The sequence below is a fragment of the Pholcus phalangioides genome, unplaced genomic scaffold, assembly GCF_987345545.1.
Source record: "Pholcus phalangioides strain wild (caught in Gottingen) unplaced genomic scaffold, Ppha-v1.0 ptg000027l_1, whole genome shotgun sequence".
NCBI lineage: Eukaryota > Metazoa > Arthropoda > Arachnida > Araneae > Pholcidae > Pholcus > Pholcus phalangioides.
In genome coordinates this window covers 8,262,531-8,384,426 of record NW_028301617.1, presented here as the reverse complement: position 1 = coordinate 8,384,426, position 121,896 = coordinate 8,262,531, and the positions used below count along the sequence as shown (strand labels likewise).

Sequence of the window (121,896 nt, the reverse complement as noted above, 5' to 3'; positions counted from 1 at the left end):
TCCGGTAATTTCAGCAATATTTGGCAACTTTGTTTCGTTTTGTCCCGTATTTCTCTCGACAAAATATGGTCAGCTCACTCATCTACGTCTTATGGCGTTTTTGTCTATAATTTCGCTCAGCTCATGTTTGTTTTGAATCAGCGCTTCAGGTCGTGACGTCTCATTAATGCGCCCTATTTAGCCATGGTTAGCCACTTTGATTACTTTTGGCATCAATCAGCAATGTTCCCGTGTTTGGAAGACCAATATGCCGTATCTTTGTTGAAGAAATATGGTCAATCTGATTCTATTCCGTCTGTGTATATTTTACTCTCAAACAGAGGATGGCCCAGAGGGACGAAGCCCTGTATAATTGAAGAAGATGGCTCCATCGTAAACAACTTAGTTTGAAAGTCGTTGACGTTGATCGTCTGCAATCGTTGTGATTGTTCAGGTTTGACTTTGAGACATCAGCAGATTAAGATGAGTCCAAATCTTTGAAGAATATACGCCTCCATTGAACGGATCTGTTGCCAGTAAGGAACGCTTACTGCACCAAACGTTAGCGGTAAGCCATATTTTTTTCTTTAGATCATATAACATTGTAAGCCTTTCTATGTAGCGAGAGAAAGAACAACTATAGATGCTTGGCCGGCCGGGGCAAGCACTCATTTTTGGCAACAGGTGCAGTATAATGTAGACCGCCAAGGTGCTATAAATCGCCAAGGCCGTTAGACACTACGGACGCCGAAAAAAAAAAAAAAGAACAGCTTTGGTATAAGGGACAGGTTGGCGATTTTTGGTGACTTTTTTTTCCGACGCCAAATATGTCCGAGAAAAAGCCGCCAGACAGTCAGACAGTACGTGCGCCAGAAAAAAAAATGTCCAGTATAGAAAATAGTAAAAAACAATAAAAACAAATGGTATAAACAAAAATAAGCTCTGGATTTTTAAAAAAATAAAACTGTGGATAAATCAATCAGGGTTTAAATAAAACCCGGGCATTGTTTGAATGAAGCCCGGACTGTTGTTTAAATAATAAATTGATCTGGGTTTAAATAAAGTCCCGACCGTTGTTTAAATAATAAATCGATCCGGGTTTAAATAAAGCCCGGACCGTTGTTTAAATAATAAAGATCGGGGTATAAATAAAATACGGGCATAAAGGAAAAAAAAGGGAACAATACAACCTGACCAGCAACGAAAGTGTAATCCAAACACTCGGAACAAGCATAAACGACAAAATGGCTCTACGGCTGTTTGAAAAGACGCGCTGAACAACTAACGCCGTCTGCAGAATTTTCCAAAACAGCGACAACCCAGCAGAACAACACCGAACCAGAGTGCGCCAATGATGGCAACTTATCGCCGGAAAAAAATTCACCAATTTGGCGTGTCCCTTATACCAAAGCTGTTCCCCAACTTCAAGGCGCAAATGCGAGCCGATCTCCCAGTTAAAAAGTCTCGCCACAGAGAGCAACAGTCCTACAAACAGTACACATATTCAGTCATTACACTTCACTTCTGAGATATAGATGGCAGCACTAAAAAAAAATCATACACAACACTAGATACGCACTCAGACTGTTAGGTACACATACTTACACTTCCGCCACAACTCACTAGGTAGTAAATTGCCCATGGCAATAGACCAGAGTTGTGCTCGTCTTGAAAAAAAAAAGTATAGACATAAATAAAATCTGGATTATAAATATGACTTCGGTTAATGATACGACGCTGTAGGACGCTATTGACGGCCAAGCAAACATAAGAATGCTAAAACCAAACATCAAAACAACATAAGGTGCCCATTATTTTAAATAAACAACGGTCCTGCATGTTATATAAATAAGTATATTCTATGTATAAAAAAATAAAACCTGGACTTTTCTGGGTATCCAGATTCCTATAAATAAGAAAAAGAAATAAAAATGATGCAACCTTACTGGTCGACGAAAATGTAATCCCAATGATCGGAACGAAAAAGACTAAATGACTGTTCAAACGTTTGAAAAGACACGCTAAAACAACAACTAGCGAAAGGTAATCGGGAATAATCCAAGACAACAACGTTACTGAACGAAGGGAAAAAATGCTGTTATCCATTTGAATCGCCTATGTTTTAAGTGCCATCTATAATGGATGGTTGTCTAGAAAGTGAGGGAGAAGAAACAGCAACCCATCGCCATTATGTCGGCGTTGGCGACTTATAGCACCTTGGCGATCGATCTGGATTATTCTAATTTGGCGGTCTCGATTATACTGCACCTGTTCCGCCCTTTTAAGACCGGGAAATTTTTGAAAACGTGAATGTTTGTTAAGTATTTCATCCGCACGATCATTCGAGCCCTGGCTTAAAGGGATAAGTTGTTGATTCTTGTAACCAACAATCTCTCTCCATTGAAAAAATTTTTCTTTTGCGATTTGATTCTTATAAGTGGTTCATTCTTATAACAAGTGCTTCTTCCACCATGAAAGTTACTGCCAAGGTGCACGGGTTCGAATCCATGTCGGAAAATAAGAAATCACTTCTCTGCCTACCGAGCCTATGACTACCGATAGATTGCACTTTCATTTCCCACCCAACTCCGCTGGTTGGAAATTGCTGTATGACCAGAGTTGGTGTGCAGTGAAGTAGTAGTGATTCTTTCTAGTGGTTGATTCTTAGTGAACTAGAGCCTGGAAGTTTAGGCACTAAAAATGCCTAAAATAGGCACTAAAAAAAGGCATTTTAAGATATTAGGGGTCCAAAAACTAGCTGGAAAATTGGTTGCACTTAATCAGTCTATTGTTTCAATTATTGTTTACAATGACTGCAGTATTATGCAAGTTAAATTGATTTCAAGCCCAAATATTGGTAGATCCTCAAGATTAGACCAATTCCAGGACCACCATTACCAGACACGGAGCCGGTAGAGAAAATGATTTGTGGGGCTCCTTCGTGTTACTAATAATCCTCATTCATTTGTTATATTATTATGAATACAGTAAAACCTCGTTAAGTCATCACCTTGATAAGTCGTGACTCCGGTTAAGTCTTCATTTTTCTTCAGACCCTTCCAGTTCTCATAGACCACAATTTTATTAAACCCTCATTTACTCGTCGCTAATTTCGGTTAACTCGTCACTATGAAAAAATTTGAGAAAGAGGAACAAACTATTTTTATAGCTCCCATTAAAAAAAAAGAGCTTGTTAACAGCATTGCCACATGCTTAAAAGTCACCATAAAATCCTATATATGCCCAAACAGAACAGTTTAAGTAACGAACGTTACGCTGGGGAAGTTCATTTGTCTTATAAGGTTTTTGGAATGTTGGGGACTGTTCAATCAGATCTCATTTCTGCATGGGCTGTACTGGAGAAACTGCGAGACACCCAAGCTCTGTCGCAAGAAGCAACGTAAGCACTTCGACCCCCCCTAAGGGGCGGGACCAGGGCATCCCTGGCAAAACCAAAATTTATTGATATGTCAAAGATTACATATAGTGCAAGGAAATCAAAAATTATGTAAATCTAAGAATCAAGTTAAAGTCAAAGTGCAACGTGCACGGATAATAAATAATCATAGAAAGCATGGACTCTACTAATTTAGGGCTTGAAATTTAAACAAAATATCTTTGTTGAAAAAAAATCAGATATTCTTTCCCAAGTTGAGGTCTTCTGTTTACTTTTCCCTGCCCAGGGCACCCCCACCGCAAGTCAAACGTGTTCGAGATTACTTTGTAGTTGTATCATGAACTACCGATGAAGAATTAAAACACTAAAATTAAATTTGATGTATATGTAAAATTAATGTGATATAGAGTTATGAAGAAAAGCTACCTATTCTAACAGTTGCTCTGTTAGTCTAAATTAAAAATTACTAGTATAAATCAAAGTGTACAATACATTTTACCACAATAATACAAATACAACGCCACAACAGGCAAATTGCCCAACGAGGTGGCTGACTTAAGAACATCATGGATCCCCGAGCCATTTTTTGGAGGCCCTACCTACTACTGCTACACCCCCCCCCCCCCGCGGAACCCCCAACGAATCGGTACATGCGGGAATGTGCGTGTACGAACAGTGTAACCTGACGTAAAGTTTGTTTCTGTGTAATGCTTGTTATGTGTAGTGCTGCCATCTGCCACCAGTTTTTCTAACTATGAGTGAAGTGTTATGATTGAATGATTTATCGTTGTAGGACTGTTGCTCTCTGTGGCAAGACTTTTTAACGGGGAGATCGGCTCGCATTTGCGCCTTGAAGTTGGGAACCACAGAAAACCAACTTCAGCCGACCACCACAGCGGTAATTTAAGTAATAAGAGATCTCTGAAATTCACTAATAAACTTAAAACTATGTTAAAATAGGCATTTATGGTACAAAAATTTCAAAAAATTTATTTTTGCCTGAACTTCCGGGCTCTTCTTATAACCAGTGATTTGTTCAAGCTGTGGCTACTGTAGCCCTATTTCTGCGAGTTCTGGAGGGGGCGCAAATCTCAAATGAGAGGATGGGGGAAAAAAATGACCAAAAGTATGAAAATTATTTCTGTCCACTCTAAGAGGGACACTAAATCCAAGATGAATTGGTGAAAAATAAATTTCTACTGATGAGAAATTTTCATTTAGAATTTTCAGTTCTATCATGGATCGTAAGAAGCGTGTTCTAGCGATGTTTCTCTGGTATTGTCATATACGATGTAGAAAACGTTACAGTCGTGCTGACTGGGTGCATCCAATCAATGGGAGAAGCAATGAAGTGGGCGTGTTCTCATCTTTGTTTGCATAACTAAGAGCAGATGAAAACAAATTCTTTAATTATTTTAGAATATCTGCGTCGTTTTTTGCGAACTGCACAACCGCCTGAAAAATCATATTCAGCGGCAGAATACGAAGATGAGAGATTGCATTTCCAACCTATGCAAATCTGTGACACTGAGGTAAGTGGAAAAAAATTATGTACTATTATTTGTTTATTCATTAAAATGCACTACGGATAAATGTAGGATTGGGTTTTTGACATGGACAAGCGTCAAAAACTAGTTTAAACTGCCAAAAACCTAAAGAGCTAATTAAAACAAAATATCTGTGTATATAAAATTGAATTGTCTGTCCTCTACACGTCTACAATTTTATACCGATCGTTGCGAGATTTTGTATATATACTAAACAGGACCGGGATTGAACGATATGCTACTTTAAATGTTTTTCCGAGCTGGGCAAATGCCCGAAATGAGCGAAAAACTGTCGGGCAACAATGGTTTCTGAGCCTCAACAATCACTTTCAGAATGTTTACTTCTGTTACCGGGGTTCCCTAGCAGACATGTACATTGCCTTTGAAATGGTTTGTCACTTCTTTAATACTACCAGTATTATGTATAATAGCTTAGGCCTTTATAATGGTTTTTGTCACTTTTTCAATCCCCCCCCCCCCACCAGTAATTGAAGAGAACCCGGCCATTGCCAAGTATTTTTGCCAGTATAACAAAGTGAAATTGCAATATGTAATTTTGTTCGTGGAAAAAAGTTTGAGAACCCTTGCCTAATTCAAGATTATTCTGAAACTTTTCGTGAAAACTTTTCCGGGTTTTTTTTGTTCATTTATAGATTGATGAAATAGAATTGTTCAATTAATGTATAAGTGCATACATAAATGGTATTAAAAACTTATGAGACGAGATCAACTGAAGCCTTGTTAACTTGACATCAGCTTAAGTCTAAATATTTATTGATATTATTGGGGGTGTCAAGTTATTGAGGGATTTCACAGTATAATATGAATTATTCCATGACCTGAAACTTCCAATTTGAAATCTTTTATTAACCCTTTCATTAGCAAGCCTGAGATATCTCGTCGAACTTGATCTGTTTTATTTCAGTCACCCCGAAATATCTTGACATATAAAAACTAGTTGTTATTGTTTTTACTGTAAAACATGTTTTACACCCCCCCCCCCCCACCACCCATCCAATCAATCAACTACCAGTTGGCAGAGTCAGCTCTTGTTCAATGTTAGCTAAGGTATCAAGAAAAATAGACTGTGTGGTTCCCCCATGGCCCCCACATCCTGGAGCGGGGCCCCTAGGCTGGGATATTTTGCGGGGCCTCCGGTCAGACTTTTCACAGGCTCCTTCTGTAGTTAATTTATAGCGTGAAAAACAAAAATGATGAGAACTATCCCCGTCCCTAGGGCTAGACCCCTGTCAGCCCCCTCCCCTTTCTCAGTAAAGAAATATACACTCAATATACATAATATAAAAAAGTTGTTTTTTAAATAAATTAGCATATCTCTGCCTGCCGCTGTGGTGGTCGAGTGGTCATAGTGACGGGCTCGCATCGCGGGGACCCGGGTTCAAGCCCCACCGTCACTATAGTGGTGTTCGGCTGAAGTTGGTTTTCTGTGCTTCCCAACTTTCAGGCGCAAATGTGAGCCGATCTCCCTGTTAAAAAGTCTCGCCACAGAGAGCAACAGTCCTACAAACAGTACAAATATTCAGTCACTACACATCACTCACTTCACTTCTGAGATATAGATGACAGCACTGAAAAATTATACACAACACTAGACACGCACTCAAACTGTTAGGTACACACACTTACACTTCTGGCACAACTCACTAGGTAGTAAATTGCCTATGGCGATAGACCTGAGTTGTGCTCGGTTTGAAAAAAAGAAAGAAGCCACTTCCTAGAAAGCCACACACGTCATGGCAGGTGTTTTTGTATCGTTGTGAGGAAAATAAAAGCGATAGAAAGAGTAAATTTTCTTGGGGGGGGGGGGGGGAAGCAGACATCAGCTTGCAATCGGGAGGAAAAAGTTCTTCTTGAAAATAGGTAGCAATTTGTGAAGGTATCACAATTTCAGATGTGGCAGTTATAATGCAGATACGAGAAATTTTGAAAACCTTTTAAAGGGTTAATTTTTTTTTTTTTTTTTTTGATAATACTAAAGCAATGTATAACAAGGTACGCCAATTTAAATCACTTGATTTTTTTAAAATCTTATTTCATGAACTTCAGTGATATTGAAGTAAAAGTAACCTAGTATGGTATGCATGCTATTGACCCCAAAGCAGAATGTTTTCCATTTTTCTGCAATAAGCGCTCGGCTGATTGGAATTGTTCTGCAGTAGCATTGATTGTTCTGCGACATATGCTGCAGATTTCGGCATATTCTGCTTTGGGGCTATTGAAATGTGGTAGACTTCTTTCCCCAGGTAAAAAATCCTTGAATTCTAAATTGCAGATCCCTAATTGCAGATTTAAAATAATAGATGTGCTGTACTGAAACATAAATATCGTTGGACTCAAGGTTTAAGCTGGATAAAAACTTCCTTTCGCAAAAAAGTGAAAATGGGGGGGAAAAGCTTTAGCAAAATGCTGCAATGCTAAGGAACCATTCAAGTATTACGTCAGCAGATTTTTAGCCATTTTTTACCCCTTCCCCCTTGTCAGCAAAACATTGACCCCCTCCACCCCTTGTCAGCAAAATTTAGTTAGCAGCTTAGAATATTTCATATCTTCAAAAAGGGGGGTTGATGACGTAAGCAATTTTCAAACACCCTCTTTCCCCCCCCCCCCCGATGCTGGCGTAATACTTGAATGACCCCCTAATGTAATGATTAATGGTTGGATGTCTACTCGTTGCGTACCTCCTGTACGCATTTTTGCAAAAGTGGCTACTACTTTTTTCGCATTCTACGATTTTCTTTTGCAGTTTGCAAAAAAATGTGACCGTATCTTAAACCTGGGTTCGACTTGAAATTTTAACAAGAAAAGTGAAGAGTCTAAAGTTTGCTCATTTTTTACCAAAACTCATTAAATCTGTGACGGAATAAAAATGTGTAAATTATTAAGCAACAATAAATACATGCATCAATTGTGCAAGAAACAATCTTGTCAATAGAATATGAAGGGTCGGGGGGGGGGGGATTGGTTTCAGTGTATAAAACAAAATTTTTCAAGAGATAGAAAAGAATTTTTTTTAGAAATCTGGCATCCCCCCTTTCCTTTTAATATGGAATATAGGATTATATGCTTGATTTCTCTGATTGTATACGTAGATTGTGATCTCGCAACTGATTTTATACTTAGATTATGATTTTCTAGCTATGACTGTAATATATATTTTTTATAAATAAATTGCCAGAGGTATCCAATTCGTGAGGAAAATGAGCCAATATTGTCATATGGCGATGTGGCCTGGGTATCTTTTGGTTTCACAGTATCCCTTTGTGCACGCATGTCAGAAATTCCTTCTCTACTGCGCATGTGGTGAACTGTGATCATTTGCCACGTTTATCTTGTATTTCCTGGTTCATTATTAATTTAAATCCAGTGTGATCATTGAATGGATGATAATAATGAAATAAATTAGACATTCGTTAAATAATAAATATTTATTCTGTTATTTATTATAGAATTTAACTCAAAAAGATTATCACAATTCGCTTTTCTCTCTCCAAACATTGTTTTGAAACAGTAAAAGAACCCTCTCACCACTTTAGCCAGAAATTAATGTGCTAGTCCACATTGTCCACAATATCACATTTAAGCATCAGTCTTCTATGCACTTCGATCGGAGAAAACCTCAGAGCTGAGTTTTCACAGTTTTGCATCCTGAAATGTCCGTTGAAACCATGGGACAACCCAGCAGGTGGCAAATGTCGAGAGAGGCCCTCAGGCAGCCGGTCTGGCTACCAATCAATCCACATGACTTACAAGACCATGACAACCTTTGAACATCACAAGAGCATTGGTGACGAGACGAGAGGCACCAAAGCACACCTTTCTGCAACTAATGATGCAATGTTTTGACTGAGAGACCACCTGGTGTATGCCTCAACAGGGTGAGAAGCCTTAGAATAAGTAACTGTTTTGAAGATGCAGGAATCAGTTGTAAGTAGCGAGCATCTCACTATGCCTCTATTATTTATACGAGAGCATTCCCATAATGCCTCTTGACGGAACCAATCACAAAGCTTAAGGTACGGTACTGAACTTGCGCCTGATTTACATATCTTCATGACAGAGAGAGAAAAATAATATTTGTTCTACAGCTACCAAATGACGTTCACAAACTTCAGACACGCATATCTGCAGCCTTTCAAACCGTCACACCAGACATGCTGAAAAGAGTGTGGGATGAGCTATCGTACCGCCTCTATCCTTCGTGTTACTAAGGGGGCTTACATTGAACACTTATAACTATGTCAGATTTAAACTTTCAACTGTTATTTGTGATTTCTGATGAACAACAAGTTTGTACTTTGTTTAGTTTTCTTTCAGTAGCCCTGCAAAGTTGGGATATTCATTTATGTACACATGGTATATCACAGAATCTGGCGACACAAACACAAGAAATTGGAGATCTGGCCAGGATCCACAACGTTTAGGCCTATTGCAAATTGCATTAACTCATGAAATTATTGACTGTAAGATGGTCCTAGGGCCCACAGACAGCGTGAAGGTAAAGCATGGGCGGAGATATGGGGGGCATGGGGGGGGGGCAATGCCCCCAGAGTCAAAGCTGGAGTCAACTGATCTAATGTACATATGAGTTGACATCATCATCATCGTGCCCCCCCCCCCCCACAACTTCCAAGTCTATCTCCACCTATGAAGTACAGTTATTGCACATTTATATATAACACTTTGCAGAACATTTACATTTCATATATATAATACGCTGCAAAACACTAATTATTTCATATTGCACAATCAATTAATTTCTCAACACAATAATTCAATATTTGAGTCTGACAATGATTCCCCCGCAGAGCCCTCGCTGGCGATTCACAGGACTTCCCATTGCATATCGGCAACTAGTGGGCTCCTCATGTTACACGTTTATCCATCTGCGCACTGTGACTAAAATCATTGTTCCCTCCAGGGTATGTCAGCTTGATTTGAATGACAAAATTTAAATTTTTTCTTTAAATAAATTCAATGATATTGAAGTAAATCTAACCTAACAGATAAACTTCGTAATGCGTTGAAAATAGTGCAATTTATCTGTGTGACACTAAGGTTCCCACACACATGATTAAAAAACATAGGAGTAATTTTCTGTATAAAGCCTTGCCCTTATTGCTGATTCAAAATAATAATTGATGTTGTACCAACATAGATATCATTGGGCTTTCGACTTTACTTTTCGTATTAAAATTTTGAGTTTGCGCATTTTTTTTTTACCAAAACTCATTAAATCTGTGAAAGAATAAAGTATTAAGTAATATCATGCAAGTCGGAAACGCACCCACCAATTGTGCAAGAAAACCATCTTGTCAATATTGAGCTTGTTTTATTTAGTAGATGCTGAATGGTGCTTTGGTTGCACATCCACTGAATTGAGATGTCTGCACCATGTGTGGGATACTGAGTTGCCCCCACTCATTCACTTTAATGGAGGGGAAGGGGGGGGGGCTCATAAGAGAATAAAAGCACATAGTAGCTGAGTTATGCTCACCATTGTCTTCCTCAAAGGTCTCTTCAACATCCTGTGCCCTGTATAGTTTTAAAAGAAACTGCAACTGGTTGCAACATTACAGTTGTATTCCCATCTCTAAGGTGGGAAACAGGGTGTGCCTTGTCTTCAAAGATCAAAGTTGCATTCCCGGATAATTTTTGGTTTCCCCAAATTTAGGTCATTGGTGGATGGCAATAAAGAATAGCATAACACAATTTTCCACTTGAAAAGTTTATTAATGTTAATTTAAGTTACAAATAAAACAACTTAGCTTCTTCCAATATCATAATGTGGTAATTTTTTAAAGTTCAGCGCTAAAAATATCACAAGTCTATCAGATTGATCTCACCCGATCAACATCTGTCCGACTGGGATATTTTTCTGGAAGTATGTTCACACAGGAACCATTTTTTTCATGTCACCACAACCAGGTTATTTAACTAGGAAGTCCATGCAAATCTGCATCTTCTTTCCATGGACACCACAAGAAGCATCAGTGAGTACCATCAAGTCAGTCCATAATCAGGTTGGGTGGTGGAGAAAGATTATGGAGGCAGTTGCATAGCAGAACTCAATCACATCGGAAGGATTTTCTGTGAGGAAATGAAGGATTTTTTTTTTTCTTGATCATCACAGCAAAACTGTCAGCTACCACCAGGGCAAGATAGATTACCATGTACTGTCAATTATTGCATCTGTAGGATCAAGAAGTGCTAAAAGCACTTTACAGATCATAACTGCAAGAGAACATAAGAGGAAGTGAACAGTGATAGTACACAGCACACAGCTGGTATTTAAAGGGAAATTTCCTGGTTGCATGTGGCCACAAGAGCCAATCGGCTTTAAGATCAATGATTAATTTACATATAACAATATTGAAAAATTGTGATCAGAATCCGGCAACAAGAATCGGTCATGACCGTCTACATGCATTCATCCGTGCCAATCCAGAAAGGCATGTAAAAAGGTAAGTACATGCGTATACAAAAAAAATGGATAGGAAAGGACCCTTTCACTGGGGTCTATGGATATGTTACATGGTCGCTATAAAAATACATACTTATGTTTAGACGCCACCATGCACCAGATTTTCTATTGTCTTTGGCTTTCTCTTGTGTGACTTCGCAAAAGCGTTCTTTTTCTGTGTAACAATGAAAAAAACCAAACAATTATGAACAAATGAAATAAAGCATGAAAATAAGAAATTTAATGATGAATAAAAATTGAAGGAGGAAAATAAAAAAATTAAACAAGGAATGAAAATAATAAAATTTATGAAGAATGAAAATTAAAATATATTAAATGAGAAGAATGGAAATAAGAAATGAAATGAAGGTTGAAAATGTAAAATTGTGGAATTGAAAAATTTATTACCGAATAGTGAAGTTTTTATTTTATATTGTATGGCGATTGAAATGTTATTGAATTAACTACATTGTGACAACCAGTATGGGTCCTTGGTGGTTTTATCAATCAAAAATGTATTGTTGTCACTTACCTCGTATATTAATAAATTGAAATTGTGAAAAATTAAATGATAAATTAAGTAAGTTAGTTAAATTATTTCGCTTTCTTTTCAGGTGTCTTATAAATGGGTGCACCTTTTCAGATTTCTAAACTGCACATTGAAGATTGGTATTTCGATAGTAAGCATGATTGTCACAAAAAGTACCTGACCAAGCTATTTGGTCAGTCATGAGGTCAGAATTTCTCTTTACACCATCAAAGGAACAATGGGAAGCAAAAAAAATGAATTGCATAAGGACAATTGATGGAAAACGCCCATTCGCATAATCTGTCTCAGTGGTTGTGGATTGGTATTCTACAGTTACAAAGACTGTTATTTCTTGCTGTTGACGGCGATGGCAGATTCAAAGTATCGCTTTGTGAATGTAGGTAGTTATGGTCATGATTGCAATTCTGCTATTTTTAAGTTGTGGAAATCCATTGTAGAAGAAAGACATCAGCTTCCAGAAGAGAAATGTCTGTCTGGAACACAAAGTTCAAAGTGCCTTATTTTTTCATTGGGGGTAGAAGCGTTTGTGCTCCCCATAATCATCTATTACGACCTTATGGTGGATCAACCCTTCAAGTAGGAAAAAAAACTCTTACTATTGTCTAAGTAGGGCTAGACGTTATGTTGAGTGCGTGTTTGGCATTCTCAGTAAAAAGTGACTAATATTGCACAGACACAAATTAACATTAAGTCAGATTTTTTGCAGTTGACATTGTCAATACCTGCATTCTTTTGTATAATTTTATGCAAAAGAGAGATGGCGTACAGTTTGAAGACATGACAACAATCGCGCAGGGTTGGAAGATTTACGACCAGAATGTTTGTCATACCAAGGTTTGCCGGTAAACAATGCAAGATAAATGTTATGCTGCCACTTTGTAAGCATCAGAGCAGTCCCATTGCAAATGTGAAATGGCTGAAAGTTTCGAACAGATGTTGAATATTACATAATTACTTTCATTGGACAAACTTATAGGTAAATCTTATGTGATTTATGAATATTAATTTTACAAATGCCATTGTTTAAATTTTAGTTTGAAGACTTGGTAGCATATTCAGAATAGCAAATTTCTTTTTGTAAAAGAATATTCAGTAATAAATTTAAAATTGGAAATTACTCATCAAATTTATTTTTATTCCGATCTTCCATGGTATTAAAATCTGTAAGTTCCACACAATTTTTTTTCCATGCCTTTCTTGTGGCATTTCCGTCCTTATAAAATATCCAGGGATTTATCTTATAACAGTGGTATAACTTCTATCAACGAAATCATCAATTCTTCCATGGTATGTTCATTCATCATCTTCACGTGCAATTTGACCTCTAAAAAAATAGTATGGCCTCTAAAAGATTGTGAAGTGTGAATGCGTATTACTGAGTCACATACTCCACTACCAACGCGGTTCCGTTCATTGTTAAGTCGTTGGGTTGGCTGCATCAGCCCCACTGGGCAGTTAAAATCCATTCTGTGTGAAAGAGCCTTATTCTTTCTTCAATTTACTACTCCCCATTCAATAAAAAGACCCACTGGATTTAACTTTTGTGTGTGAAAGGGGGGTTCGTTCGGACTTGTGTGCAAAAACTGTTTTATTTTTGGATGGAAAAATGCTGTCCATTTTTTTTCCTGTTGGTGAGGACCAGTAAACTGAAGAAAGAATGTGGCGCCTTTCACACTGGACGGAGGATGGATTTTTCTGTCTGTAACTCCAAAACAGCTGTCTGAATGACTGACAATCAGTGTTGCAAAACCCCTGGAGTTTTTTTTCAGGTTTATGACATGGGAGCATGAGGATTGTGAATTATATATGCTGTAGCCTGCATAAATATACCTAGTAATATATGGCAATTATTTATGTAATTATTATATCAGTGGTGGCTCATTACCAAAAATTCTGGGGGGGGGGGCAGCAAAACCATTTTACACCTTATTATGATAAATAGGGTTGTCCTTTAACCCTTACAATCGAAATTGCATTGAATACATAGATTTATTACTGTATTTCTTTTTAGAAATCTATGAGGACTTGTAGGATCATCATTTCAACTTTTTCCGGGGGGGGGGGGGGGACAAAGAATATGTACTCAATGTGTGTGTATGCCATTTCTAGTGCATTTTTTAAAGTGGGGGTCCTCCAGACTCCCCCTTCCAAATGACTGGTGTGGGTGTTTGGCACAAAGTGTTATGCTCATTGCTCATCCAACAAAACAAAGGCATCGAAAGTGGGACAGAAAGTCTGTGGAAAGACTATTAGTTGGTTACGAAGCGCACATTTCATATCGTGTATACATACTCTGTAAAAACGCCATAGAGTGAAACTGTAAGGTTAGTTTTGGTGAAGAATCATCATACAAACCAGAAATTGTCAAAAGACGGTATCCTCTTATGAGATGCAGACCACCTCTTTTTCTTACAGAAAACTATGTGCTGTTGATCAGTAGCCTGACAGAAGTTAGCACTCCTACTAGTTATAGTGAAGCAGTAAGTTCGCCTGAAGCAAAAATGTGACATGCTTTGGAGGAAGAAATGAAGTCTCATAAAGAAAATAGAATCTGGGAACTGACAGAACTTCCTACTGGAAAAAAGAATTCTCGACAACAAGTGGGTTTACAGAATCAGAACAAATGCCGACATCACTTGACAAGGTGAAAGCTAGGCTAGTCACAAGAGGTTTTGTGCAGAGAAAATATCAAGATTATGATGACCTGTTTTCACCCATTGCTTATTTCGATACCTCGCAGACTATTCTCAGTGTTGTGGCTTCACATAAATTGTATCTTCATCAATTGGATGTGAAAACAGCTTTTCTGTTTGGATTTCTTGATGAGGAGATTTACATGCGACAACCAGAGAGATATGATGATGGCTCTGGTCGAGCGTGTCATCTTATAGTGTCACTTTATGAACTAAAGCAAGCTCCTCAATGTTGGATTCATTGATTCGTGCAATTCATCACGAAGTTGAATTTTCAACAGTCTCAAGCTGATTCATGTCTGTTTACTGGAATTACTGAAGAAGAAATGCTTATCATCGCTCTCTATGTTGATACAAGCTGATCACTGATCTGAAGCAAGAGTTAAAAATAGCGGCCTAGTATTCACTAGACTCATTCTTGGGTGTCCAAATTCAATAGAAAGACAACATAGACATTTTCATATCTCAAGGCTTTTACACTGAGAAAATCCTGTAGTTTTGGTTGGAGCAAGCTAAGAAAGTAGCTATTCCATGTGAAACCACTAAAACTCAGGAGGGAGCTGATACTGTCAATGTTCCCTATAGAGAAGCAGTTGGGTGTTTACAGTATCTAGCAGTGGCTACTCATCCGGATATAGCTTTTGCTGTAACTTTAGTGTCTTGAACTTTGTGTAAACCAACAAAAGATGACTGGATTCATGTAAAAATGATTTACAGATACCTTCGTGGTACCACTGATCTAGGCCTAATGTATTGTTTATCACTACTATCAAATTTCTGTGTTTACAGTGATGCGCAGATATACACTGGTAATTAGGAAGCTCGGTGGTCAGCTTCTGGAATGGTCTCTTTGTATTTAGTTGCTGCTATCACCTGTGTTCAAGACTTTAACACAGTGTAGCCATCTTTTCAATGGAAGCTGAGTATGTAGCCGCAAGTGAAGCTGCTAATAAATTGGTGTGGTTGAAGCTGTTATTCAAAGAGCTAATCTGATTCAATGACATTACGGTTCTGTATGTGGACTACCAAAGTACTTTAAAGCTGGTGCAAAATATACAATTTCATCGCAGATCAAAGCATATTGACATTTGATTTCATTCAGTATGGGAAATGTGTGAAAATAATGTATTGTCTGTGATGTATGCACCATCCTGAGATCCCAATCGGATTGTTTCATCACCAGTCGATGTATGTGCTCGCAGAGAGTAAGTTGTGTACATGCGCGAGCAATAATGTCACTTTCTGTTTTGTTTTTGTTTTACTTTATAATTAATTTAAGTCAATTTTATTAGTTAGTCTAATGTCTAATGAGTTCTTTGTCTCATATTGTGCTTCGAACTCTGCTATACCTTGCATTAGAGAATTGCTAGATTTACCATCTACCGTCTGAAGGCTAGACAGTGTAACGTGCAGAGAAGTGATATTGAAACCATATGGGTTGAACTTGAGAGCAAAAGACGTCATAAGCTTATTGTTGGGGTTTGTTACAATCCACCGAATAGGGATCAAAACTACATTGCCAAAATGCATGATGAAATTTCCTACATGTGTAAGCGAAAGAGGGTTCTAATACTAGGGGATTTCAATTACCCGGGTATTGATTGGGAGAACCTTTCATCTGGAAATCAGTATGAAAGAGACTTTCTTAAGTTGGTGCTCGAAAATTTTTTGTATCAGCATGTATCAGAAACCACTAGGGGTACTGCTATTTTGGATTTAGTTCTTACTAGTTCTGAGGATCTAGTTGAACATGTTTCGGTGGGGGAAGAGTTTTCTTCCAGTGATCATCGTATCGTCAGATTTCACTGTAACTTTTCCTCGGGTAAGGTTGATAACAAAAGACTGGTTCCTTGTTTTCGGAGAACTAACTTTGATGTTTTGAGAAGAAGGTTAGCGGAAGTTTTCAAAGACCGGTTGGAATCAGTAGGGGTGGTAAGTCAATGGGAAGAATTTAGTACAAAGCTGTCCTCTGTTTTGCACGACGTCATACCCTTTGTTCGAAAAAAGCGTGTTTGTACATCACACCCTGTATGGTTCACGGATAGCGTGCGGAACCTTTATCTTGAAAAGAAAAGAGCATTCAGAGAGTATAAAAGTGGACGTGGTGAACTATCATTGTTTACTGATAAAAGAAGACTGTTGAAGAAAGTGATAAGGGATAGTAAAAAGGAAGTTGAATCTAGGTTGGCAGATAACATTGGCTCTGACCCAAAATCATTTTTTCGATACGTCAATAATGGATGTAAGAGGACAGTTGGCCCCCCTCTCGATAGGAGGCTCTAAGGTAGAGAGCAATGTAGGCATGTGTAGTGCTTTCAATGACTTTTTCGCGTCGGTTTTTAATGGAGATAATGATATTCGATATACGGGTGTTGCATGGGGTAATAAAACCCTCAACGATATTCAAGTAGAAGACGTGGAGGTCCTAATCTTCTAAGAAATGTATGTGCAAGCAAAGCACCAGGACCAGATGATATCTATCCCAGGGTTCTCAGGGAAGGTGCTAATGAATTGTTGGGGCCAGTCGCACAGATATTCAGGAGTAGTGTTGCTGAGGGTATCGTCCTGAGAGATTGGAAACTGGCTAACGTTGTTCCGATATTTAAGAAGGGTAGTAGAGAAGTAGTGTCTAATTATCGTCCAGTGAGTTTGACGAGCTCCCTCTCGAAAATTTTGGAAAATATCATCAAAAGGCAGTTTGTGAAGTGGATAGACGAGAATAATGTATTGTCGGATAATCAGCATGGGTTCAGGAAGGGGAAGTCATGTGTAACTAACCTCCTTTGCTTCTATGATTACGTGACTAAGGCTTTGGGTAAGAGCAAAAATGTCGACGTTGTTTACCTTGATTTCCAGAAGGCATTCGATCGGGTCCAACATGGCAAACTCTTGAAGCGTTTACACGAGATTGGAATGGGGGGCAACTTGCTGAATTGGATAGAATCGTGGTTAAGAGATAGGTCGCAACGAGTTATGGTGAACGGGGAATTCTCTGGTTGGACAGACGTCACAAGTGGAGTTCCTCAGGGAAGTGTCCTTGGCCCCATACTTTTTTCACTTTTTATCGACAAACTCGATCAGGGTATCGATGGAATTACTAGCAAATTCGCAGATGATGTGAAGCTAATGGGGGTAATCGGGAATGAAAGCGATAGGGAGTTGCTCCAGACCAACTTAAACAAGATTGCAGCATGGGCAAATGAATGGGGCATGACGTTTAGCATAGATAAGTGCATGGTCGCTCATTTTGGTTCGAACAACCCATGGTTATCTTACGAGTTGAATGGTGTCACTATCCCGGATGCAACTAGAGTCACCGATTTGGGAATTCTCATTGACGAGCGACTTAAGTTTTCTGATCATTGTTCAGCGGTTGTCAAAAAAGCAAATAGAATGCTCTGTCTCATTTTCAAAAAGGTCTCTTCGCGTTCTCCTAAAGTCATTCTTCCGCTTTTTCGAGGCTTAGTTCGTCCTGGACTGGAGTATGCTGTAAGGTTTTGGAGACCATACCTACAGAGGGACGTAGACTTGGTTGAAGTGGTGCAGAGAAGAGCTACGCGTGTCCTTATTGGCACACAGGGCTTGAGTTATGAAGAGAGACTTCATTTTTTGAATATGTTTACATTGGATGAACGCAGGTGTCGAGGAGATATGATCGAAGTGTTCAAAATTTTCAATGGGATGGATAGGATGGACCATGAACTTTTAGTACACCGCCAATCAACTGCTTTTACAAGGGGACACCAGTATCGATTGGTGAGGGACAATGCAAGGTTATGGTGTCGCAGGGAATTTTTCTCTAATAGGGTTGTTAATAAATGGAATAGCTTACCCCCGGAGGTAGTAAATTGTAACACAATTGACACGTTTAAAAAGAAATGCGATAAACATGTTGGGGTAAATCGAGAAGCTATCCATTCTTAGAATAAGACAACCATAAGTATTCTTTATGGGCATTGTATAGTATTTTATCATGTGTATATATTGTTTATAATTTTTGTTAATTGCATTTTTAATGGGGTTGCTGTATTTTTGAAACATGACATCCATATTTTTATGGGCATCTTTTTATCAGCCACCTCGTTGGGCATTTTGCCTGTTGTGGCGTTGTATTTGTATTTGTATCTGTTGTACTGTCAGTTTTTATTCGGTGCGACAAGTTGGATTTTCATAAATTTTTTAAAATTATTAGTTTTGTTACTCTGTGTTGATGCACTAAGATTTGATTGAGAGAGAGAGAGAGAGAGAGAGATGTTTTATGTTATAATCAAGCTTTTAAGATTTTCTTATCGTGTTAGGGGCCGTTCAAGTATTACGTCATCATCGATGGGGGGAGAGGGGGTTTCCGATTTGCTGACTTTTGATGACAAGGGGGGGGGGGTTGGATAATGCTTACGTCATCAACCACCCTTTATGAAAATATGAGTTAGGATTCAGAGGGGCAGAGCTGATGATGAAATTTTGCTGACCGGTGGGGGGGGGTCAAAAATGGCTAAAAATGTGCTTACGTAATACTTTAATGGCCCCTTAGAGATTATTTTGATTGATCCCTCGAAATAATTAAAGGTATGGAGATCCATCAAGGGACATCACAATGTTTTCATTAAGAACAATTTGCACTATCCAGTAGCAATAATTCAATTGCACACATAGATAAAAAGTGTCCATTCTCAAGTTTTGTTTCAGAGCAGCTATGGCAGGGCCGGACAAATTCCAGGTTGCCATGCCAACTAGAAAAACAGTATTGGCACCTAAAATTTTCTAAATGTGGTTGTTAAATTTCTAAATGTTGTTGCAAGTTTGGAGAATTCTCACTCTACAAATCCCGCTGTAAAGGGCACCAGACTCGCCAACATTGCGGATTTACAGCAAATGCATAATTTCATCTTTAATTTTGAGTTTTACATCACACAAAGCCAAGTGGATAAATGATATAATATACAGCTGAGCAAGTTTACTGTCCACTTTGACCAGATTTTAAAAATTTCACCGGAACCAAAATTCAAACTATAAAGGAAAGGGAGGGGTGGCGTGAATGTTTTTCAAACATTACAGAAGCTTCAAGCTGGCAAACCTATCATTTTGTGTGTATAATTGTTGAGAAAATAAAAGGGTATTTGCATGGCCTATTCAAATTATTTGATAAAGTTCTGTCTCAGTTAAACATTTCTGTCCACTCTGTTTTGGGAAGCATTTTTGCAGTTCACAGGCAGAACAAAATTAAAGAACACTTCAAACTAAGATATCAAATTATAAATTACTAACTCATTGCCTGTCAGAAATGAAAAGTTTTGATTTTAAGTTGTTAAATTATATGTTAAAGATAAACTTTTGTACGTGCTATTTCGAAAAAGTCATAAAGAACTATCAAAATAATGGGGGGAAAAAGTCAAAAAACATTTCTAAAACTGCCTTTTTTTCAGCATATGTGTAAAAAATAAGTTGAGTTCATTATTTTTAGGGGTAACACCAGAAATAATATTTATTTTTTATAGCTATATTTGTTTTCATAACAAAGTGTACAAAATCCATGACTTTGTCATAAAACCCAAAAAAATTAAATATTACAAATTAAAAGTAAAAAATAATCATTAAATAGTAAACATAGTCATGTTTACTGTTAGTCATAACCATATATTAGCTACAATTTGGAATCAATTTTATGTTGAAAATTCAACTTTGACTTTTTCATTCAAAAATGTGAACATACTTTTTTTTATGACTTGCAAATGGTTTCTGGGCTATTAGGCCGTGGTCTAGGAAATTTCCTTCCTGATGTTTTGCCCACATCTGTGGCAGGCATCATCTGAGGTTGTTCATCATATGAGGGATGATAAGGAAATATCCTACACCATGGCCTAATAGCCCAGAAACCGTTTGCAAGTCATTGAACGCCAGCCATGAAAGCCTCAGACAATATATATATATTTTTTGAAAATGATTCATATCTTATTGTCACTAACATGTTGAAACAGCCCTAGGAATGTCGCCTGTGTTAATACTCATTTATAGTTTATCACTAATAGAAACAAAGGAGACCAACACATCAAACCAAACTTTGCAACATTTCCAAACTACCCTTTCTTCCACAGACTACCAATTGAAAATTAGTAGTTAATTCCATAATTTCTACAAGTTTCATATCTCCATTAATATATGAGTATGAATGAATTGGAAAAAAATAGATTTAGATTTTATGATAGCATATCTCTTCTTTTGCAGGTGCTTGAAGATTCTCATCAGAATTTGCGAGATGAAATACCCAAATCTCTACAAGGGGATTTAAAGACAGAACTTCTAGAATGACAGCAAAGTTAAAAAAAGTAATAGAGGGTAATCAAGATTTGATTCTTTTCTCTTCGTTCAAATAGATCTCTGACATCATGGATGAATTTTCACATAATGGAGATGATGCACAAGATAAGACCAGCTGTGGTTCTGTCCTAATAACAATTAGTGAGAAAGTTTTTGAATCTACCATTTCTGATCAATTCCATATTGGAGAAAACTCATATGAGTGTGAATTTTGTGAGAAAACATTTTTGAAAGAGTGCGATTTGGACAAGCACATAAAAGTACACAGACAAAAGAAGTCATACGAGTGTGACGTTTGTTCTAAATCATTTTCAAAAATAAGAAATTTGAAAAAACATGAAAAGGTCCACACTGGGAAAAAGCCACATGAGTGTTATATCTGTGGAAAAACTTTTTCCAGAAAAGACCACTTAAAGTGTCATGAAAAAGTTCACACTGGAGAGAAGCCTCACAAGTGTGGCATCTGTGGTAGAACATTTTCTTTTTTTGGCAATTTAAAACAACATGAAAGAATCCACACTGGAGAGAAACCGCATAAGTGTGACATCTGTGCTAAAACATTTTCTATAAACAGTGCTTTGAAAACACACAGAAGAGTTCACACTGGGGAGAAGCCCTATGGTTGTGATATCTGTCATAAAATGTTTTCTCAGATCTATGATTTGAAACTGCACGGAAGAGTTCACACTGGAGAAAGGCCACACGAGTGTGATATCTGTGGAAAAGGTTTTTTCGAAAATGGCAGTCTAATTAGCCACAAAAGGATGCACACTCTGGAGAAACCATACAAGTGTGATGTCTGTGATAAAGTTTTCTCTCAAAGCAGCAGGTTAAAATCTCACATTAGAGTCCATACTGGAGAGAAACCACACAAGTGCGATTTTTGTGCTAAAATATTTTCTCAATTAGCAAATTTAAATGTGCACAAAAGAATCCACACTGGAGAGAAACCATATGTGTGCAATATTTGTAGAAAAACATTTTCCCAACTAGCCAATTTAAATGCGCACAACAGAGTCCACACTGGAGAGAAACCACATGCGTGTGATATTTGTGGTAAAACCTTCTCTCAAATCGGTCATTTGAGCCGACACAGAAGAGTTCATACTAGAGAGAAAGCCATGTGAATGCAGGTTTTGTTAGGAATTTTCATGGAATTATTTGAAAAAGCACAAGTTGACTCATTGGGAAGAAAGTTAAAATGAAATTTCTGTTGGTGCCAAATAGGTTAGCATAATAGTATTTCTTACTCTTTCCAAGATATTTTGGAGAATCATTTCAACTGAATGGGATGGAGAGGGAATAAAGTAAGAGAAGAATCAAATTAAAGTTTTCCAAAGAAAGTTATTAAATATGGAAAGTGAATTCGTGCTTTTGAGTCAAAGGTTACTGCTTATTGCAGAGAGGGAAGTAATTTCTTGGGAACCTGTTACACAGGTCTGCAATGAAAAATTGTATAATTGAAAAATTGAATTTGAAGTTCGTTTCTTTTTTCACCAATAGCCAAAGCCTGAATGTGTTTTGTTAGCCTGTGATTAATATAAAAATATGTGAAACTTTTCAGAATTATGATGACTATGACTTTTTTTAAATCAGAATGGACATAATTGGTTTCTGAAAATGTGTGCGAATGTTGAATGTACAAAAGTAGAGGGATGTAAAAGAAACATAAATTGTGCATGCATTTTGCAATATTTATTGCACAATATACATAATTAAGTTAATGAGGCATGTTTAATTGCTTTCAGGTGTTTTCTTTATAAACTTGTCAAGAGTTAGTTGAATACCACCTTTTTTTTTCCTTTTTTTGATAAAGTATTCTATAACATGCTGTATCTTTCCCAATTGCCTTATGCACTTGAGATATACATTCTCCATTGGGATCATATTTTTGCATGATAGTTAGCAATTTGTCCAGATGTGTGGAGGCTTTATTCATATTTTTGATTATCAAAAGTCTTGACAATTTTATCAGCTTCCTCACTTTCATTGTGCATTTCATTTAACCCTTGTTGCTCAATTAAGTGTTCATTTGACAAAGGTACTGAGTGATATTCAATCGACTCGTTAACATCTTTATTTGATAATTTTTTTATCATCAAATCAGAAATTTATTGCCGATTCTGAACAGCAGGCTTGTTTTTATACTCATCGAGAGGTTGGTGCACTACCCCCTCGATGGGGACTCCCTGTGGTAGCAATTTTTCTTTGGTCATGTCGCTGTTTCTGTTGTACTTCTGTGTCAGGAAAGTTTCTGACAAAGATGAACCGTGTATTGAACTAGTGACACCTCTAAAGTCATCCTTTGGTACTTTAGGCGAGTATCTTATCGACCTGGGGGTGAACAATCCTGTTGTCCTTATAACCAGAGGTGTCACTAGTTCAATACACGGTTCATCTTTGTCAGAAACTTTCCTGACAAAGATGAACCGTGTATTGAACTAGTGACACCTCTAAAGTCATCCTTTGGTACTTTAGGCGAGTATCTTATCGACCTGGGGGTGAACAATCCCGTTGTCCTTAGAACCAGTTTTTTCCTTACGCTCGCTGTTTGTCATTATTTGACGAAAAAGGGGAAATTTCCGCACTCCGCGCTCGCCTTTCCCTAAATAAGGAAAATTTTTTTTCCTTGTATAATGACAACGATAATGACAAAGAAGACCCTCTCGTTAGCTCGTAACGACAACTTTTTCTCTGTAATGGCGGCGCGATGTGTGTTTGGATGGAAGATATATGTTCGATTCAAACAATTCTCCTCGTGTTTTTCCGCGCTATTAATGCTTCATACCCGCATTTAATGTAAAAAAAGAAAGTATATTTAGGCTAACGAAAAATACAGCCACACCTATGCGAGAAGCTTGAGCCAAAGACGAAGACAAGAGTTGCTGTTGCGTAGAAGGTAGGCTAACTTATATGAAATCAATTTTTTTTTATTTTTCTAAACATGACATTTCACTCATTTTAAATGAATATTGATGCTTTATACATAAGGCTTTGGGAGAAAAAATCCTACCGACTGACCTCGTTATATAATATGTACTCACAGGGCCGTAACTAGGATTTTTTGCTTCCCGGGGCAAACATAATTTTGCCGTCTCTGCAACTTTAAAATTCGACAATTTTAAAATGGTGTTTTTTGTTTCCACCTAAAATTGCTCCCCCCCTAAATTTTGCCACCCAGGGCAATTGCCCCCCCCCCCAGTACCCCTATGTACAGATAGCGAGATGATCATATATGCAAGCTATATTCATAAATATTAATTCGTTCATATATATATATAAACATGGGAAACATGTAATTGTAATACAATGTATTATGTTTGGACTATATCGATAAGGTCACATTTTATATTTCTGTGTCAGTTTCATGTCATCTAAAGAGTATCGTAGACCAGCACCATCTATCCCTAGGAGGTGCTGCATAGACTCCCCAGGCCGAGTAATTTTTATGAAGGTTACCCCCAGCATTAGAAGTACTTGACCAATTTACATACTTGCTGTCAAAAATTGCGCACGAATCTCATTTGCACTACCAAACCACACATGCACCTCCTCCACATTATCTGCAGAACTTCTAATCATTAAATTACTGCAGCACTTTTAGTGATAGGTTTGCTGCAGACACAGGTTGAAAAATGTTCAATATTATCAGTTATGTATTAAGTCTTTTGATATACTGTACAGTACAATCAGAGGTGCAGACATGAAAACATTGAGGAGGCTGAAACTTGCTGGGTGTCCCGTATAAATGTGACTCGAGCATGTATGCAGGAGGGGAAAGGTGTAGTGCATTGTTTTTTCAGAAATTATTTGGGGGCTGTCCTCTTTCAAAATTTATTGGGGGGAGGGCTCAAATGGCCTCAGCCCCTAGGTTCCGGCACCTATGAATACAATATAATATATGTCATTTTCATTAAACAATGTATTTAAAATTGGCCTGTATAATTTTGTTTTATGTACGTGTTCAAATCACTGGTGGAGAAGGATTTAAAGTTTGGGGTCCTTCAGATGATTCCCCCCCCCCCCCATGAGATATAAGCGTAAAACATAATAAATTATAAAGAACAAATTCTTGATATTAATGGGTCTGTAGAGAAATTTCAGAAAATAATAATTGTCTGTACTACTGTGTTATACTTATTAAGTAGGAACACTATTACAAGTGTTCAATGTAGTTGCTCAAATGGTATAATTGACACTTGAGGGTAGGTTATTCATTAGCAATTGCTCCTAGGTGTATTTTTTCTCCTGTTTAACAAATATATATATATATATATACATAAAACAGATTACAACAGACAAAATGCCTAACGAGGTGGCTGAAATATATATATGTCCACAGAACAGATTGACCCTTAATATAGTACTCAGAGCACAAAAATTCAAGCACATATCATCACTTTCAGTATCAAAAATAGATGGTATTAAGTCAAACATGAAACATGCATTCCTTATATATTGCAATTAATTTGCTAAGGACACAAAAACTTATGTATACACATAACTTTTTCCAAGGTATGTCAATTAGAAATTCCTCAGAACTATATCACGTATATGTGGTTTAGTAGTACTAGCAGTTTGTTGGCAAATTGTTTTAGTTGACAACTGGCATGTTATTTTATTCCATCATAAGTTGATACATTGAAATGTTTGGTATTATTATTTATATATTTTGGTACTTTGTTATATACTATTTGAAATGCTTATTAGGTTCTTGACCATTTACTGAAACGAGAGTCGCAAAATGAAGACATTACGTGCCTGTTGAAGACAGAAATCGGTACTCATGAAGTGTACTTATGTACTGATGGAATCTTTTTCATTTTTATCTTTGGAATTTTTTATGACATGCACAAAGTTCAATACTCAAAACTATCATACAATTTACCCTTTTCATTTCAGGTAACAATGTTGAATGCAATGACACAAGTTATGGCCTACGAGTATAAAACTAGAAATTTTTTGTTTTTTAAGCAACAACTATTAACCAGCACCTATGTGATATTCACACACAGCCGCAATCATATATGTGTATGAAATACTGTTCACACATTTATCTAATAAATTTATCCATGATCGTAAGCAGAAAATGAGTTTTTGTTTTCTTTGTGATTATAATTGTTTATGAATGTTACATTTTTGTATTACAATAAATCTAGAATTAGTTGCATAGAAAACAGCTCAGTGGAATGAAGTGTTGATTTTGATTTATCTGAACCAGAGTTATATAATTTATTTCTGATTAAATGCAGCTGAAATCACAAAACGAATAATAACCTTCCCATTTAGAATGACTTATTTTTGGCGACTCGTCGAAATTTTCTGTCCAAAGCGTTTCCCTGCTTAGTTTCTCATGAGTGTTTCTTGAAAAACAAGTGGGATTCACTGCAGTTGATAACTTATGTTGTCAAAAAATTTAATGAAATGATTGGAAAGAAATTAAAATTTTATTGCGAGATATGGTGAATGACGTGGTTCTAGTGATATCAAAATATATAGCATCAAATAATATTTGCCAAACGTATATAGGGGAAATAGCTACAGTTCCAACATGTCAAGACTTGATGGATGAATAAGAAATCTCAATACATTTTCCTAAGTGAGAATCGTTAACATTAAAACATGAGCGTTAAATTCATAGACCTGGAAAATCAATATTTTTCCCCCATGATTGAGCATGACACTTGCTGTATTAACCTCTATGATGTAATGTCATGAGCAATTAAAATTATCTTTCAGAAAAAATTTTAATTTATATAAAATTTCTATTAAAAATACTTGAATTGTCTCTAAAACAAATTTATATGTCCAGTAAGAAAATTATTAAAATATCTTATAAGAAAGTTATTAAAAATACGAGAAACTTGTGCGCATGCCAACGTAAAAAAAAGAAAAACATTACGCGAAATTAAAGTAAATAAATCAATCGTTGCCACAAATGTTGAAGAAATATTGATTTTTAATGCGTAGTAGTAGTTGTAAACTTTTTTGCTTTACGTTGATTGGTTGAATAGTGAGCTGAACCGTAGAAAAGAACGAATGAACCAAAAGACCAGTTTTTCCTCCGCAACCCGTCACGTGATCCTAAGGACAATGCTCAACGCAAAGGGGAGAGTGTCGCTTAAGGAATTTTCCTTAGCACGTTCCTTACGATAGTTGCTTATCTAACGACAAGCGCGGAACGGGCGTTATATAAGGAAAGTGGGATTGTTTACCCCCTGGTCTACTGTGCCCAACATCTGTTGTTGACATTCAATTTTAGTTAATTAAACTAACTATTTCATCTGTAATAGTTTTTGGAGTTCCTTCAGAATTTATAAAATCACTCATCATTTGTGGGCATAATTGTTTCCAGGGACCTTAATATTGTTGACTCTTTATATACTTCAGCTCACTAGTCTCCAATATTGTTAATTGTATTCCATATATTATAGTTATTCCAAAAATCTCTTAACGAAAGACCCACCTTCCCTATCAGTTGCCTTGATGGCCCGATTCATTTTTGTCCTCATATAATATCATTTAAACGTAGCTATCACTGTTTGGTCCATGGGTTTTATGAGGCAGGTAAAGAGGAAGGAACACAACATTGATTTCTGGGTATAAATTCTGCAGAGATTTTTGGCATCCTGGAGGGTCATCTGAGAATAATAATGCTTTGAATTGTAAATTTTTATCTTTACAATATTGCATAACTGCTAGCACAAAATGAGAAGTTAACGAATCTTTAAATATTAAAGCAGTGACACAGGCTTTCATATTTGATTTCCAAATGACTGAAAGTGATTCTTTATTTTTCCCTTTTCAATGCTCTTGGATTTTCTGCTTGATAAACTAACATTGGCTTCAATTTTAAATCACCAGCTAAGTTTCCATCTAGAAACAATGTCAATTGTTTTTAGAAGGTTTGTGTCCTGGGGCAACTGATTCTTCCTTCGGTAAGAATGTATGATTAGGCATTTTTTCCCAAAGTAAGACTGTCTTGTCTACATTGAATATTTGGTTAGGAGAAGATTCTCTATCTACAATAATTGTGGATAATGAGGGAATAAATTCTTTCAGAAAAAAATTCTTTATCTGCATTCTCCAGTGAATTTAATGCTATATAGAGAATACTACATTTTAAATTTGTTGAACCACCTATTACTTGCTTGAAACACCATGTTAGAATTTTCTTTTAATCCAATCTTACCATTTCATCCATCACTACGCCATATCTTTGGGGAACAATCTTTAAAAATATATTTCCACAATTTTTAATGTATTAATTTTATTATTTTTCAAAATTGAGATATCACAAACCTGTTTAAGACATAAGAATGGCCAATAGAAGCAAAGGATTCACCGTTTTCAAAACGTCTAATTATTTCTATCTTTGTTTCGATCATAAGAAGTTTACTAGTCCTTAATTTCTTTTTGTTCGTTCCAACACTGCAGCTTCTCCGTTTTCTCATGCATGTTTATAAATTTATAAGGGCGAAATATTCAAACATTAACAAATAAATTGGAAAAACACAACACATCTGCATGTGCTATAATGCAAGACTAAACCTGTTAAACATTTTACCCCACCACTGTGGCTCGGAACCCCAGAGATGTCACAACATTTCCGAGAAGTCCACTATTCTAAGAGGTTACATATGAGTGAGCACAAGCTACCACGCTCCATGGGAGCAACTGAATGGAAGCAAATAATTTTTACATTATCGATAAAACTCATTACATAAAAAATTGGATTTTTAAAATGTGCAAAAGTCGAGGGCTGCCTGATTTTTACAAATCCAAAACTGTTTTCATTGGATAATGTTAGTTGCATGGTAGTGATCATTGTGTTTACAAATGTATGTATTACTTCAATAACCAAATTGAAATTAAGTAATAAATGTGTAAAGTGTAATTACATATAAAGACATTAGATTGTATGAAATAATGCATGTACAGCAAGGCCTCTTTTTTTTTTTGCGGACACAAGTGGGACAATTTGCCCCTAAAAGAGGGATTATCATTAATCAGGGGGCTTCAAATGTATGCTTTCATCATACAAGGGGAAAATTTTATTCAACCCTAAAAGAGGGGTGACTACATCTCTGAGGGATATTTGTTAACAGGTTTTTTACTGTATCACTTTAATAACTGGTTTGTATTAAGAATGTGACACATTGTGTGGATTTTAGTTGATAATTTTTTTGTATTTGGATACAGGAAAGGTACCAAATGCTTGAGTCAATATTCTTGTGAAATACGAAAAGAAAATTGCATAATTTCTTTGTTCTACTGCTCGATGCTCTAATGAATATTCAACTACCTGAATGTAAGCAATTTTTTTTTTTTAATATTTTCTTCAATTGTTATGTTTTTTTTTTTACCTGAAAAAGGTGCAAAATACCTATGTAAAACATTTTAATAATAATAATAAGGTCCTTCACTTTATACGACCATTTAACTTCCAATTCAAAACTCATGTAGCTATTTTTCTCGTGTCATTTGCTAGAAGCACATTTAAAAGAGTCATCTTTTTGTTTTCAGGCACACTCTGTGAATCCAGTTTTTAAATTTTTCCCAAATTCATCACTGTGATCAATTCTTCTTTTGATTTGAACTGTGCAATACTGTTCATTATGAAATGTACAAGTTTCAGAATCATCATCTTTTCACAATGAGCTTGTAAGAATAGCTATATTTCTTTGGTTTTTATTTCTTCTATGGACTTTATCCATTATAATATTCATGATGCTTTCATATTTTTTATCACTTGTTATTGATAAATACTTACCTGGGGTCTCTCATTGTTATGATTCCCCCTTCAGGGGTTGAATTTTGAAAAATCTCTTAGGCAGTCTCTGTATTATAAAATGGATTTACTGACCAAATTTCGTATTTTGACCATCTGTTTCCGCTCTGCAATGAAGAATCTGTCAGTTAGGACATGTTATTTTATACAGGGAGAACGTGACATTTTCTGCCAAACAAAAGAGGGTGCAAGAGGGAGAAAAATGTTCACCCCTATTTTTTTTCCAGCAATAATTATAATTCCTGTACATTGTTGAATGCAGTTTCTTCAAAGTGGTCCACCAGTTTGAATTTCTTATAAAATGGCCTGGGAGGAAGGTGGTTATTCTATGGGCCCAAATAGAACATAAAAATCCTTCCTACCCTGTCGTATCTCAAACCGTTTTTGAGTTATGGTGGATATTTGATTACAGAAGAAAAATTTATCAAGTGTGGAAAAAAATCTTGACTTTGTGAAGCACTGTTCCATTCGTGGTTTTTTGTCTGTTTGTGGCTTAAGTAATGAGGTATGAGTCTCACACAGTGTTTGCGTTTGAATCCGCAGTCACAGTGGTTTGAAAGATTTCACGCAGACAGTTCCATTCTTCCGCCATAATTTGCATGGACAAATACTGATCTCAAAACAATAACTGTCGGCACTGTCATCAACATGTGTCGCCGTTCTGCTCATCGCTAGTCTCCAAAAATTTCACAACTTTCACAGAAGCATGTGAGCTTCTGAAATACTATCTAACGAGATAAAGCTTCATCTCTATGCGCATTTCGTGGGTTTTTGTTGCAGTTTTACTCAATTCAAAACAAAATTTCATATTGATTCCCTGCCCCATTACTAACAACTCTTATGTTACAGCTACCACATGAACAAACAGGTGCTGAGAAAATTTGAAGAACTAACGCATCTGTTTTGTAAAATAGGGAAAAACTCATATGGTAGCACATCAGGCTGTTCACATTTTTGAAAGGAAGGATGATTCACCCCACTTATATGATTGATGGTTTATATTACCTTGGATGGATATATTACCTTGATAATCCGATTTGTTCTAAGGATATGAAGCATTGTTTCGTGGCTTTGCAGATCATCATGCTGTGTACTGTTCTAGCAATTTTCCAAAAGTGTTGTCAATTTTTTTGCATGTATTGGGTATTGTACATTTTCACGCAAAATGAATAAATTATTCAATGATATATAGAATTATTCTTTGTGTTGTTGCAAGTATAATTGTTTGAGAGACTGAATGAGAGAGAACGAGAAATGTTTTTCATTATAATCAAGTTTTAAGCTTTTAATATAAACCGTCATTATACCAGCGTCATTGTATTGCTTAGCATTATTTCAAATTAATTCATTCAATTCCTTTTTAAATCTGGTCAAAGTGGATGTAAGATAAACTGAAGAGCCAAAAAAACTGGTACAGGCATGCGTATGCAAATAAAGAGATATGGAACCAATCAGAGTATGGCGCTGCGATCGGCAACACCTATATAACACAACAAGTGTCTGGCCTAGTTGTTAGATTGGTTACTGCTGCTACAATGGCAGGTTATCGAGATTTAAGTGAGTTTGAACGTGGTGTTAAATTCGGCGCACGAGAGATGGGACATAGCATCTCAGAGGTAGCGATGAAATTTGGATTTTCACGTACGACCATTTCACGAGTGTACCGTGAATATCTGGAATCCGGTAAACAATTAATTAAATCTACGACATCGCTGCAGCCGGAAAAAGATCATGCAAGAACGGGACCAATGACGACTGACGAGAATCATTAAATGTGACAGACGTGCAACCCTTCCGCAAATTGTTGCATATTTCAATGCTGGGCATCAACAAGTGTCAGCGTGCGAACCATTCAACGAAACATCATTGATATGGGCTTTCGGAGCCGAAGGCGCACTCGTGTACCCTTGATGACTGCACGACACAAAGCTTTACCCCTCGCCTGGACCCGACAACACCGACATTGGAATGTTGAGGACTGGAAACACGTTGCCTGGTCTGACAAGTCTCAGTTCCAATTGCTTCGAGCTGATGGACGTGTACGGGTATGGAGACAACCTGATGAATCCATGGACCCTACATGTCAACAGGGGACTGTTCAAGCTGGTGGAGGTTCTGTGATGGTATGGGGCGTGTGCAGTTGGCGTGATATGGGACCCCTGATGGGTCTAGATATGACTCTGACAGGTGACAGGTACGTAAGCATCCTGTCTGATCACCTGCACCAATTCATGTCCATTGTGCATTCCGACAGACTTGGACAATTTCAGCAGGACAATGCGACACCCCACACGTCCAGAATTGCTACAAAGTGGCTCCAGGAACACTCTTCTGACTTTAGACACTTCCGCTGGCCACCTAAATCCCCAGACATGAACATTATTGAACCTATCTGGGATGCCTTGCAACGTGCTGTTCAGAAGAGATCTTCCCCCCCCCCCTTACTCCTACAGATTTATGGACAGCCTTGCAGGATTCATGGTGTCAATAACCTCCAGCACTACTTCAGACATTAGTCAAGTCCATGTGACGTCGTGTTGCGGCACTTCTGCGTGCTCTTGGGGGCCCTACACGATATTAGGCAGGTTACCAGTTTTTTTGGCTCTTCAGTGTATATCTTTTTCATCAGCTCTGAACAGCTTCCTAGCATCATTCACAGTTTTGAGGCACATAACTTTGACCTCCACCATCATCTTCGATGTCATTTTTGGCTACAACAACGTATTTGTGTGTTTATGTAGATTTATATACACCACCAGAATCTCAAATTTCATGAGCATATGAACACCTGCTTTAATTAGACCAGTTGACATTTCTCCATTGCTATTTCCTTTGGAGTCGATAACATAGTCATCACTATTTTCTTGAATGTTATTTTCTAGACATTCAAACTCTGAAATCTGTTGTAAAACTATCTATCGGCTGTCCTTGTCAATACAGCACCAACACCATCAACTGCTCCTTTGCCATGGTTTGCTTCAAAAAAATTCCAAATACACCACTTGAAATATTTTGTGACATATTTATCCAATAAGTAAAAATTTTTCTTTTGTTTGTACTAAGTACAAGATCCATCAGAAAAAAAAGTGAACCACATTTATTTCATATTCATCTTTCATCACTTTCAAAATCTCTTCCAAACGAGCCCAAATAGATGAAGGTCCATTCTCAAAATTTGGTGACACTCAGCAGAACGAAATTGGCTTTGCACATTCTGCAACATAAAGCACACAGGTATGAAGACATACTTGATTTCTTGACCCACCGATATGATGACTTTGCACTTCTTCAGATAATTTGCAATTATAATTTACATATGAAAATTATAATTACATATATAATTTAATTACTGAAATACATATGAAGAGCAGCTTCATGTTTTTGTATGTTTCTAATGCACATTTGATAAGCTCTATATTTGTGTTGGATGTTTAAAATGTGTTTCTTGAACAATTGCATTTCTTTTTGGAAAACATTGATTAAGTCTGTTAGGTTCTACCATCTCTGCTGTTTTGGTTTTTTTTTTTTATAACGTCTATCATTTTACCATTCTTTTCCATTTTTTCTTGTTTGCGATGCCATTCTTTACACTGTACAGTGCTATTCTCATCCAGCGATTTAGAAATTTCATTCATTGATACCATCTTGTCATTGCAATTCAAACATTTGCTATACATACAGGATTTAGACTCTCTGCTACATGTGATGTCATCAACTATGGTTTCAGGAGATGTTGTTTGGATTAATCTTAGTTTATATAGTGCAATAAATTTATATTTCAATTTACTGTGCTGCCAACATAAGCATGTTTCCCCATTTCCAACTTTCTTTTACTTCAAAATTTTTTGTTGAAATTGAATTGTAATTTGATGTTGGTATAAATCTCGCATTTATGTCTTTCACATTAGTGATCGAGTATATCCAGCAAGACTTGGGGGGGGGGAGATAGAGCCAGGAAACAAAAGCAATGTAGGGAAATAATTGTTCTGTCCCTTTAAAATACAGAATGTATTGCCATATTGTCATATAACAACCTTTATTCATACTAAAATGCCCCTTATGTCAAATCTCCCTGGATCTGTACCTGGCAGTGATTTTGACGATCTATACTATTTAATTTTTGTATTTAACTGAAAAATATGATGAGTTAGAATGTGGTAAAGGGTTTAAATTGAATAGATAATTTATTAAATTTAACTTAAAACTTCGAACCTCTTAACTAAGAAAACTTGACTTTAAATTATAGTTTCCATTCTGTTGTGTTGGTTGAGTTCTTGAAAGACGTAACTGAGTGGACAAATTAGCCTAAATTATTTTTTTTCATTATAAATTTAAATGATTTGTAAAAACTTTTATTATATTTTGAAGCATATCTCCATGTGTTATCACTAGATGCTGCTATAGATGATAAAAAAAAAAAAAAAAAAAAAATCTTTATTATTTATGATAATGATGTAACAGAGTGGACATCTGACAGAGAAAAATCTGGTACTAAAGACATAAAATGAATGAATAATAAGTCATTTTGCAAAAGTCAAATCGAAAATTGTTGATCAAGCATTTAAAGTAAACCTTTCAATGAGCTCAAAAGTGTTATTAGATTTAATCTGGTATAAAAATATATTTTCCAAATGACCGTAACAGAGTGGACATTTTAAAATGGGAAAAACTTCGGGACATGAACAAAAAAATAGTTTTTCATGTGAAAAAAAAAATTTCAAAATTTTATTGTCACTTTTATTCATTTATGGCACATATATAAAATGGGATTCCAAGTTTTCTGAAAAAAATTCCAGGTTTGCACCACGTCTCTTTGTTTAACACTTTGTTGAAGCTGGGACAGCCAGATTTTGACGTTTTGCTACAAACAATGATTTAAAAAAGAATTAGATACCATCTGAAACAAATTAAGAAACACTGCATGACAGAGAATTAAATGAAAAACTAGAAAAAAAATTAAAATTACGACCAGAGTGCTCTGAAATTTGTAAAAAAAATTACAAAGTCTCGGAAACAGTTTGTACACTTTTTTTGGGAATGACCCATGTATGTCATTGTGCTTACAAGATGATTAATGTATTGGGGTAATCTCTGATTCATGCTAAGGATATGAAGCATTATTTTGTGGCTTTTCAGATAATTATGCTTTGTATTGTTCTAGCAACTTTCCAAAAGTGTTGTCAATTTTTTTTTGCTTGTATTGGGTATTGTATGTTTTCATGCAAAATAAATAAATTATTCAGTGATTTATAGAATTATTCTATGCGTTGACACAAGTATGACTTGTTTGAGAGACTGCAAGAGAGAGAGACATTTTTTGTTATAATCAAGTTTTAAGATTAACTGTCATTATATCATCGTCATCATATTGTTCAGAATTATTTCAATTGATTCCTCGAAGTGACTAAAGACACAGAGATCCATCACAAGACATCAATAATTTACTTTGAGAAAAATTTACAATCTGCAGTAGCATAAGTTGAAGTGTATACACCAATAAAATCAAGTTAATACGAATAAAGAGTCTGCTGCCTCGAGTTTCATTCTAGGACATTTATAACAGGTCCAGAGAAATCCCAGGTGCCAGGTCAACTAGAAAATTAACGCCTAAAATTTTCCAAATGTGGTTGCTAAATTGAAGTCAAATGAAGGCACAAACTTTTTGAATTTCATTACGCTTTGCCTTTTAACATGGAAAAAGTAAAGAAAACATTATTCATAACTGTTTTTCTTGAGCGAAATGCAGGCTCTGCTCCTAAGAAATTGGGCTGGTGGCTTAATATTTTTTCGATTTGTCAAAGCTTGGTCTATGGCCTCTCTGTCCTTAGGAGCCAAATTTGGTGGCCTTATAAATTAGTTATTTCTCAAAAACCGGAGAGTTCCCATTCTACAAACCCTCTTTTCAAGGTTACTAGAGCCATCAAGATCATTGTCAACATTGCAAATTTACAGGAAACGGCGTAATTTCATTTCTAATTTTGAAAGAGATTTTTCGTTATAATCAAGTTTTAAGATTAACCGTCATTATATCAGCGTCATCATATTGACTGATATATGATATGTTTTCCTTTTCTATGCTTGAAGGAAACCAGCCTAAAAACATCAGATTATTGGAGGGATTATTGAGTTTCTATCTGGATATGTAGTAGTATGCATTGGCGTACACAAAAAAGGGCTAGAAACTCAATTCCCCCCCCCCCCCGCCCAAGCCGAGATTGTAGTGTTATTTTGCAGAAAAAAACAACCCGCCCCCTTCACGAGAAAAGAAATTTGAAACCTCCCTTCCCCCCCTCGTGAAAATTCTGCGTAGGCCTGTGGTAGTATGGGACTCTTTAAGACAAAGAATATTGGTTTCAGACGCAAACATTTTCATATCAAATTTTCATCGTTGATTTTGACATCATTTGAAGCCATGTAAATTATCACCGATATATGTAATTTGCAAGAAAAATGTAATTAGCAACAATAGATACAGCTCTAATTAGAAATATTTCCCAACAGTGCATGCATATGCTAATTTCTTTTAAAGTTAATTGGATATTAATTGATGGAAATGATTGTTGATCATGTTTTTATAATAAAAAAAAGCTAATATTTTTTCTAAAATTGATATTAAATGTAATTCAATAGTTTTTGGCGGCCTAAACCAATTTCTAAAAAGCTGAAGCTATCAAATTCTTCGTTATTTTTTTTTTTTTTTTTTGTGTAGAAAAAAAACAAAAATAATTTTGAATCAAATTGTCATGTATTCCTTCGAGAGGTTTCTGCACTTTTCAAAAGCTCATACAATGATTTTCTCCCTTAGTTATAATTTTATTTCCTACTATGGGACACTGAATTTTACTTGAAAACTACAAATTTATTTTGCTATTAATCCCAAAACATACAATTTATATTTATTTGCACATTCATTGATGAAACGACTCCTGTACTTGGGTCAGCCTCATTGGGAGAGATACGTCCCCCCCCCCCCAAAAAAAAAACAACTTTCAAGTATGTCCCGCCTATCGTCAGCCGAACAACTGTACTAGTTGGTTTTTTTCAACAAATTTTATGAGCAGTACATCTGGTATGAAAACTGTGCTCCACATTATTTTTACTATGCTTGCATTCACACCCCTCAAAAAAACAAAATATTTTACTTTATGTGCTCCTACGATACGTGTGGCGAGCATCAAGTTTTTGTATGAATATCTTGTTATCCCTAACGTGTTGAAATCACTGATAGAAACAATAATCATCATATGGGAAACCTTTGCAACATTTCCATTCCAACCTACCCTTTCATCCATGGACCACCATTTGAAAACCGCCAGTTAATTCAATAAGTTCTACAAGTGTCATATCTCCATGCAATATATATATCTTTTTTTGCAGGTACTTGAAATGCAGATGTGTAAGATGGCATAGCCAAATCTCTACAAGTGGATTTAAAGGCAGAACCTCTCGAACAACAGAGCAGTTTATAAAAGCAATAGAGGATAATCAAGGTTTTGGTTCTTTTCTCTTCGTTCAAGTAGATCTCTGACATCATGGAGGAATGTTCATGTAATGGAGATGTGTGATGCAAAAGAAGACAAGACCAGCGGTAGTTCTGTCCTAACAACAATTAGTGAGAAAGTTTTTGAATCTGCCGTTTCTGATCAATTCCATATTGGAGAAAACTCATATAAGTGTGAATTTTGTGAGAAAACATTTTTGACAGAGTGCGATTTGGACGATCACATCAAAGTGCACAGACAAAAGAAGTCATACGAGTGTGACGTTTGTTCTAAATCATTTTCAAAAATAAGAAATTTGAAAAAACATGAAAAAGTCCACACTGGGAAAAAGCCACATGAGTGTGATATCTGTGGAAAAACTTTTTCCAGAAAAGACCATTTAAAGTGTCATGAAAAAGTTCACACTGGAGAGAAGCCTCACAAGTGTGGTATCTGTGGTAGAACGTTTTCTTTTTTTGGCAATTTAAAACAACATGAAAGAATCCACTCTGGAGAGAAGCCACATAAGTGTGATATCTGTGCTAAAACATTTTCTATAAACAGTGCTTTAAAACAGCACAGAAGAGTTCACACTGGGGAAAAGCCATACGGGTGTGATATCTGTGGAAAAGGTTTTTTTGAAAATGGCAGTCTAATTAGCCACAAAAGGATGCACACTCTGGAGAAACCATATAAGTGTAATGTCTGTGATAAAGTTTTCTCTCAAAGCAGCAGTTTGAAATCGCACGTAAGAGTCCACACTGGAGAGAAACCACACAAGTGCGAGTTTTGTTCTAAAACATTTTCTAAACTTACCAATTTGGATGTACACAAGCGAGTCCACACTGGAGAGAAACCATATGTATGTGATATTTGTAGAAAGACATTTTCTCAATTAGCCAATTTAAATGCTCACAACAAAGTCCACACTGGAGAGAAACCACATGTATGTGACATTTGTGGCAAAACTTTCTCCCTGATCGGCCATTTGAGTCGACACAGAAGAGTTCACACTGGGGAGAAACCACATGTCTGTGATATTTGTGGTAAAACCTTCTCTCAAATCAACCATTTGAGCCGACATATAAGAGTTCATACTAGAGAAAAAGCCATGTGAATGCAGGTTTTGTTAGGAATTTTCATGGAATTATTTGAAGAAGCACAAGTTGACTCATTGGGAAGAAAGTTAAAATGAAATTTCTGTTGGTGCCAAATAGGTTAGCATAATAGTATTTCTTACTCTTTCCAAGATATTTTGGAGAATCATTTCAACTGAATGGGATGGAGAGGGAATAAAGTAAGAGAAGAATCAAATTAAAGTTTTCCAAAGAAAGTTATTAAATATGGAAAGTGAATTCGTGCTTTTGAGTCAAAGGTTACTGCTTATTGCAGAGAGGGAAGTAATTTCTTGGGAACCTGTTACACAGGTCTGTAATGAAAAATTGTATAATTGAAAAATTGGATTTAAAGTTCCTTTCTTTTTTCACCAATAGCCAAAGCCTGAATGCGTTTTGTTAGCCTGTGATTAATATAAAAATATGTGAAACTTTTCAGAATTATGATGACTATGACTTTTTTTAAATCAGAATGGAGAAATTTTGTTATTTTTATATTACAATCATATATTTCACATATCCGAAACCATTTCCATTGGATAATGTTAGTTGCACGGTAGTGATCATTGTGTTTGGAGACATAGCTTGCAATTAAGTAATAAATTTATAAAGTGTAATTACATATAAAGACGTTAGATTATGTGAAGTAATGTATGTGCAGTAGGATCTCTTTTTTGTGAACACTGCTGAGACAAAAAAAAATTTTCCATAAAAGAGGGGTGATCTCAGGAAGGTGGTATCAGGGGATCAAAATGTATACTTTTATCGTACAAAGGGAAATTTTTGTTTGGCCCTAAAAGAGGTGTGACCTCATCTCTGAGAGATATTTGTTAACAGGGGTTTTACTGTATTACTTTAATAACTGGATTTTATTAAGAATGTGACACATTCTGTGGATTTTAGTTGATCATTTTGTTGTATTTGGAAAGTGTGGGAAAACCACGTACCAAATGTCAGTATTCTTGTGAAATACAAAAAGAAAATTACACAATTTCTTTGTTCTACTGCTGTATGCTCTAATGAATATTCAACTACTGAATATAAGCTCTTTTTGAAAATATTTTATTAAATTGTTATAATTTTTTTTTTCTGAAAAAGATACAAAATACCTATGTAAAACATTTTGTTCATCGAGAAGTATATTTTAAAAAATGAAAAATCTGCACTTGTCTTCTAAGTTATACATTTCACTTGAAAAAAAATAATAATAAGGTCACTCACCTTATATATGACCATTTAACCTCCAATTCAAAAGTCATGTAGCTATTTTTCTCATGTTAATTGCAAGAAACACATTTAAAAGTGTGATCTTCCTCTTTATTCAAGCGTATATTTCACAAGCCCAGTTTCTAGAAATGCTCTTCACTGGATCCATTTTTTTTTTATTTGAATTGTGCATAATGTTCATTATAAAATCTACAAGTTTCATTGTTGTCACCTTTTCACAATTATATTGTGAGAAGAGCTGTTTTTCTTAGGTTTTTATTTTTCTATAGACTTAAAATTTTCATGGTGCTTTCATATTTTTCATCACTTGCTATTGAGAAATATTTGCCTGGGGTCTCTCATTGTTATGACCCCTCCCCCCCCCCTTCAGGGGTTGAATTTTGAAATATCTCTTCTTAGTGATTAAAATAGAACTGCAGCCCAAATTTCATATTTATAGCTTCATCAGTTTCCACTCGAAGACAAAGAATCTGTCAGTTAGGACATTTTATTTTATACAGGGTGAACAAGACATATTTTGACAAACAAAAGGGGGTACAACCTTTTTTTTTTACTCTTTAAATGCTAGAGTTTTTGGCCCATCAGCAAAGAGAAAACATTTTCACTCATGGGCTATGACCTATTGTTTTTCAGCAATAATTATAATTCCTATACAATGTTGAATGTCCTTTCTTCAAAGTGGCCCACCAGTTTTAATTTCTTATAAAATGGCATGGGGTGGAGGAGGTTATTCTATGAGCCCAAGTAGAATATGACACATCCTACCTACCCTGTCTTATCTCAAACCGTTTTTAAGTTATTGTGGATATTTGATTATGGAAGAAAAATTTATTATGTGTGGGCAAAAAACCTGACTTTGTAAAGCACTGCTCCATTCGTTTTTTTTTTTTGTTTTTTTTTTGTGGCTCCTCAGTCACAAATGTTTGAGAGATTTCACGCAGACATTTCCATTCTTCCGTCATAATTTGCATGGACAAATACTGATCTCAATACAATAACTGCCGCACACTGTCAACATGTCTCATCATTCTGCTCATCACTGGTCTCGCACAATGATGCTCATCTTCAACACTTCCGTAACCTTCACAGAAGCCACTGAAATGCTACCTAACAAGATACAGCTTCATCTCTGGAGATTTAGTAGGTTTTTGATGCAGTTTTACTCGATTCAAAACAGAATTTCATATTGATTCCCTGCCCCATTGCTAACAACTCTTAAGTTATAGCTGCCACATGAACAAAAACAGGTGCCGAGAAAATCTGAAGAAGTAGTGAGTAAACTTTTCCCCGACTTCTTATCGGTCGTAGGTCCTCGGCTGTACCTCCACTACGATTCCAGAACGAAATAACTGGATTTTAGACTCCCAAAAGAAGAAAACAACACTTTATTTAATTTATTATCCAACACCTCCAACGAAACCGTCCTGTCTCTTCGGTACAAACTTTCACGCTATCCCCCTTTTTCGAATGTCTCAAATCGTTCTCGTTTCTCTCACTCGTGACTCCTGTTTCTCCTCGGCCTTTTTCCAACCTCTTTTCTCCTGAACCTTACACGTCCCATCATCGAAAAGCACATCCATCATTTTTAAATGATGATGATGCTTCAAGAGCGTAACTCGGTTTCTCACGGCTACCGTGACAGGGCGTCGGCACCACCTTGCATATCACCCTTTCGGGTCCCCCAAGCCAACGCATGACGCTATCCGGTAGGCGAGCGTTGTATCGTGCAGCAGCAGCTACTTTGGCGGCGGCCATACCACCCTCGAATGGCAAATAACGGTTGTTCATCCAAGAGTTCATGGGGTGGTGGTCACCACCGGCATAAGAGAAGGATGACCTTTCCCTGCCCTGATTCCTGGGCATGCCGTTGTTGACGATTGAAGATTTAGCCGGTTAGCTTCTGGTTTTCTCGGTCTTCGACTGCCGGTTCGTAGCTCTGTTGATTCCTTTGGCAAATGGACACGAAAACAATCGCTAGTTCGATTGCTTGGACGTTTCCTGCCTAGCCGGGAACCGGTTCGGTGCCGATCTCCTCCTGTTGACAGCATGACCATCATCGTATCGTTTCGAGTTCATCTTCTTGAGCTGCGAGGCCTTGCCCTCGGATGCGGACGCGTCTCGATTGGTCTTGCACTTGACGAGGGGAACGTCTTCTTCACCATGTTCCTGTTGACGTAGAGACAGCGCCTCGTACAGGCATCCAGTATCTTAGATCCTCGATTGACGACTGCCACGTCGACGACTTCTCCGTGTTCTGATATAAACTGCGACACTTGACTCGAATGTCATTTCCTCGGACGGCATGTTGCAGACCAGGATCATTTTAGCGCATCTGGTCTCGAAAGCCGGTACGGGCTCACTCCGGCGCACTTTAGTGCCTCCTCCGTTGACTTGGAGTTTGTTCGAGTTCCTGAGACAGTACCGGACGACCCTCCACTCCTTAGTCAGTGTCTTGACCTTCCTGAAAGATGAAACCAACCTCAGGCTGATGTAGCCCTCCTTGTTTCTCCGGATTTGTTTCAGCAGAAAGTTGTTCTTAATGATGTTGAAGTTGGTGAAGTAGCTCTCAACTTGGGATGTGATCCTCTCTTCAAGTTCTTCGTTAGGTATGCAAAAATCGTTGTTATTGCCGTTGTTGGCCTTCTGTTTGCCATCGGCAGATGAAGTACACACACCGTCTTTACTGCTTGGCTCATTGATCGGACTTAGAACTAGTACGTTTCCCAAGAGTGCGTCGTATGCCGTCGGACATATTAACATTTCATTTATCAAACGACTCGACACTGCGCAAGTAATCGGCACGTACCCGTGTTTGCCGTCGCTTATCTTCATCATACATATTTTCAGAGGGGCTATCTCACTTTCGCCAAATGCGGACTTGATCCTTATTCTCCCCTCGCCTTCACTGTCGTCGATCTGAACCAAATCCGATCTAACGACTGAGATCTGGGTCCCGGATTCGACTACGCCTCATATTGTCTTCTGACTACATTTCAAACTCACGGTCTGTGGTGTGTCAATGTCCGCACCAACACCAGCTGCCGGCACTGTGATATGTGCTGTTAGGACTGTGGTTTCTTCAATCGTGTCCCCCTCTTCTGTCTGGACAGAGTTCGCCTGGGCCCGACTCAATGTCTCCTGCTGGACTCTTGCAGGACAAAACTTTGCTATATGGCCTTCTGCTCCACACGCATAACAACTGACTGCGGCTCTCTCCCTGTTATTCGAACCCATCGTCGCTTTAGGTGGGAAGGACTCACCCTGAAGCGTTCGAATATCCAGTAATTGTAGTGGCAAACGACAAGTGGAAAATTATTACACATAAACTTTCGCATGAAAATATTATTTATTATGTTCGAATGTGTAGGTTAATTCAACATAGAACCCTCTATTCGACATTGACAGAAAGATACGGTCTCACCTGTTTATGGTCATCAATAGTCAATCTTCTATGCCGATCGGACATCCGACGTTGATAGTCATCTCGGCGTCTATCTACAATTCAATAATTAAACCCGCATGAAATACACTTTACACATAAATATACACTCAAAAAAACTTTAAATCCCGCATGAAATCGCAACACAAAAACATAATATAAATTTGTAGGGGCTCTACCCTATCAACCTTCCGAAAACCTCAATTTCCTCACCACCACTACCTCAAAATATCACATTAAATATCACATTTATCTAAAAACTGCAAAAAACACACTATCCCCTCCAAAATACATGAAATAACATTTCCCTCCAAAATACACATTATACACACTAATTTCGACAGGCACTACCCCTCTCCTACAGGATCGTGCAACCGGAGGAAAAGTCCTAAGTCTCAAACATTTAAACATTGAAAATGACTAGAATATAATTCACAAAACGGCTAGAACATTAATCACATTTTCGCAAAACTTGACCTTGATCACGTGATCGCCCGAATTTTACGGCGTACTATGCATATTCGGATTCATTTCCAAAATCAATGTTAAATTTTTCAAAATAAAAAAATTTTCTAAGCGAAAGTACTTTCCACCCGCGGTTTGCCACATTTACTGAGAACCGGTCGAGCCCCCAAAATTGCAACGTCCCTTATGGGAATTGCCTGTCCGGTTCGAAATATCCAGTAATTGTAGTGGCAAACGACAAGTGGAAAATTACTACAAATAAACTTTCGCATGAAAATATTATTTATTAGGTTCGAATGTATAAGTTCAAAGTATGACAATTTTAACAGTAGGTTCATTCAACATGGAACCCTCTATTCGACATTGACAGAAAGATACGGTCTCGCTGGTTTATGATCATCAATAGTCAGTCTTTTATGCCGATCGGACATCCGACGTTGATAGTCACTTCGGCGTAGCGTATCCCCGTAAGTATCAGTGGAGGTCTCTCGGTTGAGAGCCGGATCGCTTCGATCAGCTCCAGGGGTCCTCTCGGTGAGAGTCGGATCTATTCCAGCAGGGGCCTCTCGGTTGAGAGCCGAATCTCCAAGATGTTACTTACTGCACGTAGCCTTGACAAGGCCAGCTGCTACGTTACTTTCCGTCTCTCATCAGCAATGAAGTATTTCGACTATGAAGATAAATTAATGCTTTTGATTCCGGACCTGCCGGGAAACAAATTCAGATACTATAAGCTATTTCATTTTAAATAACTATTAGCTTATTTTCCCGGCCTAAGGCCAAATGATACGGTAGCAAGACGGAGAACCGTCCAACTAGAGGGCTTCAGTTGAATGAACAAAACAAAGGATGAGCGCAAGTGAGAGAGAGAGTTATTACAACGTACGGCCGGTATTTAAAGGAAAAACTCCCGACCGCACGTGTCTAACCAAGCCAATCGGCTTCAAGGTCACCTCATTTGCATGCGATCGTAGGCGGATATCATCACGATCGGCCTTGATCGTCGCCATACGATCACCGCTGCCGATGAATAGCAACAATATTTATGACAGCAACAGATTTACGTGACGGCGACTTCGGACTTTTACGCCGGGGGACCATCGGCACGTTACAACCTCCACTACGATTCCAGGACGAAATAACTGAATTCTAGACTCCCAAAAGAAGAAAACAACACTTTATTTAATTTATTATCCAACACCTCCAACGAAACCGTCCTGTCTCTTCGGTACAAACTTTCACACTATCCCCCTTTTTCGAATGTCTCAAATCGTTCTCGTTTCTCTCACTCCTGTTTCTCCTCGGCCTTTTTCCAACCTCTTTTCTCCTGAACCTTACATAGTGCATCTGTTATGTAACATAGGGAAGAATGTAATACTCATGTGGTAGCACATGAGGCTGTTCACATGTTTGAAAGTAGGGTGATTCACCCCACTTATATGATTGATGGTTTATATAACCTTGGATGGATATATTACCTTGATAATCCGATTTGTTCTAAGGATATGAAGCATTATGACATGGATGTCGCTCTCCACTTGTTAATACAAGATATACGGTTGACTGGATGTTGTGAAGATATTTATTATTTGAGATGTTAATTTTTTAAGGAAGGAAAAAACTCATCTCTGCCTCTACCGGGAGTCGAACCCGGGTCCCTCGATTGCCGGACGAGTGCTCTGACCACTAAGCTACAGAGGAGATAGAGATTTTCCTTCGCTAGAGCGTATATATCGAGGGACCCGGGTTCGACTCCCGGTAGAGGCAGAGATGAGTTTTTTCCTTCCTTAAAAAAATTAACATCTAAAATAATAAATATCTTCACAACATCCAGTCAACCGTATATCTTGTATATGAAGCATTGTTTTGTGGCTTTGCAGATCATCATGCTGTGTACTGTTCTAGCAATTTTCCAAAAGTGATGTCAATTTTTTTGCATGTATTGGGTATTGTACATTTTCATGCAAAATAAATAAATTATTCAATGATATATAGAATTATTCTATGTGTTGTCGCAAGTATAATTGTTTGAGAGACTGAATGAGAGAGAGCGAGAAATGTTTTTCATTATAATCAAGTTTTAAGCTTTTAATATGAACTGTCATTACATCAGCGTCATCGTATTGCTTAGCATTATTTCAATTAAGTCCTAGAAGTGACTAAAGGCACAGAGATTCATTACAGGACATCAAAAATCTGCAATTGTCAGTAGCATTAGTCATCATATACACAGATAAAAAATCAAGTTAATACAAAGAAAGAGCCCATTCTCTTAAATTTCAGGGCATCTATAACAGGTCCACAGAAATTCCAGGTGCCTCAAATTTGCTAAATATGGTTGCTAAATTAGAGTCTAAGAAAGGCTCAAAGTGTTTCAATTTCATTATGCTATGCCCTCTAACATAGGAAAAGCAAAAAAGAAACAATATTCAGGACCGATTTTCCTGAGCAAAATACCATGCTTGGCTTCTAAGAAATTGGGCTGACACCTAAATATTTTTGATTTGTTAGTCCCTGGCCTGCGACCTCTCTGTCCTTTAGCTCAGATTTTGTTGACCTTATAAAGGAGAAAGGAAGACAAGTTCTTCTGTTTTCTCAAAACTGGAGCTCTTGCTCTCATGGTCACCGAGTTCATTTTCAACAATTAAATGCATTATTTCGTTTCCAATTTTGATTTTCACATTGCATGAAGCTGTACCCTTTTGCAAGAAAAATGTAATTAGCAACAATAGATACATCTCTAATTACAAATATTTCCTAACAGTGCAGAAATGCTGATTTCTTTTAAAGTTTCATCCCTTTGCGTCAAATAGTTTGCTTTGTAGTTTTCTTTTTGTCTTTCTGTCTTGTTATATAATAATAATAACATGATCTTCACGTATTCCCAAGGGATCAGCAGGATCCGTCCAGGGAATTTGTTAGTGTTAGTAGACATCCATGCCCGAACCGGGATTTGAACCCAGACCTGCACAGTGAGAAGCTAGTTCCCTAACCACTCGACTGCCAGGCGGCAAATTTGTTTTTGATTTCGTCTTGTCTATATATAAATAAATAAACAGTTAATTGGATATTAATTGATGGAAATGGTTGTTGATCATGTTTTTGTAAAAAAAAATTTTTTTTTTTCTAAACAAATCTATATTAAATGTAATTCAATCATTTTTGGCAGTCTAAACCAAGTTCTAAAAAGCTGAAGCTATCAAATTCTTTGTTCTGTTTTTGTGTGTGTGTGTGTGTGTGTGTGTAGAAAAAACCAGAAAAATAATTTTGAATCAAAATTGTCATTTTTTTCCTATTGCTATGAGAGGTCTCTGCACTTTTCAAAAGCTCATACAATGATTTTCTCCCTTAGTTATAATTTTATTTCCTACTATGGGACACTGAATTTTACTTGAAAACTAAAAATTTATTTTGCTATTAATCCCAAAGCATTCAATTTATATTTATTTGCACATTCAATGATGAAACTCCTGCACTAATACATCCAGGCTTTATTTACTTTTGTTATGAAACGGGTCAGCCTGGCAATTGTAACAGTTGGTTTTTTCAACAAATTTTGTAGATAGTTCATCTGCTATAAAAACTGTTCTCCACATTATTGTTACTATGCTCGCAGTCACCCCTTCCTCACCCTCAAAACAATAACATATTTTACTTTATATGCTTCTACAAAGCGTGCGGTCAGGATCTGGGTTTCTAATGAATATCTTGGTATCATTTATGGATTGAAACTCATTTATACTTGATCACTGATAGAAATAATGGTCAACATATGGAACATTTTGCAGTATTTCCAAACTACCTTTTTATCCATGAACCACCAATTGAAAATCGCTAGTTATATAATAATTCTACAATTTCCACAAGTTTTATATCTCCATGAAATATATAAATATGAATGAATTTGGGGGAAAAAAAGATTTAGACTTAATGATGGCATATCTCTTCTTTCGCAGGTATTTCAAGATTCTCATCACAATCTGCAGGGTGAAATAGCCAAATTTCTGCAACTGGATTTGAAGACAGAACTTATCAAATGACAGCCCAGTTAATAAAAGCAATAGATGGTGAACAAGGTTTTTGGTTCTTTTCTCGCTATTCAAATAGACCTCTGACATCATGGATGAATTTTCATTTAGATCACATAATGAAGATGATGCAAAAGAAGACATCAACAAAGGTGGTTCTGTCTTAACAACAACTTGTGAGAAAGTGTTTGAATCAACTGTTTCTGATCAATTCTGTGATGGAGAAAAATCACATGAGTGTGAATTTTGCAGAAAAACTTTTCTTAAAGTGTACGATTTAGATGAGCACATAAAAGCCCACCTGGAAAAGAAGCTACATGAATGTGATGTTTGTTGCAAAACTTTTTCTAAAATAAGAAGTTTGAAAAAACATAAAAAAGTCCACGCTGGGAAAAAGTCACACGAGTGTGATATCTGTGGAAAATCTTTTTCTGAAAAACACCAATTAAAGTGTCATGAAAAAGTCCACACTGGGGAGAAGCCTTACAAGTGTGGTATCTGTGGTAGAATGTTTCCTTTTTTCGGCAATTTAAAACGCCACGAAAGAGTCCACACTGGAGAGAAACCATATAAATGTGATATCTGTCATAAAATGTTTTCTGAGATCCGTGATTTGAAAGTACACGGGAGAGTTCACACTGGAGAGAAGCCATATGAGTGTGATATTTGTGCTAAAATGTTTTCTACAAAGAGTGCTTTAAAAAAGCACAGAAAAGTTCACACTAGAGAGAAGTCACAAGATAAAATTTTCTCTCAAAGAGGTCTGTTAAAATTACATGTAAGCATCCATACAGGAGAGAAACCACACAAGTGCAAGTTTTGTGCTAAAACATTTTCTCAATTATCCAATTTAAATGTGCATGTAAGAGTCCACACTGGAGAGAAACCATATGAGTGTGAGTTTTGTGCTAAGACATTTTCTCAATTAACCCATCTTAATGTGCACAGGAGAGTCCACACTGGAGAGAAACCACATGTGTGTGATATTTGTGGTAAAACATTTTCTCAATCAGTCCATTTAAATGCACACAACAGAGTCCACACTGGAGAGAAACCACATGTGTGTGATATTTGTGGTAAAACCTTCTCCCGGAACGGCCATTTAAGCCGACACAGAGGAGTTCATACTGGAGAGAAACACGTGTGTGATATTTGTGGTAAAACCTATTCTCAATTCAGCCATATGAGCCGACACAGAAGAGTTCATACTGTAGAGAAAGCCACATGAATGCAGGTTTAGTAAGAAATTTTCATGGAGTTATTCGAAGGAGCACAAGTTGTTGCATTCAGGAGGAAATTGAAATGAAATTATTGTTGGCTGTCAAATATAAGTTAGGACATAAGAATATTCTTAACTCTTTCCAAGATATTTCAGAGATTACTTTTCAACTGGATGGGATAGGGAAGGAATAAAGCAACAGAAGGGTCAAATTAAAATTCTCCAAAGAAAGTTATTAAATATGAAAAGTGAATTTGTGCTTTTCAGTCAGAAGTTACATCACCGACGGGAAGTAATTTCTTGGAAAACTGCATTACACAGGTCTGCGATTGAAAAAATTGTACAGTTGAGAAATTGGATTTAAAGTTGAGTTGTGAGCTTTGGCCTGAGTTAGGTCTGACCATTCAAATGTACAGTCCCATTCAGTGCACCCAAGCTCCAAGGAAAGATTGAGATATTCGTTGCCTTTGTAGTCTAGTGCGTTCATCCGGAAAGTGAAAGAACATGGGTTCGATTCCTCGCAAGAGCAGTTGAATTTTCTTTCTTTTCTGAATATATCTTTGCATCATCCAGCTGTTAAAGACCTTCATATGGATAGTGGAGAGTGACATCATCTTCAGATATAACTTCCTAATCAATTTGTAGTCCCCCAATCCACCTCTTTTTCCTGTGAATTGGAAAACAGGCCATGTTGGCCTTTTTTTTTCATCAGAGGTTGGCAGGTCTGTACCTATCATCGATGGTTAAGTAGTTTCTTGGGAAACCGTTAATATGTTGTAGAATGGCTAGTGAATGTAGTATAATTAGGCTGAATATGTTTTTGTTCGCCTGTGATTAATATAAAAAAATGTGAAACATTTCCAAATTAAGAGGATTATGCAAGACTTTTTTTTATTGTAATATTATGGGAGAAATTTTTATATCTCAGTCATATATTTCACATATCTGAACTGTTTTCATTGGATCACATTATTGCAAGGTAGTGATCATTGCTTTCACTAGGCAATGTATGTAGCTATTACTTTAATAACCATACTGTATCAAGTAATAAATGTATTAAGTGTAATAATGTATAAAGATGTTAGATTGTATGAAGTAACTATTAAAATAATTGTATTATTTTAATAACCAGATTGCGTTAAGAATGTGACACATTGTTTTGTGGATATTTCCTTTAATCGTTATGATTTTTCTTTTTGAGAAAGGTGCACATACCTTTGTAATAAAATTTATTCATCAAGAACCAGAGGTGCCGACGTTAAGAAAACATTGGAGGGGCTGAAAGTTGCTGGTCGTCCCATATATACAGGACTCCAGTGCATACACAGATGGAGGACAGTGCATTGCATTGGTTTTTTTAAGTAGTTATTGGGGGCTCGGCCTCTTTACCAAATTTATTGGGGAGGGGGCCTTGAATGGCCTCAGCCCTTAGATTCCGGCACGTATATCAAAGTTTATTTTTAAAAATTAAAAATCTACGCTTGTCTTCTAAGTTATACATTTCACATGAAAGAAAATTATGATCGTCTGTTTATATGACCATTTAACTTACATTTAAAAACTCATGTAGCCATTTTTCTCGTGTTAATTGCAAGAAACACATTTAAAAGTGTGATCTATCTCTGTATTCAAGCGTTATATTTCACAAGCAAAGTTTCTAAAAATGCTGCACTGGATCCATTCGTCTTTTGATTTTGAACTGTGCAAAATGTTCATCATGAAATGTACAAGTTTCAGAATCATCATCTTTTCACAATGATCTTGTGCAAATAGCTGTATTTCATTGGGTTTTTTTTTCTATGGACTTGATCCATTATAATTTTCATGATGCTGTCATATTTTTCATCACTGATTATTGATAAACATTTATCTTAGATCTCTTATTGTTATGACCCCCTCCATGAGTTGAATTTTGAAAAAACCCTTCTTAGTGAGTGTCTGCATTATAAAATAGTACTGACCAAATTTCATATTTAGATCTTCATCAGTTTCCGCTCGGTAATGAAGAATCGGTCGGTCCGGACATATTTTATACAGAGTGAACGTAGCCTGTTCTGCCAAACAAAAGGGGAGGGATATTGGACGAGCCCAAGAGGAAAATGGAAACTCCCAAAAATTCCTGTCCTATCTCGAACCGTTTTCGAACTATTGAGGATATTCGATTATGGAAGAAAAATGCGGCAAGTCTGGAAAAAAAAACCTTAAATTTGGGAAGCACAACTTTTCATTCATAGTTGTTTTTGTTTGTCACTTGAGTTATAAAGTATGAACCCCGCACAATGTTTCCGTTTACTCAAATCCTCAGTCACAATGATTTGAAAGATTTCACACAGAAGATTCAATTCTTCCGCCATAATTTGCATGGACAAATGCTGATCTCAAATCAATAACTGCCGATCTCTGTCAACATGTGTCGCCGTTCTGCTCATCACTGGTCTCCCACAATGATGCTAATCTTTAACACTTTCACGATCTTCACAGAAGCGTGTGAGCAACTGAAATACTATATTGCGAGATACAGCTTCATCTCTATGCACATTTCGTGGGTTTCTGTAGCAGTGTTACCCGATTCAAAACAGAAGTTCGTATTGATTCCCTGCTCCATTATTCAGTGTACCAACAACTATTACATTACAGCTACCACATGAACGAACAGGTTCGAGAAAATTTAAAAAATAGCTTACCTGTTATGTAACCTAGAGAAGAATGTGATACTGTGGTAGCACATCAGGCTGTTCTCATTTTTGAATGGAGGGGTGATTCACTCAGCTTACCAGTCACGCCTTACATATGTCATTGTGCTTATATGATGATTAATGTATTGGTAATCTCCGATTCGTGCTAAGGATACAAAGCGTTGTCTTGTGGTTTCTCAGATGGTTATTCTTTCAGGGGTGGGAACTCTGTGTCAATTGCACCGCCATTAACATTTTGCGCCATGCTTATTTTTCTGCGCCAAGTACCCAAAATATCAAATTTTGCTTCAGTATGCCCGGAGTTTCGGAAAGGACGCAAAAAAAAATTTTGTTCCTGCTTGCCGCGAAACGATTCTTTCCGAGAAGAGTTTTATTCTTCTGTACTATTCAGCGCCGCCACCTCCCGTCTTCTGTAGTTGTGCTAATTCGTGACCTTCAAAAAAAATAGAGGTCTCAGTTGGAATGTAGTTTGGCTACACTGTATAGTACAGTGTTGGGAAAAAAATTCGCGGGCTAACCATGTGTGCTTTTCACGCTTTGTAAGCACTACAGACATATTTTTTACATTTGAACGAAAATTTTCAATCAAAAAATATTTGGTTTTCATTCGCCCTTCGCAACTTTACCCCAAAACAGTTTTTTATTTTGTTTTAAAGTGCTACAAGCATGTCGAACCGATAATCCATCTGGTCTCTCGTTGAAAGAGTTGCCGGAAGTCCAGAAAAGTTGAAATTACAGAGAAAGTAGCGAATTTTTGAATTTTCCCGAAAAACTGATTGGGATAACCTGCGGCCCCTCATCGGGCTTTCCATCGTGAAACCTCGATAACATCCGTGATCGTACAACTGAAGATGGTTTGCAATAGTCTTTCAGCTTTAAAGCGCAAATGTGATTCAGTTTCCGTTTCAAAAAAAAAAAAGTCGCCACTGCAAGCAGCAGAAATTACGTCAAATCCCGATGTCTTGTGAAAAAAAATTTTTATTCCGGGAGTGAAAGAGCAAGTGCGCCAAATTACAAATGCTAATTTGAAAACTTTGCCGAATAACGAGCATTAAATCGCCAATGTCGCCAAATAACGAGTGCTGAATTGCCAAACATTGCGTTGATTCTTTCGAAATTCTTTCCCATTTTGCAGCAATTACTTTCCGAATACAAAAAAATGAAAACTTACAGAAAATTTTTAGCCCATTTAAACTGCTGCTGTTCCAGACAGCAAATAGTGCCCTCAATAAGCAAAAAGTGTGTCATCTTAAATAGACTAGTGTGAAAAATTTTATGACAGCCGCTTTTTCAAACAAGGGGTCAAAATCCTGAAACACCAAAAACAAGCTGATGAAAAGATGTTTGATAAGAAAAGACAGTGCAGTTGTGTGTTTTATTTTGAAATGGGGTAGGGGGCTAACTGAAATATACTTGGAAGTTAATTTCGCTGCTCCAATTCATAAATATCTGCTTCAAATCCTGAATTTCGCTGCTCCAAAATGGACTTTGTCACTTCCCACCCCTATTCTTTGTATTGTTCTAGCAAATTTTCAAAAGCGTTATTTTATTTTTTTTCTTGTATTGGGTATTGTACGTTTTCATGCAAAATGAATAAATTATTCTATGCGTTGACACAAGTTTGACTTGTTTGAGAGACTGCAAGAGAGTGGAGTTTTTCGTTATAATTAAATTTTTTAAGATTAATCGTTATCGTATTGTTAAAGATTATTCCATTTGATTCCTCAAAGTGACCAAAGGCACAGAGATTCATTACTAGACGTTACAAATTTATTCAGAGTAGAATCTATACTATTCCGTAGTGTTAATTCAAAGAAAGGGTCCTCTCTCTCTCAAGTTTTGATTAGGTGGCGTCTATAGCAGGGCATTGAACAGGCAGACACCACTTCACCAGGGGTCTTCAATATATGGTTCGCATTGTACTTATGGAACACCAAGCTGTTTGGTAACGTGTGCAAAAAAAGCCCATAAATAATATAGCTTTAATTTCAAGCTTATATAACTTGGTGGCCCGCAGGTTTGGCAAAAACCAAAAAGGTTAAATGTGGCCCGCGGTGTGTCAGCCGGGACCCCTGCACTACACCGACTCCTCGCGATGTTTCTGGCAAGTTGATGATGCCGCACACTTTGAAAAGCACTGGCTTAATTCATTCAGATTAGATATGTAAAGACCAATGGCTTATCTATAAGTCTCATAACCCTGAGGGCCCGATATGAATATTATTTTTTACGCTACAAATTTTTTATAGAAGGGCCTGTGTGGAAAATTCTGGTTGGGGGGGGGGGGGCTCCACCAAAGACCGCCACCAGTGAAGGAATCAAGACGGTCAGTGGGGACATGACCTGTTTTGCCGAATGAAACGGGGGGATAGACGGGCCCAGGTGGAACATGGAATCACTCTACCAACCCTGTCCTATTCCAAACCGTTTTCGAGTTGTGGTGGATAATAGGTTATGAAAAAAAACTGTGTTAAGTCTAAAAAAAACCTGAATTTGCGAAGTTTATACAAGACCTACACTCAAATTGCGCTCATGGGGTTACTAGGGTTACTAGATCTGAAAACAGGAAAAAGAACGCTGGCGTGCACCCCTTTGATAACGTCACTTTTCACAATTTCTATAACAGGTGGTGTACTATACGAACAAAACACCAACAACCCAATAATTTTCCCAACTGTACTGAACCGCCAGAAGAAGCAAAAAACAGAACGAATAATGATCCGTCTTCTCGCTTATAACGAGTTGTTCACACACAGTCTAGTCTGTTTTATTATTTTTCCTGGAGCAGTGCTAGAGGTTTTCTTTCCATATCCTTAACCAAAGATGTTTTTTTTTGTCTCGGGAGCGTTCTAATCAGCATTGAATGTTGTTTGCATCCTATTTCTGAATGGAAGAGGTAACACGCCCCGTCCCTTCCCGATTCAGTATATGACATTATAGCCCCGTTTAGATGTGCGAGATTGGGGGGTCGCTTCGGTGATTATTACCTGCATGGCAAATGTTTTTCCTCATGGGGGAAAAAAAGGAGGCACGAAGATCAGTCAAAAGAGTCCCATCTTTATTGCGGAATACTGGTGGGTGACTCCGACCGCCTCTCCCATAATCCTTTATGCCGCGAAAATTGCTGTTAGCTCGTTCGTCGGCCAAGCCAACCACCCGTTCTACCCAAGTGACCAGTGACGTTTTTCCTGACAAGGACAAACCGGGTATCGAAATCGCGACACCTCTAAACACCCTTCGGTACTTTAGGCGAGTATCTTGAATAAGCGGAATTCACTCTGTATAATTCATTATTTTCATCTAAAGCAAGGTACGTGTATCTATCTGTGAGGATCCCCCTAAATTTATATTTACTATTTACATATATTACTTATTGCTTTCAAGCTTCATGGGCTTTGTCTTTTGTTTGAACAGGGATTCAATGCCTACTTCAAAAGCATTCGCTAGGATTTAAAAAGTGCTTGTGCTCGCTTCTTTATCACCCATCCCGAATTCATAAGTGTGTCATTTAGCTTTGCAAGGACGGCTTAAGCGAGGGTGCAGGTTGTAAGTGGTGGCAGCGTAAACTTTAGTTATGACCCTAAAATTTAACAAAGTAAAAATTCACATGATATCACGTTTTTGAGTCATAGCTCGACAACGGAAACGTTGAGAAAATAGACAAGGCCTGTGGCCGTAATACCAGATACAAGAATGTAAGCTATCGCGGCGGCTTTGTACCCGTGCAGAACTTATCTTTTGCGGCTCTTGCCTATCCCCCCCCCCATAGCCCTAAATTTGGCGTGAGGGCCCCTAGACTGGAATCTTTCGCTGAACCAAAGCCATATTTCCCATAGGGCCCCTTCTACAGTTAATTTATATGTGAAAAAAGAGAAAAATAATAAGAATTCAGTCCCGGGCCCCCAAGCTGGAACCTTGTCAGCTCTTGGGGTCACGCCCCTTCCTCACAACTTATCCAAACAATTCCTGACAAAAAATAATTTTTTTTTTCGCCCGTTCATCTCGTATTTTGCGCTCCCTCTTGCGCGGCGCCCCGAGCGGCCGCACTAAATCTCCCTTGTACTCTTCCATAAGGTGGAAGGGTGCATTTTGGCTTCCCTCATCCAGAATAGTCAAATGAAGACAAAGAAAAAATTCGCCTTTTTACTTGTCCGGTCTTTGGAGGACAAGAAACACCTTTGAAAAAAATAACCTCGTTATATATCATCCTTACAGGATAAGTGATGATGGCTCAGGAAAATAAGTGCTATTTCAAGGATTAAGTTATCTGGCATTATTAAGAATGGTAAAATAATTCTGGAACATAAAAAAACACCAGAAACATATACTTCAAAGGTGATACGTATGGTCACGTACATTTGTCACGGTACACAATGGTGTGCGTGGTTTCTTCTAGACTGAATGCATTGCGAACGCTTGGGAATGCTTGCATTTAACGATCCGCGCGCTAGTGTATACGCGCCTTAAAACAAATCAAGTTTATTTCGTGGTCCCAATCGAGCTTATATTTATTTATACTGGAGGGAGTATGACGTCGGAGGTCTTCGCTTTGGCAGTGCTGAAAACATTGTCCGTCACATCATTCGTCGGAAGATCACGTGACTCGGTGAAAACGCACACAATCTCCCGTTATTTTCTTATGGCTAGGGTGACCATATATCCCGTATTTCCCGGGAGAGTCCCGGTATTTTCTGTGTTCTTGGCTGTACCGACTTTTTAGCAAAAGTGTCCCGGTTTTTCCCGTATTTTGCACGAAGCCTACTTGAATTTTTATTCTTTATCGAAGTCAAAGATTGAAATTATTTTCAACTTATAAATTATATTATGATAACTGCAACTATAAACGAGTATATGAATCTCCCACATTTGTCTTAGTGAAAATTTTTTTCCGTGGAATTCCTTTTAATCCACTGCAATTAGCAGTAATGCTGCATTTCCCGCCATTGTGATTTCTCGTTATTTCAACAATATTTGGCAACTTTGTTCGGTTTTGGCGTCATTTTTGGCGATGTCCCGTATTTTCCCGTATTTGGAATCCCAATGTCCCGTATTTCTCTCGAGGAAATATGGTCAGGCTACTTATGGCATGGATAGGATTTTAAAACAAATGAAAAAAAAAAAAATTCAGCACAGAGATATGAGGTAATTCCAAAATTACTGAGAGATAACTTCAGCATTAATGAAACATTATTCCAGAATTAAAGAGATAATTCTATAAAGGAAAGAGATAATTCCAAAATTAATGAAGGAAAATTCAAGAATTGATGAAAGAAATTTTTCAGCATTAACAAAAGAAATTATTCCAGTATTAATGAAATAAATAATTTAACCTTTTTTCATCTTTAGATGAGTTCTCTATCCTTTTTTTAAATCTTTAAAACCCAATATTTAAAGACCGAACTGTATACAGTATTTCAATGCAGAAATTGCCAGGCACGAACTTTGTTTTCACCGAGTCACGTGATTCTCTTGCATTCAATGTCGCTTCCGTCGCAGCGGCTGGATCCTCTCTCCAATAATATAAGCTCGATGCGTGGTTTTCACTGAAGCCCTAAGCATAAGCAATCTGCTATGTTCAAAAAAAATTTTGATGTCACCCCCCTAACTTCGACACCGAAAATTGGATCTCATAAGGCTGGGAAGGAGAAAAATAAGAAAAAAAATAAAAAGAGGTCTAGTTCTCTGGATACATCTGGGGATAAATCCACGGAACTTTGCGGTGACTTGGTGAGTGACAGTGCTCAAACCTCCTCAAATGACCCTCAGGTGGGATCTGTAAATGATGTTGACACTAATGGGCAAAGTAATCAGCGACAAAGTGGCTCTAGTTCTGATAGGGGTAGTGCGGATAGCAGTGGGACATCGGAGTCAAGTTCTACTAATGGAACTAATAGTTCTTCGACATCGTCGAGTAGTAATGGATCTGAAAGATCATCTGATGACTGCAATACTTCTGATGAAATAGCTAACAATATAACTGGGGCGGTATTGCATCCAATATCACCTGAAAACAGCCCCATTTTGACTGCTGAGGAGACCCCTATAAATCAGGATGCTAGCACCTCAGGGACACCTAAAATAATTGATCATTCTATTCATAATACTGACAATAACAGTAATAATGGTTCTAATGAGAACCCTACAAATGGGACCTTGCCAATTAGTAATGGTATTTCTGATGGTATTTCTGATGTTGAAGTGAATAATAATGGTTTTGTTTCCGTGTCAAGGAAAAAAAAGAAATCTGCTAAAACAACAGCTGTTGATGACACTGATAAAGGGAACACCTTCAAAGTGAACATGGCAGCCCCAATGCAAAATACTAAATTAATGGGACACAAGGGCATCCCCCCCCCCCCATCATTTTATCAGACTGGGGGAAACAATGGCTCACAGATTTTGCCTCAATTAAGAAAGAATGTGAGGTGCCTCCCCAGTTTAAAACGACTTCAAATACATTGGTATTTCAAGTATATACAGAAAAGGATCACAGACTGGTGACTAGAATTTTTGATGAGAAAAATTTTAAATACTATACTTATAATACACCTGGAGATCGCACTTTAAAATTTGTAATTAGAGGCTTGCCTGCTAATGTTAATACTAACGAAATCAAGTCAAACCTTGAAAGCAAGGGTTTTAACCCCTTAAAGGTTACAAACATGAGGAATTTTCATACGGGAAGGGCTCTTCCACTGTTTCTGGTGGAAATTCCAGTTGCTGAGAAACTTTTTGCTAACATTACGGAAATAGCAGAGATAAATATACAGATTGAGAGATACAGAGGTGTTCAAGGGCCCCTTCAATGCCGATCATGCCAAGAGTACGGGCATAGTGCCTATAGGTGCCGACGGTCACCTATTTGTGCATTTTGCAGCGGCCAACATGAAACAAGATTTTGTCAGGATAAGGGGAACCCTGAGAAAATCAGATGCTTTCATTGTGGTGACAAGCACACATCTACATATTCAGGCTGCCCAAAACGACCAATTGCGAACACAAATAGGGGCAGAGTGTTTATCCCAAAGGTTCCCCCTGAATTGCAGAAATCTGTTGCGGGGCAAAGTACTGATAAAAATGTAAATATGGCAACAGATGTCAACACTGATCTTATAAATTTTGATGAAACTGTTACACCAACAACTGGAACAATTACTATTAGCCCCTCTGCACAAAAAAAGAGGTGAAATGTCCCTGAAAATACTGAAAAAAATGAAAATTACCAACAAATTCAGGATAACATCAAAAAACAAATTGAAGTACATAATACAGTTAGAGTTGGCACCCATCCGCTTGCTAGGGATAAATTAATTAATCAATCAGTAAAGGAAGCCAAGCTGTCACTCACCGAGTTGCATGCAAAAATCTCCTACAGAGAGGTATTGCACCAACTCATATTGAATACTAACAGATTCAATATTACGTCTACATCTGATATTTCGTATCTTGAACAAACTAATGAAATGAACTCTGTGCAAAATGATGTGAATGTGCAAAATATGATGACGGAGGTAAGATATAATACGAACTGCATCCCCCAGGAAGCAAACAATGCTCTTGAGGGTGATTTTAATGCAATGAACCCCCTTGTGAACATTTCAAACTTAAATTCAACCGAATATCATCAAGAAATTATTGAAAATACTCCGGAATTCATTCTCTTTAAGGGAATGTTTACGGAACTCTTATATGCTGCTGGTTTTTCTACAAAAAAGGTTAATTTGGCGGTAAGAGCTCTGATTAGTATTCTTGCACTCCCTAACAATTAGTAATTTACAGAATTCAATACCACGGCCATTAACTGTGATGGCGTGGAATGCCAATGGTATCAAGGACAGTTTACACGAACTTAAAGAAGAACTGTATAACAATCAAATTGATATATTGCTTTTGAATGAAACATGGCTTTTACCTAGCCAACAATTGAAAATTAATGGTTATACTGGTGTACGCAAAGATAGACGTCACAATCGAGGCGGTGGGGTTGCAATTTTTGTACGCAATTCCTTTTCATTCTATGAAATTTCTCTCCCTGCCTCCACACAAATGGAAGTTATTGCAATTAATATTATCATCAATAGAACAACAATGACCTTCTGTTCAATTTACAAACCTCCACGGAATAGCCTTGACATTCCACTCCTTGACCACATTTTTAATACTAACTTGCCGACGCTTATTGCAGGAGATTGGAATTGTAAAAATGGTATTTTTTATAGCCTCGGCTCTAATAGATGTGGTAGGATTTTGAGAAGGTATTGTCTTAACAAATTTATAAACATTCATTCGTCTACAACACCCACACATATCCCACCTCAAGTCAGATATCGACCTGACGTTATTGACTTTGGCCTCTCTAGGAATTTTCTTTTTAATATCAAAATGTACACAAAACACATACTTCGATCTCCTCATAATCCCATTTTTTTCCAAATTGATTTTTTATGTACACACAAAAGGCATATTGTAAAAAGAACTGACTGGCCAGTTTATCATGATCTTTTGACAAATGAACATACTGTGTCACAGAGTGATCTAAATACTGCTCAGAGTGTTGATGACGCAGTTACTCAATTCACGCAGGTCATGCAAAATGCTATTAAAGAATCCTCAAATGAAATCATCAGGCCTGGAAATCAATATGGACTTCCTAGAGATATCCTGCAAAAAATTCGTCACAAAAATTACATCCGTGGTTTATGGCAGCGTTATCGAAGGAGAACTGACAAAATTTCCCTAAACAGGCTCAACAGAGAAATTAAAAATGAAGTCCAGAATCATGTAAACGGTAGGTTTACTGACTTCATTGAATCAGCCTCCACAGAGGATAATAGCATATGGAAAGCGTGGAAGCTTTGCAAACCTAAGAGTTTTAACATAATAAATAAGTTGCAAAGCCCTAGTGGTATCATTGTTTCTGACAGTGAGATAGCCAATACACTTGCCACTTCCTTTGAAAGACAATTTACACCCAATCAGATTCAGTCATATGATACACAGGTTTCACTTAGGAGAAGAGTAGCACAATATATACATCATCATATACATAACCACACTCAGCACATTGAACCCACTGACATAACGGAGGTTATCGACGTCATTAACAAGCTCAACATAAAAAAGGCTGCGGGCTACGATGGTATTGGTAATCTAGCACTTAAGAACCTCCCGCACAACATGCTTCTTACTCTCTCCAATATTTTTAATGCAGCTATCAACCTTAATTATTTTCCAAGCCCTTGGAAACATTCAATCATTCGTGCAATTCACAAAAATGGCCTGGATCCCATGCTACCAGGCTCTTACAGACCCATTAGTTTACTTTCTAATGGAAGTAAGGTCTTTGAAAGAATTATTGCTCATAGATTCGAAAATGTACTGACAACTAGTGATGGGCAAAACGGTTCTTTTCCGTGAGCGGCTCTGAACCGCTCACTCACCAAAATGAACCGCAGCTCTTACACGGCTCTTTTGAAGAGTTGATCAAGAGCGCCATCTAGCGAAGGGTTTTATAAACTCTTGTGATTTACTTTCCTTTCCCCCCCCCCCCCGCAAACGATATCTAGATTTTTTTTTTCAATTACAGCACACTGCGTTTACGCTGCAGTTGACAGACACGCGTTGCGTTTCAATTAAAAAATCAACCAGAGAAATATGCAAAAAATCAAGCTTTTCTCTCTCTCTCTCATTCCAAAAATAATAATAATAAACTTTTTCCCTTAGGGGTCATTCAAGTATTACGTCAGCATCGAGAGGGGGGGGGGTTCGGATTTGCTGACTTTTGATGATAAGGGGGGAGGGGGGTTTGAAGGTTACTTACGTCATCAACCACCCGTTTCTGAAGATATGGGGGGGGGGGTCAGTGTTTTGCGACTTTTGCTGACAAATGGGGGGGGGGGAGTCAAAAATGGCTAAAAATCTGCTTACGTAATACTTGAATGGCCCCTTATAGAAGATGGTTTCGTGCACTAAACCAGACACGTAAGATGGTCAGTGCTGTCTCAAGGCATGGGCCCACCCGGGGGTCTCAGGAGAAAAAAAGCCTCAGAAAAGTCATTTGGCCCGGGGGCCCATGTTGCTCTTAAGACGGCCCTGAAGATGGTGAGAAAAAAAATCTCCATATTACTGTATTTGCATGAACATCCATGTTCTCATTTACGTAACAATCGATAAACGATTTGTATTCATCTCCTGTGTCGTCTTCATGGGCGGAGATACGGGAGGCGTGGGGTGGGGCATTGCTCTTCCCCAGCGTCAAAGATAGAGTCGACTGATCTAATGTATAAATGTATATGTGAATTGACATCATCATCATCGTGCCGCCCCTCCAGACTTCCAAGTCTATCTTTGCCTATGGTCGTCTTTTTTAATACGCCGGACAGCTTTTGATGTAGATTTTCGAGACATCTCACATAAAAATAAGCAATCACCGTTTTTTTTCTCTCGCACAAAAGTCATTTTGTAAGGAGTCGCGAAAGGTTCTCGTACGGAATACAGCCTTTTCGAGAGTGCGAGTTGGGTTCACAAGGGGTTACGTTGATAAACTTGAGTGATAACAAGTCCCCCTCCAGTTCACAAAAGAAATGTATTGGTATAGGCCATTGTTCCCACCCTTTTTTTTGTCCCAACGGCCCCTTCTTCAGAAATTTTGTTCTCCCATCCCCCCCCCAACGCAATCTAAGCCATAGGATCCTATGTTATACCCGTAGCTTCTACCGCCCCCGGAACATTCCATCGCCCACGTTGGGAATCACTGGTATAGTCGCAAAGGAAGAGGTCGACAATCCCCCCCCCTTCTTTTATTCATTATAATAACGACTGAAATTACATACGAAATTTTAATTGAAAAATCACAACTGAAACAACAAATTACATTGCGGTTGAAAATTATGAATGCAGGGGCGACTGTTCAGCCGCATGATCCGTACGTTCACATGGGCTATCGCAGTTAGAGAGATTTAAAAAAAAAAAAATCTTATGTACCCAAAAAAATTAGAGAAATGGTGTCTGTCCGCTCTAGGTGGGGTGCTAAATCCATGATGAAAGGGCAAAAACAAATATTATTGACCAAAAAAAAATTAGGGTAAATGATTTGTCTGCTCGTAGGAAAGGCATCAAATCTGAAGTGAAAAATCGAAAAAAAATTAGGGGACATGATTTCCGTCCACTGTAGGAAGGGGTTGGGGCAAATTTGTCACGATAGGGCAGAAAAAATTTATTGACCAAAAAAACAATTGGGGAAAATAATTTTTGCTGGAAGCCAAATCCGACGTTGAAGAGCTAAAAAAAATTTATACTGGTCAAGAAAAGAAAAATCAGGAAAACGATTTCTGTCATCTCTAGGAGGAGCAACAAATCCGAGCTGAAGAGCAGAGCCGTAATGAGAGCACACCCCCCCCCCCCCCCAATCCAGGGATACGCACCTAGATACTTTTTAAGCCGGAACAAACTTGCATTTCTGTGCCCCGTATAATGTAGAAGGAGCAGTTAAAAGAGGTGCATTCCTCTCCCCCACTAGTCCAGCGCCCGAGCCCCAGACCCCCCCCCCCTTAGTTGCGGCTCTTCTCTATCTGGCTAAAAATTACTGCCTATCAATTCAAAGTACTCCGAATCTTGGAAATTTGAACATCTTATTTTCAGGAGATCTGCCTCTTCTACACCTCTCCTCCCCGCGGACGTGCCCATGCGTAAGACTGCACTGGTGAGTAGACCAAATAACAATAATAATAACAACGAGAATGAGATTCCTTCCCCTTCAAGAGATGCATTCAATCCGAGGTAAAAGAGCAAAAAATAATAGTAAATAAAAAAGAACGCAGCGAAAGGGGGATTGTAAAAGCCTTTTGTGCAAAAAAACCTTGCAAAAGGGGGAAAAAGAAAGCGTGGCCAACGTCTTCTTAGAAGGGAGGGTGGGGACTTGGGAAGAGACTAGTTGTTAAGTTCTGCAGAACAGTGGCAAGCGAAACGGCTCCCGGAGGCCTTTTAAAAGGACACGGCTCACTTGAATTTCTGCGGCTCGCGGCTCGTCACGGTTCATTTGTAGCCAATAGGAGCAGGCAACACAAGCGAAAAAAGAAGCGATTCACGGCTCATTTTCGACCAATTACAGGAGGCGTTTTAACAGGCAACGGTTCACTTTCATTTCTGCGGCTCACGGCTCTTCACGGTTCATTTGTAGCCAATAGGAGCAGGCAACACAAGCGAAAAAAGAAGCGATTCACGGCTCATTTTCGACCAATTACAGGAGGCGTTTTAACAGGCAACAGCTCACTTTCATTTCTGCGGCTCTCGGCTTGTCACGGTTCATTTGTAGCTGAAAGGAGCCTGCAATATGAGCGAAAAGTTCGTATTCCGCCACTCCCCCACTGGGGGGGGGGCTGAGTTCGCAGTTATTCTTATCCAGACCGTAACTAGAGGGGGGCAGGGTGGAGAGTGACGGTCCCGGGCGGCAGAATTTAGGGGGCAGTTGTTTTAGGCGGGGCAGGGGCGTAGCCAGAAATTTCGTTCGGGGGGGAACCACTTTCATTTCGGGGGGGGGGGGAACCAAAGTGACAGAACAATTTATTTGGCCATCTTTTTCCCTTTTTTCGGTCATTTTCTCACATTTCGGAGGGGGGGCCAGACCCCCAAGTCCCCTCCCCTCGCTACGCCCTTGAGGCGGGGGTACAAAGAACACCATTACAAGATAGTCGAATTTTATCATTATAAATCGTTGTGGGGCACCGAAAATGATGTTTGCTCCGGACGGCATAAATCCTAGTTACGGCCCTGATTCTTAGTTTTCTACTTTCTAACACTATAAATTAACTATAGAGGGGCCTTGAAAAGTCCCGGTCGGGGGGCTTGCTACAGGATGGGGGGGGGGGTCAGGATGATAGACAGATTTATGGTTTTTGACCCTTTTTTCCCCAATCTTTTCATACTTCCAATCTCCCAGTTTTGAAGCCCATTTGATGAATACGTATAATGTATAATTCGTGTCTGAAACTTCTTTTGGTCTGGGCCGATTTCTGCATTGACGAGAGGGTTTGCCCAGAGCCCCTTAATTATGTTGGGCCTCAGAAAAACCACTTGGCCCAGGGTCCCATGAAGCTCTTAAGACGGCCGGCCCTGTTAACGAGTACAGGCATCCTGGAAAGTTAGAATAGCCAAAGTTTTTAATGAACCACGCCTTTATAATTCCTAATATATCATGCTATCATTTTTATAATATATAATAATAATAATTTTAAAATCAATAACATGACGACCATGTGAAAACCATGTAACTGACATAAAATGTGCGGAAAGCCATTGTTAAAACCAAGATAATAAGCATACTATCAGGGGCGTAGCCAGAAATTTCGTTCGGGGGGGGGGCACTACTTCCATTTCGGGGAGGGGGGACCAAAGTGACAGAACAATGGATTTGGCCATCTTTTTCCCTTTTTTCGGTAATTTTCTCACATTTCGGGGGGGGGGACCAGACCCCCAAGTCCCCTCTCGCTTCGCCCTTGCATACTATGCTGCATTATTATTATTACTTTTTTGACATTTTCGGCAATTCTATCTTTCAAGTTGAGTCTTGTTTTGGTACATGAAAAATTGGTCAATCATTAGAAAAATGTGAACACCAACGAAAACACAACACACACACACACTCCATAGCCTTTTTTTTCTATACATTTATTTACAGAAGTTGTGGGCAATCGGCAAACTTTTTTCACATAATTCATAAATAAAAAATACATAAAAATGAAATGAAATACATGGAGGAAAAACCCCTGCTTGCGAACTAATCTGGCTCACTCGAAAAAAATTTACCCATGAATTTCGAAACAAAACATTATAATTTGAGAAATTATGCATTACCAAGTGAGGTCGAATAATGTGTTCGGAATAGAATCATGTTATGCATTATACATTTTGTTGCGATTACAACCGTGAAGAATTTAAGTCAGTACCACATCATCATAGGCGTAAAATAATAGGAAATGTCGGGAGCAGTAAATAGTGGTTGGGGAGGGGTGTTCAAAACTCAATATTTGTGTAGAAATTTAGGAATCACGGAGATGCAATAAATTTAGAAAGGGGCCGCGACAGGTGGTTTGGAGGGCTGCAGAGAGCTGAGAAGAAAAATTAAGGTGTGAAGAAATAATGCTTTTATATTGACTATACACTTGCAGAATCCAACGAAACCAGGGCCGTCTTAGGGCATGGACTCACCCGGGCCTCACCCCCCACATTTTGCAGCAGGTTCCCTAGGATGGGGTTTTTCGCAGGCCTCCGGCTACATTTTTCACAGACCCCCTTCTCTATATTAAATTTAGTGGGAAAAACAAAAAATGATGAAAACCATATCAGGCCCTGGGATGCAGCTCTGTCAGTCCCACTCTTGTGAGGGTTCATGCCCGGGGGTCTCATGTACACAAGTGACTCCACCTTATGATATTTTGTATAGTGCAATAAATTTTTAAAATAAGTAGGAAATATGTAGGCTGTTTATTTCCTGCTAAGTGTAGGACTACCATAGCATCACTTTGCCTGAGGGGGCCCATGATGTTGATACGGTCCTGAATAGAATTCGGATTAGTGGGCAGCTCAATAAATTCTAAGCCAGTGGTCTGGAGGCCAATTTTATTTGCAAAAATTTTCATTCAGTATAAATTCACTGAAAAAATCAATTCAATGCGTATAAACGATCTTGCTTCTAGATGAGGGTCGAAGACTCAGGGGCGCCACGAGAAAAAAAATATTCGAAGGGGGCGACGGGCAAAAAAAAAAGGAAAGAGAAACGCTGCTTTATATAATAACATGCGCACAAAAAGTGCTTAACTAGTTCTTTTGTGTAGCTTATAGAGTGTAGAAAGAAAGAGTAGCTTTTTGTTTGCAGGCCTTTATGTTTTTTGTTAAGTTTTTTGCAGTTCACCACGACAACTTTACTCACAACAGAACCATTCAGTGCTTAACAACAGTTTTAATTGTCCGAAATACACGAACGATGTTGTTTGTTCACTACATCTTTACCGCGGGATATGTGATTGTGGTATTTCTCGGACACAAAACTAGACGCATGGAAACGGAAAGGTGTCAAAAAAGAAAAAAAAACCGCTCTTCTGTGCCTGCCACCCGTGTTTTTGTGCACTCATTCGCCATATGAATATGCATCTTCTTTGCGTCGTCATATTCCCACAATAAGCCGGAGAGCTTTCATGTCATTTTCTTCGTCCCCACATAAGTAGTTAAATATACTGTGTCAAGTATCTCATCACAATAGTTAACAAATCCCTGGGAACCTTTCATTCTTCAACTAGGGAACTTCAACGCTAGTCTAGACTAGCGTCCCTCAGTCGGCATCCACACAAGCACTCCATGTTAAAACCTCGATAGGATAAAGAACTACTGAAGGTAGGACACAAAAGCAAATATTTACAATGGCTCCGTACCCGGGACCATTCCTATGCTCTTTCCCCCCTTTGAAGCCAGTTTTTGATTTTTAAAAGGCTTCGAGTTTGAGTCTGCTGGTCGGTTCCTCAAGAGGTTTCGTCGATTAACTTGTCTCGAGAGAACTCCCAAAATATAAACGTCTTGATCAGAAATTTAAGCTCATCTGTCCCTAAGTAAAAAAATACATTAAACCAATATGCAGTGTCTGTTAGGGTAAATTTCATCTATGCGTTGATTATGCATAATAGCCGACCATTTTGATGAGTTTGATAAATTTCGTTCAAACATGTATTCCGAATTTATCACATTCACCGTAACACATAAATACCGTAATATTTTAACTTTAAACGTTCCTATTTAGCACGGATGGAATATATTAGAATTCTACATCAACAACAATCAATACAGTGTACTCAGTACACGCATACTTAGAAATAATCAAAATATTAAGAAACTAGTACGCAGCAGTGCCAATTGAGTCACTGTTCATTTCGAAGTAGATTTTAGCAGGAGGCAAAGAAGACCGGGAAGGGGGGACTAAAAGGGAGTCACCAATGAAATTCTTGTGGGGGAGGTGGAATTAAACAGTAAAGAAAACTTCTGAAGAATTTCTTTTTGCGATCCAAACAACGTCTATATAAAACCCTTAAGCCAGTGGTTCTCTAAAGCTTTTTTTCGCCTTCGACTCCCTTAGACTCAGTGTCTATCCGCGACTTCTCAAAGCAGTCTGAGAATCACTTCGAAGCACTTAACAAGTACACATCAATAGCACACCAGCTTTCCGCGGCGCCCACTTTGAGAACCACTACCTTAAGCAAATGATTCGTTTTTCTTTTAGTCACCTGAAAAATCAAAAATAAGTGACGCACATTACACTTCCTTCCGTGGTAAGTTGGTACGATTGTCAATTGCTTCAGCATAGTCTCCCCACGTTTTTTCTTTTACCGCCCTCGTCTCAGAGAGAAAACTTTCCTCACTGATCCTGAAACTCCTCAGAGCGAAATTCACTATTAGAAAAAATAATTCTATACAAATCCATTTTTTCGACCCACAATGCTTTACGTCTCATCGGTGTTCGCCCACGAACGCAAACTAAATATAAAAACCCTGCAAGTGAGACAAAATAAAATCCTTCGACAGCTAACAAAAGCACTGGTTCCTCCGTTACATCAACATATGAACGGACCTTCAACTCTCCCATATTTGGTCATCCGTACAAGAATTAAACCTCAATCAATTTGACAGAATGGGCAACTCACAACACCAACATATAAGAGACGTTGGGGACTACGACATGATGAGATCTGGAAATTTCGAAGGCCCAAACAAATTTTGGACCTCCCTTAGAACGAACTCTAATTCAGTTCCACTGAACACAAAATTGCAAATAAATGTGTTCAACCAAGAAATACATTTTTAATCAAACAAAAACAATTCTTTTAATCGCCAACCCTCTAACACAGGAGTTCTCAGCCTTTTTTGACTTGCGGAGCCCTTCTCAGTATATAATTTTTATTGCGGAGCCCTGTATGACTTGAGGAGCCAGATTTATATATAATTTTTTATGGCGGAACCCTTTATGCCTCTTTTTTTCATGTATCAATCTAATTTACTGATTTATTTTATTTTCTTTGAGTCACCGCGGAGCACCGGTTGAGAAACGCTGCTCTAACAAAAAGAGGAAGGCCAACAAAAACAGCTGTCTACATATAAAAAGCCCCAACTGAAGGTACGAAATGTTTGAAAAAAAAATCCATTTAAAAGAAATAATAATAACAAAAAAGTAACGCACTTGTTGACAACAGGAGAATAGCACTTCGCTCGTTGTCAGCGGATCATCGCCCATGAATTCTTCCTCAGAAAGGGCGCTGATGATCGGATCGCAGAAACAAATTTATTATTATTAGTTCACAATACAACATTATTTAGTTTACAGTACAACAATAGCATCGATGGCTTTCCCTCGATGCACCAAAAAAGGCTTAAGTAAAAAGGCTTAAGTTGTAATGTTGTCATCCGTGGATGGCTCTCCCACCGAGACCAACAATTCAAGCACTCTTCCGCGTCAGAGGGCCCTGCAGAATGAGAAAGAGTTCTCTCCTATTGTAAATATATGCTTAATCAAGTTTGAAATTATTTTACCCAGGAATTTGTTGAACTTTGCTCAACATGTATATAAAATTTTTTATTGTGTCAACAACAATATTGCCCCAAAAGACCGACATCATTGAACCATGATATCATAAATTGCTACTTCATTAAATATTTTTGAAGCAAAAGCGCATAATTTTTTGTTACTTTTGATTTGTCACTGGCAAAATTTTCACCCCCTCCCTTGACATCATCTTCCCCCACTAACAATAACTAACCAAATTTTCCTCCTATATATTCACCCACCTCCTACTTTTTCTTCTATTTCCTGAAAATGACCAGAAAAAAAAATTGTCGAAGCTCGCATTAGTGAGTACATGATGGAAACTTTCTCCAATTGTCTTTTCGACACCTTTTTTTCTCTATTCTCTTCCAAGTGTAAACATTTTTAATAGAAGGTTGTGGAGCGTTTTATCTGCAAAATTGTGTTAAAAAGTGACAGTACCAGACAGTTACCCGGATTTGACAAAAATTTTCTCTTTTACACAACCGCACTCACATAATACACACACACACACACACACGCAAATACTCACTTGCCTTTCTCCTCACACGTAGTCTCCACGAGGCTACAATTTGTAAGCCCACAGTTGACCCGTAAGGGCCAGTACCAGGAGGCAAAATTTCATTCTGGTTAAGTCTGAAACGTTTGGAACGATCCCACAGAAAATATTCTCCATCGCAGTTTTTTTCAACCTTCCTGAAAACAAGGACCAGTAAAATGTCCGAAACAAATTTACGGACCAATTGTGTCCCGTATTACACACACACAGTGTTTTCATTATATTACACTACATTACGATAATTATGGAAAAAACTTGTAAATATTTATCTGGCATATTTGTCAGGTTTATACATAAAAGGCCAGTATTACACTATAAAAGTTTTGTCAAAGTGCTTGTATAAAACTTGAAAAATGCGACCAATAAACTGATCGATTGCATTTGCTCGAATGTAATCGATCAGCTTATTCGTTGTATTTTTCCAGTTTTATACAAGCACTTTTACAAAACGTTTATATTGTAATGCCGACATAAATCAGGTTTAATTTTTTGTAGCAATTTTTTTGGAATTTTAATTACGATCGATGATTATGCCTACTTCGGACAATGTTTCTGATGGCAATTGATGATGTCCCGTTTTGTACAGATTATTATTTAAGATGCCAGTTTATACCGAATTTTATTTTTCTCAATGAAATAGGATCATCAGGTCATATTTGAATATTTTTTTCGTGAAATACATTTTTGTTTACTGTGATTTGCAGTAGCCCTTTATTTCCACACCATTCAGCAATTTTAGCAGTAATTAGCAAATTACACTTGAAGCAATGAATTGCGACTTTCGACTAAATGTAGTGATATCTCGTGTTCATGATTGCAATTTTGTTGCATTCCCCCTCGATGATGTGGGGAACCTCGGTACAAAGGTATAATTTTATTTGAAGCCGTATTGTAATTATTAACGTCTATTTCAAAGGGTGAATAATTTTATCGAGTGTCCATGCTGACCACTTATGCCATCGGCGCGGACCAGAGGTTGAGAAATACTGCTATATTGTATTCGTAGCTATGAACGCCCCACTAATACGTTTCATACCCCCCCCCACCCCCCGTCATTTCATGGGAAGGGGATATCACCCACTCATGGAGAAACTGGTCAAAAATGCCCACAAAAATAAGAATATAAAAACATAGAATGAATCTGCGGAAAAATTCCTGAATAAAAAAATGCAGTCGATCCCGCTTATAACATTCCAACTTACAATTTTCTACCGCTTCGTACGACTTATTTTCGTGGTATCAACATTAAGTAATTCTCGTGAAGATTTTTCCTGTTTAAAGCGTTTCTTCACTTACAACGTTTTCTCATGACAATTTTTTGAAAAACGTTATAAGCGGGATCACTGTAAAAACAAATTCTGAATGATTTGACGACTTGTAAAATGGAGTAAAATTCAAGTTATGAGGGAAATTTCAATAGAAAAAAACAAATATGTGAGATATTGCAGGGGTGAAATGGGATATTGTGTAAAACTGTAATTTTAAAAATTGTGAGTGAAATATAAGTATAATTATGCATGAAACTTGAAGACGACAGAAATTTCAATGAAAATTATATGTGGAATTGTGACTAAAAAAATTATGAGTATGAAATTATAATGCAAATTATATATATATATGCATGTGAAATTTCAATTAAAAAAAACCACGATTAAAATTTCAATTAAAAATCACGATTAAAATTTCAATTAAAAATTATGCAAGGGCCGCTGGGTTGCACAACCGTACGACCACAGGAGGCGCCGCTCTAAGAGGACGCCAAATCAGAGGTGAGAGAGCGAAAAAATATTTATATTGATCAAGAGAAAAATTAGGGAAAACGATTTCTGTCAGCTCTCTAAGAGGGGCAATAAATCCGAGGTGAAGAGCAGGGCCGTTTTGAGAGCATCTTGGTACTCCCACCCCAATGCAGATCAGTAACTAGATACCTTTTGAGCCGGGACAAGCTTACATTTCTGTGCCTCCGTGTAATGTGGAAGGAGCAGTTAAAAGGTGGATTCGGCTTCCCCACTAATCTAGCACCCGGGTACCGCACCCGCCTACTCCCCCTCCCCTTTGTTGCGGCCCTTCTCCATCTGACTAAAAATTTAGGCCTACCTCTTGCCTACGCCTACTATTAAAAAATGTAACATCTAATTTTCATGAGACTTCCTCTGAGGGACCTCACGAACACCCCCCCCCCCCCCGGGGACGTCCCGGGTAGGCCCGTACGTAAGACTGCACTGGTGAATAGGCAAATAATAATAAGGAAAAAGATTTCGTGTCCCCTCCAAAAGGCGCACCATATCCAAGGTGAAAGAGGGAATATTTAAAAAAAAACAAAAAAGAAGAAAATGATCTCTGTCCACTCTAAGAGGGGCGCCGAAATCGTGAAGAAAGAGCAAAAAAAAGTTTATTGACTGCAAAAAAAATTAGCGAAAATTCTTTCTGTCCACTTAGGAGGGGCACAAAATCCGAGATGCAAGGGTGCAATTTTAAAGAACGACGCAAAAAATTTGGGGAAATGATTTCTGTCCGCTGTAAGGGGAGGGGGGGGGGAGACAAAACCGAGGTGGAAGAATGGAAAAAAAATTAAAGAACCACAAAAAATGAAGGAAAACGATTTCTGTCTGTTCTTAGGAAAGGCATCAAATCCGAAGTGAAAAAGTCGAAAAAAATTAGGGAAATGATTTTTTGAGGGGCGAAAAATCCGTGATGAGAGATAGAGCAAAATAAAGAAAATCTTATTATTCAAAGAAAAGTTAGGGAAAATGGATTCACTCCTCTCTAGGAGAAAGTCCACATCTCTCCGAGGTGAGAAGGCGAGAAAAAGAATTTTAAATTACCAAAGAAAGAGAAATTTAAAGAAAATTATTTCTATCCTTTCGAGGAGGGGCGCCAAATCCGAGGTGGAAGAGCTAAAAAAAATTAATATCGATCAAAAGGAAGAAAAATTGGGTAAAATGATTTCTATCAGCTCAAGAAGGGTAACAAATCCGAGGTTAACAGCAGGGCCGTATTGACAGCAATCCTGGGACCCCCCCCCCCCCAATCCAGAGACGCAATTAGAACTTTTTGAGCCGGGTCAAGCTTGCATTTCTGCGCCCCCGTGTAATGTAGAAGGAGCAGTTAAAAGGGTGCATCCGACTCCCTCACTAGTCCAGCGCCCGGGCACCAGACCCACCTACTCCCCCCCCCCCCCTCGCCTAGTTGCGGCCCGGCTCTATCGGGCTAAAAATTCCACAAAACTTTTGAAAATTTTATTATCTCATTCTCACGAGGCCTCTACATCTGAGATCCTCCGGGGATCGCCTCATAAGACTGCACTGGTTAACAATTGAAATAACAATAATAATAAGGAAAATAATTCCGTCCCCTCTCCAACAGGTGCACCCAGTCCGAGGTGAAAGAGCAAAAAAAGAAAAACGTAAAAAAATAAAAATATATGTAACAAGCAAAAGGGGAGGGGGAGAAAGAGTGGCCAACGCGTTCTTACTTCTTAGAGGGGAAGGTGTGGGACATGGGAAGAAACCAGTTCTAACAATCACAGAAGGCCTTTTAACAAGACACAGCTCATTTGAATTTCCACGGTTCATTTGTAGCCAATAGGAGCAGGCAACACAAGCGAAAAAAGAAGCGATTCACGGCTCATTTTCGACCAATTACAGGAGGCGTTTTAACGGGCAACGGTTCACTTTCTTTTCTGCGGCTCACGGCTCTTCACGGTTCATTTGCAGCCAATAGGAGCAGGCAACACAAACGAAAAAAGAAGCGATTCACGGGTCATTTCTGACCAATTACAAGAAGCGTTTCAACGGGAAACGGTTCACTTTCATTTCTGCGGCTCTCGGCTTGTCACGGTTCGTTTGTAGCCAACAGGAGTCGGCAATATGAGCCGTCAGCCGCCACGGTTCTTTTCACAACGTTTTCAAAAGCCTGCTTGTTCTTGGTAGTTTCTTGTATGCGATGGAAGTGTAAGAGCCGCGGTTCTTTTTTTAAGAACCGCGGCTCACTCACTCTTTGAAAAGAGCCGCTCTTCTAGACGGTTCATGAGCGGATCGCCCATCACTACTGACAACCAATAACATCATCCGTCCTGAGCAGCATGGATTCAGGCGGGAACACTCTTGTGTTACCCAATTAATCCGTGCCACCGACTTTATAACTGAATCAATTAACCATTATGAATATGTTGCTGCTGCCTTCTTCGATATAAGTAAGGCTTTTGATAAGTGTGACCACCCTACACTTCTTGCTAAAATGATAGACTCTGGTATTCCTGCTCACTTTGTTATTTTTTTCTACTATTATCTCACTGGAAGAACCTTCCAGGTGAAGAATGGCGATGTGTTATCCTCAAAAAAACTATATTAGAGCTTCGGTCCCGCAGGGAAGTGTCCTTGGGCCACAGTTGTTTCTTATTTACATCAACACCTTTCCAGCACCTGACGTTGGGATCCTGGCGTTGTTTGCTGATGATGCAGTTGTCCTGTGTAATGCAAGAACGGCCAGTAGGGCTGCAAACAACCTTCAGGAAACAGTGGATGAAATAACTGACTGGTGCGAAGAGAACGATATTGTTCTCAATCAAGACAAATGCAAATTTGTTTGGTTTGCCAAACGTACAAAAATTCCACCGCTTCGCCGTTTGTACATTGACGATCGACCAATGCGGCCTGTAAGGAGTGTTAAATATCTTGGCTGTATCTTTAACAGGACAATGACTTTCACACCACATGTCAAATATGCCTGTAATAAAGCTAATAAAATTTTGGGAGCATTAAACAAAATCACTTTCCCCCAGGCTAAATTATCTCTCAAAAACAAAATTTTGCTTTTTAAGTCGATTCTTAGACCCACATTACTTTATGCTTCCCCGGCGTGGGCTCCGGCGTCTATAACCAATATAAGAATCTTGCAAAGAATGCAGAACAAAATTTTAAGGAGATTTGTTAGAGCTCCTTATTTCATTCGTAATTACAACATTCACCAAGACCTGTCACTTCCAAAAATTTTTTCCTACATAAAACAACTCAATAAAAATCAATTTGAGCTAATGAGTAACTCTGAATTTCAACGTATAAAAGATATTGTTGATTATGCCGAAGCTCTTCCGCCTCGATCAAATGCACGGAGGAAAATTTATAGAAGACCCAAACAAATTTTCCATCTTCGTTGGGAAAATCTAAGGTACTAATTATCATCTGTATAAAGTGTATATATAAAGTCTCTTCTCTGAATTTTTGTGTATTTTGGCACCTATTTAATCTTTGGACCCTATATATTCATCTGGTCCTCATATTGTTAATCTTGGCACCTATATATTTTTTCATTTATTGGCACCTATATATTCTATCATTTTTGTGGCACCTATTTATTCTCTTTGCAAACTTATTTATATCAAAACTATGAAAAAAAAAAAAAAAATCTTCACCCGAACGACAATGGGCTACTTTCGAAGTAGGAGTCTTTGAAAATGGCTCAGTCGAGCAGTTAATGTATGGACCTCTCGGAACTTGCATAGAATTTACATGATGATCCACCTATCATTTTTGTGCTATAACTGACTTTATTTTCAGCTCACTTCTGACACCTGATGACTTGTGGTGGCATTTTTTCGGAGAAAAATTACTGGGCTTAATTCATTTCAGCCATGACCAGAACCCTCGAAATTGACAAAATTTTTCTTTCTTTCTTTCTTTTAAACCTACATGCACTCACTAACTGACATACACATTTTTCACCTCTTCATAGGCCTATCTTGGCCCGTCTTTATTCCCACTATCAGCCCTTTGGAGCTGGGAATGGGGGAAAAATTCTGATGCTGGTCTGGTCTGGTCACTGAAGCCCTGCCAGCCTCCTCAGGCTTTGCACCCGGGCAGCAGGTAAGCTCGAGCCGCCCCTGTAGCTTTGTATGTTACTGCCAAAGCCCGAAGTGCGGCCAAATCGCGAATTGGCCAGTCCCAATTTCAGAAATGAGTCAGACTGGCAGGCCATATCTCAATTTGCCGGAAATCCTTAGCCAAATGCATTTCTTTAATCACCAACGTGTGATACATGTCTATACATAGCAGCTGTAATGGATTATCTCCATGTGACGGGAGAGAGAAACAAAATGAAAATAATTATATAAACATGTAGTTTTTGTCAAATTTTTGCGAGAGAAAAAGGATTACGCAGTGGACAAAATTATGTAAAAATAAGCCAACTTGGCGATAATCCCAATCATATCTTTTGTTCTCAGACTTTGGCCAGGAATCACCGGCCACTTCGCGAACTGACCGGGTCAATATTTAATGAAATTGGCCAATTTCGGTCTTTGGCAGTAACACATATACAAGTATCTTGCCTGAAGGTACAGAAAACTTTCCTAATTTTTCCATTTACACTAGGGTGAAATGACCATTTTATTGCATCGAAATTGTTCTATAGTGAAAAATAGTAATTTGAAAATCACCATGGCAATAATTTACCGTGTTTTTAAGTAAAGCTTTGTAACCAGTTTTTCCTATGAAATCAAACATGACTAAGACTTAAAAAAAAAAAATCACTTTTTATTTACAAAATGATCTACAAGCTTTGATAACAGTTCATTTCGCTCTCGTTCAATTGCCAGTTTCTGTTGCTTCAAGTCATTCGACCTCTTCATTTGTTCAGAAACCTTCTCTATCGCAACTGCCGTTGCTTTTTGAGATTCAATCAATTCACTGATGTCCTTTTTCTTTTCTTTCTTTTTTGCAGGCTCTGGGAAATACCCGGAATCTGAAAAAAAGTTTCTTTTATTTATAATAAATTTCACATGAACAACATTGAGGAAATCTGAACAATTGGAACACTCGTGTTGCACACAGAGGCGTATGCGGTGGGGGAAGGGGGGAAAGAGCCCAAGACGATAAAAAATATTTGATATGTTTGTAAAGAAATTACAACATCGAAAGAAAACACTTTCATGTGCTATTTTAATCAGTTTCTGCTAATTTAAATGCTTTTTGAAGGTTAGTAACTCAAAATTTCTTTGGAAGCGATTCCTCATGCTCCTTCTAAAGGAAGATCTTGCGTATATGCCCTAGTTGCACATAAGTTTTTCAGAAACTCTTAGCCAATCACTACAAATTGAGTTGGCTTTGATCATATTAGTAATTGCACAGTAAAATTTTCTGGATGCCATGTTAAAATGAATCCTTTGAAAGAAAAGTTGCTTGGTTTCCTCCAGGAATTGAACCTGGTTCCTTTTGCATACCAGGCGAATGCACTAGCCAATACACCAGACAGAGAGAGGCAACCTTCATTTCTTATAACACACATTCAGTGTCTCTGTCAACATGAAGTTTATGTCTCTGGTTTATTGGCTATCTTGTCCGGTATGAAAGAGGACCTGTGTTCAATTATTGGGGGAGACAACATTTATTTCAAAAGATTTGTTACGGCATAACATCCGGAAAATATTATTTCTAACTACATTGTGAGCCAGCCAAAAAAACATCTTTCAATACCAGTAATAGTAATCACCTTACTGATCCACACATATTTATTATGACAATAGACAAGCATTTTGAAGCAAAAAGTAGAAGAACTCTATATTTTAAAAAAGTTTACGCTCAAGTATACTTTCCTATCTTAGAACAGCACACACACTTCGCAAACAAAAAGAATGGTGTTTTGCATTTATTCCATAGAACGTAATATAGCATCAGAAACATTGGATAGATTAATATGTTGTGGCTATGGCTGATTCCCATACAGAATCATGTCAATGAACCTCACTTTTAGTATCAACAAAATGCCAAGACCTTGGCTATGACCTCATATTTCAATACTTTTATTCTGGCGCAGTGTTTTTCAACCTGCAGTCCACAGTTCCCTACCCACAACAGTCCATGAAATAGTTCATTTCCATCATACATTTTTTTTATCAATAGTAATTTTTAACCTGAAAAGTGACTTAATCTTGATCCCCTACGAAATTACACGATTCTGTATAGCAGGATATATTAAGATAAACGGTATAAATTAATTCAAATCAAATTAATTTTTATGACAACCAATTTGATCAACAGAAAGTTGGTTTTCTGTACACGAATGAAGAGGGAAATGGAAAGAGAGCCTGGCTTACTTCGTTTAGCGGATCACTGTGTTTAGTCATATTTTTGCACTTTTAAGAGTGACCCTCTTAATGAGGTTTGGCTGTATAAAGCATGACAGAAACTATTTGAGGATATGAAAGGGAAAAAGCAAAAACAAGATTAGGGATTGTGTGTATGGAATAATTTTTTACTTAACAGGATTTCAATAACGGGCGAGTGTTGTGCCTGGAAGAAACGATAAAACACCTTTACCATCATAGGTGGATATAGAGGGAGCAATCATTAAAAAAACTATTATTGGCATAGGCGGGAGGGCATATGTTGACAATCACATCCTGCCTTTATGTGCGTGCATCTCCCATTCAATATTCACCAGTATTGAATAATAAAAAAAATTAGATTTGCTTTCTTACTAGAGTCAAAATCTTCAGGTCTCAAGAGCTCAGACTCAACAGGGGTACCAGACAAACGGGAATTCTCGAAGACATTATGGAAGTTATCCAGAACAACTCCTTCAGCTGGAAGAACTCCTTCTTCCTCCTCTTCCTCCTTCACATGGAATAACAACCGTGTTTCATCAGCTGATGATGTTTCTGGCTGAAAAATAAAACATGGAAATTCAGACCCAGCATGCGATGTGATTTAATGCGTTTTCACTGAACTCTTAATGCTACTACATGATTGACATCCCTGAGATGTGGTCACCACTCTTTTCTGGCCGCATAATAATAATATGCATTTCAAACCTGTGATTAACGGTCACCCCTATTTTACAGACAAATCCCACCAGTATCAAAATAAAGGTTTTACAGTACCGTCCCCCCCCCTCATATTCGTGGTTTACACACACACACACACACATATATATATATATTCGTTGTGTATGTGTGGTTTCTGTATTCACAATTTTTTTTCTTTCATTTGAATTTTTTTTTTTTCAAAACTCAGAAATCGTCATTCATGTGGTTTTTTTTACAAAATTTGAGTTGTGCCTGTTTAAGATGGCTCATTTTTGGATATCTCGCTAATGACATTACTGTCATCACTAGAACTGTGGCAGCTCCTGAGAGAGAGAGAAACAGTCACCTCGGGATGAATTAACTTTTGGCCACAATGAGCGCTTCAGGACACAACCATTTCTACAGAGTCAACTGAAGAGATTATAAAATACATTGTCACGTTAACGAAACAGGTGGGTGGAGAAGAGTTCAATGATATGGATATAGAAGTCGAACAGCTAATTAATAGTGATTCAGAGGTATTGATCGAAGAGTAATTAATGCAGTTGACTGCTCCTGAAACTGAAGCGGTACCGGATGAAGATCAAGATAAATAAGTAGAAGACAAGCTTTCATGACATAGATCCCTCTATGGTACGCTCTTCACATGTAAAAAAATTGGTAGAGGAAGCCTTGTCATGTTCCAACATACTTGATGATATGAAGAAGAAACGACAAACATAAGTCACAATGTTCAAATAAGCCAAAACTCTCTCTCTCGCTGCACCCTTTTTTACATTCCCTTATACCTCTGCTCTTCCCATGCTATTCAATAAACAAGATATACAAGAAAAAATTATGGTTTCGGTTATTTGCGGATTTCCCATATTTGTGGTCACCCACAGAACGTAACCCTCGTGACTATGGGGGGCCGAATGTATTATGCCGAGGTTAACTCAGAAAGAAAAAGTCTACTGGTCTCCACCGGGAACTTTATAGCATGTCACGCTACAAAGCGTTAATAAGAGCAAAATTGTCATGTTTTGTGTGGTGTATATGGATCACATGCTTGGGGGTCATTCAAGTATTACGTCAGCATCAATGGGAAGAGGTTTCGAATTTGCTGACTTTCGATGACAAGAGGAGGAGGGGGGGGGGGGGGTTGAATGATGCTAAAGTCATAAACCATCCTTTATAAAAAAATTTGAAATATTCTTAAAAGCTTCTTTACTGAGTGTGCCAAAAACAAGGAAAACCTCTCTCTTGTTTGAGAAATTGTATTTTCTGGATGTTATGGCGAAACTGATATTTGGAAAGAAAAGTTATTTTGTCTCCTACGGGAATCAAACTTGGGTCCCCTTGCATACCGGGCAAGTGTTCTAACCAATACACCAGAGACACGCTTTTCATATTGCACATTGTTATAAGCAATTGAAAAGTGTGCCACTGGTTTATTTATTTATTTGTATGTTCAGTAGTTTCGAAGAAAAAATAAGAAATATAGAAAAAAAGAAATCTTTACATTTTTATTATTGTACGGCATCCTTGAAACTGGGTTCACTTTATCAAAAAATTCATCATAGATGATTATTTGTTTGTTTTTTCCCTCTTGCTAAAGTTAAACTACAACAGTCAAGTTTCAGTAAAATCTGGATAATATCACATACGGCAAATTTTCTTCTCTTTCCACAAAATATTGAAAAGTTTCCAGTCCTTTAACACTAGAAAGATGGGAGGGGGTTCAGTGTGACCCCCATACATTTTTCCGGCAATTTTTTAATATTTTAAAGCATGGTGTAATATTTTATGATAGAAAAGTTATAATATAAAAAATTAATGGGTGAAACCATTGATTTGTTAATATATTTCTATTATTATTTAGTCTGTACAAACGACCTCTCTCGATGTGTGTCAGTGTAGAGGAAACTTTAGACTAGAGGGTTTGTATTTTCTACATTCCCGATAGGATTTCAGTGTTGCATCGCCTCTAGGTTTTGAATAGGATCACAACGAGTATGATCTTGCTTTACTTTTTTAGCATCTGAATGATCCCAGCGACATTCTTTAGAACGTCCTTTCGACGACTTCATTCGAACAAAGGGTTCCAACCGAGCTTGTTGATTTTGATTTGAAAAAAAAAAAAATCACATAATTTCAGTGATGTGAAATAAGTATCTGTATAAGCAATGAGTTTTTTGCAAAATATTTTGGAATCCTTGACATCCTATTGACGACGAAGGTCTCTCAATATGTCATACACTTTCATATGCAGCAGTTTCTTCGCTACTGAAAAAATATTGAAATCCCTGATATTTATGGACATCAGTTGACATTTTGGTAAAGTGTAAGACAAGGTTTTCATTGGTGGCTTCAATGCAGTTTGTGTTTATTATCTCTAGTAACATTTCATTTTGCATCAGCTGAGGTATAATTTCACTCTGATTCACATATTCGTCACTAATACTTCACAAAGGTTTTGCCTGGGGTAGTTTTTTCTCATTCTCCTCTGAATTCTCATCACCAGCACCCCACTGCTTCTGGATTTTTCTCACGAAATCTTTGCCAAATTCTGCAAAGTTTTCTCTTCTGTGAATCTGCATCTTTTTTCCATTTCTACAACAATTATAAGCACATGGATATTTCTACTTTGCAGAACAAACAATTTGACGGCTTTTATATAAAAGGAACCAAGTGCCATTAAATCAAAACTGAGAAAAAGCTATTTAAAGTTATCTTCGATTCAGTTTGGTAAAGTGCACACAGACGTCATCACAGCCTATATGTCACTTGGCTCTATTTAGATTTTAAAAAAATCCCACCTTTTTAAATAGTTCAGATGTTGGTATATCTCAAAAATGTTAAAAATGAGGGGGGGGGGGTGTTGGTTCCATTTATATAGGCCTAAAAGCAGTCCAATTTATGAGACAACAAAAGCAGAAACTCCTGCTCTAACCAACATCTGCAGATAAGAATGAAAGTAAAAAAGTCTCACGAATGGGGGTTACACCAAATTAGATGCACGAAAAGACTATCAGAAGAATTTTGGCCTTCCAAAATCAATTGTGAGAATGTTTGTACTATCATGCTGTGAATGTGTTTTAAAATATATGAGAGGGTCAGTGCGAACCCCCTTCCATCTTTTTAGGATATCACTTCATTTTCAAATTAAGAATTTTTATTTTTTCTCTAAACTTAGAGCTTTCCTTTTTAACTTGCTCCGAGACATTTTGATTCTAACTGTGCTCGACAAAATCTAACACTTTTACTCTGCTTCATTTTCCAAAATTTCAACGGTCATAAAAGCATTGTATTGAATGTTCTGCAAAGAATTTAATTCCATGAAATACAGTCGGAAAATAAGATTTTTCATATCTGAAAAAGCTGCTTTTAAATGCTACTGGATGCTGGCATCTGAAAATCTGTCAAGTTATGCTTTGTGTCCGTGTCACTCTTTTGCAGCTTGATTTTGTATCAATAGATTCAGAAGTGGACGAGAAAGGCTGCCATTAATTCCTTTGTTACATGTGCAGTCGGCTATAATACTAAGAGAAAAAAAATTTTTCTAAGAGAAAATTCGTTTTTTGGGAATTGATCTAATACGACAAATGTTTTGAAGGCCACAAAGGAAAAAAAAAAAAGACATACCTACAATCAATCCTGTGTATTTGAACAATAGTAAGGGTAGTTACTGTCTGCACACTATTGTTGGACAAATGAGAGAACAAGAAAAAAAATGGTTCAAATTATTATTGTGAGTAATCCTTGGAAAAAAACCATGCTTTTCAATTGATTTTACATGCCGAAAAGTAACTACAGTACCTTCTAAATAGTCGTAAAAAAAAGGACCACCTATTGCTTTCATGCGATGTTTATAATTGCTAGCATACAAAAATAAACACCATTTTTGTTTCTTTACGTGAAAAAAAAAGATTGATTTCAAAGAAGAAAAAAAAGCCTAATGTGAATTTTCTGAACGTTGTAAGGATGGGAAAAGCAAAAAAAAATCAAATGTTGTATCTGAGAAAAGTTATTATCAATATATGAAAAAATCCAGAAAATTAGTCATACCAAGCGGGAACGTTATGAGCATAATCGACTGTGTAAGTGACAGTCCAATGTTGAAGCTCAAAATAACAAGAGCTTCAACATTGGACTGTCACTTATATTAAATGAGTTTTGAATCACTGAATACTGGGTCACTATACAAAAAAAATCTGTAGGTTGGAAATTTGCATTTTTATCATTCGAGAAAACGACAAAAGGAAAATACACTCATTGCCATAAAAATTTGCGCACCAAGAAATAATTGTGGGATCGAAACGAAAGTTGGCCTGAAGGTACATGTCGGGCAAATATGCAAAATGATTAGAAATGCAGCGTGATTGCGCATTGCATAATGCCACTAGAGGGCATTAAACTTTGTTCTCCTTGGAGTATAAAACAGGTAAGCAGAGCTTGCTGGAGTGTATTTAATCGTTTGCAAAGGAAATGCTGAGGTCGACATGCCGTTACGCCGCCGTCGAAGACCATATGAGCAGTTGTCAGAGTTCGATAGGGGAAGAATCATCGGGATGATGGAAGCTGGGTGGTCAGCTCGGCGAGTAGCTCGTCAACTAGGCCGTTCTGATTTTACTGTGAGGAGGTGTTGGGACCAGTGGACAGAAGAGACGTCATTTACACGGCGACCAGGTTCAGGACGCCCTCGACAGACCAGTCGTCGAGAAGACTGTCACATCATCCGAAACACACGAGTAGAGCCAACTGCCTCATTGGTCGCTATCCAGACACAGGCAGCAGCTTCACTACGGGCCCCGAACCATCGCAAGGCGCGTGGCTGAAGGACATCTGGTATCGCGGCGCCCATTACGTGTGCTGCCAATGACACCCACCCACCAACGCCTCTGTTTGGAGTGGTGTCATGACGGGATTGGACTGCAACGGAATGGAACCAGGTCGTCTTCAGCGACGAATCAAGATTCAACTTGAGCAGTGATGACAATCGTGTTCGTGTGTGGAGGCCCCGTGGTGAACGCTTCAATCCTGCCTTCGCTTTACAGCGACACACCGCTCCCACAGCCGGTGTCATGGTATGGGGTGCTATTGCTTACGATACACGGTCACCCCTAATATTGATCCATGGCACAATGACAGCCCAGTGGTACGTCCATAACATCCTTCAGCCACATGTGTTGCCACTCATGGCAGGGCTCCCAAGAGCCATTTTTCAACAAGACAATGCTAGGCCACACACAGCAAGGATGTCACAAGACTGCCTCCGCCACATTACCACCCTTCCCTGGCCTGCTCTATCCCCAGATTTGTCACCAATTGAGCATATCTGGGATCATTTGGGACGGCAAGTTGAACACCCTACGAGGTTGGTCGAACTAGAGGCGCATTTACAGCAACTGTGGAACAAGATGTCTCAGGACATCATACGGAACTTGTATGCCTCAATGCCCGCTCGTATCGCATCGTGCATTCGCGCTAGAGGGGGGTCCAACAGAGTACTAAAACTTCTGTTCATCTGTACTTTTTTCTGCAATAAATGATCCTTTTTCTTGGATTTTCTAATCACTTACTTATATCAACGTAGTACTTACATGTGTAAAATTTCGTTTCATTTTGACGACTTCTTCTGGGTGCAAAAATTTTTATGGCAATGAGTGTAATATGATTTACAGAAAACTCACCTCCATGCAATACACTAATGGGTGAGTTCACAGCTACAAAAATCCACGACAAACAATTCACAAAGAACAGTTCATCACCAGTGAGTGAGTGACCGAATGAGTTGAAAAATGAGCTAGCAAATAAACTAGTGAGTGTATGAATGAGTGAGCACGAGTAGGTGTATGACTGTATGAGTGAATCATTCGCTCGCTTATTCATCTACTCATTTGCTGTCATTTACTCACTCACACACTCATTCACTATCACCTTTTCAATGAATTGCATGTCGAGAATTTTCTAAGTGACGAACAGTTGTCTGGGAATTTTATGCACACAGTTAACCATTTACTGATTCTTGAAGGATGCTGGGAGCTTTGTGAAAATAACCTATTTCTGCTTCCTGAAATGGACTTGTCCAAATTGTTACTGCTCATTTAATCATTCAGTTCCCATATTGGTATTGTTATAAACAACAGTAAACTTTATCGTGAAGCTTTTGAAATACAATTGATGGGGTGTCAATGCTGGATTTTCTCATTCCAGACGAGAGTTGACAATCGCCCCCTTCTGCCCTTTTACAATGTCTTATATACCTATCTTCCCTCATCATAACATCCATTTTGGCCGGCAAAAAGTTAATATTGAAATATAACAATAAGCTATACTAACATTGCTGTTGCCACTCCTCGTGGTCTCTGCAACCATCTCATCTCCACACGTAATTGTATCGCTGATCAATGAGATTATTCTATCTTCCAGTGGTGTCAGAGAGATCGGTTTGTCTAAGCCACTCTGCTTCAGTTCTTTTCTTCTGTCCGTTACCCTCTTCTTTATTTCGCTTTTATAATGTATCCACGTCTTCAGTAAGAATAGAAACAAAAACAAAAAAAATCTTTATTATAACACAATATAGGTAATACAGCCAAAGCTCACAACACTCCATGTTATAACGGACATTCCATTACAATGACCGGTGGGATAAGTCCCAAATGTTTTCATAGAACGACTATTATATACGCTTTACTTTCGATATAATCACCCTCCCTTCGTCTTGTTCATTTTTGATGAAAAGAAGAAAACTAGCGTTAACTATCTTGCTGATCAGTAGAGCCTGGATTACATGCATTTGCATATTTTGGCCTTTTCTAGCATTAATGCATATAAATGCATAAAATCAAAGAATTTTCAGAATAAGTGCATATTTGTGAAGGTTTATTGCAGCTCAATCACTTTTTCATAGTTTTTCAAATGAATATATATGCTCATAATATTTTCATAACATCGGGTTTTTTTCCCCAAAGGTAGGATTTTTTTCCCAAATATCCACTGTTTCAGCATCAGCGTCAAAAATGTTCAATTCTTTTAGAAATAGTCTCGGAAATTCTTTTTTACTGTTATTTTTGCTACTGAACAGCCACGAATAACTAGAAATTGAAAATGCTCAAATAAAAATATTTAGAAGTTATTTGCATATGCAGTATATACATACTCACTCATAGCTGCTTCACTCATAGTTTGAAAAACTGGTGGCAGATGGCAGCACTACACATAACAAGCATTACAGAGAAACAAAAAACTTCACGTCAGGTTTCACTACACGTACACACACATTCCCGCATGTACCGATTCGTTGGGGGTTCCGCGGGGGGGGGGGTGGTGGTGGTGTGGGCGGGGTTCAGTAGGTAGGGCCTCCAAAAATTGGCTCGGGGATCCATGATGTTCTTAAGTCTGCCACCTCGTTGGGTAATTTACCTGTTGTGGTGTGGTATTTGTATTGTATTGTATATGTGAGGTGGTAAATGAATATGCACTAACAAATAGAAAATATGCATTTTAAAAACATATCTGGTTGTTTTGCATAGTAATTTTTTTAACGCATATTTTCAAATTTTTAACTTTTTTCTCAGGATTTTTCAAATACAAACATAAAGGACACAACAGGCGAATTGCCTAAACGAGGTGGCAGAAAAAAGATACCCATAAAAGATATGGAAGTGTGTAAAGATAGTATATATTTTAGCATTTTTAAGTGCATATTTTAGTTTTTTAAGTGTATATTTGAATATTTTTAGAGCATATTTAGCCATTTTTTTAAGTACATATATTCCGGGTTGTACTGATCAGTATTATTAGACAGAATGTCCAAAAACCATCAGGCATGGTGGAAATCTCAAATTAATAAAAATGTCTCAAATATATTTTCACACATTCTCATAAAAAATGGCAACATAAAATATATGAAAATACTATGTATTAACAAAAACTTTTTTCCAGTCACATTTCTTAGTGCATACTATGTAACATGATTTTTGTTCCTGGATAGCCAGCCCCATCTCCCAATGACTTATGACAGGAAAAGGCAGAAAGTAACAGTTTTATGTTTCTCTCTCAAACCAGAGTTTCTAAAACTTTCACAATTCCGTTCACTCTTGTCTTCAGTAATTTTATTCTCATCACCCACCAACTGAAGTCAACCCATAGGATTTCTGTTATTATAATCGTAGCTTCTAATACCAACCTCGACTATTGCACCCCACCCTCAAAGGGGCGATATTGTTCACTTTCCGAAACACTGTTTTAAACTTTGACTTTAAGCTTAAAGAGAGAATTTTTGTTTTACTGCCAATATTCATTTCACTTGAATAATTGGATGCTCCAGCCATTTCCCATACAGAATAATATTTATAAGGGCCATTCTCACAAAATCGGCCTAAATTGTGTTCCGAGCAGTTTATACATTTGATATATTCAGCACAGAATTATTTTTTTCATCACTTTCTATTATATTCCAGTTTCTGACAAGTCGCCACTGTTTTCAATTTGTTCATTAATAGGTTTTTTAACCCTCTTAACTGCCGTGAACATATATATACACCATAGGGGAGGAGTGTGTCCGCTAACTACCATGGGTGCATTTATGTCTTTAATCTTTTGTGATAGAAAAAGAGAGGCACTGGTGAGCGGATCTTATAAGATTTGTCGGCAGTTAAGGGGGTTGATTTGTTTGAACAAATTTTCATTTGTTAAGAGAATGTCCTTGTCTCGGCTGTCTACAGCCCATTTTCCAAATTTTAAAATAACATTTTATCGCAAAACAAAAATATATTCTTTTCTTCAATAATATATATTTCCATGATCAGTATATTTTCATATTTCATATTGGTTTAAAAGTTAAAATATTTTTTATCAATAGTTTATAGTCAAATGAAAATTCCCTCCGTTTTTTCCCCCATTTGTGACATTTGGAAAACACTGGCTGTAGTCCTTCAATACCTGTAAATATGCCACTTAGTTCATTTCTACAAAATCGGGTTTGAAGGGGAAAGCCACATCAGATAACAGGGCCAATTATTCGTATGTATGGCCGGGCCTTCCAATCACAAAAAAAAAGAAGTCAACCGGGCCTTACAAAGGTTGAGAACCACTGCTTTACTGTATGTATAAGCTAACTACACTCACTTTTTTCCAGTCCTTGCATGATTTTTTCGGTCCGTATGGCAAGCTGTTCAATTCGACTGCCAGCTTCTCCCAGAGCATTTCTTTATCTGAGGAGGTGAAATTCCCAGACAATTTGCCATGGATCATCGGCTTATTTTTCTCTATAAACGATACCATGAGTTCGTACTGAACTTGAGTTGTCTTCATGCACCTACGACCGTTTGTCGATTTTTCCATCTTTCAGAAAGAGAAAAAGAAAGCATACAAAATATATTTCAAAAAAAGTTAAGAAAAAAAGGCATATAAAATATATATTTCAAAAATGTTAAGGAAAAATTATACACTATTTACACGTTGCGCTTCAGCATCAATTAATTTACTACCGAGTAAGTTGCGCTGGAAGTGTGAGTACCTACCAGTCCGACTACATATCAAGTATCCGATTGAGTATCTTGGCGGAGGGGTGATCACCCCAATCACCCCCCCCCTCCCCATAGATCCACGCCTGCCCAGAGACGCCTCTCTAACCTTTGAACAATGTCCACCTCACCCCCAAGAGAACATTCAAAAATCACATGTTCCCCATCGTAGTTTGAATTTTGGTCTGGTGAAATGTTTAAAATCTGGTCAAAGTGGACACACTCTTGATTTGCATATTATATCATTAGAATGATTTTTCTTCAACTTCAAAATTTTTTGTTAAAAACTGAATGGTAATTTGATGTTGGTATAAATCTCACGTTTATGCCTCTCACATTAGGGGCCATTCAAGTATTACGTAAGCAGATTTTCAGCCATTTTTGACCCCCTCCCCCCGTCAGTAAAAGTCAGCAAAACACTGACCCCCCCTCCCACCCTGTTAGCAGCTTAGAATATTTCATATCATCAAGAAGGGGTGGTTGATGACGTAAGCCAGTGGTTCTCAACTGGGGGCCAAATGGCCCCCCTAGTGGTACTGGGATACTTCAAGGGGGGCCACAGAAGAAAATTGAGAAAGGGGCCATGACAGGTGGTTTGGAGGGCTGCAGAGAACTGAGAAGAAAAATTAAGGTGTGAAGAAATAAAGCTTTTATATTAGTGACTATACACTTACAGAATCCAACAAAACCACCCATAAATCCATGACCGTCTTAGGGCATGGACCCACCCGGGCCTCACCGCATTTTACAACAAGTTCCCTAGGATGGGGTTTTCCGCAGGCCCGGCTGGATTTTTTACAGACTCCTCTATATTAAATTTATTGTGAAAAACAAAAAATGATGAAAACCATATCAGGCCCCGGGCTGCAGCTCTGTCAGTCCCACTCTTGTGAGGGGTCATACCCAGTGGCCCCACAGTCCATAAGTGACCCCACCTTATGATATTTTGTATAGTACAATTAATTTTGAAAATAAGTGGGAATAATGTGGGCCGTTTATTTCCAGCAAAGTATGGGACTACCGTAGCATCACTTTGCCTAAGGGGGGGCCCCATGATGTTGAAACAGTCCTGAATAGAACTCAGACTAGCGGGGAGATCAATAAATTCTAGGCTAGTGGTCTGGAGGCCAATCTTCTTTGCAAAATTTTTGTTCAGTATAAATTAACTGAAAAAAAATCAATTCCATACGTATAAAGGATCTTGCTTCTAGACGAGAGTTGAAGACTGGGTAAGACAGGGGAGCCACGGGAAAAAACATGGTTCAAAAGGGGGGGGGCACGGGCAAAAAAAGGTTAAGAAACACTGATGTAAGCAACCTTCAAACCCCCCCCCCCCCGTCATCAAATCCGAAACCCCCTTTCCCCCCTCGATAATACTTGAATGAGCCCTTAGTGATTCAGAGTGGATTAGGGGAGGGGGGAATCGGGCCTGGAAACAAAAATATAGGAAGATAATGGTTCTGTCCCATAAAATACAGAATGTATTGCCATATAACGACCTTCACTCATACTAAAATGCCCTCATGACATCTCCCTGGATCTGTGTCTGACGGTGATTTTAACCAAATGTACTATTTAACTTCTGTATTTAAATGAAAAAATAACATGATGGAAAATGTGGTTATGGTAAAGGGTTTAAACTGAATTAACTTAAACCCTTTTAAATTAATTCAAAACCTTTTAACTAAGAAAAATTTACTTTAAATCATAGTTTCCATTCTGTTGCATTGCTTGAGTTTTTGAAACACGTAACAGAGTGGAGAAACTAGCCGAAAATATAATTTTTTTCATTATAAATTTAAAAATAATTGATGAAAACTTTTTATATTTTGAAGCATATCTCCATGTACTTGATGTTGATATGAATGAAAAGAAAATCGTAATTATTTATGATAATGATGTAACATCCGACCGAGAAAAATCTGGTACTAACTAAAGAAAACGTGAATATTAAGTCGTTTTGCGAAAGTCAAATCCAAAATTGTTGATTAAGCATTAAAAGCGAACCTTTCGATGAGCTCAAAAGTGTTATCAGATTTAATCCAGAATAAAAATACACTTCCCAAATGACTGTAATAGACACCATTCCCATTTCAAAATGGGAAAATTTTCGGGACACGAACAAAAAAATTAGTTTTTCATAAGAAAACAAAAATTTTGTTTGTTTGTCAGTTTTATTCATCTATGGCACATATATAAAACATGATTCAAATTTTTTTGAAAAAAAATCCCAGATTCGCATCAAGTCTTTAACACTTTTTTGAAGCTGGAAACGGCCAGATCTTGACATTTTGCAACAAACAATGATTTTTTAAGGAAAATTAGACACCACCTGAAACAAATTAAGAAATGCCACATGACAGAGAACCAAATGAAGTACTAGAAAAATATTAAAATTACTACCAGAGTGTTCTGAAATTTCGTAAAAGAAATTACAAGTCTCGGAAACGGTTTGTACACTTTTTTTTGGGTTTGATACGTATAGCTGTTTGTATGTAGTACTTTATTTGAGTGTTTGTGTGTGTGTGTGTATTTTCCCCCCACACATTTTTACACGCTTTGACCGACGCCCTTGAAATGCCCAGATGAATACAGGTTTTCTCCAAGTAGGGCAGATGCTACACTAACCATGGCTCAGCTTGTCCCAGGATAACACGAAAAAGACAGCTCTAAAAGAAAACCGCAATTAATATACATTCTGAGAATGTCATTGCCTGCTCGCTAATAGCAGATGCTGTGTACTTCAGTGCAGTGCCGTCTTAAGGCATGGGGCCCACCCGGGCACGGCCCGAGGGCCTCAGGAGAAAAGGGGCCTCACAAAAATGAGATCTGGTTGAGATTTTCGAAAATTTGCCTGGTAGGGCCTCAGAAATATCATTTGGCCCTGGGGCCCATGATGCTCTTAAGACGGCCCTGCTTCAGTGGTGAAGGGGTTACTTATTCCATTCAGAAATGAAGGAAATGGGATGCAAACACTCAATGCAGATTCCTCTGACAGGAAAAATACTCCCGAAAGATTAAAAAAAACTTCTGAGGGTACAGAAAGAAGACCCCCCCCTCCTTGCTTCAGACAAAGTAATAAAACTGACCAGAACATTGGGCACAATTTATTAAAAGCAAGGAAAAGGAGCTTCGCTTTTTGGTTTTTTTTTTTGCTTCAATCTATAATGCTACACATATTTCAAAATGTTGAGATGTTTCAAGTCTGTGGGAGCAATCAGTGGCATATCTACAAGAGGGCTTAGCTGACTATAGCCCAGGGCAGCAAATTTGAGAAATGAGTAACCAAGAAAGTTAGTAGAGTGGGAGAGAGGCAGCAAAATTAGTATAAACTTCAATAAACCCGCTTCTGCCAGACAGCAAAAGGGATAGGTCAATGAATGACCAAAATAGTGACCTAGTGCATTTGCAAGCGCATGAGTGAGCAAAAGTTAGACTTAGAGCATGAGCAAGCATATAAATGACCAAAAGAGTGACCCAGAGCATGTGTAAATGATCAAAAGAATGACTTAGAATGTGTGTTACCATGATAGTGACAGCGAAAGAGTGACTTTAAGACACACGTGTACTTGCAGGGATAGGGGTGGGGGGGGGGGTGAGATCAAGTGAATTATGATGCGGGAGCGGGTGAATTCGAAGAAAGATGAAAGATTAGTCAAGACAACTAGGACCAAAATGGGAGAAGGGTAACAAAATTAGTGTAGCCCTACAGATGGCAAAATCATAAATGCACCTATGGGAGCAACATATTACTTTTTGCAGATTATGACAGTTCTACTTCGCAAACATGTACTCCAGGCCTGTAGCCCAAACTTTCGTTTGGGGTGGGGGGGGGGGGCCCAGAGCGATAAAACTGAAATAGATTTGGCCATCTTTTTCCCTTTTTTCAATCATTTTCTCGCATTTGGGGGGAACCAGACCCCCTGCCATGGCCTTGATCTACTATATCAGTGGTTCTTAGACAATAGTCCACAGGCAGACTTAATAACTTACTTCCGATTAAATCGTAACAATGTTCAATTGTTGTAATTGAAGTTAGTAGTATCTTTACGGGTTCAAATAAAAATTACATCTTCATACTCGATTTCACCATACATCAGAGAAAACTGCCAAACTAAGTATGGGATATTACTAATTATAGCCAAAAAAAATTACTAAAAATTTGCCAATTCCTGCAAAAATTGCAGCAAACAATTAGATGTGTTACTCAAAAAAATATATATTTGTTTTGACTTGGTGTATGAAGCAATGGTGGAAGCAGGGGCGTAGCCAGAAATTTCGTTCGGGGGGGGGGGGGACCAAAGTGACAGAACAATGGATTTGGCCATCTTTTTCCCTTTTTTCGGTCATTTTCTCACATTTCAGGGGGAGACCAGACCCCCAAGTCCCTCCCCCCTCGCTACGCCCTCGGGTGGAAGGATCTTAAATGCGGAAAAATATAGGACATCATCAATTGTAACCAAAAACTTAAGGATCTAGGGGTCATTCAAGTAGACATAAAAGAGTTTACGTCAGCATCGATGGGGGTTCAGGTTCTTGATGACAAGGTGGGGAGGGGGGGTTTGGATGATGCTTACATCATGAACCCCCCCCCCCCCCATTAAAATATGAAATAGTTCTTAATAGTATCTTATTTGGTGTACCAAAAACAAGAAAATCTTTCGCTAGTTTGCGAGCACCTGAACTAACGTTCTCTCTATTAATAAATGCCCTACAGAGCCACTTTAGCGATCTCTAAATGTTTCATGGATCCAAGTGATCTGCAAATGTGTCCAGGACCGCTCAAGTGCTCTGGAACTGTGCCACGTATCACTCAAGTGATACATAATTGTGCCCCGGATTGCTTAAGTAATCTGGGAATGTGCCGCAGATAACTTGAGTGGTGGAGGACCACATTGGGGCCTCTTAAGTGCTCTATAACTGTGCCACGTCACTCAAGGGATCTCTAAATGTGCCATGGATCATTAAGTGTTCTGGAACTCTGCACATTCACAGGTCACTTAAGTGATCTGTGAATGTGCAATGGGCCTACTTGAGTGATCTGAAAATGTGCTGCTTAGTTCATTTTCACAAAATTAGGTTTGGGGAGGCTGGCCACATCAGGTCCGCGGGCAAAGGTTTCACCATGTGGCTTAGAGGGTGGTCCAACTTTTTCACAATTAATGTATGCAAATGCATAAAATTTCATGCTTTCTTTACATTTATCAAAATTTTTTTAACATAAGTAACGCCACAATTGACTCCATCATCCTATGCTGAAATTATAGCAAAATTTCTAATTAACGGTAAATGTGAAAAACAAAATTTATTAAACCTATAAAAACGGTTGGTAACTATACATAATAACCAAATTTCCATAACATATTTAGCGGTTCAGTTTTAAGTTGTAAAAAATTATCGTGGTGGCGGTTTCCCTTTTTTGTTTTTTGGAAGAAAAGTGATCCCATCCATTGTGAAATTGGGGGAAAGCGACGTCATCAAGGGTGCATGCGCAGGCATTCTTATTTTCTCAATTTTTGAACCTGGTAACCCTAGTTTAATGCTGCTATCTGATTTTTAAATTACGAGTGAAGAGCAATAATTAAAGATTTGGTATCATTGTAGGCCTGTTGCTCTCTGTGGCGAGACTTTTCTAATGGAGAGCTGTGACATTCCCCCTTCCCCCCCAGACTAGAGCCCTGTCAGCCCTATGCTTAGGCTTGGTGCCCCAGAGAGCTGGATTTACAGTTTTTCCTCCCGTTCAAAATTACAGTGAAGGGAGGTTCCAAAATGTATACCGGCTCGGGGGCAACCGAGTAAGTTTTCATTTTTAGATGCGGCCATGCCATGAAACAGTCTTCCTCACAAGAACACTGTGTAATGTAGAGGGAGCAGTTGAAGGGTGAACCTCCAAGTTGCAGCCCTGCTCCGCATTCTGCTGCAGGACCTCTAACCCGAGATCATAGATGGAGATAGCCTTGAAAGTCTGGGGGGTACGATGATGATGTCAATTCATGTATACGCAAATAAATTATATCAGTCGGCTTTACCTTTGACACTGGGGAGGCAATGCCCCCCCCCATGACTCCCCGTATCTCCGCCCATGGCTGAGATCTTTATCGAGTTCCTAAATAAGATTTTTCATGCCCCTATTATACACTCATTCTGTGAAAACTGGGGCTCTGTCTGCCCAAACCTCATGGGAGGCATGGTCCTGGCTTCACTCACGTGCAAAAGCCAATGAGAAAATTCCACAACATTCAATAAAAGTAATTTCCAATTGATACTTGGTGAGCCCAGGAAAGGGGGGCGAACATGTGTCTTTGATCGCAAAGGGCCTTTTCTTTATAAGTTTGGACCTTGAGCAAACACAACTTTATGAGGTTCTTTGTTCAGACCCGTAACTAAGCTGAGGCAACCGGGGCACTGCCCTAGTTCTCCACAAAAAAGATTTAGGGGCAGCCCCGTTTCAGGGGGCGCTACAAGAAAAAGTCTGCCCCGGGAAGGCACGCTACGTCCTGCCTTTATTATTTCAGGCTGAGGCATACGCAGGGCCGACTTAAGATCATGGGCCCTCGGGCCAAGTGATTTTCCCGAGGCCCTACATGGGAAATTCTCGAAAAATTCACAACTACTTATTTTTCTGAGGCCCTTATCTACTCTTGAGGTGCCCGGGTGGGCCCATGCGTTAAGACGGCACTGGGCATACGCAGGGGGTGGAGGGGGCCCATGCTGCCACCTCCGAAGATGATCAAAAATTGGAAATGTGTTACAATATTTGTGTAAAAATGACAATTTTGGTATCCGAATGGGTCCCGGAAACTTGTGGGGGGGGGGGCCACCCCGTTCGTCCATGCGGGGAACCCTTGCGATGTTGGATGAGCATTTAAAGGACGAATTCGGCGCCCGTCTTCAAGAATTGGTAAACAAACGCGGAAATGAAACTCACCTTGAAAGATTTAATTTCTCGAAAAATCTTTTCACGAAATCTTCATTGTTTACATCGATGGGGAAGCCAACCACATAAACAAACCATGTGACTTATCCACATGGAAGGAAGGTGGCGCCCGTGTCGATCTTCCCACGGTGACGTCACAGCCCACTTGCCACCAAACAACTTGTTTTTTTTTTGTTTTGTTTCTGCAGACGACAACAATGGCGGTAACGCGGCGCTCGATCTTTTTGGGAAAAATCACTGATGAGACGATTCCTCACCGAAAGCTTTCACTGAAAAAAGCATATTGCTTTCCTGTAAAAATTTAATTGAAAAAGTGAATTGCGGTAGAAGAAGCGTCTTAAAAGACGTTCCCGGCTTGGTACGACGCGGGAAAGGGGTGAAGACGGGAAAAAAGATCAATGATGTTAAGAGTCACGTGATCAGAGAAAAGAGACCGGTTCTTGCTTCCTTCCGTGTGGGCGGCGCGATTCTGATTAACAGTTGATGAATCAAATCATCATTTCTTAGTGTTTGGGTTGGTTATGCAAATGAGTTCAAGAGGAGGTGAATTCCAACGAGATTGGAGTAAGTGACCGACCGCTTTTGTTTACTTTATTTAAGCGTCGGGTTTCCATTAAGCCGGGTTTTCCTAGGAGCAGGTTTCCTGTGCAACGTGATTCGCCCAGCACGACATGCTGTCCACTCACCAGTAAGAAAAGCAGCATGACTGTTTTCCTACAGAGCGCAATACGCCTGACGACAGCGCTTTACGTCGGGCGTGATTGGCCGACTGCTTCTGGAGGAGTCAAATGCGTCGTGCGCCGCGGTTTTGCCGGTATAGTCGGGTTTCCTAGGAATAGATTTGTTGCGCAACGTGAACCGAATTATACTATTTCGTGCCGACAGAAACGTGTTACATAATTACGCTACGCGATTGTGTTTTCCTAGCGTTGCGCATCAGATCAGGGCGGCTATATTATAGTATATGGCCGTGGCATCAGCTACTCTGTCGTCTGCATGCTCCGGTTTGAAGGGAAACGGAAATAAACAGGGGCGTAGCCAGAAATTTCGTTCGGGGGGGGGGGAAGGACCAAAGTGACAGAACAATGGATTTGGCCATCTTTTTCCCTTTTTTGGGTCATTTTCTCACATTTGGGGGGGGGGGGGACTAGACCCCCAAGTCCCCCCCCCCCTCGCTACGCCCTTGGAAATAAACACACAAGAGTAAAGAGAATATCGGCAAAACGCATGGCGCATTTGACTCCTCCAGAAGCAGTCGGCCAATCACGCCCAACGTAAAGCGCTGTCGTGAGCCGTATTGCGCTCTGTAGAAAAACAGTCATGCTGCTTTTCTTACTGGTGAGTGGACGGCGTGTCGCGCTGGGTGAATGACGTTGCGCGCAGCACAGGAAACCTGCTCCTAGGAAAACCCGGCTTATTCTCTTCACTCTTGTGTGTTTTCTTTTCCTTCCCTTCAAACCGGAGCCATATACTTTATATAGACGCCCTGATCTGATTCGCCACGCTAGGAAAACACAAACGCTTAGTGTGATTATGTAACACGTTTCTGTCGGCGCGAAATAGTCTAATTCGGTTCACGCTTCGCAACAAACCTATTCCTAGGAAAACCCGGCTTTAGGATCAGGTTTTTTTTTTGCGTCGCGTGAACCGAATAGGACCATTTCGCGTCGACAGATACGTATATCACGCTACATATTTGTGTTTATTTTTTATTACTATTTGTTTTCGAAAACTACGTGGGACACGAAATTTAATGAAAATTCAGGAGTTATGAAAACTAATAAAAGTTCAGGAAATATGAAAATCAAGAATTTACGAAAATTCAAAATTTAGAATGAATCACAATAAAACTAAATAAGGATGTTTGTTATACATTATTACATAATTAACATAAATTGGAATTAATGAAAATAATCCCATAATGAATGGAAATTTTTAACTTGTGAAAAGTCAAAACAAATGAAAAGATTGATTACAATTTAAAAATGAATAATTCCGAAACTGCTGAAAATTCATATTTAATGAAAAATAACTAGATTAATGAAACGCCGTTAATGTGTTTCACTAATCTAGTTATTTTTCATTAATTATGAGTTTGCAGCAGTTGAAATCATTCATTAATTTTAAATTTGTGATCAATCCTTTCATTGGGCTTTTTAACAGTTCCAAATTTTCATTCATTTCAATATCTATTAATTATATAATATTTATTTAGTTTTATAAATTGTGCGATTCATTTTGAATTTTCATTAATTTTCATTTTGAATTTTCATTAATTTTCATTTTGAATTTTCATTAATTTTCATTTTGAATTTTCATTAATTTTCATTTTGAATTTTCATTAATTTTCATTTTGAATTTTCATTAATTTTCATTTTGAATTTTCATTAATTTTCATTTTGAATTTTCATTAATTTTCATTTTGAATTTTCATTAATTTTCATTTTGACTTTTCATTAATTTTCTTCCATCCTAAATTTGCGTTAAATTTTATCCACATCTTCAATTTTCATTAATTTATTTAAATCCACCTTTAGTTTCCTCACTTACGGAATAATTTTTCTTTACTTCTGTGTTTTTATTAATTATAATGTTTTATTAATCAAGGAAATAATTTATCGGGAAATCTGAATTTTCGAAAGTTTTTCAATTATTCATTAATTTTGATATCTAAGGGAGTCATACCGGGGGGGGGGGGGGAGTTTCAAAGGTCACATGGCGAAATCATCGCCGAGTCAAAACAGCAAACGCCACGCGTATGAAATTTCGGGAGTATTATATTTTATAATACAAGGGAATCACTCTATATATACGTCGGGATTTCTGAAAATTTTAACCCCCAACGGGGTGCAAATGCTATATGGAGGAAATCATTGCATAACAATTTTTTTAGATAACCAAATCCACGCGAGCGAAGCCGCGGTTTACAGCTAGTAAATGATAAATAAGGACTATTTACACAAGGCGGAAGGGGGGACTTGGGGGTCTGGTTCCCCTCCGAAATGTGAGAAAATGACCGAAAAAAGGGAAAAAGATGGCCAAATCTATTGTTCTATCACTTTGGTCCCCTCTGAAATGAAAATGGTTTCTCCCCGAAAGAAATTTCTGGCTACGCCCCTGTATTTACATCATTTCCGTAATAATAACCGTCGGTATTTTGCACCGTTTACCCAAGGCCGCAACTGGGGGGGGGGGGTGCAGGTGGTCTAGTCAGCGCCTCCTAGAGATAGAAGGCCTCTGCACCGTTTGCCATAAACGTCATTCAGACTACCTAGCAAGTTTGCCACAATTCGTTACTTCTTATTTCGGCATAGAATCTTCCTGATTGGCTCATAAATACCGCATAGTGATTGGATGTGGGACATAGAAATCTCTAATTCTGAGCCCGATCATTTTTTTCCTCACAACGATGATACTGGCACGAGAAGGGAATTTTTTTCCCTGAATATTCTGAGAAAATGGATATTTCCCTGAAAATGGACTACTTACTGACGTCACAAGCAGACTACGGAGGCCTATCTCTAGGAGGTGCTGGTCTGGTGCCCCGCGTGCCGGACTAGAAGGGGCACAAATGTCACTCTTTAACCTCTCCTTCGACATAACGGGGGCGCCTAAATGCGTGCTTGCCCCGGCTGACCAAGCATCTAGTTGCGGCCCTGCGTCTACTCCCCCGAAAGTGTAATGAAGTTGCCATGAAGCTGTTATCTTTAGTACGCAAAAATGATGCGAGGGAAGCTACTTTACAGGGTGAAACAACGAACTGAATTTTATTCATCAACTAATCAATTGGAATTCTTCGCTGCCGAATAAATTCTTATGATTGCATTTTATGCTGGTACTAGCAACGCTAATCCAGCAGAGATGCCATCAACAGCATAAATTTAGCGGCGCCTCATGATAATGCTACTTCTCGATGTAACGATAATCCCTCAATAACGATGTGTTTGGTCCGCAGAGTATCGTTGTATCGAGATTTCCAGGGTATTAGGAAAATTTGTATCGGGACCGGAAAAGAACAACACAGATACTTCAAATTTGTTTGGAGAAAAGGATCGTCTCTTCAACAACGAATTCCATACAAACAAAACTTGCCAGTACTTGTTTTCAGTAAAAAACAAAAATTTTTTCTTGAATTCATAAATAATATTTTATTTTTGTTTATGATGTTCCAAATAATTATACCGCCATATAAGACAACAATACTTTGATTTCCATAGACATACGGAAAAATATGAGAATTTTTAAAAATCGAAGGTAATATTTTGCGCTGTTCAAATGCGCAATTATGTAGCAAATAAACATTGATTGATTAAGTAAAACTCGAGTAATCAATTTTCATGATTGAACTCGTTTTGTATAACTGAAATTTGTTTTCCCGCATGAATGATTCAATAGGGAGAAAGGAATTAGCAAGGCCATGGCTTACTCTGTTTAACGAGTCATTCCGCTTACGAGGTAATTTTTTTGCTCTCTCAAGAGTGACTCATTAACAAATTGTGCAATGAAATGCACCACCGACTCACATTCACTTTTGAATTCCGTATACACAGGACGTCCTTTGTAACCATGCCTCCTTCCCATCATTTTTAGTATGTAATTATGACACGAAATTCTGCAAGCAATGTGGGGAGGGGGAGCAGGAAGTGTCTTTTTAAAACATTTCCGCCAAGTACTTGCTGCATAGCCCCCACATTCTGGAGCAGGGCAAGGAATATTTACAGACTCCCCAGACCAGACTTTTCACGAACCCTTCTGTAGTGGATTTATTGCATGAAAAACCAAAAAAATGATGGTATTTGTCCCGGGCACCAGAACTGAAGCCTTGTCAGCCCCACCCTTGTAGGAGCCATGACTTGCTGAACAAGATCGAGCCAAACATTTCGGTTTGTAACTCAAAACTCCATCGTTCTAAAGTCAGGGAATGGTGTAATATTTATGCAACATGATATGTTGCAAGATAAAATTGTTTGTCAATTAAAATGGCGGTCATGGAATGGTGTAAATCACCCTGTATATTTACACCATTCGTTAATTATGAATTCTACGTTGTTTATTAGTCATAGTATCTTCAGTTAAAATATTTATCTGCATATTGAAATCATTATTTCCTATTTGCCAGGTACTTCAGCATCTGACGGAATTTCTTCAAGGAAATAGAAAGAACGTGGAAATATCTCCGACTGTCATTTAAAAGTGAATAAGGAACATCGTGAGAATTTCTTCAGAAATATCCGATTGCACTTTAAATTGAAGAAAAACTAAAGGTTTGAATTTTCTTTCATTCATTCTGTAAATGAACAATCAGAACAAAATATTTGTAGTGAAAGATTCTCATATCGTTAGGATTTAAATTTGCACAATCACATCAATTTTTAAGAGTCGCATCAAACTGATCTGTGCATCCGTATGCAGATACCATCAATAAATGCACCTAAAAAGCTCACTGATGCGATATTTGTGGTAAACCGTTTATGCAAAACACTCACTTGAATGAACACAGAAGGATTCACACTGGAGAGAAATCATATAAGTGCGAAGATTGTGATAAAAGTTTCTCGCGATTGTCTGTTTCCAATAAACACAGAAGGATCAATATTGAATGGAAGCCATATGAGTGTGAAGATTGTGGTAAAAGGTTCTTGCAGTTGTATAATTTAAATAGGCACAAAAGAGTCCACACTATAGAAAAGCCATATGAGTGCGATGACTGTGGTCAAAAGTTTTCGGACTTCTCGTATTTGAACCGTCAACACAGACGGGTCCATACTGGAGAGAAACCATATGTGTGCGATGTTTGTGGTAAAAAATTTTCGCGAAATACTCACTTGAATGAACACAGAAGGGTCCACACAAGAGAGAAACCATATGAATGCGATCTTTGTGGCAACAAGTTTTCGCACCATTTTTCCTTGAGTATGCACAAACGAATCCACACTGGAGAGAAACCATATGAGTGCAACGTTTGTAGTAGAAATTTTGTGGCATGGTCACAATTGAATGAACATGAAAAGATCCACACTGGGGAAAAACTATATTAATGTGATGTCTCTGTGGTAAAAAGTTTTCTGAAACTCTTCCTTGAGAAAACACAGGAGAGAAACCATACGAGTGTGATGTTTGTGGTGAAAGATTTTCATACAACTCTGCCTTGATAAGACACAAAAGAGTTCACATGGGATTGAAACCATATGAAGATTGTGGTAAAAGGTTCTCGCGATTGTCTGTTTTCAATAAACACAGAAAGTTCCATACCATGGTTGAAGCAACGGTCGCATTTTTCGCAAAATGCGAAAGAAAATCCTTCTTTCGCATGTGCGAAAGTAGTAATAGAGAGCCACTTTCACAAAAATGCGTACAGGAAGTACGAAACAACATCCATCCATCAATTATTATCCCCCATTTTCAATATTTTGCTAAATTGTGTTTCTATCTAACTCAAACCCTGATCCATACTGAAGAGAAATGAGTGCGAAGATTGCGGTAAAAGGTTCTTGCGGAGAAGTATAATTTAAATACTCACTAAAGGGTTCCCACTGGAGAGAAACTATACGAATGCGAGATTTGTGGGGAAAACGTTTTGTAATTGTCTCACTCACACACAAAAAAACACAAAAGAGGAAAGCCATAAGTGCACACATTCGAGAAAGCCATAAGAGTGTGTAGACTGTGGTAAAATGTTTCAATTGACTGAAGGTACGTCCACACTCAGCAACAAGTTGAGCAACAAATCGCGCAACTTGTTGAGCAACACGTGCTACGGGACTTTTTATATAAGTGTGGACGTGTACTACGACTTGTTGCTCAACTTTTCAAAGTTGCAGAACACGTCCTCACTCATATACAAAATTTGTTTCTCAACTTGTTGCTGAGTGTGGATCATAGGCGCAGATACACTTGGAAGTCTGGGGGGGGGGGGGCACGATGATGATGATGTTAATTCATATACACATACGTTAGATCTGCCCACTTCACTTTTGATGCTGTATCTCCGCCCATGGTGTGGACGTGCCTTTACTTGAAAAAACACAGCAGGTTCCACATTGTTATACCCAGACTTCACACACACAGTAGGAGCAAAAGGCGCGATCTCGCCGGGCGTAAAAAAACATTGGACCGCTATTTCTCTGTGAATTATTATTTTTTTAAATGAAATAGGAAATTTTTTACGTTGAAAATGTGTAGTAAGGTTATATAGTGATATTAGTGGAGGGATGAACAAATAAAATCAAATGCCAGCAGCAAAACAAATTCTGTGAACAAATTGGTTTATTTTTTTAAAAAATTATATTGGTCAATCTCGTGAATTTAAAATAAACTTTTGATAAATGAATTCAATTTAAAAATAAATTTCCTCACGAGTCTTCTGAATCAGATGATGAATGAAGTGGTTCCGGTGAATGGATCTCTTCTAAAGATCCTGGGATGATAACTTTTCCAACGGAACAGGCAGAATTTTTAGCTGACCGAAAACGGCAGGGAGTAGGTTAGCAAATATCGAATATTGTCATTCCCCAACCTTTAAAATGTATTAGTTGTGTGAGAAAGTGTTTCTTTTCTCATTTTGTTTGGAGTAAAAGTTATTATTTATATTATCAACTCATTTTTTATTTTTGTGCAAAACATTATTACGCATTTCACATACAGTACCTAGGCCGTAGCTGGGGGAGTGGTAACTTACGTTACCCCAAGTTGTCTGTGAAAAATGGAAATTTCTGAAATTCAAGCACAATCACTGGATTATTGCTGTTACAGTGGAAATCATTGTTTTCCAATCAAGTAAAAAAATACCGTAACCTCTTAAAATTTTTTAAGAGGTTACGGTATGTAAAGATGAAAATATTGCCGAGATTTTGGGATGGAATCCCAAGGTTTTATTTGATATCTGCTTCTCTCATCTATGAAAATAATGTAATGAGATTATCGAGGCCAATCTATGTATATGCACATTTAGATACACGTTTTTTAACTCTATTATTAAAGTTCTAAAAAAATATGCAGTATTGTTATATGAGTGACCTCCGTTAAAAATATAATTCAGGTATAATGGTGGCCGCTTCCAGGGTTTTGTATTGTTATTATGTGAACTTATCTAGGGTATTAGAAAAGTGTTCGTTAAAACGAGATTTTCGCTATAATGGTGTTCGTTAAAACGGGATTTGACTGTAATACTGTTCCTTATGTACGATTGACACGAGGAAGTAATTATATAAAGGCCAGATTATTAAGAAATAACAGCGATTGTATCAAGTGTTGTTTTATATAAGTTGTGGAAAATGTAACACTGAATTTCGGAGAATGAAGTGGAAAAACGCCTAATTAGTTATGATAAAATATAATATGGCACCGCTGTTTTAAAATTTATGCCAAGGTTAGTTATAATTGTCTGTTTCCATGCTTCAACAAAAGATCGTAATTGATGCACTCGCTTTTCGGACGGGTTCGAACTCCACCGTCGCCACAGTGGTGGTTGGATGAAGTTGGTTTTCTGTGGTTCCCAACTTCGAGGCGCGAATGCGAGTCGATCTCCCCTTTAAAAAGTCTCGTTACAAAGAGCAACAGACCTATAAACAGTACAAATGCAATTCAATCATAACACATCACTCACTTTACTTCTGAAATATAGATAGCGGGACTGAAAAATCAAACATAACACTACATACGCACTCAGACTGTTAGGTATACACACAATTACACTTCCGGCACAACTTACTAGGTAGTAAATCGCCCATAAATGGTGATAGACCCGAGTTGTGCTCGGTTTGAAAGAAAGACTACTGATGTTGCTTAATTTTGATGCCTAGAGACCGCAGCGCCATCTATACATTTACCATAATTCGACGTTTCTTCTGTCAAAATTATTGTTACGAACTATAGATGATACATGGTGCAATTCTTTACCAGACCAGCATCAAATGATTATCCCCATGCCCAGCCCTTAGAGGCTGATTGTGGGATTACTGACGGGCCAGGTAGGTCTATGAAGGGTTTGAAGGAGAGACTGTGTTTGGTGTATGTCAGAGAGTGCATGAATGTTGTGTAGTGTTTGAGAAGAGAAGTTTTGTCATAGCTTGGTCAAAAATTGGCCGTGGCTTCAAGAATTTTTGCCTGGGTAATTTTTTTGCAATGCCACCACATCTGAAAAACAAATTGGAGGAGAGCAAAGTTCAAAAACAGTCCACTCGAACTTCTCAAAATTTCAGCAAAATTCACATCAAAGTTTAAATAAGTGATTAATTATCAGGTGTCAACATGTGTCACCAGAGGGCCCTTCTTATACGATTCAACTCTAGAAACTCAGAGGAAACATCAGAAATCCTTTTTTTTCGTTCAACAAATACTTTTCGGTCAGGGTGGAATTTTTTTATTTTTTTTGTGTTTTTGTATTTTTTGTATTATGAGTGATAAATAGATGCCAGTAAATATGAGTAAATAGGTGCCAATATAAAAATGAATAAATAGGTGCCGATATAAAAATGAATAAATAGGTGCCAATATAAAAATTAATAAATAGGTGCCAATATAAAAATGAATAAATAGGTGCCAGAAAGTATCAATAAAATAGTTGTTTTACAATATCCTCATAGATATTTGATTAAAAAGTAAAAAAACATGCACAATATTTCAGCACAAAAAAGGGGATAAATAGGTGCCAGTTTCAAAGATTAGAAAAACAGAAAAATGGGAGTATATCCCTAAATAATGAGATAAATAGGTGCCAACTATGTGCAATATGAAAAATCAGACATTATTTGATATATTATCTACACTGGTGAAATAAATTAAGAGAATTTGCATATTTTATCGAATTTCATGAAAAGAACTGAACTGAATGTAAAACCACTGCTTCTAGACAAAAATGCAAATCTTGTACGTCAAATACGTAAGCGTACACGTGTGTGTAGGCGGAGCCAGTAGAGAAACAGGCTTTATAAGCGCGCGTAAGTTAAGACACATTTCGTTCGCTAGCACACCTCGGCGAATTTCTTGGTGTTATTTTGCAGCAATCGGTTAATTTCAAATTGTAACAGTAAAAATGAGTAACCACCAACGTTTAGATGATGAAATGAGGTGGCGAATTGTGGGGGAGGCTAGAAGCAGGCCAATCTCAAGTCCAGATTTGTAGAGAGTTCAATTTAACGCCCAGCGTCGTGTGTAACTTATGGAAACAGTTCCAGGATACCGGATCCATCGAGAGAAAGCCTGGGCAAGGTCGTCCAAGAGCCACGACGGCCAGAGAAGATCGCCATTTGTCGATTATAGCTAGGCGTAACAGGAGTGCTACAGCTTCTCAGCTCTCTCGTGACTTGTATGCAGCCACAGGAACCCGTGTATCACGAGTGACTGTTTCCAAAAGACTTCATGAGAGAGGGTTGTTTGCAAGAAGACCTGCTGTTTGCGTCCTACAGGACAGGAGTTTATCATGGTGCAGAGAGCATAGAGATTGGAGTATGGATCAATGGGCGACCGTTCGCTTCACTGATGAGTCCCGGTTCAGCCCACAGAGTGAGAATAATATAGAGCGCGCGCGAGGGGTTACAATGTGAAGCAAAGATCCGTACTGGACAAAGCCGCTTGAAAGTTAAGCGTATCCACTCAATGTTAAAGAGAGGCCGCGGAATTGATAGCAGCGCCATCTGAAGTTTGATGGGTAAAACTCGCCGATCGATGGGCGTGGCCCCCACGCCCCCTTTGCCTGACCGCGCTATTCCGATTTCAAGCAGCTTTGGATTTCAACCACGATTTATCTTTCCAGTCCACATTTATTTTTGTATTGCTACGAAACGGAAAATATTAATTCCCAAGAAAGCGTACAATTTTTACTTCATGGGCGACGTATTTATGCATAAAAATATTGATAACTCAGTAAACAATGTTATTGTCAGTTCAACAGCTAAATTTCCAATGATTCAATTCAGCTATTGCGCAATTACTGTTGATGTAATCACGATTTGTAATCAAGGAATAAGAATCTCAGTTCATGATCTTCACCCGATCAACTTACATTTCACGCTGCTAGACCAAATTAGGGGGAAAATATTTTTTTTAACGCATGTAAAACGTTGTCCAAATTCATTGACAAAAACAATTTTCAAGAAACCAAAACTTTTATTTTCGCATCATTAAGAAAGCAACAGCAATGTGCAAATGCTTAAAATCAGATTAAGCACTTATCAAACATACGATATACATTAGCAAACATTTCAGTGTAAAATCTCAAAAATCCAGGCAGATCACAGCATGCTTACTTAGGCAAGATTTTTTTTACTTTGCATATCTTAGGTATTTGTATGTCACTGTTTACACAAATGTACACAAACGTATGAAGATGCTATAACTTTTAATGTAACGTAAGCTGTAATTCATGCTACCGGACATAAAACAAATTTTGTAGGTCATATTTCATATTTCTCTGAAAGAAAATTTTTTTAGTCTTCTGAAAACAAATTGGAAAAAACTGGAAAGAAATGATTCCAGTATTAATGAAATAAATAATTTAGTCTTTTTTCATCTTTAGGTGCTCCATCCTTTGGTTTTAATCGTTAAAACGCAATATTTAGAGACCGAACTGTACATATCAATGGGGAAATTGCCAAACACGTACTTCGTTTTCACCGAGTCACGTGATTAATTTTCATTCGATGTCGCTGCCGTCACGGCTCCTTGATGCTCTCTCCAGTAATATAAGCAGGGCCGCAACTGGGGGGGGGGGGGACAGACAGTTCTCGTGCCCCGGGCGCTGAGACCTGGGGACGCAAATTTCATTCTGAAACCTCTCCTTCAATATTACAAGGGGGCGTCAAAATGCGCACTTGCCCCAGATAACCAAACATCTAGTTGCGGCCCTGAATATAAGCTCGATAGTATTTTCACCACCTTCAATTTTTCCTTTCCTACTGATGAAGGAACTTCATACAGTTCCGAATCGCATCAAGCCGTGGTTCATTTTTCCAATTTTGGGTCTACACACATTTTTTTCTCCCCAATATATTATTTATTTACTGTATTGAGGCGACCTCTGCCGCCAAAATAAACGCTAACAGGCTGAGACATCGATGCTAACCTGCGATCTGTTGGATAATTGCATATGAATTCTCCACAACAGTGGTTCTCAACCTTTGGAAGCGCGCGGCCCTGTTGAACATTTTTTTTTTTTGAGTGGAAGACACGGTCAAAAACACGACTAATGGGAAATAAATGGGTAAGAATTAAAAAATGAATCACTCACGGCCCAGTTCGACTGATGCCAGGGCCCGGCGGTTGAGAAACACCATATTTACTCAAGGAAAATACAACATAATGGGCTTCGAAATATGGGACATCGCCAATTATTTCCACAAGTGAGGGTGAAAGTAAGCAAAGTTGCCAACCCGTGCTAAAATCACAGAAAAGTCGCCGATCGCGGGAAATGAAGCACTACTGCAAATTGCAGCGAATTAACAAAAAAAAACAAAAAAAACGACACATACATGTAAGATGAACATTCTTATTTGTGGTCATGATATTATCATAATGTAGTTTATGACAAAATAATTTTAATAGCTGGTTTGAAGAATAAAATGAATAAATAAAGCTAGTTGGCTTCGCTCAAAATACGTAAAAAAAACCGTCAAATTTTTTCAAAAAATGTCAGCACTGTCCCGGAAAGTACGAGACGTATGGTCATTGTATTGCTTTACATTGAGGTGTAATTTTTCGGTTGCCCCCATGCCGTCCATGTGACGTAATCACAAACAAATAAAGAATTCCATCCACAGCTGATGAAAAAAAAAAAAAAGGAGTACAATATATAGAGTGACCATACATCCCGTATTTCCCGGGACAGTCCCGGTATTTTCTCTTTTTTTGGCCGTCCCGACTTTTTGGCAAAAGTGTCCCGGTTTTTCCCGTATTTCACAAGAAGCCTACTTGAATTTTTATTCTTTATTAAAGTCGAAGATTGAAATTATTTTTCAACTCAAATTATTTTATGATAGTTACAACTATATATGGGATATTAATCTCCCACATTTGCCTTGGTAAACGTTTTTTTTTCCGTGGAATACATTTTAATCCACTGCAATTTGCAGTAATGCATCATTTCCCGCCATTGTGATTTTACCGTAATTTCAACAATATTTGGCAACTTTATTTGGTTTTTGCGTCGTTTTTGGCGATAATTGGCGAAGTCCCGTATTTTCCCGTATTTAGAATCCCGATGTCCCGTATTTCTCTCGAGGAAATATGGTCAGCCTAACAATATATCGATCGTCAACCAGAGGTTGAAAAACAAACAGCCTAAAGAAGCATCGTCTGTTCCGACAGAGAAACAAGCTTAAAGAATAATTAATCGATTGATTAACCAATCAAATGAAACATTTTATTTGCAGAATTCTACAGAATGTCACCACCCACTCAAAGGTGAGTCTTATTTTCCATTATATGCTAACAATTAGTTCCGGTGATCTTCAATTTCATACGTTTCCTAGGTTGCTCACTCAGTTAGGTCATACTCACTGACTAGGTTTCACACTCTGTTACTTCCTGATTGGGTCGCTCACTCGGCCACACACACACTCAATCACTAGGTCACTCACTCTGTTTTGTGCTCAATCACTAGGTCACTCACTCTGGTCTGTGGTCAATCACCAGGTCACGCGCTTACTCATTAGGCCAATCATCCTGTGACTAGCTCACTCAATATATCCCTCAGTCTACCACTGAGTCACTCATGATGACACTCGCTCACTAAATTGCCCATTCACTCGCTAGGACACTGGAACAGATGCAATGTTGAAAATAGTGGAAAAAATGGAGCTTCAGGGTTTTTGGCATGAAAGAAGTCGAGCTGAAGATGAAAAGTATCTGTTCTACACACTCCCAAGAACTAAAAAAAAAAGAAAGAAATAATCGTGAGCACATCTGGTTCTGGTGCAGCGGAGATAGACTTGAAAGTCTGGTGTGGGGGGGGGGAGGACACGATATCAATTCATATATACACATACACATTAGATCAGATGACTCCACCTCTGATGCTGGGAGGGGCAATGCCTTTCATGCCCCTATCTCCCCCCATGGAAGTGACCATGTCCTCTCCCGTAATCTTTTCGGCTTACATAATTCATAATTTATATCCTCTTTAACTTTGATTAAAATATCATATGATATAGTTCTGATCACAATATTCGTTAGTTCTATGGGATCATCTTCATCCATTGTTGCCTAAAGCCAGGGCAGTCTTAAGAGCATCATGGGCCCCCGGGCCAAGTGGTTTTTCTGACGCCCTTCCAGGTAAATTCTAGAAAATTTCGACAAAATCTAATTTTTGTCAGGCCCCCTCTTCCTTTGAGGCCCCTGGGCCGTTCCCGGGTAGGCCCATGCATTAAGACGGCGCTGCCTAAAGCTATGAACTTTAAAAGAAAAACACACCTCTCTGAATGCACCAGATATATAAAGAATTATTACTATTATTTTTCTGCGAGTTACGTCTCTCTTACTCTGTTGATTTGAGTAGACTGAAGCGCACATTTACTAGTTACGCTGGGACTGCATGAAAATTATCCAATGAACATCTACATAATCACTTATTGTGTAGACACATTTTTTGAACAATCGTCAACGATGAAGTTGGTGATAACGTTAACTATTTGAGTTAACAATTGTTCATAAAAGTGTTCACACAATAAGTGATTACGTAGATGTTCATTGGATAATTTTCATGCAGTCAAAAACGCAACTGGTGCATGTGCGCTTCAGTCTACTCAAATCAACGGAGGGAGAGAGAAAGACTGGCAGAAAAATAATAGTAATAACTCTTTATATATCTGGTGCATTCAGAGAGAGGTGTTTTTCTTTTAAAGTTCATAGCTTTAGCAGCAATGGATAAAGATGATCCCGTAGAACTAACGAATATTGTGACCAGAACTATATTATATGATATTATAATCGAAGTTAAAGAGGATATAAATTATGAATTATGTAAGCCGAAAAGATTACGGGAGAGGACATGGTCATCTCCATGGGGGAGATGGGGGCATGAAGGGCATTGCCCCTCCCAGCATCAGAGATGGAGTCGTCTGATTTAATGTATATGTGTATATATGAATTGATATCGTGTCCCCTCCCTCACCAGACTTTCAAGTCTATCTCCGCTGCACCAGAACCCGATGTGCTCTCGATTCTTTCTTTTTTTTTTTTTTTTTTAGTTCTTGGGAGTGTGTAGAACAGATACTTTTTATCTTCAGCTCGACTTCTTTCATGCCAAAACCCTGGAGTTCCATTTTTTCCCCCTCTATTTTCAACATTGCATCTTGTTTTTTCTTTGTTTATTTTTATAACTATTGTCCCAGTAGTTCCCAGAGACTTTCATGTGTCAAATATTCCTCAATGAACTTCATTGTGCTGTCTTCAGACCACTTTGCCTCTATTGTATATCCCAGAGAAATTGAAACTTAAAAAGGGAGGAGATTGCGGAGCTATCAATGTCAGTAATGTAGCTGATTCATGAAAATTTCATAAATTCGTGGGAAAAGTCAGTCAGGGAGGCCGTTTGTAGGGAATTTTAAGGGTTCATTAAACATAAAAATTATTTCAAATTTTTTTATTTTTTAAATTTAATATATGATCATATGTTTTTACCAATAGATAGAAGCGAATTCATTTCGTATGAGGGACATATTGCAAACCCATCTAATTTAGAATATATAATGAATCCTCCACACCAGCACCCAATATTTTTGAATCTTTAATTTTTTTCAACTCCTGGGAGCACGTTGACAGAATACTTCATAGCTTCCACTATTTCCAACATCGATTGATTTTCAGCTCGTTTTTTAAGGTTATTTTCATTTCTGTAGGTCAACAAACATTCATGGCGTAGATATTCATAAACAAACTTGAGGGTTGTCCTCCGGCCACTTCGTCATCCCATATTTCTGAGTAATTCTAGCTAAACGGAAGGATACAACGGAACATCAACAGGCTCGTGCTTAAGATCAAAATAAACCCTTAAGAGGCAATCAAAAGACCCATTCAAGAGTGGCAGGCCATACCCACTGACGCATGCACATAGCATAGCTGCCAAGTCTCCAGAATTTTAGCTTCATCGCTCGACCTCCCGAAAAGTTCTTAAATCTCCCGAATTTTTACGAAAATCACAAAAATCCCTAATTGTCCCTAAAAATTACCTACTTCATTAAAAAAAATCCCCGCTTATGAAAACAGTCCCTAAGGAATTTCTTGTGGGGCATGAAGCCCCTTTTTTTCCTTTCGAAATGACGTCAAACGTCGTAAATGGGGAAATTCCCTTTTTAAGGAGTTTTACAAACCCTCTGATGGTAACAAGAAAGTTGTTTGTCTTATCGTGCAGGGAAATGGCTTAGCAGCCAATAGTCTTGGATAATAATCGAAGATTATAGTGACGCGTATATGGTCAAAATTTCTTTTGTTGAAGTTACGTACGTGCGATATAACAAAGCATGAATACTGATGAGCAAAAACATATTTAATCAATTTTAAAGATACTTATTCCGATGAATTTCCTTTCATCAAACGTTCCAGAAGAGGGCCGACTTTTCTTTTTTGTACAAGTTGTGTTACGGACATAAACATCGGTCATGGAAAGACCGCCATCATCACTCGTGAAATGAAAAAAAAAAACATCAAGCAAGTGTCACAAAAAGTCAGTGTTCTTAAAAAATTGACGGTGTTTTCCTTCATCTTCGGATGATTTTGGGGTCATTCACGCAGAATATTTGTTCACAGCGTTTCTGATTGAACACAATATTTATTTTTACATCATTGAAGTTTTGTCCTCAAATTTCACTTGTTTTTTGCGTAGGAATTTTATTCACAAGGGGTTTGACTTCCATGTGTGTGAAATCCCTATTTTAATTTGACTTCAGTTTTTAAGTAGGGATTTTATTCCCTATGCTTTAACTTTTATGTTTGGAAAATCCCTATTTTATTTGGAAAAATCCCTATTGTATTTATTAGGGAGTGGTTTTAACATAAAATACGGGTTTGCGCGAAAATCTCCCGAATTTTCATTTTCAAAAGTTGGCAGCTATGACATAGGTCTACTTAACGGAAAAAATAGAACTGTCTTTATTTCCTTTAATTACTTAATCATTTACCAACTAAACCCATGTAAACGGTCCTTATCGTTTGCTTACATTTAAAAGTATTTGACAACTTAAAATTTAGTTAACTACTTAATCACTTAACACAAGTAAATGGGCCTTTCTGCTAAGTTTGTTCACTCATTAACTATTACTGCATCATTTACTGATTCACTCACTCTGCCATTCCTCGCTCACTGACTCAATTACATGTTTATCAATGAAACAGTAATATTTTGAGTTATTTTAAAATGTTATCGAAACAGTCACGTGTAAAAAAACTTCAATGAAGATCACGAAAATGGTAGCTTGACGAAGGTGACTTGTAAAAACAGCAAAATAAAAACGATTCCGGCAATCAGAACCATTTAATCAATTTTTTGTATGAATTGACTTATTCAAAATAATTTTTTCTATTGATTTTTCCATCGAATTGCATTTTCATACCAATTTCTGCACCTTGCAATGAAGATTTTTCATTTCCTTTTAACTGCAGTTGATTTTTATTGCGCTAAAATATTAATGAATTTTTACTTTACCCCTTTTCACAAGAAAGATGTGGACTACTTTGAAATTCATTCCCGCCTGCATGATTTGAGCAGAACTTGGTCATTTTTCAGATGAAGGTTTATTCCTGGAGTGTATTCATTGGATAGAATTTTGACTTTTCTGGTGCAAAGGTCAATTATATCAAACTATGCCAAAACAAATCACCAATTAAAAATGATTGTGCTTGTCATGTCAGGAAAGGAGGCCTATTTATAAGGGGGTTAGTTGCCCCGGCCCCTCTCTTAACAGAGACAGACTTCAGCTGTCGCTGCCCTAGGGACTACTAATTTTGTCGCCCCCGTTTCGCTCGTATATGTATTTTATTTCTTAATTTTTTTCTGCCACAATCATGCTTACCCTCTTCCCCCCATTTCTCAATTTTCGAAACGAGAGCCATGTCTTGTCCGTACTGTCTGTTGTTCCAAATATGGTTGTAAATAGAGGCCTACTGTTTCATAAGTACATTCATAACATAAATGAGGTGTCGTAAAAATGTTAAACTTAATTGTTAGACTTCATCGTGACAATTTGTAACTGTGACCAATTTCATTCATTATGCTTGTTATATTAGTCAGTTAATTGTGTTGCAGAATTACAATCAAAAGCTGTGAAGCAACATGTAAATCTTCCAAAACTTATGAATCGGAACTGAAAAAAAATATCATCTCAAAATTGTTGGAGATACTTTATTCATTTAAGGGATGACATGTCTAACATGACTTTAAAAAATATTTCATTTAATTGTGAAAATCAAATGCATAAATTCTCCTGTCAATCTGGTTAATTAATTATTTTTTTCGAAATAAAATTAAAAATTAATGAATTATAGAGTAAACGTGAACAAGAAGAAACGCTTCGAACGCGATTTTCATAAATTACAGTTTCTGAGCTCATCCGTTTTAGATATGAAAAAACTTACTACACCAAAAATTCTAAAATTTTGTGGAAATATTTATGCGGCATGTTTTAGTAAGAACCTCGAACTTTGATATCTGATCATCCATTAGAATTTTATGAATTTTAAAGTTTGAAAAAATGTATAAATTTCAAAAATTTGACTTCTAAATCTGAGGTTCATTTTACTAACACATGTCAAGTGTTAGTAAAATGAGCATTTGAGCAAAATTTCAGAATCTTTAGGGTGGCAGTAGCTTTTTTTTTTTAATCTTATGGATGAATTCAAAAACTCTGATATCTTAGAAAATCGTAATAATTAACAACTGCATAAAAATTTGAAAGTGCACACACACACATAACAAAAAAGGGGGGAAAAATAAGTTTATTTTCTTGATTTCTTAGGGTTATATCATTGTTCAGTTTTAAAAAATGCCAAGTTAAACGTTTAGTGTACGTTCGGTGAATTTGGCAGGATTTTGAAGTGATGCCATCAATTTTTAAAGCATTATAACTCATTAATTATGGGTCGAATCAAAAAACTGAAAACACTATTCCATATCAGTTTTTCACAAGGAATCACGTGTTATTATTGGGCGGTCGATAGTTACCACCCTGTGTAGATAAGGTGATAAGATACAACATGTGGTCCTCCATAGGCGTATGCAGAATTTTCTCAAAATTCTTGGGGTTTTCAATTTTTTTTCTTCTCAATGATGTTTTTTCTTGCAAAATAACACTATAATCTTGGCTTGGGGGGGGGGGGGGTTGGAACCCCAAAACCCCTCCTTTGTGTACGGCAATGTGGTCCTCTTATCAGTTGGGAGGTCCTGACATGCCTCATTTATAAACACCTGTAAATATGGGGAACAGATTTGAAAAAATGCTGCTCTTTCGGGTTTATTTTATGTATAATTCTTAAAGAAAAGAAAAGTAAAACATGCTTTTCAAGAATTTCCAAAGAAGAGAAATGCATTTTTAAAAATATTTTTGTGAATAATAGACAATGAGTATGTGTCATATTATGCGTAGCAGAAGGTCGAGTGATATTAATGGCAGGAAATATTGACATTTAAAGAAAAACAACGGGTATTTATAAAAATATAAGTATCTAAGTGGTAGAGAGGATTTCTATTCTTTGAAATGGGGGTAATGGAAGGGGTGTAATGGTTATTAACACTAGGGGAATGGTCATGGCCCCCCCACATCCTGGAGCAGGGCCCTTAGGCTGGGATCTTTTGCGGGCCCCAGACCACAATTTCACGGGTCCCTTTATGATGAATTTATAGCGTGAAAAAGCAAAAAAATGGTGAAAATCATCCCGGGCCCCAGGGCTTTAGCCTTGTCAGCCCACCCCTTGTGAGGGCCATGGGAATGGTCAGACATTATACCTAAAAGGGCTGATGGCACTTATTTTGACTGCTGCTTTTTCGTGCAATAAATTTAATCACACGAAATTTTTACAATAAAAAACAACAAGCATTATCCTACATGGTTAATTTGTTAATTTCAAAGAAATTTACCTTTTTTTAAGCATACAGGATGTCCATAAAATGACTTTCTGACTATAAATGAAAATTATATAAGAGGGCAGCTGTGCCCAAGATTTATTATGAAGAAAGATAAACATTGTTTTTACATCACATTGTGCATTGCTCCATTTTGATGATGTACACCTTTTTATATGTACGGGGTGATTATAAAAAAACTATCCCGACATAGGGGTCCCTAACTATCATACCATTCACAGAAACTGAATGAAATTTTGGCATAAGGTATTTTGATGTATGCGCTCAAGAATGATATGTAAAACAACAGTGTCACTCTAACAGTTACGGTTAAAGTGAGAAAATTTCGAAAATATCAAATGGCAACACAAAGTTTTTTGTATTGGAATGCGATCTCCATACTGAAGAACACTAAATAGCGTTGGAATGGCACCCGTAGCACGAAAATCCCCGGAGCTAGGCAAGGAAAAAGGACTTTGCCGTGCACCAGAGCATTAATGTTCGTTTCATTCGTCACACCGTTTCTTCGATCCCAGCCTGATTAGTCCTCCACAAGGTCATGTGGAAAACACAATAAAATGCTTTACTTCATGCTGCTTCTCTGTCCTTATTGGTTGTCCTCACTTTTAGCCTATCTACCGCCGATGATTTTCATGCTACAGTTGCCGTTCGAACGCTATTTAGGGTTTTTCACAATGGAGATCACATTCCAATACAAAAAACTTGGTGTTGCCATTTGATATTTTCGAAATTTTCTCACTGTAACCGTAACTGTTAGAGTGACACTGTTGTTTTCCATATCATTCTTGAGCGCATACATCAAAATACCTTATGCCAAAATTTCATTCAGTTTCTGTGAATGGTATGATAGTTAGGGGCCCATATGTCGGGATAGTTTTTTTTATAATCACCCTGTATATATCAGTCTTTTTATTCACTTTATTTACTTGTTTGCGCTCGCTATGGATAGTAACATATACTATTATGCCACAGTAAATTTACACTATTGAGGAAAAACTAGGGGCACTATTGAAATTTCATACTACAAATTAACTTATAAAGAATATACAATTTTAAAAAAATGCATCTATTGTCTTTCTTTTTCATCAGTATTATCTGATTCAGACCAGTCACTTCCGGAATCACTACTATATGTTGCGTTGTGTGTGTGTCATCAGGGAATGATAGGGAATAAACCTAAAAGTAAAAGCATACATTTAGAGCCCACCACAAGGAGAAAACATATACAATTTACATATAGCAGTTAAAATAACTTCTTTTGGCCGTTCTAGGTATAAACGTCGATATATCCTGAACAAAACCTCCAATGTTTTAAAATTTTTGTACACGGAAACAAGTAAAGAAATAATGAAAAGTCACCAAATATGGAGTGCGTGTACGTTCAATACTGCCGAGATTATAGCGTTTTCAAAACCAGAACCCGTCAAAATGACTGCTCCTTGCCATTCTAGTGTTAAAAATTAACCTAATAATTTTCTTCTGTAGTGATATTATAGGTTTTAAATTAGTCAAAAAAAAAAAAAATAAAAATAATAATGATCATCACCAATATTACTGGATGTAACTATAAAAATTCACGGAATCTTCGATTTCGTTATAACGAAGTCTGACTGTACGTTGGGGATTGCCGAATCGCAAACGTATCTAGCTCAACTTTTAGGCATCAAACATTCACGAAAACCAAGTCGGAAACAATATTTCTTTCGATTTTTAAAGGACACGGTAACCCAACGGCGTTGGAGCCGGGGGTGCCAGAATTGATTGGAAACCAAAATTTCCTACATAACATTCATACACATTTTCAAGACTAGCACCCACAGATTCAAAACACTTCAGACGCCATTATAGTAACTGCCCTTGGTATTGATAGATACCCTGATGTAAAATTTGTTTTTTTTTCCGAAGTTGTGCCTTGTCCCGAGATTCCAATTTATTTTTCTCGCACGGAAAACTTTAGGTGCCAATATTCACTTCTCAGCCGGCATTGTGACCTGGCGCCTGGGATTTATCAAGCCCTACTGTGGTACTTACTTATTATCGGAAACCTGAGCCAAACGCCGTGATTTTTCGCCAAAAAAAGAGCCATTCAATTAAACTCGTGATCGCCACATTGGCGATATGCCGGTAACTCGACAGGATCACATGATACATGTGCAAGGGGAGTATTTGTGGCAACTCTAATGACAACCAGAATCATGGCTGATCATCGCCTACATAATAATCGAGGATTTTTATCTCTTTATTCTTAATATTTATTATTATAATTGTCTATTAGGACATTCCGTCGTATTTGCTGATATCAAGGTATGAAAAAATCATGACTTTTAAAAAAAAAAAAAATCATATTTTTTGATTTAAATCGGATTTTTTTAATTAAAATTAACTGAATACTTATCAGAGTTGGGTTTTTGCCGGCAAAAAATGGGAACAGTGGCAAAAAAGCTGAAAAAACCAGGCAAAAATTGGTAAAATTATTCTTTTTACTCAAGACCTACCAAGCTTGGTTTTTCAATTAGAAAATATTCTTTTCAATATAAAAACTTGAAAAAAATGTGAAACTTGTAAAATTACATGGTATAAAAATGAATATTGAGCAACCAAAAATATGAAAACATATCCACAAATAAAATATTTATCACCTAGATTTACTATAAAAAAAATCATAACTAAAAGACTATTTATTTATAGAATTGAAAACAGCTAATTCTCCGATTTTTTAATTGTATGAATTTTTGCCAGGTGGCAAAAGTATGGCTACCATATTTGCTTTATCCAAATAAAATATGCATCATCCAGATTTGTTGTAAAAAATTTATAAGTATAAGACTTTATAACTACTTATTCATAAAATTTGAAACAAATCTAATTTTTTAATTTTATGAATTTTTGCCGGTGTGGTTTTCAGCATGGTTTTTTCCACTGCGACAAAAACTTGCCAACCTTGATGCTTATTAATGAAAACAAATCTTGTTAATCATTAAGAATGCATATTTTCATATCTGGTTTTTTTTCTCTTCATCGCACACGTATATTTAAGCATTAATGAATAAACTACATACAAACTATAAGCTAAAAATATGAACACTAAAAATCTATGTTTATGTAACATGAAAGGTCGTTGAGCCTCAATTAACTTAATAGATAACCGTTTTTCTTGTAGAGAAAAGTGCTTTTATTCATGAGGCCCCCATTAAAGTGAATGAGTGGTGGCAACTCAGTATCCGACATATAGTGCAGACATCTTAATTCGCTGGATGTGCAACCGAAGTGCCATTCAGCATCAACTAAATAAAACAAGTTCTATTGACAAGATTGTTGCACAATTGGTCGATGTGTTTCCGACTTGCATGATGTTGCTTAATAGTTTATTCTTTCACAGATTTAATGAGTTTTGGTAAAAAAAACGAGCAAACTCAAAATTTTAATACGAAAAGTAAAGTCGAAAGCCCACTGATATCTACACTGCTCAAAACAATTAGGGGAGCACATGGTTTTAACAAAATTACGCAAAGATGTATACCGGTAATTAACATAAAATGAATCATCCATAATTTAAAGCCTAGCAGGAAACGGAAGAAGAAAACTTCATATGCAAATCAAAGTTCATGACGTCAAAAACCAGAAAAAGGAGATAAGGGCACAAATCGGGATGTTGCAGAAACGTCTGTTTTACTGCCGTAACTGTGAAATTCGATTGCGCAGTATTTTTTTTTTTGAGACAAGGTGACTTGAGGATGTCTCAACAACGTGATTTACCGGAATCCATGGCATGGCGTGTTATAGGCAGACTGGAATCCTCGCAAACACAACGTAGTGTCGTGGACGCTGTTGGAGTCGCCAGAAGTGTTGTTGCAAGGCTGTGGAATCGATTCCAAGAAACAGGAAATGTTAGACGTCGACCAGGGCAAGGTCGGCCACGCGCCACTACAGCAACTGATGACCGGTATATACGGTTAACAGCCCGTCGAAACAGAACAGAGAATGCTACGCGGCTGCAAAGACGGTTGCTCTTGGCAACAGGACGAAGGGTGTCCAGCCAAACAGTACGTAATTGGCTTCATGAGGGAGGGCTCTATGCACTTAGGCCAATGGTCTGCATTCCGTTGACCCCACGCCACCGTGCGGCCCGAAGAAGATGGGCTGCTGAACATCGAGATCGGGAGCAACATGATTGGAGCCAAGTGCTGTTTACAGACGAGTCCCGATTCAGTCTGGAGTGTGACACCCGACGTGTTCTGGTATGGAGGGACAGGGGCACTCGAAATAACCCCGCATTCGTTCGTGAAAGGTCACAATACAGACGAGCTGGTTGGATGGTATGGGGTGGAATCAGCATAGGCGGACGTACGGACCTGCATATCATTCGGAATGGCACTTTGACGGTCCGAAGGTATGCAGACGAGATAGTGCGACCTCATGTCATCCCTTACGCTGGAGCCATTGGAGATTCCTTTGTTTTCCAGGATGATAATGCCCGACCGCATAGAGCTCGTCTGGTGGAGAACATGCTTGAAGCTGAAACAATACACCGTATGGAATGGCCAGCGTGCTCTCCTGACCTGAATCGAGCATGTTTGGGACATGCTCGGACGACGCATTGCTGCGCGACCAAGGCCGCCTGTTACTGTCCGAGACTTGCAGATTGCACTTCTTGAGGAGTGGAACAGTATTCCCCAAAGTCTGATCGATAACCTCATCGCATCCACGGCAAACAGGTGTGCAGCAGTCTTAGCTGTTCGAGGAGACCACACGCCCTATTAAAACTCATGCATCATGTCTAAACAGTACTTTTTTTTTTATCGTTTACATGTAAACAAATTGTTGCCCTAAATCATCTTTTCATGTTTTTTCCATATTTTCAAAGAATTAAAGCTTAATTCCAAATTTTTTTGCGTCTTTTTTCTGTATTGCGCATTGATACGCGTGTACTATCCATTGTATGCCAATACGTGGCTGTCTCGCACGATTTTCTTCACCTTTTTGCTTGCTCCCCTGATTGTTTTGAGCAGTGTATGTTGGTACAACATCGATTATTATTTTGAATCAGTAATAAGGGCAAGGCTTTATACAGAAAATTATTTCCATGTTTTTTAATAATGGGAACCGTAGTATCACATAGCTAAATTGCACTATTTTCAATGCATTGCGAAGCTTATCTTCCTATATTTTCTGCAATGTTTTCCATGCGCAAAATGTAGCAATAGAGCAGCTTTCTTTCGTCACTGCATCTAGGCATTAAGTTCAAGTCTATATTTACCGCCCCCACCCCCGCAAAAAGATCCTCTATATTTCTTTTAATCACAAACCGGTAACATTCAAACCATACAATGTTATAATCAATATCATTGAATTTATGTAAAGAAGAAACAAAATTTAAATTTTGTGATTTAAATCAATGATGATTTTTTAAAAATCGTGATTTAAATCAATGATGATTTTTTAAAAATCGTGATTTAAATCAATGATGATTTTTTAAAAATCGTGATTTAAATCAAATTGATTTAAGTCGGCGTACCCTGGCTGATATCCTTCGTCAAAACGCCTTTGACTTCCAAAACACTCATAAATGTGGCCAGACAGTTATTGAGAACTATTTTATTGTGTTTCAGAAATACCCCTCTATTTTTGGGTCCCAAGTTATTTCATAGATTAGCCATCTACACCCTAGTATAAAGAGAAAAACATTTACCTTTCACTCCTATTAATGTTAATATTATATATATATATATATATATATATATATATATATATATATATATATATATATATATATATATATATATATATATATATATATATATATATAGAATTGTGCCGTACTTTGATATATATATATATATATATATATATATATATATATATGAATTGTGCCGTACTTTGATATATATATATATATATATATATATATATATATATATGAATTGTGCCGTACTTTGTACGGCGTGTCCCTGGTTCCTTTGCTCCTTTCGTTCACGCTCGACGGCAATCGCTAAGGCTCGGACGTTGCCTATCTCCTCGCGCCGATAAAGAGGGCTCCTGCCCCCGGAACTAAAACTATTGACCTCGGATCACCACAAACGCAATTGGGAAAACCCTGCACAACGGCTAACCAGATATTCCGAAACCTTCCGCTGGTAATACTATAGCCGCGTCCGGGTGTGAGGTTTTTTGGTGGTCCGAGGTTGATACTTTCAGATCCGGGGGCATGGGTCCCCGTAGGAACGAAGCGACGTTCGAGCGCGAACGAAGTTCGCCGCGGCCGCAGGGGGCGAAGCCGTTTGATTGCCGCAGGCGAATTATTAATGAATATTAATTACTATTATTATTTTTCAAATCAGAAGTAGTAATAATTATGTATACAATTGTTTATAGAAATGTAATATTATATATTTATTATTAAGGATATGAAATTGAATATATTAAAAACAAATTGTAACTATTGAGTGACGTCACAGTCAGTAACAGATGAAAAAAATTAAACGTTCTTTGTGTTGGTCTAGGCCGTGTGTATATTCATATGTAAGGAGTCATTCAAGTATTACGTCAGCATCGAGGGGGGGGGGTTGGGTTTCGGATTTGCTGACTTTTGATGACAAGTGGGGGGGGGGGGGTTTGAAGGTTGCTTACGTCATAAACCACCCTTTTTGAAGATATGAAATATTCTAAGCTGCTGACGAAATTTTGCGTCAATTTGCGCGAAATTTTTCCACAAGGGGTGGGGGTCAAAAATGGCTAGAAATCTGCTTACGTAATACTTGAATGGCCCCTAAACGAAGTTCGCCGCCCGGTTCACAACTAAGCCTAATCATTATTAATCCGACACTTATCAATAAATAAATATTAATAAATTAATTTTCATTTAATTTTAAAATCCACGACTTTTGATGCATATTAGTGACACCATATGGAAATATTCTGATACAGCTACTGCCTATAGACAAGTAGCACACATTGGCGATGAAAAACTTCGCCAAGTTGGCTGGGTACCCGATTACGGAAATATAACCGAAAAATAT

At 37.9% G+C, this 121,896-nt stretch overlaps 2 protein-coding genes across 8 annotated transcripts; one reads left to right on the top strand and one right to left on the bottom strand.

The window, feature by feature from the left end:
* The first annotated feature begins 345 nt into the window (after nt 1-345).
* LOC149068345 (uncharacterized) lies at nt 346-49,821 on the top strand. Of its 7 annotated transcripts, XM_089251444.1 has the most exons (6): nt 351-547; nt 4,796-4,908; nt 12,019-12,930; nt 20,870-20,980; nt 29,165-29,273; nt 47,437-49,821. In XM_089251444.1, the coding sequence occupies exon 6, from the start codon at nt 47,600-47,602 to the stop codon at nt 48,734-48,736; it is 1,137 nt and encodes a 378-aa protein (XP_089107570.1). In that variant the 5' UTR covers nt 351-547; nt 4,796-4,908; nt 12,019-12,930; nt 20,870-20,980; nt 29,165-29,273; nt 47,437-47,599; the 3' UTR covers nt 48,737-49,821. The 7 variants fall into 7 exon arrangements, with proteins under 7 accessions (XP_089107574.1, XP_089107576.1, XP_089107575.1 ...); XM_089251450.1 differs by lacking the exons at nt 4,796-4,908; nt 12,019-12,930; nt 47,437-49,821 and adding exons at nt 29,489-29,626; nt 37,131-41,043 and having other exon boundaries at nt 349-547; XM_089251445.1 differs by lacking the exon at nt 4,796-4,908.
* Nucleotides 49,822-76,079: 26,258 nt separating this feature from the next.
* LOC149068344 (uncharacterized) lies at nt 76,080-95,405 on the bottom strand. The gene is made up of 5 exons (XM_089251642.1): nt 94,804-95,405; nt 87,478-87,693; nt 84,688-84,876; nt 78,040-78,223; nt 76,080-76,304 (listed from the first exon to the last, which is right to left on the bottom strand). Exons 2-5 carry the CDS (start codon nt 87,691-87,693, stop codon nt 76,090-76,092), a joined length of 804 nt encoding a protein of 267 aa, XP_089107768.1. The 5' UTR covers nt 94,804-95,405; the 3' UTR covers nt 76,080-76,089.
* Between the last annotated feature and the right edge of the window lie 26,491 nt (nt 95,406-121,896).

What these genes read in the sequence shown, in the direction of transcription:
- LOC149068345 (XM_089251446.1), top strand. Translation starts at nt 47,600, where the DNA reads ATGGATGAATTTTCATTTAGATCACATAATGAAGATGATGCAAAAGAA.
- LOC149068344 (XM_089251642.1), bottom strand. Translation starts at nt 87,693, where the DNA reads ATGGAAAAATCGACAAACGGTCGTAGGTGCATGAAGACAACTCAAGTT. An exon ending in CGAGGAGTGGCAACAGCAAT is followed by an intron (nt 78,224 to 84,687) that starts GTTAGTATAGCT and finishes TTTATTTTTCAG; the next exon opens with CCAGAAACATCATCAGCTGA. An exon ending in ACCTGAAGATTTTGACTCTA is followed by an intron (nt 76,305 to 78,039) that starts GTAAGAAAGCAA and finishes ACTTTTTTTCAG; the next exon opens with ATTCCGGGTATTTCCCAGAG.